The following is a 144,179-nucleotide window of genomic DNA, read 5'->3' as shown; positions in this document are numbered from 1 at the left end:
TGAATGTGTTATCAACGACCTTTCAAAAAATTTTTCCGAAACCAATGACATGGAGTGTCAATTTTTTGAAACGGCTGACGATGTGCCTGAACCAGAAGATCTCGATTCAACAAAAAACAATTTAATGATCTTTGACGATTTGCAACTCACCAAACAAAACAAGTGTGAAAAATATTACATCCGAGGAAGACACTCCAACGTCGACTGCTTTTACCTCGCTCAAAATTATTTCATGCTTCCCAGACAAACCATCCGAGAAAACACCAATTTTATTTGTCTGTTTCCTCAAGACTCGAAAAATATAGATCACATCTATCGAGACCACGTTTCGAGCGACATGAAAAAAGAAGAGTTTAAAAAGTTTTGCAGACATTGCTGGTCTGAACCTCACGGATTTGCTGTTATCGATTTGTCGTCAAAAAAATACAATGGAAAATATCGAAGCGGATTTAACGATTTTTATTTTTCAAAAGAATCCACGGATCATGAGATGATCTAAAAATCACTTGTGATTTCCATTGATCATGAGATGATCTAATAAAATTTTTTCATCTATTAAAAAATGTCAGGAATAATCATCGATGCGGATGGAACATCCAACGTTATAATAACAGAATTTTTGGATAAAATCGTTTTTGAAAAAGGAAAAAAATATGAGATGGCTTTTCTCGATCTTGAGACGTACAACAGCTTTCCAAACATCACCGAAAAAAACAATTGTTTCCGGTACAGCATGACCAACGGTACTCATTGGGAAAACGTAGCCATTCCAAAAGGAAGCTACGACATCAAAGACATTAACACTTACTTGCAAAAAATCGTCTCAAACACAATAAAAAACTATGCGTCTCAAAGCTCAAGTTACGTCACCACAAATAAAATCAGCTACTCACCAGATAACATCAAAATTGGATCCAATTTAAACACTTTAAAATCAACCATCACACTCGGATTGAATTATTTAATGGATTTGAACGTGGAAAACAGCATAGCCTCACTTTTAGGATTCACAAAAAGACAATTAGACTCCAATTCCGAATACGAGTCTGACGACATTGTCAGAATCTCGGACGTTAACACCATCAGAATCATCAACAACGTCGTAGGATCATCATACGTCAACGGAGTACAAGTAAATTGTATTTACTCCTTTTTTCCCTCGGTCGGTCCTGGCTATAAAATCATCGAAAGAGCAGCTCATTTAATTTACCTCCCTGTCAAACTGCCAGAAATTTCTACGATGATCACACGCATCGTAGATCAAAACGGAAATCTAATCGACTTTCGCGGAGAGGACATCACGATCCGTTATCACATTCGAGAAGTGAAATAAATATTTTTTCCAGCATTTAAAAAATGAGCAATTACATTCGTGTCAAATTAAATGTCTCTCAGGGGCAAATCGATAAAATAAAAAAATCAATCATGGAAGGAAAACCCGTCAGCATCCGGATTTCAAAAGATAATCTGCACGGAAACGACGTTTTGCTTTTAACAGAAAGCCAACACCGAAAATTTGTGGACGCTCTCCATCGAGGAGTTGGATTCACCATAAAAATGAGCAAAACTCAATTGGAACACAACGCAAAAGTTGAAGGAGGATTTCTTGGTGCTCTTTTACCTTTATTGGGAAGGGTTGCAGCCAAAGTCGTTCCAGCTTTTGGTAAGGCCGCTTTGGGAGGTGTTGCCGCTTCTCTTGGTTCCAATATGGTTGACAAAATTTTAGGAAATGGAATAAAATCAGAAGGAGGGTTTCTTCCTTTTCTTTTACCTTTATTGGGAGCTCTTGCACCCACTTTGATTGAAAAAATTGTTGGAAATGGTATTGCTTACCTCAAAAGCAATGGAAAAGGAATGAAAATTGCAACATACAAAGGAGATGGACTATTTTTAACACCTTGGGTCACTGGAAGCTCACTCAAAGATGGATTATACTTCAAAAGAGACAGAAAATATGTACCCATCTTATCTTAATTTTTTTCTCGTACAAGCCTATTATTATACAAAGAAAAAAAACTTTTTTAAAATGATATAAATAAATTTTTTCTTGTTATATAAAAATGATATACTCCTTTAAAATTCTTAATAAAGAAACAAACAAGTACCGTACATACAGATTTAGAGATTACGATGAATATATCAGTAACCGTATTCTCCTTGATAAAGATTTCAAAGAAGAAGATCAACAATGTGAAAAATTGTTGATAGAAATAGAAAAATTAAATGTACTAAAAAATGGAAAGATAAATTCATGGAAATACGATCAAATGCGTCTATTAAGAATTAAAGAAAAAGAACAAGAAATAAATTATCTAAAACAAAGACTAATAAGATATTATAAATATATATTTAAAAAACCTATTCCATCTGAAATTCAGAGAATTTTCACGGATCTAAAGGATCTTTAAAAAATTCTCTGAATTTCCATTGATCATTCCATGATCTAAAATTTTCACTTGTGAAATTCCAAGGCTTGTAGCTATTTATGCTGGCATGAAACATCTTTTCTTTTTCATTACGATTTATCACGTCATGAAAAAATCGTTTTGTCCCAGAAATTATCAAAAATTTATATGACGATCACGGAAAAAATCGTTTTGTCCCAGAACCCAAAAAAAATTTAGGATTTTATACGGAAAAAATCGTTTTGTCCCAGAACCCGTGTTTTCTAGTAGTTATAGTCTCTAAAAATTTTTTTTGAATTACAAAATATACTAATAGCAATATGCAGAACAAGAAAATGTTGATTGTATTTTTTTGGTATGACAGATTTTAAAACCAATGGGCCAGTGTACAATAAAAATGACCTAACCTCAGTTGCTTTCCAACGATCTTAATCAGCTAATGTACGTGGTTGTTGTGCAAAATCGGATTGTAAATTTCCACTGAGCTTTATTAATTTGCAGTTAATTGTTTGAATTTGCACACTTGACAACCGACAAATACGTGGATCATGATTCAGAAATGTCAACAATCTTTTTACGGCGCCATGAAATACGAAGTGAAATAGAATCCAAGAAGAATTGATAAATTGATGTTATTATGGGAATTAATGGAGAGCGACCAGTTTGATGAGCACCTGCATATGCAATTCAGTTAAAATCTGTTGTTGTTCGAAGATCTCTTAAACTTGTACAATTAAAAACAACTCTATGTTGAACATATGTGCCAACAATCTTACACCGTTGACAAGAATTGTAACCCGTGTGGTTTACGATACACTTCAGGAATGAACGAGCAGGTGCATCACACACAAAATTCTTCAAAAAAAGAAAAAAAAGGTTTTCATATATAATAACTGTTCCAGCTAAATTTTGAAATTCAGCAATGAATTCACTTAGAAATTCATGCACACTATCTGTTTTACTCTTACCAGAAAAAAAAGAAATTATAAAAACGTCAAGACAACCAAAATATCCCAATATGACCAAAACTGAATTCCAATGGATTTGAAGAGTGGTAAACCATCCACATTTATGTGTAAATCGATGCTATCGTTATTATTAAAATACTCTGGATTTTCTAGCATGCACTTTTCAATAGCCACTGGTATACCAAAATGTATAAAGGTTTCTCCACATTTTTCTATTTCATGGGTTGCTCTAGGAGTTTTTAGCAAAGATCTTGAATCTTTGGGCAATGATGGATGCCCATTCTTTCTTAATATTTTTAGCAAACCATTTACAAATACACATGAGCAGTTATTTCCACTGATGAGTTGACGTAATTCTATTTGAAAAGCATGTGTATCTGGAATGTCGCCATCAGAGGTATCTGATGAAGACAACACAGCTTCGTCATATCCAAAGTCATTGCTATCATCAAAGACAAACTGTTCAATACTTACACTGCTTTGGCATAGATCATTTTTTGCAGAGGAATGATTTGCCTCAAACTCAACATTTTCAGCAGAATGAAATGCCTCAATTTCAAAATTGTCACTCCCAATATCGTGACGTTTTTTTCTGTTACGATATTTTCTCATATAAGTTATCAAGTAAAGTGTAATGGAGTCTTTCCGCCTCGGCATAATTATTTTTCTAAATATTATATATTTTGGAAAAAGTGAGTTATATTATTATCGCACATGGGTCTTAGCAATAGAAAACCTTTTTTAACTGATGTTAAATTTTTTTTATTAAACATTTTCAAATCAATATAATAATAGCAATACTTTTAGTTTATAATAATAGCAATAGTTTTAGTTTATAAATGTCAATATTAAAAATTGTAGTGATTAAAACCTTTATATGTATATATCCAGCCAACACAGATAGCTGGGTCCCATATGGGGTATTGATGGGCCGATACATGGGAGCCATGTAGAATAACTATGTGGGGTCCATGTTAAATTGGCCGCGGGCTTCAACTGGGTCCCTTGTGGGCTAACCATGGTTCGGCGAAAATAAAAATATCCAAAATCAAAGAAATTTTCTAAATTGAAAACGGAATTAGCACAAGAAATTTTTTTTAAGAGCTTTTTTATTGTAATGTAAAGATTGCTCATCTTTGCTTCACTTCAGAGTTGAGCATTCTGCCTTCAAAATTAGAATTTCTTTCTGTACTCATGTAAAAGTATGAACACCATTTGTTAAAGACAATTAACCAGAGGTTTTACAAAATATGAAAACCAGTCAGTTTAAGAGGAGCAAAAAATTGGTACTAATACTAACATTTAAAAAATACAAAATTATTTTCTTAGCTGCCACGGCTGCTATTTAAAATGGCCCCCATCTAAGTACATCAACTCAGAAATTGAAAGTATTAAAGATTTGGATATTTAGCACATTGTTAACAACATATTCATTTACCAGTTAAACAAAGGGTCTTGACAAATTCTGAGAAATTAACTTATTGTGAAATATAAAAAATAGCAGCTAAAAAATTCCTTTTTTTTAATCCAGGCATAAATCAAAAAATCTGTACAATTTTAAAAGAATTTTAGTTTTTATTGTATTATTTTAACAAATATTTTGGTGAAGAGTTGATGCAAATTAGACTTTGGGCTGTTGAGATAAGATGGTAGTGTTTAAAAACTGCCATTTTAAGAACAATGCACTTAAATGTTACTTTTATAATTTTACAAAAGTATTTCCAATCAAAATTCCAATTTTATAAACTTTTACTTGTATGAATATGAACCAGAATCGCAAAATTTCCCTTCTTATCTATTGTCAGCATGTTCTTATTATTTATTGTGTGCATCCACAAATTACTTTTCGGTTATTTTGAAATGATCTTTTATGTAGATATTCTGCAATTTTAAATTATTTTTGCTCATGTTTGAAAGATCTTAACAAGCATATATAGGAACCAAATTCATCTTCTTTTCCAACTTGATAGAAGTTTTTTAAGTTTGATGTTTACTGGAACTGAATCAAAGAAATTTAGTTTTTAAGGTTCTTCTAAAAAGGAACCTTAAAAGCAGAATTTGGTTGGTTTTAATTTAGCTAAGTTAATCATAAATATAGATATTAGTATAAGCCTGCGCCTATCTTAGCATTTAGCAAAAAAAAAAAATTTATATTTAATTATCATAATCTTCAGCTGTTTGTAAAAAAAGGTTGCAAAAGAAAAAAAAATTCGTTAAAACTAGATGATACTTAAAGTTTCCACTTATTCTCATAAATTTCAAAAAGCTTTTGAAATCATATAAGGTTCCGTAAAATTAACACTTTATGCTGTTTAATGTTATTGCAGCAGAACATCCAGCTGCAAATATTCAGCTCAGAATGTTAAAAAATGTCTGATAATGTTCGGTGTTCATTCAGTTTATTATTTGAATTTCATTCCATGTAGATATTTTTATAGCACACTATCGAGTGGCATCTTTTATAGTCTTTTCTCAACCTTGTCAAAATGGAGAAAGTATCCAATGACTTAATGATAAGATGACAATTTTGATCTACAAATTTCCTGTTCCAAAAAATTGAGCTGATAAAGCTTTTAGCGTGAGTCTTTTATACACTGCGACCATTTTCTATAGGCGCATGTCGATTATGCCTTAAAAACGTACTTAACTTTATTTTTATAGTGTATTTCCATAAATTATAAATAAAGTCAAAAAATAATAAAAATTATCCAAAAATAATATCAAATTTGAAAGGAGGTCAATCATAAATGAATTAAATTCAAAAGATAGCTGGCTATTTTCTATAGACGCAGTTCACATTTTTTAACAAAACAATCTAAAAAAAAGTTTTTATCACATTTTTAGTACTCGATTGGACCTCCTTTGCGCTCAATTACTTGATAAATTTGTTTTGGCATACTTTCCACCATGTTTTCCAGCACTTTTGGCTTCATATCCTCCCAGCATTCTGATACCGCTACTTTTAGCTCTGCAACAGAGTTATATTGCTTCTGGTCAGCATAGATACCTCTTACAATGATTCCCCAGATGTTTTCAACAGGATTCAAATTTGGACTGCGAGCAGGCCACCACATTTGCTCAATTTTTTTAGATTCAAATCAAGCTTTAGTCTCGTTACTAGTGTGAATGCTGGTGTTGTCTTGTTGAAAAACAAACTTTTTGCGTCGACATTTGTTTTTAAATGGAATAAAAAAAAACTTTAGCACATCAATGTACTCAGAACTTTTCATTTTGCAAGATGTAAATGCTAAATTTAACTTTCCTGTTGCACAAAACCCAAGCTAAACCATCAAAGATCCACCACCGAAAAATGTATTTGGGTTCTCTCCTTAAATCACGCCAGTAGCTACTAAAACCATCAGGCCGTCAAGATTAAACTTTTTCTCGTCCAAAAAAATCACCTGGTATTGAAAACAAAAATATTCAGCTATTAAGATATCTTACGTATTCATGAGAATTTAATCTAAAATTTCTTACTTGTTCCCAATCGCGTGCCATGTTTTCGCGGGCGAATTTCATCCGTTTCTGTTTGTGAACGGGCTTCATATTTGGTGCTTTATTCATTTTTGATCTTACAATGTTTGGGCTGTCTTTAAGAACTTTCCTAACCGTCTTCTTGCAAACATTTAAACCCAAATCTGACTTAATTGTTTTTAAACTTCCTGATGAATTTGATGGGGGTCGAACAATTCTGCGTTTTTCGCGGCCTCAAACCTTATATTTCTTTGGCTTCCTCTTGATTGTTGAATAATCTATTGCATTTTTCAAGAAATTACGGATAACATGATCTGATCTCTTTAATCTTCTAGCAGTTTCTCGATTTGGAATTTTTTCTCGATGATAAGCCAATATTTGACCTTTTTCAACATTTGTAAGGACCTTTCCTTTCGGCATTTGGTTAAGTTCAACTTAATTTCGACTCACAAAATAAAAAATACTACAGTATATAAGAAATTTGCGATAAAATTCGTAAAAACTTTAGTGCGTCTATAGAAAATTGCCACATGAATATCAAAAATTTAATTATTTTAATACAATCAAGACAATAAATAATCAGATGCAAAATGGATCATTGTTTTCTTACATATACTTATTCAAAAGTACCGTTGGAACAATTTTATTACCACTGAAACAATGTAAATTCGCTAAATTCTACATGCGTTGATAGAAAATGGTCGAAGTGTATTAGTTATCAAGTATTCTATTCCGTGCAAAAGAGAAGAAAAAATCTACAACAAAAATATTAAGGTACTGTGTAGTATACCCATAACAATTGCCACGAGAATATTACCCATAACATTTTTCTAAATCATTGAACTGGAGGTCCACCTGTGAATATTATCCATTTTGCATGAAATTTTTTATTGAACTATTTTTTCATGAACTTAACAACGTTATAATTAAACTTCATTTTAAAAAGTACTCAACTGTAAGTAAGATTTTCTTGTCGGTGATTTTCTGAAGAAGAAAAGTTCAAAATGTTTTCATTAGAAACTATTTTATATATTTTTATGTTTTTTTTTTTATAAAGAAAAAAAATGTATAAGTTAGTGTCTATCTGGGCATTTAGCAAAAAAAATATATATATTTAATTATCTTAACCTTAAGTTGTATGTAAAAAAGAGTTTTAAAAAATAAAGTTCATTAAAACTAGACGATACTTAAGGTTACCCCTTAATCTCTTAAATTTCAAAAAGCTTTTGCTAATCATACGATAGAAAAAAATGTAAAGTTCCGTAAAATTAACACTTTATGCTGTTTAATGTTATTGCAGCAGAACATCCAGCTGCAAATATTCAGCTCAGAAGGTTAAAAAATGTCTGATAATGTTAGGTGTTCATTCAGTTTATTATTTGAATTTCATTCCATGTAGATATTTTTATAGCACATAGTCAAGTGGTATCTTTTATAGTCTTTTCTTAACCTTGTCAAAATTGAGAAATTATTCAATGACCTGACGGTAAGAAGTCAAATTTGATCTACAAATTTCATTTTCTTAAAAATCGAGCAGATAATATTTTTAGCATGAGTTTAATATATTTGTTACTAGGTATTCTATTCTGTGCAAAATGGAAGAAAAAATCCACTACAAAAATACAAAAATACTGAGTAGAAAATTCATAACATTTTTATACATTTAAAATTTTCTTAACATACCCATGAGATTTTTTGTTGAACTGTTTAAATCATGAACTTCACACATTATAATTAAAATTCATTTTAAAGAGACACTCAAATGCAAGTAAGATTTTTTTTGTCGGTGATTTTCTGAAAAAGGAAAGTTCAAAATGTTTTCATCAGAAACTATTTTATATATATTTTTTTTAAGAAGCGAAAAAACACTGTGTATATATAATTAGCATACTTTAAAACAGATTTAATGTTATCCTATTTATTATGTTGAATACAATAGATACTCAGCTAACACAAGACGTTCAAGCACGTTCGACGAACGTTAGAAATGATCGGGCACGTTTAAAGAAAGTTCCGTAAAAGTTCTGGATGCATATTCACTAAACTTTTTTTAGCGTAAGTTATTAGCGCAAGCTTGGCAAAAGTTCAAAACTATAAAAGTCGTATTCACCAAACTTGCGCAGTTGCGTTTCAAATATACTTTCGTAAGTTTTTGCGTAAGTTCAGCCCTAAACTATCGGTATTCACCAAACTGAAATTGACTCACAAAACTTTTTAGAAACTTGCTCTGCTCAATATACTCGGGTGATTTAAGGCATGTCTCGCTTTTATGAGTGTTCTGTTGCACCACTAAACATTTCTTTTGAGCATAACTTTTTTTGGCTAACAATTCACTAAAATGAACGTTACCAGGCAAAAGCTGTTTAAAAGATTTTCTCCTTTTTCAGAAAAGACAAAATCCGTCATAACCCATAACGTCGTAAAAAATTAAAAAATTGATTTTTTACGACGTTATGGGTTATGACAGATTTTATCATTTCTGAATAAGGAGAATATCTTTAAAAATAAATAAAATGATCTCTATGCACATCTTTTCCAGTAATGTTCAGTCTAGTGCACTTCGATAATTGTTATCATCCACTTGTACAATTAATGATTTGTGGTACGATTAGAAAATCCGACATTTTTACAACCTTCCGGCATCGCTCCTAACACGACTAAAAGAAGCAATAATCGTTAACGGCACTTTGAGCAATATAGTCGATAAGAGTAATTCAGATTTTTTTTGTCGGGTGAAGCCATGTGATCAAATTTACATTTATTTGACATGAAATTTTAGAATTTTAAATATTTTGCAGCTGTTTCAAGCAAAACAAAAGTCATTTTCTAGTTTAAAAGTTTTATATGAAAATATGTTAAACCCGTTGACTTGTTGCTTTGTTTATCTTTTGGTTTTGGTTTTTACTTGAAAATGAATTTAATGTTTCACATAATCTTTTCTAATTTTTATGATTCATTTTCTGTTGGAAGTACATACACACATACATACATACATACATACATACATACATACATACATACATACATACATACATACATACATACATACATACATACATACATACATACATACATACATACATACATACATACATACATACATACATACATACATACATACATACATACATACATACATACATACATACATACATACATACATACATACATACATACATACATACATACATACATACATACATACATACATACATACATACATACATACATACATGCATCCATACATAAATACATATATACATTCATGCATTCATGCATGCATCCATATATAAATACATTCATGCATTCATGCATACATCTAAGTTGCTAATTTTTTAATTACTACTGCAAGTTTTGTGAAATTTCCATTATTCAGCAAATGTAATAATGATAAAAAACAAGACAAGTTTTGAAAGTACAAGGAAAAGTTGCAAAATCCTAATGCTTTTTTAACAATTATTTGTCTTTAGTCAACCTTAAAGTTTTAATTGTTGGTGGGTCTAAATAAAACCTATATAAATATAAGAGAGAAATTTTATAAATTTCTTCTTTGAATTCCATAATTTTTTTTTTTTTTCATTTCATGATAACTACATTATAATGTGTATAAAATACAAGGTGCTAGATTAATATTGACAATTTTTTAATCCTTGTTTCTCATAGGAGAATGAAAAATAAATATCAAGCACTCTTCAAAATGCATTATATGGGAATGAGATCATAGTGTTAAGCAGATTGTTTCATCGCAAAGGTAAGAAATGATAATATTAAATACTAATTAATCTTTTTTTACCAATAACTGTTCACTTTAAATAATTGTGTTAATTCTCACAATAGAGTTTTGCTAAATTTCATTCTTTCATCCAGCTTCTCCATTGTTAATTTTTAGAAAATACTTTGGAAAACATTTGGAAGTTGACAAAGGCTGATATATACAAGGTTATGTAAAGCACATAGTGGATCAGACTGATGGCAGGGACAGTAAACCTAATTTTAATGCAATTTAAAAGACAATCTTTAACTGTATTTTGTTTTAGAAAGAAAATATTTTACTACCTTATGTTTATCTATAAGTTTTTATTTCCTAAGCTCAAGTAAGTTAATATCTCCTGATTTGTTAGAGTCAAATGTTAAGATGTAGCCTGTGCTTGGGGTAATGCAAAATGAAAAAATAAAATTATCAGGAAAAATATACACCAGTGTCGACCTTTAGCCATTTTGTATTAGAGGCGAGTGACATATACCCCTTAAAAAGTCAAAAGGGTATTTTATTACGTTTTTCCTACTTCTAAAAAAAAAAGTGTACTAAGACGAATAGGTTTGGAACATTTAAATTCGAACCTAAGAGCATAGCTAAACTCTATAAGTGTTTTTGTACGAAAGCTAAATTTTTAGAAAGCTTAAAAGAAATCCATCATTCAAAAAAAGTATGAAGACTTTTAGTTCCAGTTTCTTCACATTCGTATCGAAGAAAGATCTAGTAAATTGTCCAATTTTTTCCTTAAGAAAAATTTGGTTGAACCAATAAAGGCATTTCTGAGCAGTATTCTCAAAAAGGATGTAATATTTTGGAATCTCAAGTTCAATAAGAACTTACACTTTAAATAGGTAAATATAATCATTTATATTTAATAAAAATAAAATACTATTTATTGTTAAATATGAATGTATGGATTTAATAGATGTATATTTTTATTTATTATCGGCTGTTTCTATAAAAACAGTGTCGGCCTTTGATAACGGTATACTTCACGTCTTAAGGTGAGTTTCCACTCATCCGTTTTTGATTCGGGAAAGGGAAAAGGATGGGAAAATTAATCACTTAAGCATGCGCGGTGATTAATTTTCAAAATTAAATTACACACTGCGTACGCTCACGTGATTAATTTTCCCTACCTTTTCCCTTTCCTGAAGCAAAAACGGATGAGTGGAAACTCACCTTAACTCTTAATGCGATCAATCCCGCGAGGTGAAAACCCGTCACACGCGTTTAAACAAAAATAACACAAAAAAAAACGAAATTTTCTCAGACTGGCCTTAAATCACCCGAGTTCGCCTTTACTTTGGCGTAACTTTAAAATCATTAAATAATGAGAATGGCATCACATTATTATGATGCATATGTAGTTCTATTGTCAGGTTGATATATTATTAGAGATCTTAACATATATAAATTGTATATTTTACAATAAGAGTTAACAATAAACAAAGATTTCAATAAAAAATAACTGCATCATACTGATATAACATCTTATTAGAATGTCTTATTATTATATATATTAAGCTTGATATATCTTATATGTAATGATGTAGCATCTTATATTACATGATAAATTGTCATATTAATAATATCACATAATTTAACATCTTAATAATGTAACATTACATAAATATGTATATGTATACATACAATACAAGGCCGGATTAAGGGTCTTGGGGGCCGGGAGCCGAAAAATATTTGGGGCCCCATTCCTAAAAAAGTGTTTTTAAAAATGAATGCAAAAAACATAAGATTACTTTTTTATTTAAATAGAAACTTTTCTTGCTTTCACATTTGCGAAATTAATTACAACATCTTGAAAATTTACATTTTTTAACAGTGTTCTTTCAATTGTCATTAAACAAAGAGCATTTAAACGATCATTTAGCAATGAGGAACGGAGATCATTCTTGACTATTGCCATTTTTGAAAATGCTCTCTCTGCACTACATTTAGTGCAGAGAGAGCATTTTCAAAAACGGTCATGATCTGAAAACTAGTTAGAAAACCAAACTTTCTCTCTGCAGACTCGTAAGCAAAAAGCCTTTCTTTTAAGCACATTTTCAACTGGTCTATGATTGGGAAAAAATACTTGATTTTAAATTTTTCATTGCCACTAAGAACCGCATCCTTCTTGCTATTTTCACCAAACCCTAGTTTTGCAAGGAATGGATCAAATTTTGCTAAGAACTCCAAGGCCCCGAGAAAAGTTCCATTACTGAAGTCACCTATTTCTTCTGAATCACCTCTAAGAGCTAGACCTCGACTGCACAAAAACTTCAATCATTAAACAACTCTTCTCAGAACTTTCCTCCAGTAACGCTTTTCATCCTCCAACTGCTGTTTTAAACGAATATCAATTTTTCCTTTCAATGTAACTTTTCCAAAATAGCACTGGAGTGCATCAGAATGCTGCTTGCTTTGTTCGTGTCTATGTATAGAACGCAATCCATGCGCCCAGTCGCTGAATCCAGATCTGAAATTGTCGTCTGAATCTTGAAAAAGCAAGCAGAAGAAACAAAATATTTTTTCTGTGGATGGTGAACAAATAAGCCAGTCTCTCTTTCGAACTTCACCATTTTTCAACTTAAAAGAAAAATAGATAAGAGAGCAGCACCTTATTTTGGTGTTTGTTACTTTTTTAGATTTTTCAAAACTTTTGTCTTCAACATTTTGATCAGGAATTTCTTTTATAGAAATCCAGTAGCGCTGTGCTTCTTTCAAATCCGTCCACAATGCTGGGTCAGATTGACATATTAACAAACTGGACTAAAACAAAAAACAACGGTGCAGCTTAAGTTAATGATTAAAGATAATAATACGTTTAATAATATTACTCATAACAAAAATAATAACAACAATAATAATAACAACAATAACAAAAGAAATAATAATAATGGTAATAACAATGATAACAATAAATTTGATTATTTATTCCTTCCTCTGAATTCCAAGGTATTATCAAGTTATTCTTACATTGCCATATGACACATTTTCTTGCTGCGCTGTTGAATTGGATAACACCAATACATTGTTCATTGAAGAACTATCTGTTACGTTCTGCAATTGTGAACTTTCTGCAGTTGGGTTTGATTCAGTTGACAAACATTGATTTTCCTCTAATGCTTTATCAAGAGATCGGAAAAAATTAGTCAATCTTGGGATTTTTATAAATGTTGTCTGTCACATTTTTTTTTTTCAGTTTGCGTTTTAAATTTCCACTTAGATAATTTCTATAAATTTTTGTCCAATTATTTCAAAAATAATTGTAATCTTAATTTATAATTCTTTAGTGGTAAAAAAAAAGAAGTAAAAAACTAATATTTCAAAAAATATATAAAATATTTAATACATATTTACCAATAAATATAAAAAAATTAAAAAAAAAACAACTATTAATTTAAGTGATATTATTTGTCAATAAGTGAAAAATGTCAATCCGCATTTCTTGATAAATAATTAAACAGTTTAGCATTTAACTTGTATCCGTTTATTTCACTTTTTCAAGTAAGTAAAAAAAGATAAAAGTTGTTCAAACTTTTTTCCAATACAGTTCCAACGTGTTCAAGTTCGAACTTTTTTTAAAAGTTTAGAATTTTTATTTTTAATTACATGAGAAATTAATGGAATTAATTTGATTAGAAATTATCAAAATTAATTTCCTTAGAAATTAATAAAATTAATTTAGAATGTTAAGTCATATATAATAAAAACAATAATATAAACGTTAAAAATTGGGGCCCCACTGATACCCTAGCTTTTGGGGGCCGGGCGCCTAGGCGCCCAGGAACCCGGGTTAATCCAGCATTGCATATATATTTATATATATATATATGTATATATATATATATATATATATATATATATATATATATATATATATATATATAATTGTATAACATCTTTATAATATGTTATATTCTGTGGGGATTTGTTTTATACAAGTCCCTGTACAGAATTATAACTGTAACAGCCCTGTACAACAATATAACATCTTATAAAGATATAATACTTTTATCATTAAATATATGTACTTCACAATGTTTTTTAAAAAGGTATATGTCTTATTAAGTATTATGATCATAGTTTATATTGTTGTTTTAACAGCTTTATAAAAATTTAGTCAAAACTGATATTCCAAATTATCTAGCTGCTATATCAACTGGGAGTTTTCAAGCAGTAATTGGTAAGAATTATTAAATGCCAAAATTATCAAATGCCAAAAAGATGAACCAGAATTATCAAATGCCAAAAAGATGAGCTATAATCTTTTGATTCTTTATTGTCAAATAAATATTGTTATTTGCTAGATATTCCAGTGTTTTTATTGAGCCTGGAATATCTAGCAAACCTAGAGGTAGCAAAAATTCCCAGGTAAAACTTGAAAAACTTTTTATAAAATGTGTTTTTTCCATTTTCGTACCATTATTTATGTTTTTTTAAAGAGTGGCTTGTCAATACAGATAATAATGAATTTTTAAGATATAACTGTTGTTGTATAACTTTTAGATAGTTAGTATAAATAACGTTTTAATGCATATAAATAAAATCTTTGCGATAACGTGGAAAGATTGAGAAGTTCAGGGAGTTTCAAAAGTTAAACTCGGGGGAAAACATTCTTTACTCAGGGAAAACTTAGGGAAAAAGTTTTAAAATCGGAGTGGCAAACCAGTTTTTAGACTAATTATGTTAGCTTACTTAAAAATAATTTTATTCCTTTTTCAGTTTACTAATTGTTTCTTTATATGTAAATATGATGCTTCATTATTGTATAGCAAAAATCAAACAAACCCAAATTTTTTTAACTAAGCATAATAGATTATGTCAAAAGATTTATTTTTATACTGCACTCTTCTACTGTTCCTAAATTGTGATTTTATATTTTTGCAGACTTTTGGCAAGGTGATTGTATATTTCAAATTATTTGTAGTTTAACCTTGTCAAAGTTCACTTTCCTCTCAGATAACTAACTTGCTTTGTTTAATTAAAACATAATAGTCAATATGCATGTTTCGTTCACATGTTGTTTCATGTAATTTTAGGTGACACCTCTCATGTAAGCCAGTCAAGCTGCAGTTGCATACTTCGTCAATTTTGCAAATATTTTATTCAGCACTATCATCACCTCATCAGATGGTATGATCGTCCAGAGGAGATGACTGAAACAAATAGAAAGTACTTTCAATCATTTGAAGTTAAAGGTCTTCTTGAAGTAATAGATGGTACGATGATACAAATCAAAGGAGTTATTATGGCTGATAAGTCAGCATACATTTGCAGGTAAACTCTAGATTTTAATACATGATCATTTTGATTACATTGCTTTAGGTCTTTATTCAAAAAGTTTAAAGCGTACACTGCTTAGCCTATTTACACAAGCAAAGTTAATATGAGAAACTTAAAAAAGCTTTTGTTTCACAGATTTATTCTGTCTATGTATGTTTGCATATAATGCATACGAGGTTCAAAAAAAAATGTTTCTGTTCTGTTATTCTTTATAAAAAAAAATTATTTCTTTTTTTTTAAAGTGTTCATGCTTTTTTATGCTGTATTTTACTTCACATTATTAGGTTATTGTTAAGCGCTTCATGTTGTTAATAATATGTAAAAAAATATTTAATTTATGAGGAGACAATACTTCAATTTCACAAGTGCGACATGTTTATTACTAAACTCAAATTTTTTTAAATATTTTAAATAGCACATTATAGTTCTTTCAACTTTGAAAACATGAAGTTTTTTAACGTAAGTGACACATTGGACAAGCCATTGGACATCTCAAAAACCTTAGGAGATGTTTGGACAAAAGTGGTGGAACACTTCAGTACATCCCAACAACTTGCTGCAAAACAATTTTTAGTTGCAATTTACTGGAAAACCTTTGCACTTCCTTCGGATTCCAGAAACTCCAGATGACATTAACTTTGAGGCCAATGGCGAAAATGATTTGCATGGTGTTCAACCTGAATTAACTCAAACCAACCAAATTTGACTTGATATTTTAAGAAGAACAAAAATCAAAAACAATATTTGCAAATTGAAGGCGATGATATATTATTAAAATGTTGCATGGGTGCCTGCAGGACATTTTGTTTTAGATATGACACTTTTAAGCATATAAGCTTAAGTATGTTCATGTTTATGTCAAATGAGATTGATTTGCAAATGTAAAGTAATGATTGGAGTCTGAGAACAAGAATACACCCACAAGTTTGCCCCACTACACCAACTGTCAGGGTAATGAGTTAATAAAATAGGATTAACATCAAGAATTACAATTTCATTTTTTAGTAAACGCCATTTAAACCTATTCTTTTAAAATAAAATGTTCAACTGAATAAATTTACATACATATATATATATATATATATATATATATATATATATATATATATATATATATATATATATATATTAGGGTGGCTCTTATTTTTAAACTTTCAAATTGTTTAGCTCCCAACCCCATTTCTTGTTCCAATCATGAAAATAATGATCTATAAAAAATTTTAGCGTAATCAGACAACTGTAATTCAATCCTCATGGTCCATGAAGTTTCGAAGTTTTTGCCCTGAGAGTCATTTTTGAGGTGAAAAGTTTAAAAACTGTTTCCAAAACTGTTTGTGCGTTTTACGCGTTTTCTTCTACAATTTAAGAGTTGTAAAGTTTACAACAAAGGAAAGTGCAATACTGGTGATTCAATAAGTTTCCTTTTTTTTTGCAAAAAGCACGAATTCCTACTAAAAGAACTGACCACTGTGTTGAGAAGTTAATGAAACTGTATAATGAATGGAAAGGCTTAGAAAAGAATTTGACTAGTGGTGCAGGCAAAGACAAAGAAAAAAAAGATATCTTTGTAGACAATATGGATGATCTGTTTGACATAGCTCATTCAGAAGCTTTGGAACAGATGAAAAATGGATAAGAATTTAGAGGATAAGAATTTCTTAATCCTTCAGCGCCAAAAAGGACGACCAGGGTCTATACTTGGTGTGGATCAAAAACTAAAACAAAAGAAAGAAATGGCACTGAAGCGCACTGAATAGAAACTGCCAGGAGAAAAAGGACTTACGAAGAAATGTAACAACATTTTGGTATTCATGAGCTTTCTACATCAAAAACTGATTATTCAGCATCAAGCAGTGAAGACATTGATAGTGGTGACAACAGTGAAATTTCACCTGCCATCGTTCAGCAAATATCAACAGCAGGAGCAGCAGCAAAAGTTCCAAAAACAGGAGGCACATTGCCATTTTTCACTACCCGTCTCGCAGAAGTTTTTGATAGGTGCAAAATTACTGACAGAATTGGGGTTTACATATTAATTGCTGCCGCAGAAGCTTTCGGATGTGATACTGAAAACCTGGTGAAAAATCGCACTTATTTTTAACGCCTTAGAAAAAAATTTAGAGAAGCAAGACACTCAGAAATTTAGCAAAACTTTAACCTAAATGATTGCCAATATTTAGTGCTACACTGGGATGGAAAGCTGCTCCCAGCACTTACTGGTGTTGAAAAGGTAGATAGAATGGCAATAATAGAGACTTTTCAAGGCAAGGAGCAATTGTTGGGAGTCCCTGAAATCCAAACATCTTCAGGTGAAGAGCAAGCTATGGCTGCTTATCAAGCAGTGAAGAAGTGGGGTTTAACCGACAAAATTCAAGCAACTTGCTGTGATACGACAGCAAGCAATACAGGTCGAGTAAACGGTGCCTGTACAAACCTAGAAAAATTGTTCAATCTTGACCTTTTGTACCTCCCTTGCCGTCACCACATTTTTGAGTTAGTTTTGAGGAGCTGTTTTGAGTCACTGATGGGTGCAACTTCTTCTCCGGACATGGCGCTTTTCAAAAGATTTAGAGAAGCCTGGACGAAACTCGACAAAAACGTTTACATAACTGGTAGTAATGAAGTGCCTGATGATGTCCGCTCTACCATTCTTGGATTTGTTGAACACTACCTTTCTACACAAAAACAGCAGAGAGATGATTACCGAGAGTTGTTTTAGTTAACAATGATCTTCCTTGCTGGCATTCCGAAGAACGGAATATCGTTTCGTATACCAGGAGCTGTAAGTCATGCTAGATGGATGGCAAAGGCAATTTATGCATTCAAGATATACCTGTTTCAAAATCAATTTCAGTTATCACATATGGAGAAGAACTTTTTAAGAAGAATATGTATGTTCCTTGCTCGAGTGTACGTTCAAGCCTGGTTTCTATCATCAGAAGCAATTACAGCACCATATCATGATTTCCTATTTATGTGCCAACTGAATAATTATCAAGACATAGATCAACAAGTTAGTAAGGCTGCTGCAAAGAAATTTTCCAACCACCTCTGGTACTTAGTTCCCGAAACTGTTGCTCTCGCCTTATTTGATGACAATGTTCCACCAGCAGTTAAGGCAAATATGGCTCAAGTTTTGCTCGACAAAGATGAAGAAGCGGAAGAAGAAAAAAATCAAGTCAAGAGATAAATTCTTCCCGAAAAAGACTTTTCTTCGTTTCCAAACATCAAGTTTACTCCAGGTACAAAACATCAAGTTAACTCCAGGTACAAAAACATTTTTCAACAGATTTTCTCTTAGCACCGATTTTCTGAACAAAGACCCTTCAGTATGGAAGGATGATCCTGGTTACAAAAGTGGAATTGAAAAACTTAAGAAAATAGTGGTTGTGAATGATGTTGTGGAAAGAGGAGTCAAACTCATTCAGGATTATAATAATATTCTCACCAAAGACGAAACTGAGAAACAATTTGTTTTACAGATCGCTGCCGGAGACCGTAAAAAGTACCCAACTGCTACTAAATCCTGTCTTATGAAACGGTAATGTTCAAAGTTCATTGGTTCACAATATATTTTGATTCTATGGATGTTATTGTTGTACATGAAAATGCTTTTGCCTTATAGCTTTTTGGTGTAGTAAATAAGAACATGGTCGATATAGACAAGAGTATGTCGCTTTTGAACGGAATTAATCTTTATGCATATTATGTTCCAACTTAAAGGCGTTTGAGGGTCGCCTTGCAGTTGTCCGATTGAGCTGAAATTTTGCACAGTTCCTTATTTGGTTGATTGGAACAGGATCAAGGGTTGGAAGGTGCAACATTTTCACTTTCGAAAATTTCAATACAGCTAAGGGCCACCCTAATATGTATATATATATATATATATATATATATATATATATATATATATATATATATATATATATATATATATATATTATGATTAGTAAAAGACTTCTTCACTCGAGAGTGCTCAATAGCCTGCTGGCAAGAGCAATTACATAGAAGATACAGCGAAGGATGACAACTTTGTTGGTACTTAAAGTTTCATACCGGCGTGCCGGCAATCATCAGCCAAAATACATAATGAAAAAAACGTTACAAAAAGAGAACATTAAAGAAAAACGAAAAAACCGTTAAAAATGTCGTTAAAAAAGAATTGTTCTTATTAATGGCTTCAAATTAGTCTTTACTGTCAAATGACGCAAGCATGTATTTATTCATATGCCTACACTTACTTACCAGCTCTTGTTTTTTATTTAATAAATTTGCGCCTCTATAGATGGCAATTTCAGTTTTTTCATTTAAACATAGAGCGCATCTTCTTGTGCTTGGTTGATAAGGTTGGCATTTCCTGATTATACTCCATTTAATAAAAGGTCTTCCGTTTTTTTCTTTTATGCGCCACACTTCCTTGGATAGTTCGGTGTCGTTTTTGTATTTTATAGTATTGAACGACTTAATGTGGTTTGCATAACGTAATTTAAAAGGTGGTTCACTTATGCCGATATATATTTTATCTAAATAGTTCGGAAGGTCTGAAGAAATAACAACTTTGTAAAGTATGCTTTCTGTTAGGCAAAGTTGATTTAGGGGACAATTCAACCATCATTATTCAACTAAATCAACTTAGCCTAACAGAAAGCATACTTTACAAAGTTGTTATTTCTTCAGACCTTCCGAACTATTTAGATAAAATATATATCGGCATAAGTGAACCACCTTTTAAATTACGTTATGCAAACCACATTAAGTCGTTCAATACTATAAAATACAAAAACGACACCGAACTATCCAAGGAAGTGTGGCGCATAAAAGAAAAAAACGGAAGACCTTTTATTAAATGGAGTATAATCAGGAAATGCCAACCTTATCAACCAAGCACAAGAAGATGCGCTCTATGTTTAAATGAAAAAACTGAAATTGCCATCTATAGAGGCGCAAATTTATTAAATAAAAAACAAGAGCTGGTAAGTAAGTGTAGGCATATGAATAAATACATGCTTGCGTCATTTGACAGTAAAGACTAATTTGAAGCCATTAATAAGAACAATTCTTTTTTAACGACATTTTTAACGGTTTTTTCGTTTTTCTTTAATGTTCTCTTTTTGTAACGTTTTTTTCATTATGTATTTTGGCTGATGATTGCCGGCACGCCGGTATGAAACTTTAAGTACCAACAAAGTTGTCATCCTTCGCTGTATCTTCTATATATATATATATATTATATATATATATATATATATATATATATATATATATATATATATATATATATATATATATATATATATACAGGTTTTCACAAAAGTTTAAACGATTGCAGAATTTATATCAAGTATGTTTGGTTATTGTTTAATAAAAAAAAACTGTAAAATGATATCGAGTTAATTTTTTTTATTTATTAAAGAAAAAGTAATTAGCTTTAAAATGAATATGAATATATTATAAAAATTTTAACATTTGGTTAGAAAAAAACAATTACAAAAAATCATATAGGATATATAAGAAGCACAAAAGTTTAAACGAATTGAAACATTCGAACAAAAAATGAAAAAAATAAAGCAAAATTAAAATTTAAAGTGTCCTCCTTTGTTTTTATAGCAAAGATAAACTCGTTTATGCATTGATTCAACTAATTTCATGCACATCACACGAGGTACCTTCAGCCAGTATTCATTCAAAAGTTGTTTTAAATGCTGAGTTGATTGAACTTCATGGTATGCCTGTTGGTTGTCGATCCAAGACCAAATATTTTCAATTGGGTTGGGATCTGGGTATCTAGGGCACCAGGGCATCATATTGAACTTTTTTTTCAAAAAATATTCTTTGGTTGAGTGAGCTGTGTGAGCTGAAGCCCCGTCTTGTTGAAAGATGAATTGCTTGCTTCTGCCATACAAGTGTCTGATTAATAGAACTAAACACGTTTCCAATGTGTTCTTGTAGGTGTATTGATTAATTTGATCTTCGTGCAGCTTACAGAAGCCTATAACTTTGTGAGAAAAACATCTCCAGATGCCAACCGAACCTCCACCGCCTTGTCGACGATGTTGCAAAAACCTGTCTGAATATTTCTCAATTGCAAATCTTTTGACATAGATTCTTCCCTTGCGGTTTACGACTTGAAAATTAGCTTCATCACTCCAAATAGCTTTTGCCCACTGTTCTACAGACCAGTCCAGCCTTTCTTTGGACCACACTCGTTGTTAACGTTTATCCGTGATTGAAAGAATAGGTTTTCTAGCAGCTGTTTACGTTCCAATTTACGCACCTTTGTCCAACAACGTTCGTCTCACGAGCTCTCTGCTAACTTTTGGATTATTTTTTGACTCATTGAAGATTTGTGCTAGCTTTTTGTAGCTGAGTCTGGGGTTTTCTCTGCTCATTCTGAATATACCATTTTTGTCACGGTTGCTGAGTTTGGATGGTCTCCCAGTACGCGGCATGTCGGAGACGTCCTTGGTAAGTTCCCAGGTTTTGATAGTTTTTCTAACGCAATATTCAGAAATGTTAAGTATTTTGCCTATTTGAACGTTTGTGTGATTTTTTGTCCGCGCCATACCAATAACTTGCCATTTGATGTCATTAGAAACTGATTTTCGACCCATTTGCACGCAATTGAAATTAATTTGAAATTCACAATATTTTAACTTGATTTTTAATGAATTAAAAGCTGCCGGATGATGTTGTGATGAGTTTTTTGATTGAAAAACTACTCAATTATTTGCTAATTAATTGATAAATTCGCTGCGAAAAAAAATTTCGCACCGGATTTATCAATTAATTAGCAAATAATTGATCCTAAATAAAATCGTTTAAACTTTTGTGAAACCTCTTAATTTGTATTACCTACCTTTTAATGAAATTTCTGAATAGTCAAAACCTACTTTTTTTTTTTTTTTAAACAAATAACCTATATACCAAATTGGAAAAAAAATAATTTCGATATCTATTTCCGTTAGATTTTTAATCAAGAAAAACCGAAGATTAGATCTTAAAATTCCGTAATCGTTTAAACTTTCGTGAATAGCTGTATATATATATATATATATATATATATATATATATATATATATATATATATATATATATATATATATATATATATATATATATATATATATATATATATAAATATATATATATATATACATATATATACACTGGCGAGCAAAAAAAAGTGAACAGCGACTGCTTACGCATAAAATGAAAGAGCTCGATTAAATGAAGTGATGAAAAATGGTGGTGGCCACACAAAATATTAATTTTTTTTTTCAAAATGAGTCGTATATATGTGTATATATATGTATTTAATATAAGCGATATGTTATATTTTATGTATTATATTTTTAATTGATTAATAATACATAATTTACTGAAAAATTGTACTGTTCACTTTTTTTTGCTCGCCAGTGTATATATATATATATATATATATATATATAAATATATATATATATATATATATATATATATATATATATATATATATATATATATATATATATATATATATATATATATATATATATACACACACACACACACACACACGTTAGGTCAACGCCCGCTGTTCGTTATTGAACGTTTGATATGCACGTTTAAGAGCTGTCAAAATAGGGTTTGCGGTGAACGTCAAAACAACATTCGCTGCCTGTTAATTGAACGTTTGCATCGAACGTTCAAAAACTGTTAATCGAAGTTCACAAAAGTTGGTTCACGTAACGTTGCAGCGAACATAAAACGAACCTAAACGGACGTTATAACAACGTTTTTTGAACGTTAATTGTTAGCTGGGTATATTTTTAGTCTGTAAGGAAAGTTACAATAAATTTAAACAAAAAAATTATATTTAATAGTTTTAAAAATGGTTCACATATCTTTTAAAGATTTTACGGACCAAATTCTGTGTTAGAAAGTACGAAAGAATATTTAGCAGTATTTTATCTTGATTGTTTAATGAATGATCATAAAATCACTTGATGATTTATCTCACTTACACAAACTGTATGTTACTATTTTACATAAATATACTCATATTATTAGTAAAATATAGGTTACATACACTAATACTGTGTGATAAACAATACAATAAAAATGCAAGTTTAAGTGACGTCATAACATAGCTCGTTGTCCCGTATGGAAGTCAAAACATTTTTTACATTTAAAATGAAAACTACAGTGTGTAAGCTTATTAACTATTTCTATAAACGATGAAAAGTCTTTATAGTTAAGATTAGGCTGTGACAATTCCCGTTCTCCGGGAAACGAAAGCGGGAATTTCCGGGAACGGGATTCATTTCCCGGACTTGGAAAAAAACGGGAACGGGAATTCCCGTTCCCGTATTTTAAAAAGCGGGAACGGGAAAATCCCGTTCCTGTTCCCGTTTTTCACCTGGAACGTCTAATATTTCCTGTATTATTTTTCCTGGTTTTTTTTCGTGCTTTTTCTTTTGCTGCTTTTTTTTTTTCTTTTTTTTTTTCTTTTTTTTTCCTGGTTATATAATTTGTTTTTTTTTGTGGTTTATATTGGTTTAGGTGTTTGTTTTTTTTTGGATTCTTTTTTATTTTTTTTTTTTATTTTTTAAATTTATTAACTTAACAACATAGAAGATTTTTACAACATAGAAGACACACAAGGGAGCTTTAATAAAAGCTATGTACCTAAAAAAAAAAAAAGGAAAAAAGGTTAATTCTAACTAATAACTTATATTCAAAGGAAAATAAGGTAATTAACAAGAAAGATACCAAAGATATGAAGAAAGTTAGTAAAGAAAAGACGCAAGTTAGCAAAGAAAAGAAGAAATTAGTAAAGAAAAGACGAAAGTTAGTAAAGAAAAGAAGAAGTTAGTAAAGAAAAGAAGAAATTAGTAAAGAAAAGAAGAAATTAGTAAAGAAAAGAAGAAAGTTAGTAAAGAAAAGACGAAAGTTAGTAAAGAAAAGAAGAAAGTTAGTAAAGAAACGAAGAAAGTTAGTAAAGAAATGAAGAAATTAATAAAGAAAAGAAGAAAGTTAGTAAAGAAAAGACGAAAGTTAGTAAAGAAAATAAGAAAGTTAGTAAGGAAAAGAAGAAAGTTAGCAAAGAAAAGAAGAAAGTTAGTAAAGAAAAGAAGAAATTAGTAAAGAAACGAAGAAAGTTAGTAAAGAAACGAAGAAAGTTAGTAAAGAAAAGAAGAAAGTTAGTAAAGAAAAGAAGAAAGTTAGTAAGGAAAAGAAGAAAGTTAGCAAAGAAAAGAAGAAAGTTAGTAAAGAAAAGAAGAAATTAGTAAAGAAACGAAGAAATTAGTAAAGAAAAGAAGAAAGTTAGTAAAGAAACGAAGAAAGTTAGTAAAGAAACGAAGAAAGTTAGTAAAGAAAAGAAGAAAGTTAGTAAAGAAAAGAAGAAAGTTAGTAAGGAAAAGAAGAAAGTTAGTAAAGAAAAGAAGAAAGTTAGTAAAGAAAAGAAGAAATTAGTAAAGAAACGAAGAAATTAGTAAAGAAAAGAAGAAAGTTAGTAAAGAAAAGACGAAAGTTAGTAAAGAAAATAAGAAAGTTAGTAAGGAAAAGAAGAAAGTTAGCAAAGAAAAGAAGAAAGTTAGTAAAGAAAAGAAGAAATTAGTAAAGAAAAGAAGAAATTAGTAAAGAAACGAAGAAATTAGTAAAGAAAAGAAGAAAGTTAGTAAAGAAACGAAGAAAGTTAGTAAAGAAACGAAGAAAGTTAGTAAAGAAAAGAAGAAAGTTAGTAAAGAAAAGAAGAAAGTTAGTAAGGAAAAGAAGAAAGTTAGCAAAGAAACGAAGACAGTAAACTACTTAAAAAAATTATAATTAGGTCTTAAACCTAATTATAATTTTAAATTATTATAATATTTATATATATTTACCTTATAGTTATAGTAGTTTGTTCCTAGTATTAGTACCAAATTTATAACATAAATCTTAAAATCTTAAAATAAACGGGAATATATGCGCGCAAATCATAAAATAGCGGGAATCCCGTAAAAAAGCGGGAAACTTGGTAAAATGCGGGAAACTTGTAAAAATACGGCTTTTCCCGTATTTCTTATATTATATTATAATATATAAATATATATATTATAATATATAAATATATAAATATATATATATAATATATAAATATATATATTATATATATATAATATATATATATAACATATCATAATATATAAATATATATATATCATATATTATAATATATTAATTACGGGAAAACCCCGTAACATCGAATGACGTACGGGAACAGGAACGGGAATTTCCTGTTCCCGTATTTTATTTATTACGGGAACAGGATCCCGTTCCCGTATTTTAAATACCAAAAGCAGGAACAGGATCCCGCTCCCGTAGTTCCCGTAAATACGGGAACTTGGCGCACTCTAGTTAAGATTATCTAAAACTTTCAAACCGTCATTTGCATTAGATGTGTAGTGAGCTTTCTCGCTTTGTAGGATTCATGCTGCAAGTTTGTGTTTGGAAATGAACCTTGACTAAAAGATTTGCAACCTTCTTCTGAAACTATAAATTGAGAAAAATTTAGCTATCACAGGTTCTTCTGTAACAGGTTTTACCTGTTTTTTCAAAATCTTTGAGTCTCAAAAATAATCCTAGAGCTTATCATAATCAGTGCGAGAACAATCTTAAAATTCCTCAAGTATGAGTTATAAAGTTGTCGTGAACTTACTAAAACCATTAAGCCAAGGCGCGAGAATCCGCTTAGATTATTATGCTAGTATTTCAAGACTCTAACGCTTTCTGTTGCTCTTATGTCTCAACAAAATTTCTGTTTGAAAGCAAACGTTAAAATATATAAAGGAGGATTCATCAAAACCCAAAAAAAAAAACTCATTTCTAATTAAAAGTCTGTAATTTTAAGCTTAACAAAATAGTCCTTTGAAATGTTTAAATTAAAAATTCTTTTTTTGGAAATTAATTGTTTTTTCAAAATTTAGGAAACCATTATTGCTGTTTAATCAATATCAGCCAAGTTGAATTTGTTTTGAGAAAGAATTCATAAATTTGTAATATATTTTTATCTGTATTAATAATAGCAAATATAATTAGATATACAGTTTCCTTTTAATTTAGTCTGGTTTCGTATCAGATGAATTTTCTCCATTACAACAATGAACCACAAACTAACTTCAAATTTTATCTAATAAGCTTAGAGGTTTACTGTTTCTAAATCTTCTAATTAACTGGATTGTGCTAAATAGGATTTCTGAAGCATGCAAGGCTCGAATGAAAATAAATATAAAACGAACACAGATACAGAGCGTAGACAGAGCGACTTGTATTAACTGAAAAAACTATTAATCAAAACGTTTAATTTACAGAGCTTCATAAAAATGTAAGCAATCTTAAACACTTTATAACAAGACAAGTAATAATAAGCGCTTCACAACAAGGCAAGTAATGTTAAACACTTTATGAACTAACTTTTTCTTAAGAACACCTGTTAAATTCAGATCACACAAAAAAAAGAAAAACCTTTTCTTATATAATAATGGTCAACAAATTAAATTAAAAATAGCCAAACAGTTAAACAGAATAAAGTTTAATTAACTGCATGGAAGATTGCAAGAGTGATATATTTGCAATTTCGGCTCTAATATTTTATTTCAAAGTTGCTGGTTTTTTTATCTATACTTAAGCAGCAGATTGCCCCACAGATTGCGAATTAAATGCCAATTAAAATCAACGTATTTCGAGATAATATCAGGAAATAATGTAACTATTCATATATTGTTTCACAAGAGGTATGGGCCGTAGGATCATCCTATTGAAGCCATTGTTCTACAGTCCCAATTGATTTCTTTCGTGTACCAAAAGTTGTTCACATACTTGACTGTAACGAGCGCCGTTGACTAAAATTGGGTTACCTCTGTCATATCCAAAAAAGATAAGGTCCAACAATGAATAGGGATCATATTCTGTACCATGAAGTGACCTTACGTAGATGGAAGGGCCTTAATTTAGATTCAATTTTTGTTAAAAGCTGTTGTTCCATATAGCTTAAAATGATTTAGTCTGGCAAAATCTGGATTCTCATTACGCAGAGATATGCATTTCTAAAGTTTTTGACGGTCATTTAACATCTTATCTTAAATTAGATAAATCTTATATGGAAATAAATCTAGGTCTAACTGCTAGATTTGGTCCGGTGATAATCTTAAAAGCCTAAGCTGTTACATTCTTCTAACTATTAATGTTTCTAGATCTTCTTACACACTTTAGGCTAACGCTCATTATACTCTAATGATCGCCATGTCCATAGTAGTTCTGTTTGTAAGTTATCAAACGTTCCCCTTGTTTCTTCGAACCAAGTTACCAGTTACCGAATTGTTGGTTGTAAAAAAATTTTTCGTCCTGGAAATCATTGTCGAAGTTCTCCAACTCTTGCAATAATTAAATTATTGTTTCGTGCATTCATCAAGATTATTGCAGCAAGTTGTGGTGAAATGTAACTATCCGTTTCAAAAACTTTAAAGTTATTCTTTAAGTATCTGAAAATAATGTGCAGAAAAAAAGACTATTTGTAGAACTCTACAATATTTATAAAAAACAACGCGTTTTATTTTAACCACGCCTCTATTTCAATATCATTTAAATCATTAACGGCAATTTTTTTAGCCACAAATTTATTTAAAAAAAAAAACATTTTTTGCAAAAAGTATTTAGAAGGAATTCCTTTTGTCTCGTTCGATGAAAACACCGATTTTCCATTCCTTGTCTTTTTTAAAATAAGAGTAAAAATTTTTGTTAAAAAAAGATCATCAATACTGTTACAAAAATTAAATTCGAAAGAATAAATCACCTGTCTCACGAGAATAATATTTTTAGCTTTCTTAATTTTAAGTATCAAGTATTTTCATGATCTAACAGATTTATCGTTGATCTACTGACCAACAATAATCTGTTTGAAAAAATATTTTCGAAGTTGATAATACTTTTTTAAAGGCGTTTTAAAAAAGAAAACAAACTTCATTTTCCAAGTTAACAAAACTGGCTTGTAATGTGTCTAATCTTGGTTTGACCATACTAGCCACTTTTATTAACTTGGAAAAAAAAAAATTTTACTTTAACGTCTTTGAATATGATGGTTTTCAATATATGCCTTCGACAAATAACATCTGTAAAGTTGAATTACAAGAAAGTACATTATTCAAGCAGTTTAGCATAGTCTGATTACTTAACATTACGGAGTGAGCTTCTTTTAAAAAAATGGAACTAATAACTAATACCTTTTTTGCGACAATTCGAAAAAGTTTATTAGTATTACGTTTTACATTACAAAAGATGTCTGGAAAATATATTAACAAGTTCGTTTCGTTGGTCCTATTTCCATCTGGAGAAAAAATACAGATGTTAATAAATAAAATCAGTAAGACCCTAGATAATTCATCTGCAGTTTCCTAGACTGTTAAATTGCTCTGAGATTTGAAATAAATTTTTAAAAACTGTTTAGTGTTGAAGTTGATAAGTTATCTTTTGTTAATGGCGTGCATTGAGGTTTTTATTTTATCAATTACACTTTCATCGTTCTGTATAATTTAAACTCTATTCAATAAATATTACAAAAAAAAAAAACAAAAAAAAAACATGGTAATATGATCATTAAAGAATACACAAAACTTATTTAAGTTTAACTACTGCAAAATGTCAAAAATCTAATTAGAAAAACCTTTTGAATAATTTTAATGCTGAATCGAAATTGAGCTCTATTAAAACCGCCATCATTTGATGGACGTTTATTACAGATAATCATCATTTGATAAAATCGTCTTTCAATACAATTGTAGTTAATGAAAATGGTTTCAATAAAAAACTATTGTTTGTTATAAAACTTTTGGAAGAGAAAACACCATTTTTCAAATCCATATTGTTTTGACAAAAAATAACAAAATTCTTAACCTCCATAGCAAATAATCCCCATTCTCGCCATCGGAATTTTAATAGTTGTTTTATAAACCAGTTTGTTTCTTCTTTCTCAATCACTTGTTCGGTGCCGGTCTTCAAGAGAGAAGCAAAAAAAGTTCTTAAAAAAGGTATCACTTTTTGAAAGTTTTTCAATTAAATAAACGAGGTTAGATTCTAAGCAGAACCAAATCCAAAAGTAAAACCAGTTTTGGATCCGATCTTGCTCTTCGGTCTCTTCTTCAGGTACTTTTATGTTTGTTAAATATCATATGTAATTTTGTGGTGCATTGTTTTCCGATCTCTTTCGTACAATTCCTAACCTAAACCTTATTAAACTTCTTTTAGCCCCTATAAATAAATTTTAAGATTCAAAACTCAAATTGTTCGCTGAGGAAATTGAGACACGCGATAGGGGAAACTTAAACGTTTGCCCCTCTGTGAAGAGTGAGCTTAACATTAGCAAACGCTGATGCAACTTCATGTTTTTAAAGTTTGAATGATGGTTATCTTCCTAATAAAGATATATCGCAAAGCTTTGATTTTACTTTAGTGGTAAGCAGAACTTCTTTAAAGTTTGAAATTTCTTAAACAAAATATATTAATACTACTATACAAGTTTTGAAGAAAAATAAATAACTGACTCTCTCTGAACTTTTTAACATAGCCAATATAATGCATTTGGTTGGATTGTTATTAGTTTCTTTATTTCCTTTTTCGAAAGGTAAGCTTTTATAATTCGATTATAGCATAAAATCTGTTTGTGATATTTTTAAATCTGACGATATATTTAAAGCTGGTTGAAGGCTGCTGCTCCAGCTGCAAACTATTTTTTTGAAATTTTTAAAGTTAAAAAGCTTTTGCCTATTTTTTATAAAGTTTCATGTTAAATTTCTCGAACTTGATCCTGATATGTCTGAGAAGAACTTCCATTAACTTTCACTAAAAGTATTTCAATTTGGAAATGCTATAAAAAAAGATGTGGTTTACAAAAATAAAAATTTTCTTTTCAACATACGTTGGTTTTTGAGCTTTAACGCTAAAATTAGCGATTTTAAAACTGTTGCGCATTCTTTTCAAAATTGGCTATTAACGGTTCTCTGCCGATCAATTATAAACACACATTGTACGAAAAGGCTATTACCCCAACTTGATGTTCCGGAGAAACCCTTCTGAGGGAATGATATATACATACCCCTGATATCGAAATGCAAAAACTGAAATAAAACTATTTTGTTTTAGAAAAAATATCAGTTTTAAAATTCTCATTTTATTAAACGTAATCTGAACTTTTAGAGCCACACTAATTCAAACCTTTCCAAGAATATAAATGAGCTCTAAAATTCAGTAATTGTTTGGGCATAGTTCTCATCAAGAGATGTTCCAAAACAGAAATTAACAACTTTTCCGAATTTTCTTTGTGTGTCAATGATGCCAAAAATTCGGAAAGCATAGTTCTGTTCAGTAAGCACATCAACGTTTTTCAGTAGTTTGTGGCAGTCATTTCCTGCAAAATGACCTTCAGGAAAAGACTGAATTTTGATGTGAAGTGCAGTAGGCTATTTTTCTGCCTTTAACCACCTGTCTTTATATGTAGAGAAGGATCATCACACCCAGAAGAAGATAAAGTTCCATGGATGGAAACAAGTCAAGCACAAGTTGACTATATATGACATTGAGAAAAGGGGCTCATGGACAACACTTCTGAAATCTTTTACTTTTTTCAAGTCTATTCCAGCAGCTTTGAAGGCTTCAAAGCAATTTCGAAGTGATCCTAGTGTACAAAGATTCCCACAATTTTCCAAGTTTCGCGAGTCAGTGTAATACCATGTGCATGTGTGAATACTTGCAAGTGTCTGCTCACCACAGAGAAAGTTTGCCAGTTTCAAGACATATGATACAACTAATGGAACATTTTCAGGAAAGACCAAGGTCAAAAGTTTCTTAACATTATCATAATTTTCTGGTTCATCTTCAGCAACTGCTGCAAGAAGTTGTTGTTTCACACTGCTGTCTGCAGCAGATTTGCAAGTCAAGGTCTTTTTTCTGGGTGAAAGTGGAATGGGACTATTTGTATTGAGCTCTTGAATGCCAAGAGTGATTTTGAAAAAGCCACCACCACCATCCAACCTCAGCTTGACAAAATGTTCTGAGTATACTTGTCTCTGTGTCAAAATCGCATTTTGAATCACTTTAAGATTCTTGCAGTGTTCAACAATTTGTTGCTTTGTTTTTATTTGATCCAGGGAAATATCAATTGCACTCTGAGAAAAATAATTGGTAAGCTGACTTTCAAGTTGCATAAACTTTGCACTATAATTTAGTTTTTACCTAGGACGGTGTCTTAAAGTACATCAATGGTCATAATCATTTTGATTTTGCTTTATTTAAATATTTTTTGAAATAAATAAAGCAAAAAGACATCAATTATCAGTGTTATTTCCGTTTAGTCACATTTTTTTAAATTGGATGGTTTTTGCATGAGATGGTTAGGATTGAGGTTGGAACTCAAATGTGGTTGAATTGTACAAAATATGTTTTCTAAGTGTTGAAATTATCATTTTAGATTTAAAAGCAAAAATATAATTCTTTAAATTAGCATACTTAATGGTGGCCAAGGTACAATCAGAAATGAACTAATTGAACCTATCGCCACTGATTTTAAAATCCTAATATTTGACGGAATTTTATATTTTAAGTTATTATATCGATATCAATAGGAACTTATTGGTATGATGCAATCATACCAAAAATCTGGCAGACGATTAAATATACGAAATTAAATGAATATAGTACATTGAAAAATATTAATGTACAGAAAAAGATGTCAAATCAAAAACAAACATAAAATAGTGACGTCTAGATGATCCGTGACCAACAAATGGTGGTCAACCTTTACTTTAATATCTTCTATTCTAAATAAGAAATACTTTTCATCACGAGTAAATTTATTGTCTCCTGACATTTTAAGATATTTAATTTTTTTAAATAAACCAACAATTTCAATAACTTCTGCTACATAATGTCCAAAGTGTTTCTTTTCACTTTCAATTTTCGTGAAACTATTTCACTTTTCTTGTTTGCTTTTTCTAAAAAATATCTAAAATATATTTACTCCAAAATTGATTTCATCATAACTTTCACCATTTAAACTTATGTAAAACTGTAGCGTAAAAATGATTTTGTATTGGTTTTATTAGTCTTGAAGAGGATTTTTTGACATTTTCATTGTTAGATTTTATATATAAAACAACATTTATATAAGGTGCATCAGTTAAAGTACGTGATTTTCCCTCACACCTTTTTGTAATAGTTATATAGTTATCTTTCTTAATTTTGGCTTTTGGGTAGGTCGTATTATTTTTGGTGAAACAATTGATATTGATGGTAAATTGCCAGGAGTGGTTTTAACTTTGATAATATCATTAAAAGCGTAAGCTTCAATATCCATTATTGTTTAATCAGAAACATTTGCAGCTAAAAAATAAATTTCAGTAAAGATATTTTCAATAAAGGAAAAATACCCAGCACAATTAAAACTGTTAATCATATAATTTGTTGCAAAAGCATGAGAATAAGCTTGACCAACAAAGTAAAGTATATCATTAATTGTAACTGGTTTGACAACGTTTCGTGGAGTTATCATCCAAATATTCATGGCATTGCTATAAAAAAAATTTAAATAGGGCTGCATTTTGTGGGCTGCGTGAGGATGAAATATCATTAAAATCATGCCTGAACTTTTTAGCTAACTCAAGAATTGAAATGTTCACATGAGTTTCATGATTATCCATTATCAAAAAAACTGGTTTTTCAGCCAAAAGTCGTTCATGTTCACCAGTTAGAATGAATCACCAGTTAGAATGTATTCCTTAAATAAAGCACATGGAAAGAGAAAAAATGTTGGGATGCTATTTCCAGTAAAACTAAAGGCTGTAATCATCGTTGTATTATTGCCACATTTTGCACTTGTCATACTTCCAAATTGTTTTTTGCCTTTTGAAACTATGATTTTTAGTGGTATGTGAATTGTCGAAAATCCTGTTGCATCATAGTTACAATTATTTGATGGTTCAAAATGATAACATATTAAAATATTTTTGTAACTTTCATATAATTCTTATGGTTTCTTTATTGAGGGCAGAAAATCTACCGAGACACGATGGGTGGTGTTTACGTAGAGATAACTGTTATTATAATTTCTTGAGAAAAAACCAACCTTGCTCTTTCACATTTTAAACAAAATATACTTACAAAAATGATTATATATTTCTCTGCTATTACTTCCTTATGGCTGTATAGAAGTTATGTAAAGTTATATAATCAACCTGATTATTATATTGCAACAGCAGCCAACTAACTTAATCATCAAAACTTATCATCAGGCCATTATATATAAGTGCATGAAGTTTAAAAGTTTCATAAAACTGGCCTCTTCAAATCTGCAAAATATCAAAGCGCAATATGGACCAGTCAATGGCCTTACGCCGCACAGTGGAGTATTTGTATGACAAAACCGCTCAAAAGTCAAAAAATCAAGTTCGTATAAGAGTCTTATTAACTTTATTATTTTCAAGCTAGATAATTGCTTCATTAGATTATGTAACAGAAAATTCTTCTCGATTTTTCCTTTTTTCGTATTTTTGTTCAGAACGTGGCGTTGTTATTTGAAATTTCGTGGGAAAAAAAAATTCAAAAATTTGTGACATTTGCTATTGCAGATATTATTATAATATTGTTCAGTTTAAAAAAATAAACGGCTAATTATGGCAGAGGAAGGTATGACCTATATTTTAAAATAAAATTACATTAAATTTCTGTAGTTATTGTGCACAATATAAAGCGTTTTTATGATTGTTTTTATGATGGACTTGTAAAATTATAATGTAATAATATTTTTGTTAACAAGTATGGTCTTGTCGAGTTATAATTTTTTTACGAGCAATAACTATAGGCTGTAAACAATCAGATACTTTTGTAAAATTATCCCCCAACGTCCACCACTTTTTATATTAACGCTTCAAAAATAGTGTGTAGACCATTTCCTAATATACACAATCTCGTAAAACGTCTTGAAATAGCTATAAAATAAATTCTTGTTGTCTTATTTTTAAATATTTTTTTACAAACTTAACCAAACTACGTAAATCTTAAATTGTATCTAATATATTAAACTATCAAACTATAAAATCTCAAAAAATATATATATATTTTATTTGTCTTTCATTAAGGTCACACCACTATGTATTTACTGATTTTATTATTTATCATTTAGATTCGACAGAAGTCAAAAAGTTTTTCACTAGAAGAGAGTTATATGAAATAATGAAAGATTGTAAAGGTAAAAAATTCGATAAAAAGTTTTCGTTGTTAGAAGAACACCTTATAATAGTCATGAAATATCCAATAGATCAAAAAGTACCATAACAAGAATTTTAAAATTCTTTAAGAGTGATTTCAAGAAAAGATGGATAGCTGCAAGTTATAAACAAGAAAGTTTTATAAAAAACATTAAACAATGGCTCAATTCAAACATCGAGCTACCTTATTGGTCAATAAACATTCGACAGAAACCTGGACGACCATCAAAATCATTTATAGAACTAAGTGATTGCAGCAAGCGTCGAAAAACTATGGATTTGCGCAAACAGGTCTCTGTTGATGAGTTGACCTATGCAGCCAGAATGAGCCAGCACACTTCAGGAAATACTGATTTTTCAAAATTTATTAATGAAATTACTGCCACGCCTACCAGAGCAAAGAAATACCGAAAAGCATTTAACTCTGCTTTTAAAAAAGTAACTGTCAATAAGGTAACACCTCAAGAGGCACTGGCACTGTTTGTAGAAGGCGATTTTACCAGAAAACAGTGGGAACTTATTCAAAGTAGAAACAAAAGTGTCTACCCCTGCTACTCAATAATACAACAAGCCAAAAAAGAATGTTACCCTAATAAGGAATCGATACAAGTAACCGAAACAACAGCTGAAATTGAACTACAAGCATTACTTGACCACACTACATTACGCTTATTTAAATATGTCTCAGAGGTTGTAGAAAAGTGTTCAATTGAAGAAAAGAAAAATATGGTTTTAATATCAAAATGGAGCTGTGATGGATCGCAACAAGCAAAATTTAAACAAAAATTTCAAAACAACACCGACAGTGATGCAAATATTTTTCAAAGTTCTTTAGTACCTCTGAGAATGATTGTTAAAATTGATGGCCAACAGGAAAAAATTATATGGCAAAACCCAGTCACCTCATCTCCAAGGTTCTGCAGGCCCATTCGAATACGTTTCATTAGTGAATCTAAAGACATAACAATGGACGAGATAGAGCACGTAAAAAACCAAATGAGGAATCTCAGGGAAACAAGGTTGCCCAATGAAATTGGAAAAATAAAGCATACCTTGCTTTTTACAATGGTAGATGGTAAAGTGTGCAACGCTGCAGCTGATACTACATCAACTATGAGGTGCTACATTTGGGGACAAACATCGAAAGATTTTAATAAATTGATTAAAAAAGAGCCAATCAATACGGAAACCATCTCATTTGGACTCTCGATTCTTCATGCAAGGATCCGCTTTTTTGAATCGCTTCTTCATTTAGCTTATAAAATACCTTTAAAAAAGTGGCAAGCTCGATCAGACGAGGAAAAAAAAATTGTCAAAGAAGCAAAGAAGAAAATACAAACATCCTTCAAAGAAGAATTAGGGCTTCAAGTAGATATACCTATAGCAGGGTTCGGAAATACGAATGACGGCAATACGTCAAGAAGATTTTTTTCAAACCCGGAATTATCTTCACAAATAACTGGTGTTAACTTGGATTTGATAAAAGGTTTACACGTTATTCTTGAAGTCATTTCAAGTGGATATAAAATTGATGCTGTTAAATTCGACGCATTTGCTCATGAAACTGCTAAACTGTATATCAATCTGTATGGTTGGTATCCCATGTCTCCAACCATGCATAAAGTTTTGATGCATGGTGCCGAAGTAATAAATCATGCAATCCTCCTTATCGGCCAGTTATCCGAGGAGGCAGCTAAAGCCCGAAACAAACACTTTCGGCAGTACAGACAAAATTTTAGTCGAAAGTTTTTTCGTATCGACTGCAATACAGACGTATTAAATAGGCTGCTATTGAGTTCAGACCCATACATAAGTAGTTCTAGATCAAAACGGTATAAAAAAACGTTGCCTTTTTCTAAAGAAGCAGTCAATATGATGATCTCAGCATGAAGCTTTGATAAGCGAATATGTCTTTTTATTAATAATAAATAACTCTTTAAAAAATTTTATTTTTTTAATTAAACATTTAATTTTAATAAAACTCTTTGTTTTAAACTAATAAAGCGAAAAAAAATTCATAAAATATTTTTGAGCAGTTTTGTCATACAAATACTCCACTGTGCGCCGGTCAAAGGTAGATGAGATGGGTTCTTTAACAATTATCATCTCAATCCCCATTTAGGGTAACAAGTCATCTAAAGATTTCCAAAAAAAAAGGATTTCGTCACGTGTTTATGTCACACATCAACCAAACAACTTTTTATGAAAGATTTATTATTTAAGTCAGATATACACAAATATTTACTTTTTAAAAATCAAAAGTTATAATTTCTCGTGGATATACAAAATCTATCCCGAGCAAGATCTTTTACGTTCAGAAGAGTTGTCATAGACTAATTTTTCAAATGGCAATGCGTGTTTTTTCAAAATGATAATAGTATGCCAACAGCACGAAATGACTAAAGGTACAACGTTGTCAAAGGTTTCCCCATTTCAATAAATTTCAAAAAAAACCACTTTGTAATTGAGTAGCTAAACCAACATTTGAAAAAATTGTTAAAGGAAAATTTACTATTAAAGTATCTCTAAACCTTTATACCTAAAGCAACCTTGCTATCTCTGTATGAACTTTAAATTTTTAAAATGTCAAAATGTCAAATGATCTTTAATGGTTGATTTCAAACCTTTCTGCTAGTTAATCTAGGGTGAGCTAAATTATCTACATTATTTAGGTAGAGTTTTTGATAACATAAATACACTCAGTGATGAAGAGAAAACATGCAACTCCATATTTAAACTCATAGTAACTCCTTAAAACAAATAGAAGCTGAATCAACAACGGCATTTGCTAATTAGTTGGTGAATATGATGAATGGGCTTTTGAAGACAGATTTCAATTCAGAAAAACCAAAAATTAACATATTGTATAACTGCTATATAAGCTGTTAATAAGGCTGTATAGCAGTTTACAACCTGAAAACTCTAACACAACTTTAACATTAGCCTAAAACTTAAACTTAACACAACTGAAACATTAAACTAAAAAACAGAAAGAACATCCTTTGAGGTTTTTTCTATAATTTTTGCAAACTTAAAATATATAATAATTTATTAGGTAAATCTAGTTTGATAAAGGGTGAATAATTAGGAGGCAATATAACATGACAATATAGTAAATGAGAAAAAGCGAAACTTAAAGAAATTGAACTTTATTGCTGCTTTTGGGCAAATCATTACACTAATTTTATATTATATGTTTTCATTAGAAGTTATATTAACATATAATTTCTAATGAAAACATATAATATAAAAATATATATGTATAATATAAAAATATATATACTATAATATAAAAACATATAATTTCTAATGCAATATTAACATATTTATAAAAGATCTTAACAAAAAGCATTTCTTGATTTGTTACTACCAAAATCAAAAAAATTGCAGTGTATTATACTGATTCAAGGCTGCATTAAAAAAGAATCCTTTAAGCAATGCCAAAATGTTAAGTTTTCAATATTGCTACTGTAAACACTAGCATGAGAATTATTACCATTCCCTCCACATAAGATATTATATAGAAATGCATTTTTGTAAAATTTTCATATTTAGCTCAAATAATTAGCCAGTGGACTCCGTTTAGCGACTGCGCAGCATCATGTAACTTTAATAATCCTGTGTGCACACGCACACGAACATGCACACCAGCTAATTTATGTCAGGGTGTATTATTACTTGACACTACTCCATGCAATACAGAGTTTGCTTGTCCAGGTATATTTTTTTAAATTGAAATAACAACATTTTAAAAGTAAAACTAGAAATATTCTGAATATTTTTTAAAATTATGTAACAAACTTAACAAAACTTCTAAACTAGCAAATGATTATGTATGTATATCCTCTTTCGTTTATGTAAATTACATAGATTATCGACTTGGTGACTGGGGTACTTGGAGTGCTTGCTCTGCATCATGCAGAACAACACAATCAAATCCAGTACGTATACGAGTTCGTGATAACTGTTTGAGTAATTCTTCCTCTTTGTATCAATGCACTGCTGATTTTATGGTTAGTTATGAGCCTTGCAACACTGCTGCTTGCTCAACTGGTAATATTATTTGTTAGTTAAACAGGTATATATGTCTAATATATGTGTTAGTATATATGTGTTTACATGCATATGTAAATGAATGTAATTAGATATTTATTATAAATGGATTACTTTGAGTCAGACTTGAGTGACGATATTAGGTGTTCATTTAAATTGTTTTTTTTCCTTCAAAGTGTTACTCCTTTAAAATGTCTTGTATTAAAGTGTCCTTTTAATGTTTTCAGCTATTCTTCAAAAGTTTTCTGTTTTTAAAATCATGCATTATTACTCACATTTTTTGGTAAAATTTGATTTTTCATTTATAATTCTTTTCCAACATTATCTTATAGTAATGGTTTTATTTAGTAAGATCTTGCTCCAGTTTGAACATCACTTTTGTTATTGTTTTGGATTCTTCATCAAGTGTTGATGATTTATCTTGGTCTCAAGAAAGAGGGTCTGCCACCAGTATTATTGCAAACTCAGATTTTGGTGCAAATTCAAATGTCCAAGTTGCTGTGGTAAACTTTGCATCCTATGCTGTTGTGTCTTCTCCTTGTGGTGCTCTAACTAATAAAATCGATTTTATAAATTTTATGACAGCTTTACCTAGAATAAATGGTGGAACAGCTATAAATGATGGTCTATTAAAAGCAAGAGATGCATACAAGGGTTGTCAGCGATTAAATGTGCAACCAGTAATTCTGTTTCTCACTGATGGTTATGAGAACATTGAACCTAGTTATGCATATAGAGTTCAAACTGAGAATCTAGTCAAAAGTGAAGCTCTATTGTTTGTAGGTGCAATAGGACCTGATGTTAATCCTACTGACATAAACAGAATGTCACATTATGTTGTTAATGGAATAGACGTGTATTATAATAGTTTTGCCAGTAACTTTTCTGAACTTGCATCTTTTAAAGCTGAGGATTTTTACTCTTTAGTACTTGGAAAACTAGAATGCGAAAGTAAGCAGCTTTAGCAGAAATACATTTTTAAAAATAATATTTGTAAATTTTGAAGTTTCAATATTATTTTTTAAATTGTTTTAAAAAAACAAATATAAATTTTTTATGATAACGCATTTCACTTATGATTAAAGTATAATAGATTTTTTTAAATACAAAAAAGGATGTCCAATAATGTTTCATAGTTTTTATGCAAAATAGGAACTATATTGTTATTTAAGCCCAAGGACAATGGACAAGTTGGAGTACATGGGGATCTTGCTCTGTAGTTTGTGGGGCAGTTGGTTATCGTAGGCGAGAGCGCTTTTGCATAAATCCTAATACACTTAAAGTTCAAGAAGATTGTGAAGTAATTGGAAACATAGCTAAATACGATTACATAATCTGCGCAGCCATATGTCGTAAGCTTTTTTTATAAAAAAAAAAATAATACTTAATAGTTTAGAAATTGTATGCAAAACTTTTATTTAGTTAAAATAAAAAAAAGATTTATCTGAGAATGTTTTGAAAAAAACTGTTAGATTTCTATTACATAAACTTAAAAATGACTTTTTTTGGTTAGCATTGACAGAAGGACAGAAAGTTGAACAGAAGGAAAGAAAGTTGAAACTTTTAATTCATTTTAAAAAATCAATTACTTAAAGATTAAGTAAATTGAAGCTGCAAAAAATTACAATCTCCATTAACTAAAAAAAACAGAGAAATAAAAATATGAAAGTAAAATTGGTGAATAGTGTTTTGAATTTACTTCACATAAATAAATCATATCATTACTGTAATGTTACTTCATGCAATAATAAATAAAAGTTACTAAACTTTATTAAAAAAAAGTTTAAAAGTTCAGTCTAATCAACTTTTTTTTATTTTGATAGGAGTGTTCAGTGAATGGAGTAGTTGGGGCCAGTGCTCTGCAAGTTGTCGACTATCAACTGGTCCTCCTACTGCTACTCGTACTAGAACATGTGGATTAGGACTTGGTAGCTGTGTTGGTCTTTATTCAGAAACTGTAGAGTGCAATTCTAATGTTCCTTGCCCAGGTAAAGGTTCATACTAAGCAAAAACATACCCTCTGCCTAAAAACAAAAAAAACTCTTGTTTATCTGCAGATAAATTAGTTGTTTTTTTTTAATAACATGAAAATAAGTAGCGGTGAATTTCCATTGTCAAAAAACTATTTTTTATAAATTGTAAAATGTTGCACAATTTCTAAGGAACTCTGTCATTATGGAGTGTTTGGGGTGTATGCTCTGCTTCCTGTCAATTAACAACAACAGTTCCTACTCAGTCAAGAAATCGTTTTTGTGTGGGAGCATCACTTGGAGGCAATTGTGACAATGCAGCGCTTTTAGACATTCAAAATTGCAATGTGTATGTTTACTGTTCTGGTATGTCGTTTTTGTTTGCTATTTTTCATTTATTCTCTTTAGTTTTAGTTTATAGTTATTAATTTTAGTTACATGAAAGTTATCTTCATCTTGAAGATTCACATTTCATGAACTTATGCTAAATTTGATGAGAATTTTTGGCGCTTGTCTCGTTTCGCACCCTCCTTTTTTTTTCTTTTCGTCCTAATTACGAAAACACACAAATGCAGATTTTCTAACAAGCATTCGAATTAGCACTCAGGAGTTAGGTTTCTGACTTTTACATTTATAATATAATATAATATAAAATTTGCTGTACAAACTATTTAAGTTTGGTTAGTCAAAACTACGCAGGGTTTTGACTGTAACAGCCGTTAAGTGTAAAATTTCGTAATTAAAATAAAAGTTCGTAAATACAGTTTGGTATCAAATGTTCAAAATTTTGTCTATTTTATTTTTGAACGTGTTTTTGTTTGCAGAATCGATTGCATCCTGTGACAGTAAATTCCAATCGTCGACCACTCTGTTTGTTAGATAATAATACCTGCATAATTTCTTAGTATATTTTCAATGAACTCTTTTATTATAAGGATATCTGGACATGCTGTTATAAAAACTCAAAGACTCTTCAAATCAGCTGAATTTAATATCTTAAACATCTCTATTAAGTCGCCTCTTCTTCTCCTTTCTTGTAAGGTTGGTAGACCCAATATTTTTCTCCTTTCTTCATAACAAATACCATTCAGTGATTTAATCCTTGTCGATCTACACTGTACATTTTCGAGTCTCTTAATATCTTTAGTACAATATGGGCTCCATACAGATGCTGCATATTCAAGCTGCGGCCTAATAGTTGACTTGTATAACAATTTTAATATGGAAACATCAACCCAGCTAACAATTAACGTTCAAGAAACGTTGTCCGAACGTTCGTTTAGGTTCGTTTAATGTTCGCTGCAAACGTTACGTGAACCAACTTTTGTGAACTCCGATTTACTGTTCTTGAACGTTCGCATCGAACGTTCAATTAACAGATAGCAAATGTTGTATTGACGTTCACTTCAAACGTTATTTTGACAGCTCTTGAACGTTCATATATATATATATATATATATATATATATATATATATATATATATATATATATATATATATATATATATATATATATATATATATATATATATATATATATATATATATATATATATATATATATATATTACATTATCATTACATAGTTAATCATTTACACAAAGAATGACATAATGTCATTCGTGATGTTAATGCTATTTTATTAACTCATTGCCCTAATATTTGGTGTAGTTGGGCAAACCTTTTTGGTACATTCTTGTTCTCAGACTCCAATCACTTTTTTATATTTGCAAATCAATCTCATTTGACATAAACATGAACATACTTAAGCTTATATGCCTAAAAGTGTCATAACTAAAACAAAATATCCTGCAGGCACCCATGCAACATTTTAACAATATATCATCGCCTTCGATTTACAAACTTATAGTTTTTGATTTGTGTTCTTCTTAAAATACCAAGTCGAATTTGGTTGGTTTGAGTTAATTCAGGTTGAACACCATGTACATCATCTTAGCTATTGTCCTCAAAGTTAATGTCGAAAATATTTTGCAGCAAAATGTAGGGGTGTTCTGAAGTGTTCCACCACTTTTGTGCAAACACCTCTAACGGTTTTTGAGACATCCAATGGCTTGCTCCACATCACTACATACCTGATGGTGAACTTTATTAAAATATATTTCCTCTGGTGTAGCTGGCTGATTAAACCGTGTAATCATGACTGGTGACAACCCATATCCTGAGTCTGCAAAAAGGAAACCTGCATTTGGATCATATTCTATTGACTGTTTTAATGCAGAATTAGAAAAGATAAAGCCTCATGGCACGATCCAGGATACTTTGCAACATCTCTAAACTTTCCATCAGTATCAATGACAACATGACAGTTCAAAGCATGATACCCTTTTCTAAAAAAAAGAAGTTTTAAATCTTTAAAATGTTAAAATATTTAAATATCCTAAGAGCAGCTAAAACCTTTTTGGGAAACATTGACATCATGTTAGAATAACTGTTCACCTTGGCCGAAACAAAAGATTGTTTTTTTACATGATCTTTTATCATAAACTATATGACCTTATATTATAATATTGTTTTAAGCTTAGCACTAATGTTAAATAACTAGATGTTTTCAAATTTTAAAGAACAACGATGTGCTATTTAAAATATTCAAAAAAACTTTGATTTTTGAAATAAACATGTTGCACTTTGTGAAATTGAAGTATTGTCCCTTCATAAACTAAAAATTTTTTTTACATGTTATTAACAACATGAAGCGCTCTACAATAACTTAATAATGTGAAGTGAACTACAACATAAAAAACTATTAGCACCTAAAAAATGGAAATAGTAAATAATTTTTTTTTTAATAAAGAATAATAGAACAGAAATATTTTTTTTAACCATGTATGCATTATATGCAAACATACGTAGACAGAATAAATCTATGAAACAAAAGCTTTTTTAAGTTTCTCATGTTAACTATGCCTGTGTTAGTATGCCAAGCAGTGTATACTTTAAACTTTTTGACTAATGACTTAAAGCAATATATTCAAAGTGATCAGGTATCAAATCAAAATGATCAGGTATCAAATTAAATAAATTTATAATATTTATATCTTTAAATATAAATATTATAAATTTATTATATCTTTAAAGATGTTATATTGTTGTACAGGGACTGTGGCGCTACTGCATTTTCGCACCCCCCCCCCTTTTTTTTTATAATTGATTATGATAGAGAATTTCATGCTGATTCAGAAAAATATAAAAACATAGACTTGAAAATCAACGGAAAGTGCTCTAATTTGAAGTCAAAGTTTTAAAAAATCCGACTAAAAACACTAATATTCGCCATTTTTTTTTAATAAAAAGATTTTTAAGAGTGAAGCAATACTCCACGCAAAATTGACATGGTTTACACACATAAAAAAAAAAAAAAAGAAAAACCGCAACTAACTTTCAAAACGTGTGGAAAATCTTTTTAAAAAAGCCCATTTATCCCAATAAATATTTTAAGTAAATTTAGCAAATAAAAAACCTTGGAGCCAATAAATATATATATTTTAAAATACATTTTATCAATCAATTAATTTGATTGAGTTTAATCAGTTTAAATTATTGATTCGTACAAATAACAGACAAAATTTGAAGAGCACAATGGAAAAAACAGCAGAGTCACATTTTTCACAATTTTAGAAAACCTAAATTAAAGGTTTGAAACCTTTTTATTACAAATTATGTGAGAAACTGTAAATTCTTTTAATTTTTAAGGGAAGGTCATCCATTTAAGCATCAAATTTTAACAAATAAATATTCTGAAAATCATGTTAGCTCATGGAAAATTTTGTTTTTTCAAAATGTGTTCAGATTGGACTCTGCTGTTTTTTCCGTTGATTAGGACTTTGCCTGTTTTTCTATTGTAACACATAAGAAATAACTATATAAAACCATTAAATTTTAAAATTTTTTTATTTTAAACAAATAAAAAAATAAAAAATGCATGAACGTTCACTGGTCTTGACCCTCATCTTCAACTTTATTGTCATACGGCAGAGCATCATAGAATGCCTCATTGGTGGTAAATTTTTTGAGGACTTGGAGGTCTTTGTACTTTGCAGCTGATATAGCCAGTCTGTCTTCATACAAAGCTACTGGCACTGCTGTGCATACTGAAAAATTGTTTTTTCTCGTTGGAACAATGATGTTTGTTTTCAAGAAAATACCGTTCAATGAGTCTCTGTGACAAACGGTCCCTGGACCTTCATCCTTGTTAAAAACCATTTCCCGAATGGGGCGCGTGGGGAACGGGCAGCCTTTCTTATACAATGGCCTTAGAAAGCCGGAGAAGTTTTTGACCAGATCCTGTTTAACATCAGTCACGTTAAATGGTGTAGGATGTTTTCGTGCTTCACTAATTATTTTTATCCAGTCTTCTGGAACACTAGCACTAGACTTTGTATTTACTGGACCCATGTCCCTGTCACACTCCATATAAGAATGTCCGCGCTCAGGGAATGTCACTGTCACTGACGTAAACCTTTTTCTATGGTGCACCATATAATCTAAAAACCGAATCAGGGTAAAGTTCTTATTCTGTCCTGAGCAGGAATCGCAGAATAGTTTAAGGTGAGTAACCTCTTCGCTGACCTTGGTTGTGATGTGGTCATACAGGAAAGAAGCCACCTCATCTGAACCTTTCCTAGCGACAGTCTCATCATAGCAGTAAAGAAAAACATCATCAGTTGATAGTTGGTGAATGTTAAATGATTGGTATGTGAGCTTTCTGTTGTAGTAAAAGTCATTGGTGGACTTGTTGGGTAGGTTGACATTTTTTTGGTAGTCAAACGTAAAGGCCTCAAGATGAGGTGTAATCTTGGCCCTTCGCTTAGCGTCTTTTTCTCCGGTAGAATGTGTCAGCCTTTCGCTGGTGGAGATCTTTTTGAAATTTTAACTGCTTCAGGTCCCTTATGAGGACTTCATTTGTTGGGTCTAATTCAAGAGTCTTTGTAGCAATTTCTATTTTTGCCAAGAACTGGTCGCAGGCTGAGCAAGTGTCGGTTCTTGGGTACCCAAAGCCTATGTTAAAATCGTTGTTGAATATAAGCCTGTGTGACTCATACACTAAACTGTCTCCTGACCACTTCTCTTGATATAAATCAAACATCTTGGAGATGCTGAGTTCTTCTGGCAGGTACAGCCGTCTCGTCTTCTCTTGTGAGTAATGAGACTGCCGACCCCTAAACGAAGAGATGTGGTCTCTTAATCTCTGCCGCAGTTCATCAGATATTTTGTGATGACTGCCATGCTTTCCTCGTCCATCAACAGGAGGCAGGCCTGGGGTGAGTAAAAAAAATTAAAAGAAAAATTTTAAAAAAGTTATAAAAATACATGTTCAGAGAATAACAGCACTCTTTATGAATTTCAACATTTCTTTTTAAATATTGAAAAATATTAATATATAGACAAGAAAGGATTATAGAAAAATGTGCATTTTTTTTACATTAACTATAATAAGAAAAAATAGCTTTTTTACTCCACAAACTGAAACAAAAAACTATTGCTAGTAGTATAAATTACCTGTAGTAGAAAGACTTCTCTTGATAGTCTCAAGTCTCCCTTTCTTAATTCCAAAGATGGAGATGAAGGCTTGAAAGCAAACATAGGCAAATGAATCTGGGTCAACATCATCTGTACTCTTCAGGAATACTTTATAGTGATAGCTGTGACTGTTTGCACTTTTAGGCTCTTCCTTTCGAGGTCTTTTTCGGCTAATCTCCGCGACTGTGATCAGTGAAGCAAGATAGGAATCCTGTAAAAAGAAGCAATATAAGATTATTAACGCAACCGGTCACACATCTTTGGAAACACAAGCATTTTTATAAAATTTAAAAATATATAAGCCTACCTACTTTGTTAGAATTAATAAATTTCACTGCTTTGTGCTAGGACCTACTCAGAAAGTTGAACATAATAGAATGATCGAATTTATCAAGAATTGTCTATAGATAGTTGAACATAATGGAATTATCGATTTTATAAAGTTTTTTTTTATTAGATAGACGTCTAGGCTTGTTGGTATGCTGCGTTCAAATAGAACAATGAACTGTGATATTGGGTCCACCCCACTAAAAAACTAACTTAAAAATGCCTATTAAACATACAATACCAGCCTTGGGTATCATAACACAGTAATACAACCAGATGTCTACCATGGTTATGATTCAGATGTACAGGTCTAGCTATTCTAGACCTAACTAAATTTGAATGAAAATGAGAATGAGAAACTCTTTGTCTTATTTAATCAACATGTTCATGGTGGAATAACAGGTGCATTAAAATTATGAATCTAGGTCTAGACCTAAATCTAGAGCTAGTATTATAAATAAAAAAATAGTCTAGAACTATATTTAAAGAGTTTAATTTAAAACTTAAAAGAAGAACTCACCTGAGCATCCTTTGTTGGTAATGCATTGAATGACTCGAGGAGCAAGGCTCTATTCTCTTCTTTGACTGTTTGAAAGCATTTAAGTCTTATACATTTACAGTCAGGGCCAGTTACATGAGATGACAACCTCTGTTTCTTTGCTATGTCTTTCTTACTGCCATTTTTCTTTCTCTTTTTTGGCTTGTCTGTAACAATAGGTGTAGCATTGTAGTCAGCCATTTTGTTTTAGTATAGATTCTTTGTGTACTGGTTACTCAAATGAGCTTGTGTACTGGAACTCAAATGAGCTTAATAAAAACACCCTATTTTGATCCTTATGAATTTAAAATCAAAAAAGATATAAATTTACTTTCTATATTACACTTAAACATAAGAAGCATGCGGCAAAATTTTGAAAAGTTTAAAGAATTTCTATCTATTATAAATTACACGTTCGACGTCATATCTCTGTCAGAGACTTGGCATGATTCAGAATGTCCTCTAGAGTTGAATTCTAATTATAGTTTGGCAAATTACAAACTAATTAGCCAACCACGAGGAAGCAATAAAAAAGGCGGAGGCATAGGTGTTTACGTGCTCAAAAAGTATTAATTTAAAATAAAAAAGCCATTAAGTGTAGCAAATAATAATTATGAAATAGTTAAATATATGAAGATCACAATGGAAATCAAAACGGCAGAGTCACATATAACGTTATTATATGGACCCTGCCTTTTCTTTCCTTGTCACTGGTGGACACTGCTGTTTTTTCCATTGTATACCATATTTTCTTATTCCATTTTACCATAGACTGTCGGTTTTTTCATTTGAAACTTGGCTTAAAAGAAGTATTTTTCAATGCTTTATTACCCAAGGGCCATAACTGAAAAATTATAAAAATGTGACTCTGCCGTTTTTTCCATTGTGATCTTCATTTGTGTTCCAAATAATTTAGGAGTAAATCCGTAATAAAAGCATGCAGCAATGCAGCAATGCAGCATGTTCTTTTTGTTTTTGTTCTTTCTTTATAATTTCTCTCGCCGAAAGAAAGTTTGCCGACATTTCATACTATTTTTTCCTTTACAATATGGCTCTTCGAAAACCAACTATGGATGAATTCGACTCTATTTCTCTTACACAGATTGGAGCACGATTTATGAACAACTTGGACTCCACAATACTTTGGTGCAGAGAGTATGGTTTACTGGCAGTCTCTATGAATTGTAACTTATGTGGCGTACCTTGCACACAGCAAAATTATATGCGAGCAGTGGATAAAGTGGTTTGGAGATGCCCCATTAAACGTTGCCGCAGAACTTTAAGTATCAGAAAAGGGAGTTTTTTTGAAAACTCACACTTGGAATTGTGGCAGGTTATATCAATAACTTTTATATGGTGTAGAAGCGCTGTCTCAAGCCGAGGCATGTCTTTAGAAGATGTCAAACACGAACTGAGTATAGGCAGCGGTCATTCGGTTGTTGACTGGAATCAGTTTTGTCGAGACATTTGTGTTTCATATTTTATAAATAATCCAGAAAAAATTGGTGGACCAGGTTGTGTTGTGGAAATAGATGAATCTTTATTTTCTAGGAGGAAATACGAAGTTGGTCGATTAGTTCCACAACAATGGATATTTGGAGGCTATGAGCCAGAAACAAAGAAAGGTTTCTTAGTTCCTGTTGCGAATCGAGACGCCGCTACATTGCTTCCTATAATACAACAATGGATTCGTCCTGGTTCAATTGTGTGGAGTGACATGTGGGATGCTTACAATAACTTACCAGCCTTAGGATATCAACATGACACCGTCAACCATAGACTTCATTTTGTTGATCCTCACACAGGAGTTACTACGAACCATGTGGAAGCAATGTGGTGTCGAGCCAAATCAAAATTAAAAGCTATGATGGGGCCTACTAATCGTGAAATGATTCCGGATTACTTATCAGAGTTTATGTGGGTACAACGATTTAATGAACATCGCTTCTTTCACTTTTGGACCCAAATTGTAGCAAGTTATCCTATGTGAACTCAAATGCAAAAATGCAAAATGAATTTATTCTAAAAATGTTTAATTTATATACATGTAAATGTAAATAAATAAAAAAAAAGTCTATTTTGTTGTGTTCTTGTAGCATACGTTTTATTGATCATTAGCTACGCCTGAGCAAGCTCTAGAGAAATTAGAGAAAATTACGCAATATTTAAAATAAGTACTTATACGATGAAAATCATCCATTCACTTTTGCTACCGTGATATGGTTTTTAAAATGGCAAATATTAGTGTTTTTAGTGGGATTTTTTAAAACTTTGACTTCAAATTAGAGCACTTTCCATTGATTTTCAAGTCTATGTTTTTATATTTTTCTGAATCAGCATGAAATTCTCTATCATAATCAATTATAAAAAAAGGGGGGTGCGAAAGTGCAGTAGCGCCGGGACTGTTGCAATTAAAATACAAATCCCCACATAATATAACATCTTATAAAGATGTTATACTGATATATAAATATAAATATATAAATATATAAATATATAAATATATAAATATATAAATATATAAATATATAAATATATAAATATATAAATATATAAATATATAAGTATATAAATATATAAATATATAAATATATAAATATATAAATATATAAATATATAAATATATAAGTATATAAATATATAAATATATAAATATATAAATATATAAATATATAAATATATAAATATATAAATATATAAATATATAAATATATAAATATATAAATGTATAAATATATAAATATATAAATATATAAATATATAAATATATAAATGTATAAATATATAAATATGTAAATATATAAATATATAAATATATAAATATATAAGTATATATATACATATATATATATATATATATATATATATATATATATATATATATATATATATATATATATATATATATATATATATATATAATAGTATAACAACTTTATAAGATGTTATATGTTACATTATAAAGATGTTAAATTATGTGATATTAATAACATGACAATATATCATCTAATATAAGATGCTATATCATTATGTATAAGATACATCAAGCTTAATAAGATGTTATATCATTATGATGATTATATATAAGATATATCAAGCATCTAAAAAAGATGATATATCATTATGATGTAGTTATTTTTTATTAATATCTAAGGTTTTTGTTAACCCTTATCGTAATATATATAATTTATATATGTTAAGATCACTGATCTCTATAATAACTGGATAGTGCATTTCTAATATCAAAATTGACGCCAAAATCGCCATATTGGAAAGCCCCAGAACAATGAAATCTGATATGTGCGATAAAGCGAAAAAGCGGTAAGCCGAAAAACAGAACTTAAAGCTTACTGGATTAAAATTTTGGGGGCTTTCCAATATGGCGATTTTGGCGTCAAAATATAAGAAGTTTTGCTCGGAGTTGCGCTATCCAGTTATTATAGAGATCAGTGGCAAGTTTCTAAAAAGTTTTGTGAACCCGTTTCATTTTGAGAATTCCGATAGTTTAGAACTGAAGTTACGCAAAAACTTACAAAAGTTTTTTTGAAACGCAGCACAGTGAAGCGAAATGGTCAAAAGCGGCCAAAACTCAAAATTTTGTAAAGTAATAAACGTTTTTATTAAATTATTGTTCTAATTCTCTGACTTGGATAGTAGACATGAGAGAACTAAAATATATATTTTTCTTATCATTTTATATTTTTTCTAATAAGTTGTAAAAAAAAACAAATGAAAATGGTGTATTAAAAAAATTCCACTTATGGCCACTTTTTTAGCTTTTGCTTCATAGTGGCGCAGCTGCGCATGTTTTGGTGAATACGACTTTTACAGTTTTAAACTTATGCCAAACTTGCGCTAATAAATTACGCTAAAAAAAGGTTTAGTGAACATGCATCCAGAACTTTTACGGAACGTTCTTAGAACGTGCCCGAACGTTTCTAACGTTCTTCGAAAGTGCTCGAACGTTTTGTGTTAGCTGGGTATTTGAATCCGTGTTTTAAAAAACCCAGTGTTCGATTTGCCTTATTTGCTACACTGATAACATGATTTTCCCATTTCAGGTCATTTGATATTATCACACCTAAATCTCTTTTAACATCGGTTTTTTGCAAAATGTGATCTCCTAATTTGTAACTAAATCGAGGATTCAAATTGCCAATGTGCATTGTTTTACACTTTTCTCTGTTGAATTTAATAGACCACTTATTTGACCAATCTAATAACTTATTTAAGTCTTCTTGAAGAGCGTTGGAGTTACTATCATTATCGAGTACTGACATTATTTTTGTATCATCGGCAAATAATTCTAATTTATTTAGTATATTTATTTTTAAGTCATTTATGAATATGATAAACAGAAGTGGACCGAGGACAGAACCTTGGGGAACTCCACTTGTGACTTCCTGCCAATCTGAAACAAACTCACCCATAACTACTCGTTGTTTTCTATTACTAAGAAATGATTTACACCATTGTAGGATATAGGATTGAAAACCATAACCATATAGCTTGCAGCATAATTTCTATAAAGAAACTGAATCAAAGGCTTTTGCAAAGTCCAAAAATATTATATCAATATTGTTACCAGTTTCAAATTTGCTTGTTATAAAATCAAAAGTCTCTAATATATTGGAGCAACAATTTTTACCATTAACAAATCCATGCTGTTCACTTGCTATTAACTTATTTAAAGTTAAATGGTTCATCATAGCATTGTGAATAATTTTCTCCATAACCTTGCATACTATTGATGTTATTGATATTGGTCAATAATTTGAAGGATCTAACTTATCTCTTTTCTTGAATAGTGGATTATGTTTGCATTTAACCATTCGTTTGGTATAACACCACTATGAAATGACATTTTAAAAATCAGTGATAAAGGATGTGATAGTGATTTTGAACATTCTTTGAGAACACGAGGATGAAATTTGTCAACACCGATTGTTTTATTAACATTAAGGTTTATTAACTGATATTTAACATCAGTGTCATTAAAACTTGGATCGCTACAATAAAAATTACATTTTGAAGGAAAAGTTACATGGTCTAACACCTCATCTTTTAAAAATACTCAAACAAAATACTCATTTAAACAATTTGCAATATCTACTTCATTTGTTATAATTGAATATCAAAACTTTTTAAATTTTTCAAATATCTACTTCATTTGTTATAATTGAACCATCAAAAGTTTTGAGTGCTTTAATTGATTCTTTTATAACTATCTTACTATTTAAACATGCTTAAACACTTTTAGGGTTGTTCTTTGAGTTTTTAGGCAGATTTAATTCAAAAGCTCTTACATCTTTATTGACTCTTTTTTTTACATTTCTGTTTAATGTTTTATAGATATTTACCATGTCAGTTTGTTTAAATATTGAATGCCTGCATTTGTACCATAACCTTTTCTTTAACTTAATCATTTTTCGAAGTTCTTTAGTCATCCATGGAGCATGCTTTTTATTTGTATCATAACTAATAATTGGAATAAATTTACCACATCCAGTATGATATATATTTAGCCATTTTTTATAAGCTTGACTAGCATTTAAATCTTTAAACTCTTTCTCCCAATCAAAACTTGTGAAATATTTTGAAAGTTCTTCATAATTTCCTTTAATATATAATAATTTTGTTTTGATTTTTGGTTTTTGATCAATATTGTTATTTTTATAAAAATATTTGAAGTTTAATATATGGTGTCCATGTTCAATTCCACCTAGGGGAGGTAAATGATTCAAAGAAAAAACCCAATTTCTATTTTCTGTGAGGACCAAGTCTAATAAATTTGTGTCAAACCCAAAGTTAATTTGAAATGTTGACAACGAGACATTTTGATGTATGAAGCAATCACTTAAAAATTCTATAAATTCTTAGGCAATCAAATCTGAATCATTTTCGAGTTTACATGAACCATCATTGAACCATTTTATATTTGAAAAATTGAAATCTCCACAGATTAGAATTCCCGTGTATGTACCATTTTTCCAAGCTTTATAAGCATGTCGAATGGATTTAGTTATTTTCTGGCAACTTGATATATCACCAACACCTGTTCTATATATACATCCACATAAGATAATTTCCAGACCAATCTCAACTGAACACCATACTTGTTTAATGGCATTATTAACTAAACAGTTTTCAGTCACAGGATAAGACTTTATTGTATTTTTTATGTTTATACAAACTCCTCCACCTCTGATATGTCCACGATCTTTTCTATACAAGTTAAAACCTTTAATGTTTATTGCTGATTTATCAGTCCACCAGGTTTCACAAAGCATAATAATTTGCATCTGATTACAAGCTATTTCGTAAATTAACTCCTCAAATTTGTTATTCAGTGATGTAGCGTTTGTATAAAAACAGTTTAGAAAATTACTGCTCAGATGCAGTTCTTTACTATTAATACTTGAATCAACAAGCATTGTTTTACTGTTCAGTGAATCATATGATTTGTAAACAGAAACATTGTCATTGGAATTCATACATTGATATATGTTTTTCTTATTCTTTTGATTTATTTTTTGACTAATTTGATCTGATCTTTTTAACTTCATTATTTCTGATTCCAAACCGAAAGGGATTGTTTAACTGACCTTTTGAATTTAGCTCTTCATTTAGTTTACTTCTTTTTATAATCAAGCTATTTGTAAGTTTTCTTTTTAATTCATTTTGATCTGGATAAATAGATACTTTTTTGAAACATTCAGAAATGCTTGGCAGCTTTTAATATTGCGAATTTATTTGAACTATCAGGTAATTTGACCAACAAAGGTGTGCTTGTTTCAATTTTTAAGTTACTTTCATTTTTACTTTTGAAGCGATGGATTCTTTTTATTTTTTCAGGAATAATTTTTACTTCAGAAAAGAGATTTTTAAGAATATTTTCATCAAATCTTTTTCTATTTCCAGCATCCAAATCAGTTGAATTTTGTATACCAAAAAAAATAATATTTTTATCTCTTTTACTTACATCTTTACTTAAATCAATAATAACCTGATCCACCTTTAATTCCTCTGTAGAATTATCGTACTTCTTCGTATTAGGTAATTTACTCCAATCTAAATTGCTGTCTGCATTTTTTCCTTCTAATACTTTAACTCGTTCTGTTAATAAATTATTTTTACTCACTAGTTTATCAATTTTCGACAAGTTTTCAATTTCTTTACGTTCCAATTCTGACACTCTTGTAATTTACTCTTCAAGCTGTTTTTTAAAAACATAATCAACTTTTGTGCCATATCAATATATTAGGATTATAAAGTTATGACAATTGAACTTTTTAAATTTTTGTAATAAAAATTTTTAAAATAAAATACGACCGCAATATTTAAAAACCAAAATAAAAAAAAAAAAAAAAAAAAAAAAAATTATTATCAATAAAAACATATTTTTGTATATATACAAAATTTTAAAATAGGATCATTGACAGCATGGAGTCCTAGGGGTGCATGTTCGGATGTTTGTAACACAGCTGGTGATGGACCATATCAGAGCAGAGAGCGATCTTGTGTTGGATATTCTACATGGAACCCTAACTATTTAGGATGTGTTGGTTCTAGTAGGACTGATCAACAGCTATGCAATCAAAATGTTGGTTGTCTAGGCACGAGCTGATATGTTAAAATTGTACCCTTTTTAGTATATGTTAGTTAAGTAGGAAACAATGTTAACTAGTTGCTTTCAGCAGCTTCTCACTCTTAGAAGTCTTGTTCTCAACAGGTACCTATTCTGCATGGAGTGTATGGAGTGCATGCTCAGAGAATTGTCAGTCTAATCCCAGTGCATCACCATTTCAAAGTCATACAAGGACTTGTCAAGGAGATACATTAAATGGTGGATGTGTTGGAGTAAGTGTTGAAACTCAAGGCTGCAATATGGGAGTGTCATGTCCAGGTACTTTATATTGTCATTTGAGCCAGGGTTTTTAAATAAGTCGGTAATCATTTACTGGGCGTAGTTTGAATGCTTACCTTTTTTGCATGAATGGAACTATCAAAAAGGATAACAAACTCCATAACTTTCCTTTGTTATTTGATGTTCTTTAGTTAGACAGAGTAACAACAAAAAAATGTTGTGGTATGTTTTTAAACAAATGTGGCAGAATATTATTCAATTATTGGTGTTTTTTGTTCCTACTTTGCTTTCCTGATTTGTCTGACCACCATATTTAAGGTATTCTCAGTGATTGGAGCTCATGGGGAGCGTGTTCAGCATCTTGTCAACTCGATGCTTATTTACCTAGGCTTACCAGAACTCGTACTTGTACAGGCTCTACTTTTGGTGGCAATTGCAATGGTGCGATCTTAATAAGCACAGTAAGCTGCAATGTAGAAGTTCTTTGTCCAGGTTTGCTCTATTAAAATACTTTCCAATTTTAGTTTTTGAGTATTACTTTTTCAAGTTTTTTCTTTTTTTCATTTTATGTAATCAAATAAAAATATGGTTTCTCATAGGAACATTGACAGCTTGGAGTCCTTGGGGTGCATGTTCGGATGTTTGTAACACAGCTGGTGATGGACCATATCAGAGCAGAGAGCGATCTTGTGTTGGATATTCTACGTGGAACCCTAACTATTTAGGATGTGTTGGTTCTAGTAGGACTGATCAACAGCTATGCAATCAAAATGTTGGTTGTCTAGGCACGAGCTGATATGTTAAAATTGTACCCTTTTTTGTATATGTTAGTTAAGTAGGAAACAATGTTAACTAGTTGCTTTCAGCAGCTTCTCACTCTTAGAAGTCTTGTTCTCAACAGGTACCTATTCTGCATGGAGTGCATGGAGTGCATGCTCAGAGAATTGTCAGTCTAATCCCAGTGCATCACCATTTCAAAGTCATACAAGGACTTGTCAAGGAGATACATTAAATGGTGGATGTGTTGGAGTAAGTGTTGAAACTCAAGGCTGCAATATGGGAGTTTCATGTCTTTGTGAGTTGTATTCTATATGTTCTTTTAATTCTTTCTTGTGTTCAGAGTTTTATATCCTTTTATTAAAAACTTTTTTAATATTTATTTAATTTTTTATTGCATATCTAACCACTTATCTGTCCTCTCTGTATGCAGTCAATCGTTTCATAAAGGAGATAATGCTTCTACCATGCGTAGAACTCGGTCATGTTCAGGTTTTCGTTAGGTGGAGATTGTGACGTAGTTATTTTTATGGGTATTAAAAGTTTTAATGTGGGCGTAGGATGTCCAAGTATATCATCGAGAACACTTATGGAAAATACTTAACAACTATTCATCGTTTCAAACCTTCGTTTGTTATATTTTCTCAATTTTTTTACTTTCTCAGTCGGGTTTTGTAATCTTTTTAATGCTTTTCTGTATGCAGTCAGCCGTGTCAGAAAGGAGATACTACTCCTACCATGAATAGAACTTGGTGGAGTTTGTAACGGAGCTGTTCTTGTGGATATTCAAAGTTGTAATGTGGGCGTAGCTTGTCCAGGTATACCATCGAGTACACTTAAGGAAAATACTTTACAATTATGCGACGCTTTTAATATAAACCTTTGCTTGTATTACTTTCTCAATTTTTGACTCAATCAGGTTTTACAATCACAATCTGATGCGTTACAGTCATAACATAGAGATATTGAGTTATTTATTTGAGTTATCAAGTCATGTTTTGCACATTATTTTACATCAATTAACTGAATTTACTGCATTGTCTGGAGTTACTTGTTATGTTAATTAGGTCATTGTTTTTTTTAAGTTTGTATATGTAAAGTGAACATATTTCTTATGCTTGTTTTTTCATGTTGATTAAATTATTGCAAACAAATGGATATATATGGAATGCTTTCATCAATTGCTGTGGACTAAATGTCTTCATTATTTGCTGTTTTTTAATTGCTTTTAAATAGTTTTAAATCTCAGCTGATTGATATTTTTTTTGCTACTCTTTTTTGTTTTTCATTCCCGCATATTTATATTCCGAATAATTAATAGTGCAAGACAGCCAAATCAGAAATTAAACATGCACTTTGTTGATTGGATGCAAAATTTTACAATCACAAAGTTAACTTTTATATTGCTTTTAAAGTAATGGCTTAATGTTCCATTCATTTTTTTGGGATGAATCAATGTTCATTTTGTATCGTATGCTACAATTCCTTAACTTTTTCCGATTTTTACAGATCAAGGCTATAGAATAATCTCAATATATGAATAATTGCTAATTCTTGTTCAGAGTACATTTAATCGGTGGTCGTAATAAAAACAATAAATCTTCTTGTAGACATAAAATAAAAGTCTTTGTTAGATAACGACCTGATTTAAGATGCATTCTCAGACATATTGATAGAGAAAGGTTTAGAAAGACTTTAGGAAAAGAAAAGGAAGAGAAGTTAAGGAAAGAACATTTTCGTAGTAATAGAAAGGTTAAAGAATAAATATACTTTGCAGATGAATATTTTCGATATGAATAATAGATTTTTAAGATTTATTTCAAAAAAGGCAATTTTGAAATGGAATTTAATGATAATAAGCCGAACATTTTTTGATAGAGATTTGATTGTATGTTACTATTAGTTTTTCCAAAGCAATCAAAGTATATATTTGAGTGAAGCATTTGTTAATGGTTTTAAAATAATATTGAAGACAATATAGACCAATGATACTTCTTATTAAAATAATATAAATTTTAAACCAGGAGTTTGGTAATATCTATTACTTACGTTGAGGTGTTATTGTTAAGCTTCAAGTTAATCAAATGTTTGAAAAGTCAACATGTTTACGATAAGACTAGCCATACAAGCACTTAACATATGCAATGTTTGTTTATCAAGGCAAAAAACAATAGAGATAGAGGGCGAGTCAAAACAAAAAAACACTTACTCCTAACTTTTTCTTCTTTTCTAAATTTGAAATGATTGAAAAAACCATTGAATATTATTTCTTTTATTAAGAATAAGTTTGGGTAAATTTTTTACTTGTTTTGATGGTTCTGAATTTACTGTGTTTGGTGTGTTTTTGTGTGCAGCTATTGTGTGAGGCTGGAGATAATGGTACGAAAGATATTTTGTGAATGGTGAGTAATATTTATCTCAAAGATATCATTTATTATTTGGGTAATGTGTTTGCTTTGTTTAGTTATGTAAGGGATTTTGTGCATTGTTTTGCCCTCAGTCTTGTAATTATATTTGTGGTTTGTGAGTCGCTCTTCTGTGAGTCAGGTATGGTTGTGTATGGTTTTTAAGTTATTTTCAATAAGTTTAAGACTTTAGACCTACGCAAAGCTAAAAAACAAAATCTTTGTACTAATATTGAGTATGTAACAATTCTACAATCAAAATACAAATTAAATTATGCTGATTCTTTCTAATGGTCCTACTCGATTCACTTCATACCCTGAATTATTTAACTCATGTATACATTCTTTTGATACTTACAAGTGTAGATAATAATATGCAAAAATGAGTCACTTAAAGTATTTCTCTGACTACCTTTTGGCACATGACCAAATTATCTTTTTTAATGAGAAGTACCCTCATTTTAATGTTTTCTCTTTCTATTTTCAAAATTTTGCTCTACTTCTTTATCTCTTCTCTCAAAAACTCTTTTCTATTTTTCCCAAAAGTCTCTTAAAAAATCTCCCAAAAATTCTCCCATAAATGTTATGCAAATAAATTCTTATGTTGATTTTTTAATAAAAAACATTTCTTCAAAAAACTATGAGATTTTCTCTTGAAAAAATCTAGCTATACAAATTCTTTCAAGAAGTCTCCTAGATTTTCTCAATCTTTCTGTATGTCTGCAAATGTTTCTTACATTAGCTGTTGTTCTAGAATAGACAATAGATTTTATCTTCAAGTTCGTTTAGTGTTTTTCTTTCAACTTCTTGGTTCTTTAAAACAAGTTTTACCTGATATCTTTTGATTTTTCTGTGGTCTTGATTTATTTGTAAAAATGTTAAAATAGTCACAGAATTTTTATAAACCTTAATAATTGAACAAGTCAAATTGCCAGTGTAGTTACAATTCAATTTTTGGTCATTATTACAAAAGCAGTTTTAAACTTGATTGGTATAGCTAACTTATTTTCATGTACGCATGTCCACCTGGTGTTTCGGTTGTTTAGCTCATTTCTTTGATTGGAGATGTTAGGTTTTTAGTCTATCTTTCTCCAATATTCATCAAGAGAGCAGGTTGTCACCTTGTAAAAAAAGATCAATCTTATGCATTGATTAAAAAAAAAACATTGAATTTTTTTCTTATAACTTATTCAAAGTGCCATAAAATAAAAAGGCAATAAATACTTACTTTATCTTTTTATATATTTGAGAGGAGCAAAGCTTAATATTTATGTATATAATTTATTTTGGTTTTCTTTGCTCATAGTACCCTAAGGAATTTTTCCTCAAGAAATGTATTTAAGACCGATATTTCTCTAAAAGTAATTTCGCCTTAATTATGTTTATTTTACTGAAGATTTACTTTTAAAATCTGCTTTCATTCTTCCAAAACCAATGTGCTATATGATGTTGTGTATCATTTTAAAAAATGTAAAACTTACTCCCAACTTTGTGAATTTTGAAGATTGTTGCAAATGCATGCAAAAACATTTACCAAATTAAGTCATGAGTCATTGAAACTTTTAGAGTAAAATGTGAATTTTTTTTTACTGTTTACACTGCCTCTCAAATTGGTTTGTCCACCTTTTAATTTTTCTTTTTGCATACTGGAAAACGAATGACTTAAATAATTATATTCTACACTATTGCAAATCAAATGTAGTTGTTAATAGGTTCGTTAATGTTCTTGATAAAAAGAATTTTTGATAATTTTTTAACTGGAATCAAAAAATTTGCTGTACCTTACACTGTTTGCAGACTGTAATCAAAATGAATCCTTTTGCCTGAGAATAATAAATATTGAGAGAGCAGTAATGACTATGAGTTAAGTTTTTTTAAATACCAATACTCTATGCTTTTTTCAATATTGCCACTGTAATGATTAGCGTAAGAATTATTAGCCTTCCCTCTACATAAAATCAAATTATATGCGTATATATTTTTGTAAACTTTTCATATTTAGTACAAGCAATTAGCCAGTGGACTACTTTTAGCGATTGTACTGCAACATGCAACTCTAATAATCCTCTGCGCAAACGCACACGAACTTGCACACCTGAAGGTTTATGCCAGAATGTACTGTTAGTTGACTTTACCCCATGTAACGCAGAAGTTGCTTGTCCAGGTATAATTTCTAATAAACTATCAACTAGTTAAAGCTAAATGTAAAAGTATTCTAAATACGTTTTAAAATTTCAGAGCAAGCTCAATGACATGTCTAAACCTTTTCATTTATGAAAATTAAGTATATTATCGACTCGGTGACTGAGGAACATGGAGTGCTTGCTCTTCGTCATGCAGATCAACACAATCAAATCCAGTACGTGTACGAGCTCGTGATTACTGTTTGAGTAATTCTTCCTCTTTGTATCAATGTAATGCTGATTTCATGGTTATTTATGAGCCTTGTAACACTACTGCTTGCCCAACTGGTAATGCTAGTAATTAGTTAACTAGTTCACAGCAAAACATTGTATCTATATTTGTATTCATGTGTATTTGTATGATGCATGTTTTGCATTTACATCATGAGTGTATTGCATTGAGTAGGTTTTTAGTGTTTATTTTAGGTGCTCTTTTAAAGTATTTATGTTCTTTAAAAATATTGGAGTTCTTTTAAAATCCCTGGTATTAAAGAATTCTCTAAATGTTTTCAGTAGTACTTCAAAAGAGCTCTAAATTTTTCAAATTAAGTATTAATAATCACAATTTTTGTGAGGTTTTTTACAATTGCAATCCTTTTGCAGCATTACATAATAGTCACTGTTCCTAATTATTGGAGTTGAATTAATCTGACTAACACGAGAAAACCCTTTTGTGGGGTGATAAACCCCCCTGACTTCGAAAATGTAACTCAGCCATTGGAAGAAGCCAGAGAAAATTTAATTCAAAGTTTGGTAAAATTCTTGCAATTTTTTATTATAGATAACAGCCATTTTTAGCATTTTTACAGGATGAATTTTTCTAATAATAAGTGAGGAGGTATAAAAATTAAGATAGCTATGTACCTTTGGAAAATTTTTTAACTCTTCAACCATTATTCTGAAATATTTAATAATAAATTTAACGTTTGATCATTATTACTTTTTATATTCACTACACTTATGTCAGCTACAAACATGAACTAATATTTTATAAACCAGATAAGTAATGAGGCACAATAATTCTAGATTTTATAAATCAAACTAAACATAATATTTTTATTACAATAACTACTTTGAATTAAATTCAGCAATTCATAGGTTGTAATCTTTGCTCATTTTGTTTCCGAAGCATGCCTCTACCACATTGTTGAGCTTTCTCATTAGCTCAATGAGTGGAATAGCTTCAAAAGCATTTTTCTTACCATAAAGTTGAAGGTGATCAACAGTCTTTGGAATTTTTCTGCAATAAGTACCTGCAAGCTGACCTTCATGAAAAGATTGAGGTGAAATATGAATAGAAGTCAACCATTCAATAATTTCAGGGCATTTTTCTTTCAAGGCGCTGAGGGCACGGTTAGCTACACCCATTGTAAGGTGGAGCTCAATTGGGAGTTACAGCATCAATGATTGGGAAACTGTCAAAACTTTTGAACAAAATTGGAGCTTGCACAGCATTAGAAAAATCTCTGGCTCTTTTACTCCACCAAATTTCAAAAAGACTTCATTGGCCTTTGTTAGAGTGCCTATTGTCCGAGGAGATCCTGATTTTTCAATTTCATTGGCACTGACATCACACCAGCAGCATGGATACATACAAGAATGAGACTGAAGGCTTAAAAGAATATTGGCCATTTTCGTGTCATAAGAAACAACAAACTGATTTACCAGAGCTTGAATAAGATTAAAAATGGTTTTGACATTACCATAGGTTTCTGGCACATCTTCTCTTGTAGCATATGGAACTTCTCACCAGATTCTTTGGAAGATTTTTGATGCAACTTGATGCCTTATGAATCAGGTTGATTATTTTCAGGTTTCTTTTCCATGACTCCCAAACTGACTTTTAAAAACCCACCCCCATCATATATTACAATCTTTGTGATGAGGTCCACAGAACAACTTGATCTTTTTTCCAAAAGAAGCTCATGCATGTTTTAATTTTTTACAATGAACGATTGTACGAAAAGATCTTTGTTCTTAATTGAAGTCGCACATCACAGTTGTTCCAACAAATTCTTCTGAGAGTTTTTTTCCGAGATTTTGAAACTTAGTAGGAAAGTTAGCTTCAACAAGTTTTTTACTTGCAACAGAATTCAGAGTGGATGCCAGCTTTATCATTTTGCTGTTTGACAACCCAGTGTTGAGCAAAACTTGTGCAAAGTCATGTGCTGTTAGGCAAGTTGATGTTGTTGGTATTTGCTAATCTTAGATTGATCCTGTGAATGATTAAATAAAAACTACAAAATTGCATTGTAGCCAGTTACGAAATAAATTAGTTAACATATACCATTTTGTATACATTACTTAATAAAACTGGAGAAGGACCTCCTTCTTGTGGTTGTTTCAGTCAAATGGTGCCCTGGGGAATTGACTTTGATGAAAAAAGAGCATTTTTTCAATCGTGTTTGTTGCAAGCTGATCCTTTGAAATAATTTCAATAAGATTTTTACGAAAAGTAGTTGTTGTGTAGTTGTGAGGATTTCCTCTGCTAATTACTAAAAAACATGAAGAGCATCATGGCTTCAGATGATGGTTTTGGGGTTTCAAATGATGACTTAGCTAATGGATGTTTGGATTTTCCATTAACCTGTGCTGCTTCACATATCACACATTCACAATGAACGAAAGTTTTTATGATAATTCATCAGGATTAACTTGATTTTGACCAGTGTTATACAATAGCTAGAGCGATTTTTCTATAATCCTTATTTTTGTTAAAATGTGTACAATTTTTTCTGTAAAATGGCTCTTTTATGTATAACTAAGTCAATTCATTTTGATTTAGTTGTTTGTTGTAAAATTTTAATGAAAGTTATAAAAGCTTCTACGGAAAATATTGTAAAAAGGTGGAAAAATTGAAGAAATTTACAATTTTCATTCAAAAAATTTAAACTCGATTTCTCTGGCATTTAACTTCTGACTTCAAAAATGTAACCCCAAATCTGATTTTTGGGGTTACATTTTTGAAGTCCGGAGTTATACCCTATCACACCACAAAAGGGTCTGCTAGATTAGGTCTCGGGACTTAACTCCAATAATTAGGAATAGTGTAAGGATGGTTTTTTTTAGCAAGAACTTGCTCCAATTTGAATATCACTTTTGTCATTGTTTTGGATTCTTCATCAAGCGTTAATGATTTATATTGGTCTCAAGAGAAAGGGTTTGCCACCAGTTTTATTGCTAACTCAGAGCTCGGCCTGAATGCAAACGTCGAAGTTGCTGTGGTAAACTTTGCAAAATATGCTGTTGTGTCTTCTTCTTGCGGTGCTCTAATTAATAAAAATGATTTCGTAAATTTTATGGCAGCTTTGCCTAGAATAAATGGTGGAACAGCTATAAATGACGCTCTTTTAAAAGCAAGGGATGCATATATGGGCTGCCAACGGTTAAATGTAGCACCAGTTGTTCTGTTTCTCACTGATGGTTATGAGAACATAGAACCTAATTATGCATTTAGAGTGCAAATTGAAAATGCTGTCAAAACTGAAGCACTGTTGTTTGTAGGTGCAATAGGTCCTGATGTTAATTTAACTGACATAAACAGAATGTCACATTACCTTGTTAATGGCTCAGATATGTATTTCAACAGGTTTATCAATAACTTTTCTGAACTTTTGTTTATAAAAGCTGAGGACATTTACCCTGCAGTTCTTGGAAAACTAGAATGTGATAGTAAGCTGTTTTGAGACAAATATCTTTTCTAAAGTAATTCTTTTAATTTTTGAAATTTCATTAGTTTTTTTTTACTTTCTTTTAAAAAACATAAGTTTTCTGATTATCATGTAGAAAAATATATATCCTACTAAGTATTATTATATATTTATTACCACGCATTTCACTTATGATTAAAGTATAATAGATTTTTTTAATACGAAAGATGATGAGCGATAAAGCTTTGGAGTTTTAATTCTAAATAGAAAAGTTGCTTCTTATTTAAGTCCAAGGACAATGGACAATTTGGAGTGCATGGGGATCTTGCTCAGTCGTTTGTGGGGCAGTTGGTTATCAAAGGCGAGAGCGTTTTTGCATAAATGCGTATACACAAAAAGTCCAAGAAGATTGTAAAGTTAATAGTAACATAGCTAAATATGAGTATGCAATATGTTCAGCACAATGTGGTAAGTTATTTTAAAAAATGTTTTCAAAGAAGTTCTGCTCAATAGGTTAGATTGTTTACAAGCTGTATATGAAGTTAAGCTAGGGGGAATATTTCTTCATAAGTATTTTCATGAGAGCTCTTGATAACTAATTACATTAAATATACTCCAACATTTTGGGAAATTTTAAGCGTAAGAAAGAAAATAAATTGCAGGGTTATAACATCATCAAAAAAGAAATATAATAATAAATACAAAGAAACAAAATTTTTTGTTTTTTTAAAAATGTTTAATGATCCTTAAGGAAATTTGTCATCATGGAGCAATTGGGGCGTATGCTCTGCTTCTTGTCAACTAACATTATCAGTTCCTATTCAGACAAGATCTCGTACTTGCTTTGGAGCAACACTCGGAAACAATTGTGACAATGCGGCGCTTTCAGAATTTCAAAGATGCAATCCATATGTTTACTGTACTGGTATGTTCTTTTTATGTCATATTAATTTGTTTCTTTTCTTTAGCTTTTAGATTATTGTTCACAATTTTAGTTTAACGAAAAAGTTTCCGCTCTTAAAAACTCAATTTTAACAAAACTGTTGTGAAATTTTTACAGATTTATTAGAATAAGTAGGAAAGGAAAGCTTTATAAATATTTTTATAACTTTGGTTTGTTGTTTGATTGTCCTCAACTTGATTATGAAAACATCTAAACACATGGCCTTGGTAATGAAGTCATAGTTGTATATTTACGAAGAAACTTAAGAAATAGCAGAAAAAGGTTTCTATATTTTACATGTGATGAATAAAAAAACAATTTTTGTTTTTATCTGCAAACTTTTAAATTAGGATCATTGACATCATGGAGTGATTGGACTGCCTGTTCAGAGAGTTGTAAAACAGCTGGGGTAGGACCTTTCCAGACAAGAGAGCGCTCTTGTACTGGATATTCCACATGGAATGCGACTTATTTTGGGTGTGAAAACTTCGTAAGGATTGATCAAGTGCTTTGTAATCAATATGTTCCATGTCTAGGCAAGAGATTATTAGTAGTTTTTTTTAGAGAAAATAATTTAATCTATATTTAGCTTAGGGTTTAGACAACTTATCACTCTAAATGAGTGCATTACTACTTTCAACCGGTACTTACATACTTTAAACAGTGTTTACTAGTTCCTTTTAACAGCTTCTCACTCTTAGATATCTTTTTCTCAACAGGCAACTATACTTCATGGGGTGCGTGGAGTTCATGCTCAGAAAGTTGTCAGTCTAATCCCAGTGTACAACCATTTCAAAGTCATTCAAGAAATTGTCAAGGAGATACATTAAATGGCGGTTGCCTTGGATCAAGCTTTGAAAGTCAAGCCTGCAATGAGGGAGTGCCATGTCCAGGTACTTTTTCTTTCCAGGTAAAGTAAAATATTTGAGTGAAACATTTGAAAAAGTAAATAAGCTTCTTTAAATGACGAGAAAAGTGAGAATAATAGTTTTTAAAAGATTGCAAAATATTGCAAATTAGGAGAAAGTTATGTTTATCACTTGAATTGAGGCTTTATTGTTAAAGGTGAAAGTTTATCAAATGTTTTGGAAGTCAACAAGTCTACCAAAAAACGAACCATTTAGAACCATGATCTAACGACAAACAAATTTTATTTTACAAGACAAACATTGACACACATCAAAGTTAAAATAATACTCTTTTGTACTTCTTTTATCAACACTCGATCAAAATCCGCCGTTCCCTTCCTTTTCCTTCTTTTTTAATAAAAGCTTGTGCAAGTCATGAGTCATGAGTCGTTGAAACATTTGCACAAAAAATGTGATTTTTTTTCTAATTTTTCTATATCTTTTGAGTTTATGATATGCTTTGCCGCTCAAATTGTTTAGGCCATCATCATTTTTTTTTTTTTAATTACATATAAATGAATTCCAACAGCTTTTTCTCACATACTAATGCTAAACTTAAGTAGATTTTTATATTTGCTCCCTTATTTACTCACCAGGCTACAAAGCCGTTGCTTTTTACCTTTATGGGTTTCTTTAACACTCTGTGGTTTGCTCAATACTATGTACAACTGCTAGCAAGATGAAATAATTATTCTACCTACTCCAACGCTCAATTATGGGAAGCAGTTTAGATGCTACTTTCAGAGCTAAATATCAAGAAAAAGATCTTTTGCACAAACGCAATATTTTGAATTGTGCTCAAGCTCTTTGTGAGAATTAGAAGAGCAAGTTGGACAAATTTATTTGTAATGAAAAGGTTTTACTTTCAGTGTGTAGTGCCAACATTAAGATAATAAAAAAAGACAAAAAGAAGACTCAAATGGCGAAAGCTGAGGGTAAGGAATATTAAAGAAATGCACGGAAGGTAAAATAGTGAAAATGGGTCAATGAGCTGAAGATTTAATCTCAGAGCTGGTGCACTCTTATTCTCACAATTGATGTAGACTCTGGAATTCTGCAGAAATTTGACCACAAGTGTTAACCTGCGTTAACTAACTTGGGAAGTGTGTTGACAGCTTTAAATTTAGACAATCAGCAACTCATAACGAAATTAGGTATATGGCAGTCTTTCTATACCTACACCTATGCAGCTACCTACACAGCTAACATCTAAGTGTACAAGTTTTCCAGCTTGAATGTTTAACCTGATTAAGTTTCAATGTGAGTACATAACCTAGTTTCATTTCCAACACTACGTCCTGGCCTTTTTTGCAACAAAAGCCTTTGTAAGCAATCTTGATGGAATTTAGATATTCCGAAACTTCATCATATCAGATAACAGTTGCTCATCATTACTTGGTCGTTATAAGAAAGCTGTGCATGCCAGTTTCCTTTGTCAAAACTGGTATTTGAAGTAAATTTAGTGAAATTGTGACTGGCTAACAAGGATCTTGAAGTAGCGAAAAGAAAGGTTCTGACCGAAACTTTAATCTTTTACTCGTCACAAGAACTAGAAGAGAACATAAAAAGTGATCGAGAGATGGAGGATTGATTGCGCCGGAAGAAAGTTTTTAGAATACAAAAGGTATGTAAAAAAATCATAAACTGATTTCACCAAAATGTTTAAATAGATAGCAGAAAGGAAGTCAGACTCGTCTAAGATTTTATTCAATGAGAAAATGTTGCACAATGAACTTATGCTGTAAAGTAGAACAGATCCGATTTCAAAGATGATTTTAAGAAATTTTGTGCAAAGTTATGAACTATTGACATTTTTTCATGATAAAATTAAACTTGTTAAATCAAATGACTTCTTTTAAAAAAAGCATTTGCTTGGAGAAATTAATTCTGGCTTAAATAGTTTCTTTTTTCTTTCCCAAAAAAGCAAGTAATTTCTCTTTTTGCAAAAGTATACGGGAGCTTTTTAACAAAATACCGACGAAAACTTAACTTTTTTGGGTTGAAAGAAGTCGAAACAGACATAGGGTGTAAAGTATCATTTTCTAATTACTATTTTTTCATCGAATTTTATAAATTGGAGTTGGTTGCTGTGACTAATAACCGAAAAAACCAAAACAAAATTGTGAAAAAACGTTTTTAATTGAATAAAGTAAAGTTTTGGTGATCCTTTTCTTTATAATGCGAAAGAAAACTAAATTTTCTTAAGTTTAAGTACATAGCTTTCTTAAAAAGATTTTTTACTAAATTCTATATTAAATAAGTCTCTTTTTATTTTTAGATAACATAAAAAAAATTTTATGTATGAGGTCATCTAGTCTTGTACCAAAGACAGTTTTTTGTACCTAGGACCATAACCTGAAAAATAAAATTTTATAACATGTTTTATTATTGAATTCTGTTTGGGGCACAGCGCTTTTTCTTGGTCGTTTTATTTTAGAATACCACTTTACTCTCGGAAAGTATCCTTAAATTAAATTATTGCTAAAGAACCGTTTTACTTAAATTGACATGCATTTGAAAAACTTCAAACTATTGTAACAAATTAGATTAAACATTCTGAGATCAAACTAATATATTACAAGCTGTTTTTTTTGGATCTAAAGTAATGTCTGTATATTATTTGCCAAATAATTTTGCTGTGAGATCAAGTTTTCAGGAAGCAGCCCTAAGTTTATGAGCTTGTCACCTTATATAAAATGACTTTAGATTTAATTGCACCCAGGACCATTGAAAATATATTTATTCTATTTCACAAGATTTTTTTTAAAAGTAATTATACTAATATCAATAAGAAGGAGGTAGTATAATGGTCGTATCAGTTTTAACAATTTAAAGAAGCCTTCGGCTTTTTTTTCGGGCGTAACATGTTAATAACACGATTAAAACAATTATAAAGCATTTTTATACCGTTGCTATGATAAACTGCCAAAAAACAACATTTCAAAATAATTAAAAAGGAATTGTTTTTGCAATGCTTAGAAATTCTCTCTCACTCTCCCTATATATCTGTCTTTCTCTCTATCTATTTATCTTTCTATCTATCTATCTATCTATCTATAAATCAATATATATATGTATATATATATATATATATATATATATATATATATATATATATATATATATATATATTCAATTCAGATGTAAAATCATCCATTATTATTGGAACGGTAGTGGGAGTTTGCATTGTAATTTTGCCGATAATTGGAGTTGCTAGCTACAAACTTTATCGTTATTTTAAGTAAGAATTTATATATTAATTGTATTTATATATTTTTATATATATCTATATATTTTTATATATTAACTATTTTAATGTATTTATTGCTTAAAAAAAGCCTGATGTAAAAGAACTTTTAATGTGCAGTTGAATTAAAGTCAGTATTTTATTACAATAAATCGCATGATTACTAGTATATAAACATAAAGACACTTCCATTCTTACACCTATAAATCTTCATGTATAAATTATATCCTAGTATTGTGTCATGATAAACGAATGTTTTAAATGCTATTAATTTACTGTTTTTTTTTTAAACTCTAGCTAACTTATCAAAAAGATAACGCGTTTAGAAAAATTTACAGGCTTCTGCAGCAGCTTTTTGAAGAATAAAAGTTAGCACCAACATACTGGATAATTTACGTTAGAAAATAAGAAAAAAATAAAAAGTAAAAATTGTAAAAATGCATTCCTTATGAAAATATAATACCTCTCATCAGTTATAAAAACTCAAGATTTTTTGTTGCATATTTTGCTAAAAGATCTTTTTTTACAATAACAATTGGACTAGCGGTAGGCCTGAGCCCGATTGTAGTACGGGTATTATCCTGTAGATTTGGCGAAACTGATAATTAGAGGTTTCTGCCCGAAATAGATATCTGTAAATCCGTAGACAGTTTTTTAAAACAAAAGTTTATTAACAATTGAAAGTTAATAACTAAAGAGATGTTCTCTTGTGGTATTGATATTTAACATATTGTTTACAAGGTCAAATCTTTCATACAAATATTGAAAAGTGTTTACATTTTTAAGTTTAAATGATGTAGCTAGGGGATTGACTATGACCACTAAACTCATTTGTCCTTTCCACACTCTAACTTTGTTGTAAATCCTCATTCCTCTTTTGATAATTACCCAGTACCGTCCTCTTTCTCTGCTGTCGCACCCATCCCCGTAAAGCAGAAAGTATTGAGGTAAAATATTTTCTGGTTTTTAAAAATAAATTAAATCAAATAATTCACTTCTTAAACAGATTTTTTGCGGTTTAGTAAAAACCAAAATTGCTGCTCCCATTTCATGGAAAATTCAACTCATTAAATCCTTGTAATATTATTGAGCGCTATTCCAAAACTACGGAAACAAAAATTGTCATATTTTTTTATTGTTTAAACTTTAAAATGTCATCAAAGTTGGGTGAAGTAGGGAATGGGCTCATTGAAAATTGGGAATATCAACGAAAGAAAAAATTGAAAAGAAAAATATGGATCAGAAACGCGTCATTTTGTAACAAGTAAAAATATAAAATAATATGTAAAGTACTTACCAAACGTAAACTAATCTCTATTGATCGATATGGATTATCATTATCAAACACTAAATTAATAATTATTTCTGCGTTTGATGAGTAGCAATATAAAAAATTTGTTAAATTGAGAGATTAAATTTAATGGTTGTTTAAATCAATAAACTTAAGATAATCAATTGTAAAATTAAGAATCAAATTTAAATTCTTGCAAATCATCTTGAATTTTAGTTAAGATTTGCATAATTAAAGATAATCAAAACTATTTTGTAAAATTATTACGGTTATTTAAGTTTTTACAACGAAAATTTCTTCACCATTATTTCTTCATCAGTCACAATAGATACCTTTATAAAGGCGTCAGACGTGTCTGTCGATTAAATTACTGTAAGTAATGAAGTAGATTTTTTCTTTTCCTTTTTTTTCACCAGTTCTTAACAGAAACATATTCTGAGTTAAAGAACTAGAATATTGGAGAATTTATAATTCCATTGGTTTACCCCAGTTCTGTTCTAACTGGAAATTCAATTTTCTTTTTTGGTGGTATTTAATTATTTCATTAGGACCTCTGCTAAATCTTCACAAATTTCTCTGGTATCAATAGAGGACTCGTTGATATCTTATGCTAAGTTTTTTATCTAATTTAACATATCGCAAACATGTGAAAGAGTTGAAGTTGTTATAAGGATTTTTTCCATCGAGTCATTAGCAAGTTCCTGGGACAAATACACTTCGTATAACATTGATTCATCACCAACTTTACACGGACTTGGTCAGTTGGAATGTATTGACTTGGTTGGCTGGAATGTATTCTGCATTCCCATCATCATTACTAAAGTTAGGAAAGGAGAACTTCTATACAAGATGACAAACAGTTCCATGACCATATTTTCAGAAAATCTTTTGATTATCAGGAAAAACTGGTTACATAAGAACGCAGATTCATGCCAGTTTTTGTGAGAGCATTTTGGCATCATTTTGTCCCTCCAAAATCTACAATAAAACTTTTACAACTTCTTAGGAAACTGCTTAACATAATTAGTCCGTGACTTTGACGCCAAACTCCAGACACCTCATAATCATTAACAAATCCAATCTTCTCTTAACAGTATTTGATATAATCATTGGTCTGTGGAGTAGATATTAAAGGAGAGTATTGTTATAGAGCTTATAACTGGAGTGCATTTAAGGTTTGCATCGTTATAGCTAAATAAATTTATTAAAGAGCCTAATTTTATAAAACTACAGCATTTAATTTAGCGATTCATTTGCTATTCTTTACATGAGCACTATTTTTATATTGATCATGTGCTATTATATATACACGCATTGCTATTGCAAATTAGTATGCGTGTATATATAATGGTCAGTGGCGGACTGAGAAATCTGGGGCCCCTAGGCTAATGGTATATTATGGGCCCCTTGTGCAAAAGTTACCAATCTGACAGAAAAAATAGTAATATGTTGATGAGGCTTCACGCAGACAGGAGTCAGGGAGATCAACTAAATTGTGTAGGAAGGAGAACTTATCTCGTACACCTGAACATGCAATAAGACGCTTCTGCATAGCAGCCAAGATGCTGTCTATGATTTCTAGGAAAACGCTTATTCTAAAATCTTCCCTTGGTAACAAGCTAACTTCCTCTTTGTTGCCTTCATGAAAAGTGGTTTGAGTATGCATTTTTGCCAGTAAGCTCCTGACCTTTACGTGCAAACAACTCAAACTCTTTCCTTAAACTGCTCATGTAGTCAGTTAGCGATTGCATCAAACTGACAGCTGTGTTAAGGTCCAAATCTATGGCTTGTAGACGTATCCTTGAAGAAATCCATAATGGTCGACCAGAGTTCAGCCAAATTTTTAAAATCAAGCTGATTCAGCTTCTTAACTAAACCGTCTGCTTCGCGTCTTGTGTCTGCTCTTTCACAGACGTCATCTCTAATATTCTCCAAAGCATTTTTTATTTCATGGTAAACCAACTACAAAGCCTTTGCTGCCTCTCCTCTAGCTGACCATCTGGTTTCACTAAGACTCTTCAAAACGGGTGTTGAGTCCAGGTTATTCTTAAGCACAGACCAGCGATGCGTTGAAGCACTCATAAACAAGTAAAGTTTCTCAATAATGTCAAAGAACGATGATGCTTGTGATTTGCAGTTTGCTGCTTCATTTCCTGCTAAGTTCAATGAGTGTGCAAAGCACGGGATGTAATCAGCATATGAATTCCGTGCCTTTATTATTGCTTGAACACCATGGTGAGTTCCAGACATGTTACCAGCACTATCATATGATTGACCGCAACAGTTTGTAATGTCGATACCCACTTTTTATAAAAATGCCAAAAGGTTTGTTGAGATCTTACTCGCAGTATCTCCACTCATGTCAAGAAATTTGAGGAAATGCTCAACGAGTACGCAACTGTCTTCAAGAAGATTACTAACTATGCAAGTTAATCGATCAACCTTGCATGCATCTGGTGTGCTATCATAGATACTGAATACTACTTAGCACGCTTAATTCGGTGAACATAAGTGTCCATTAGTTGCTGGCCCAAATACTTGATTACTTCAACGACACGTTCGAGCACCAATCTGAAGTATTGGTGCTCGAACGTGTCGTTGAAGCATTGAACTGTTTTACAATGTTTTCATCGTGTCGTTGAAGCATTGAATTGTTTTACAATGTTTTCATCGATACGAACTGCAGCCACTATGTGAGCTAAAGACTTTTCATGCGCACAGATAACAGCTAAGCCATTTTTCCAGTCACTGAACTCATCACCACAAAAAGCATTTTTCTGCGTTGAAAGTAACTGCGTTGAAAGTAACAAACTTTGGCCCATTATCGTCATTGCACAGTGGGCCAGAATTCACTTTTACTGGACAAAATTCATAACTAATTTAATATTAGGGCTATATTGACTAAAATTAGGATGAGTAATAATATGATGTCTGCGCTTCTTATGAAGGTGTCATTTTTTTAATTCGTTGCTATGGATACCTAATTTTGGGTAGCAAAAACATAGTTTTTTTTAAAGATATTTTTACAAGTGCTATGTTCACCAAATTTTACATAAGTACCAATATGAGGTCACGCTTTTTAAAAAAGTAAATATATTTTTTATTTAGTTGCTATGGATACCTAATTTTGCTTAGCAACAGCTAAATTTTATTAGTTGTATATGTTTTATTTGTGCTAAGTACACTATTTAGCTCGTGTTTTATTATGAAATCCTCCCTTTGATCCTCGCTCGCAGAAAGCAAATCTTTTTTCAGTTTAATATGTGTTATTACACGTGTCATATTAACTAGTGTTATTACACGTGCTATTAAACGTTGCTAGATAAACTTGGTTTCCTGTAAAATAATTATATTCTAGCTTAGTTAATTAGTTTTTCTAATTAGCAGATTTTACAAGCGTCTACAGAACTTTTCAAATTTGTATGGGTATTATTGTACCCATGCATTCACAATCACCGAAAATCTTTGACAATGTATGCTACAAGTAGTACAAGCTTAGTAAGTGGTAGGTCTACATATTTAAAAATTCAAAACAATTATGTACAACATAATTCAGGCGAAATTACAAAATAAAAGAATGGCTTTCTTTTAAGAGTTGCACAACACCATCTGGAAAATTTTCTTTATTAGGGTGCTTAGGTGATCGTAAAGCACTGATTACTGGATCGGATGAGCACATAAAACGCCGTAAAAGGTCTTCGTTTGTCTTTAAACGCGAACACTTCCTTGAAAAAAATTCACGGAATTTTTTAAAGTCTTTATTTCGTGCTTCTAAGGCCTCTTCACTCATCATCCCAATTGGCAACACCATCTCATCAACAACCTGCCACCCATGTATCAATATTTTGTGCAAGATCTGTGGCATGTAGTACCAGGGATACAGTTTTATAAAAAGCTGTGCTGTTTCTAAGCAATAGTCTTTTAATTTATCGGCATCAATCATAAAACCAGATGACAAAGTACAAAGCACAACATATATCCTTTTAATTAAATGCACATCAACATTAATAATTGCTGCTGTTTGTTCAGCATTTCTGAAGAAACGTCGGACAGTATTGCCATTATTTGATGATCCAGAACCACCAGACCTGGGGATATCAATCACCAGCCCAACTTCATTTCTGAACCGAGATTGAATTAAATTCTTTTTAGCTTTAACTTTTTCTTTGTCTGCATCTGACCTTGATGCCCATTTCTTCACTTCAGCTTTGTAGCCGACTTTTAACAAACACTCCATGCTACGAATCCATGCACGAAGTGTTGACAAACCATACTTCAATCCGGTTGGAGTTAATGGCAAATTGCAAACAATATTAAGTTGGTTCATTTGAGTTGGTATTGAACCACAAACTGAGCAGCACTGACTTGAATTAGTAACTGTAGATAATGCAGTGGCTACTTTTCCATCTATCATAGTAACATCAACCTTGTGAAGAACAGCTAAGTTTTCATACTTAGGCACAGCAGTTGTAGTTAAGTTTCCAATAGCATTTTCAAGAAATTGATGCTCTGCATTCATTACATCAGTTGTCTCCTTTACAAACCTAAACCGCACAATTCGGCAGTACAATGTTGATGACGGATGTGGATTTCTCCAAACAATCTTCTCCACTTCACCAGAGAATCCTGTCAATTCAAGTGGTACAAAGCAGGTAAGAAACAAACTTGCTTCTTGGACAAAGCTTCTGTTTTCTAGCTCATCAGTAACTTGTGTATAAATGTTTTGCCCAGTTGACCCATCAAAACCTACCTTTGAGCGCAGAATTAGCCTATCAAAAACAAACGAACTGATAACATCATGTTGTACTTCCAACAGCCGCAGAACAGTATGATCTACCAATGCTTGGAAATTGATGCCTGCAGAGTAATTTGTTGCTGTCCATGATTCACGACTAGGCAAACACCTCTCTTTTGCCTCACGTACATCATTGTATGGTGGATGTAAATTACTTTTTTTGCTTTTCGCATTGTTTCTTAAGCGCTGATACTGAGATTTGCTCATCTCATTATCTAACAAAAGAGCCAACGCTTCTTCAGATGTATTATCAGAATGATCTAGTTCAGCATCTTTGTTATTAGCCTACTTTATTGCTATCTGAGTATCTTTTCTTCTACCTTCTTTCCACAGGTGTGTGCCACTAGCAAACAACAGCTCACAAGAATTTGAAGCTGACAAAGTTGCAACATTTCTTTTCTTTGTTTTTGAAGACGAATCTTCAAATGGTAATGTAGGTCTGCCGAGTTGTTTATTTTTACTCTCCTTCATTAATGTGGTATTAAAATCATTTTCAAGCCAAGCTGAAATCTTCCTAATAAACTTTGCATCGGTTCGTTTACTTCGAGTCCATCTTTTACCATATTCAGAAATAAATAAATGAAATTGACTCTCAAACTTTTTGCCTTGAAACTTCAAATCATGTTCTTTAATAAAGTTGTATACAAGTATACTGTCTTCTTTTTTATGTATTGACAAACTGTTGAGTCTGATAAACTGGTGAATTTCGTTTCTTGTGACACTCATTAAACCTAAATAAAAGCAGTAGTTCAACATCTAAAATGAATAACCCCAACCAAACCAATTAAAATAGATTATTAAATCCATTTGGTTTGACAAGCGCTAAATTAACAAGAACTAAATTTGAATTACGATATATATATATATATATATATATATATATATATATATATATATATATATATATATATATATATATATATATATATATATATATATATATATATATATATATATATATATATATATATATATTATTGTTCAGTATTACGCTTAGTATGAGTAAGATTGTATTATATGTTTTCCGCGTTTTTTAAAATTTTGTGCAAATAAAAATTTTTGAGCGCAATTACAGATTTTTTGTTAGGTAAGAGATGTTCAAATGTGAAAGAAAACCAAGGTGGCGCCTAGTGGCAGCCATATTTATGAAATTATTAAAAGAAACATATAGAAGCTTCAAAATATCTAAGTATAAAAGCAAGATGTAACAATAAAAAAAAATACTTTGTCAAATAAAAACAAAAGTCACACAATAAAATATAAAATAATAAGCTTGTTTAAAGTTGCTGCAAATTTGTTAATTACATACCAATTTGAGCCAAACAACTTTTAAAATCCAGATAATGTATAGAGTTATAATATAATATTTTAAAAAGCGCAATATTTTAAGTAAATGTTATTTATTTCCATCGATTTTTTAAACAACATTTTTCTCTTTATAATTTTTTTTTTCTAATTTACATTTGCGTTTACTTCAACCACATCATTTGTATATCCATTAAAATTTTAAGTGTATATAAACAGTTTTAAACTGTTTTATCATATCTATATAATTGTTTAAAACCATCATGACATTAAAATTCTGACTTTGGTTTTTATACTTTTGTCCAGTCACTGGCCCACTGTGCATTGCCAAACTTACTTCCTGTTTCTATGTCATCATCATTTTCTACATTTCGAACATCTTGAGAATGAGATGTTGCCTCGGGCACAGCACTTTGAGCAGAAGGATCATCAAGAGGCATTTGTTCTGTAACTATTACTGAACGTTGCTTGCCAAACATCTCCGTGAGCTTAACAGTTTTTGACATTACTTCTGTGTGTGCTTTATATTGCACGTTTTCTTTCACGACGTCTTAGAGCTATTGACTTATGATGATATGACATTTAGCGACTTCACAAAAGATCAGTATAATACTGTATATCAAACTTTATTTACTTAGGAACAAGATAATGTTTCCATGATTATCGTATATGATCAAAGCCTGAATTTTACTGACAGATTATAGATGATAGACGCACGAATTTGTCATGAGGCCAAGGAGCCCGTGCACGAGCCCCCTAAAATCACGGGCCCTTAGGATGCAGCCTAGTTAGCCTAACGGACAGTCCGCAACTGATAATGGTATAAAAGTATGTACATATATGTTAGGGCAGTCCTTAATGTACAGCGAATTTTTTTTTCTTCTAGAGTTGAGCATTAGTACCCCATCATTTTATGCTTTTTGATGAAAAATTATATCAAACAAAAAAAAATGTATTTTAAAAATACATTATGACTGTTGTGGTGTAAAATGCATATATATTGCGATATATCTTTCTTAATTGGCAACCAAAAATGGGGCAAATCTAAAAACAGCAACCTACATTAATGTTTTCCCCTGACAAGAACCCAGTTTTTAAGTGCTTCTGGGTATTGTGTCCTAAAATAAGGAATATTGACTGATTACTAGGATATTATCACCAATCAGCACATTGGTGATGATACCCTAATAATAATTTCATACACACGCGTACATACACATATATTCACATACTTGGGTTAAAGTATGTCCTAACAGCCTTATGACATCAATCAAAACTTTAAACACAATTTTTTCTTTATTTCCGCTGAGAATAACAGATACAAGTTACTGAATATTAACTCCAACAGTTGTTTAGAGTCAACATATTTTAAGTTATTTGACATTATTATTTAATGTTTTTTTTTGTTAGCATTACTTTATTACTATCAATAGCGCAATAAAAGAAGAAAAAATTTAATAACCTTAGAATTCATGCTCGCTAGTACAATCATCACCTTTGCATTCATTTTCAATGATACCATTTTCTGATTCGATCATTTTTCTTTTTTAAATTGGCAATTTTGTGTGTAATTGCTAAAAAATTTTTAGAAACATTTACGGACCTTGCGCAGTACCCTCCTTTTGAAGAGTCTTATCGTCTCTCAACCGTCTTAACACACACTGATGGCGTTCTCATTTTTCCATTTATTCTACCTAATATTATGACAAAAGGCGAGTTTTGTAATATTTTATATAATAAAGATACATGACCAAAAAGATGGACTCAATCTTTAAAATGCGATTTAACATGAGCTCACGACACATGTTTTCCTAAAAAGCATGCCGTTTTATTTTGCAAATCATGTGCTTTGTCACATCTAACATATTTTAATAGACTTTTTGACCTCTGTAAAGCAATTAAAGTTGTACCTTATATCAGTTTTTACAATATAAAAAATATTTTTAAAGCCATGGAAGCAATTTTTTAGTCTGCTTTCTATTTTTTTATGTTAATTATTGCAGTATGTCAAGAAGACATTTTATGTTTACTATTTTTATAAGTTAATAAAAATTTATTTAAGTTATTTCATAACTTTTAATAAATAATTTGTTGCGGGTTATGTGGATCGGCATTCCACATATTCTGCATATGCCCGCGAAGTTTTGTTACGTTGCCATTTGAAGTTCTTTAAATATTTTGCATATGAAATTCTTCTTCATAAACATATACAGTTCTTCTTATAAATAGAAACAACATTTTTTTATTTCTACTCATTTTATGGCGACTACATAAAAAAAAAAAAAATAGTTCTCCACATAACCCGAAGTTATTCTATTATTGATGCTTCCGGATCTTCTTGTGCACTTTCGGATATACGCTCAATATCTTCTTATGAACTCTGCGCCCTCGGTATTTTTGTTTGTAAGTTATCGAGGTTGGCCCCTGCTTATTTAATCAAGCCACTTATTTCCCAATTGTTTCTGGTAAAAGAAACTATTGGCGAGGAAATCGTTGTCGAAGTCTTCCTTCAATTGAAATAATCAAATTAATTTTTTGAGTATACATCAACATTTCGAGTGTACATCAACATTTCGAGTGTACATCAACATTTCGAGTGTACATCAACATTTCGAGTGTACATCAACTTTTCGAATATACATCAAAATTGCAGCACGTTGTTGTGGAGTTCAATAATCAATCTTTAAGTTTTTTCAGTTATTCTTCAATTATTTGAAAATAACATGGAGAAAAAGTTATTTGTTGTAGAAAGTTACAATGTGCGCAAATAATATTGTGTTTCATTACAATCACGCCTCTGTTTCATTACAATCACGCCTCTGTTTTAGGATCGTGTTATCAAAAAACAGCTATTTCAAAGCCACACAAATTTATTTTTAAAAAAAACATTTTTTTGAAGGGAATTCAATTTTTATCAAGAAAAATTATTAAACAACAATACTTTTCTCTTAGATAAAATTGCGCTTGCTATATAATCAATTTCTTTTATGTAAAAGTCTGATGAATTTGGATCTAAAATGAAAACTCATAATTCATTTGGTTCTATAATAGATTTTCCTTAACCATGAGCGAGACTTGGTTTTTTCAAACCGAGACGAGACCGAGACGAGAAGTTAGTACTTCTCGTGAGACCGAGAACGAGACGAGACGAGTAATTTAACAATTTTTGAAAACAAATTTATTAAAATCAAAGTAAAAAAAAAAATGTAAACATGGGTTTTGACAAATAGACACAAATGACATTTGTCAAATGTAAACAACTTTTTCAAATGTTAATTCAGAATTTTTTTGCCAAACTTTTCCAACAAGACAATGTTTTCTCTGATTAAGATGATTTGTTCTACTTTTTCTGGGTGTAAGTTGTGTCTGGATGATCGGATGACATTTCCACCTGAGCTAAAAACTCTCTCTGATTTAGTTGAACTTGCTGGAATAGCTAAAATTTGTCTAGCTAATGAAGAGAGTTCTGGCAATGTATTTGAATGCAATTTCCCCCAATCAAGAATCGGAAAGTCTTTTTTGGCATCAGAGAGATATTCATACTGGCACATTTCGCTCAAAATAGGATTCAGTTCAAATGTTGGCTCTTGTGCTTCAAGTCTGACGTTTTTCTTGCGCTTCAGTTTTGAATTAGGGGACAAATCTGCTGAAAGGACTCAGTAAGTCAACGTAATCTTGGCTGTGTTTTTTTTCGAGGTGACGATGAAGTCCGCTTGTGTTTCCATCTTTTGTTTTCAAAGACTTTTTGCACGCCTTGCATTCAGCACCGTCACTTGTTTTTTAAAAATATCTCCAGATTTTGTTTTTTCTTGGTGACATTTTGATCGTTGAAATGAGGCAAGAATATTTCTTTTCAATATGAACAATGTGTCAAGTTCAATTCCACTGGTAAACTAATAAAATTAAGTCCAAATAAACTCCAAATAAACAAAGAAATTCCAAAATTCCAAAAAAACTCCAAATAAACAAAGAAATTCCAAAATTCCAAAAAAACTCCAAATAAACAAAGAAATTATAATTGAAAGAGCGCACAGAACAGGGTCAATTAAGTCAGGAAAAGAGCGATCAATTGTTTTAAAACTTTTAAATTTCAACGATAAAAAGTTAATTCTGCAAAACTCAAAAAAACTACGCGGAACAGGTGTGTTTGTTAACGAAGATTTTGCAAAGGAAACAATAGAAAAGCGTAAAAAACTCTGGGATGAAGTGATTAAATTGAGAAAAGAAGGTAAATACGCAATTCTCAAGTTTGATTCTATTTTTTGTAGAGATCATAAAAAGTAATTTACTTTTTTTTTAACATACAGTGTTAAGAAAGTTCTTCTTATTTATAACACAATCAAAATGTCTGAAACAAATGATTTTAAATCGTTTAGTTGTAACTTTTCAGAAATGAGACACTTCGCATCTGATGAAAATATTATCCAGATATTAATTATTTCAATGACATTATTACGGATTGTTGTTATTACTATCCTCAAAAACAAATTAAATTTTTAATTAGATTTATTAAAATCACGGAGTCAAAATATTAATTAATTAAAAAAACAAATTATTAAGCATTTTGTAAATTATAATAATTTTTAATTTGGAAAATAATATAATATTTAAGTCTCGTTCTACTTCTCGCGAGAGTTTTCTATTTCTCGTTTCTCACGAGAAGTCCCATTTCTCACGAGAAACGAGAATGAGACGAGATCTCGCTCATGGTTAATTTTCCTGATTCATCATTATGCAAAAGGTAATCATGAAGGAAAAAAAATCCTCTTTCCAATGAAATTAAGAAATATCGCAAACACCGCACTATATATCGATGATAATCACTGTTTTGCTATATGACATTAAGCAAATTTATTACGTTGAATAAAAGCAAAAAATCTCAATTTTAAGATATAAAGTTTCGATGACTAATTTCGAATATTTATCTGTAAGTAGTGATATTTAAGAAAACTCTAACATTTACAAGAAATTACATCATTTCAAGTAGTTTTTGCATGCTTTAATTACCTAATATTACAGAGAGAGGTTCATTTAAAAAATAAAGCTAATCACAAATACCCTTTATCCGACTTTAGTCGGAAAAGGGTATTAGTAATTAGTTTTATTTTTTCACAAGAAACTGTATTTGCAGTAGTTTTTGGTTTTGAAACTGTATTTGCAGTAGTTTTTAGTAATACTTACAGTTCTCTTACACCATGTTTTCTATTGTAATTGTAAATTCAGCAGCATATCATATAAAAGTCATCTCATTATGTCCTTTTATTTATATTTACTTTTAAGAGAGTGTATAAAACTGCCACCTCTAGTCTCATGTGAAAAGAGTATATTTTTAACAGTCCGTTCGCATATTTTGGCCAAACGAATAAATTTAAGAATATATTGAATTATTTTTCGGATTATTGGCGTAGTGGATCACTTTGCGGAAACCTCCCCAAAAATATAATTATTCTCAAATGACTCCGATTTACAATGTAATCATTGATTGTATACAGAACTCAGTTTATGATTGTTTCTTTTGTTATATTTATGTAACTTTTATAACCTTTATATAACTATAATAACTTAGTAGACTGTAATCTGTCAAACTGCAGAATGGGAAAACAGAACTAAAGAATGCAGAATGAAATAAAAAGTAACCTTGCAGTGCAAATAAAAAGTAACCTTGCAGTGCAAATAAAAAGTAACCTTGCTGTGCAAATAGGAGCTCATTATTTTAGAAGTTTTATGAACCTATTGGTTCCTCACTCGAATCAAAGTCCCTGTTTGCCAAATAGCGAAGATTCGATAAACTTTCCCAAAATAAGGAATGAAATTTTTTGTCAGGAAGAAATATTAGAAACATTGCAATTCGAAAAAATTTCCATTCAAAGACTTTTTTTTTGAAATTGTAAGTAATGCAAAACTACACGGAAGCTAAATACCAAAAAGGTTTATATACTAGCAACATCTAATCACCAATTACCAGTCATTAGATTAGACTACATGATAATTTAACACTAAACTTATTGAGCGACCAGTTTTATCAGAAAACAATTGAATTAAACTTTTTCTAATTTTTCATATAGTTTCTTTCCTAAAAATCCGAAAAATGTATTTCACCTGATTTTAAATTGACTTTTCTGCAAAAAGTGTTAAAACTTTTCATGCTTACCTGTTTCAAATATATATTTTTTAAGGTTAAGCAATATTTTTCCCTCGCTGCTCTGTTCCACTTACTCTCGCTGTTCCACTTACTTAACTATAATTTCATTATGAAATACACGCACTTGTCGTTTGGAAAATATGTCCAAAGACATCCCACTAAATGTTCAAAATGTAAGATTTTGTGTTATAATTAGTTTCAGCACAAAAACTAATTTCAGAACAAGCAACACTAACAAAGTATGTTTTAATTATTTCAAACTCAGTTTGAGCAATTGGATGTTCAACATGTTTAGGTTACTCAAGCCATAAAGACAACAAAACTAAAAATAAGCAAAATAAATGACGCTTTTTTAGATTTCATACATCTCAAGAGTTTGTTGTCGAAGAGCAGTTCAAATACAGTAACAGGTGTTGGATACTTAGTTCATGAATGGTACCATAAAGAACGAAGACTTCTTAAACAATTTTGACAACAGCTTTATGAGTTAACTTAGTTATGGCATAAAAAAATACATTCGCATGCTTTTCGTCGTTTTAAATTGCCTTTTCTCGCTAGATAGAATGGATTCGCCACTCCATAAAATGAAATATTGTCGCTATTTTTCCTTTGATCGTCATTTTATTTTTGTCCGTAACATTCAAAAAAATAAAGTATAGTTTTGCTTTTTACTTAAAATTTTGCTAAAATGTTGTGGATGAGAATATAGTAACGAATGTAAAAACCTCGATTTCATTTGAACATTGAAGCTTAAATGTGTTAATTCACATTAAACGCTATGTTTCGTTTTTTCCTTAATATTCTAAAACTGTTCTAATTTTTTCGAATAATTTTTTCATCGGATCACTTTTAAATTCCTTACTATCTCTTTTTTTCATTTTTCCCATTTTAAAGTTCTACCTTTAATTTAACGATATAGCTAATATTTAGATAAAATAAATCGTGCATATATATATATATATATTGAGCCTTTGGTGACATTTTAAAGTGATTTAACGTAAGACATTTTCTGCAGTTTTGAAGTGTTAAATTACACATTAGTTTATTACGGCAAAAATTAAAATATTGTTGCATAGAGATTTCCAGATTTATCGAAATTCCTAAAAAAATTTTAATTTTGTAGAAAGCTAATTTTTACCTATGGTAATTCTATGCTTATGTATACAGAAAACTAACTTTCATTTACAGGATGATATTTGTTTATACTTAGGTCTTTTTACTCAGTTAAGATCAAAAAACAACATTCAAATTCAGTCTTGCACTGAAAATTAAGCATCAGAATCAAAGTCAAAAGTTGCTAATATTGATGCTTTTTTGAAAAAAGAACAAAAGTCAACAAGTCAGCACTTGTTGCTAGTGATAGCCTATTTTTAAACCAGATCTCAAAAAAGTTCGTTTATTAGAAAAGCATTAAAACTGATGGGAATGATATCTCAGAACGCATGGAATATGCCAAATTGCCGTTCATGAGGTTGTATGAAGAGGTTCACATTAAGAAACGTGAGAAAATTTCTTTGAAGAAGAAACCTTATGAGCATTTTTTTAATCAACTTTGATGAGTCTAAATCTGCAAGAAACAAGTGATACATGAATCTTAACTTGAAAATTTAAAATAGGATTTCAGTCTTTTGGGATGATAAGTATTAAAGAAAGTACGGCCACAGAGAAAGCAATTGATCTTAAATGAACTAAACTTGGTGAGTATGACATTTCACTGGGTGAGCACATACTTGAAAATATAACCGATGGTGAAAGTATTATGATGAAGTTTGGTCAGAGACAGATCCCTTACATATTCCATGCCTTTACACATGTTACTCACCAATGTGTCTGCGACATGCTGTATGAGTTCAACCATCAAAAGTAAGTTGATGAAGAAGATTCAGATTCAGAGGAAGATCAAGTTGATATTGAATCGATTCCTGAGTTCAAAGATATCATTTCTAAATTCAGAATCTCATGTAAAAAATGATGATTTCTACAACCCAAAATAGTGAACTCATTTGGAAAGGAAATGGCTTTCATTCTTGACACACAAACAAGGTAGAACAGCTTACTTACCATGTTGCAACACTTTTATGATATGAGGAAATAGGTGAAGTTGGCAATCATTAAGCTTGATCAGGATTTTGAACTCAATAACGAAGACTTAAATAAGGTCAAAAAACTCTGTGCGTTCATAACTCCCATTGAAATGCCAGTAAGGTACCTCTGCCAAGAAAATACACCTCTTATTTTTGCTGAAAATATTGTGATGTTTACGCTTCGAAAGTTGAGGGGCTTAAAGACGTCCAATCGGCAATGTCTTGGCTGACAGATTTTAAAAAGGATTCGCGAGAGACGTAATGAAAGTCTGATTTAGCTCTTTGCGTATCTGAATTCTCCAGATTTCCTTGACCAATCTCATAATCAATTCGGAAAAAAAATTAAACAAGACTTCTATTGCATCACATCAAATACAGGTTTGATCCAAAGGCTGTTTAGTCCTAAGCAATCTCTAGAAACAGACAAACGGGAACTGAAGGCCACAACTAATAATGCTTGAAAAAGAAAATAAATGAAACACTGACCTTATTAGTTAAACTCTAAAAGTTCCAAAAGGAACGTGAGAAAATAGATTACGGAAAAATTGGCATTGATCACTTTGGAGCTAAATAGTTAAAAAAGAAATGCAATTGTTTTAGGCAATTAAAGTGAGACCTCGCAACCTTCAAAAGCTTTATAATGCTATTCTAACAATTAGGCCCACCTCACTTGATTCTGAAAGAGCTTTTTCAGCAATAGGCCTCTTTTATGACAACATTAAGAACCAGATTAAATGATGACATGTTAAATGCAATGATCACTTTATGCCAACATTTCAGATCTAAAATACGAACTGGCTTGAAAACACCGAGTGAAATTTCGCATTCTTTATTTTCATGTTGTAAAAAAACTTTTTCGCAATAAAAGAAAATAATAATTTCACTTATGTGGGAAACCTTTGCAACACCAATAAACCCAAGAAAACTTAGTCAACTTTGTAAAACTTGGCCATAAATTGTCAACTGACAGGTGCCTCAACATTAAACTTGAATTTATGGATATCCAGAAAAATGAAAATTACTTTTAAATTAATACTTTTAAAAAGACCTATAGAACAGGAGATGTTGGAAAAAGCAGTACCCCATGGTACTCTAATTTAGAGAAACAGTTTTAGTAATAAAAAATTTAACTGATTTTTTTTTGCAGATTTTCAAAATGAGGCGCTGTTTTTGCGAATATCTTCTGTTCTAAAGGACTCTTTCAAAGATAACCTGCCAAGTAAACGGTTAAAATGTAATGTGAAGTGTTCTAGAACCTCAGGTATTTCTTCAGTTTGCTGTGCTAACCAAAGGCTAGCACAGTAATATTTTCAGACAAGTTTCTGTTTCCAAAAGTTTACAAAATTCTTCAGAAAGTTTATATGCAGAAGTAGAAATAGTATGTAGTATGAAATCTTGTTACTTAGTAACAGACTAAAAATAATTATGAAAAGATATGAGTGCTGAATATCAAACTTATTGATTTCATGCTAAATTGAGTTGGTTATTTAAAGGAAAAGCATTCCTAAGAGTGTACTTAAACATAAGTGCACAATACGCGTGTGCTTAAAGACACGTGTAAAATACACGTGCATTTTATTTTACTTAAACTTAAAAGTATAATAAAGTAACAGATGAGGAAATTAAAAAAATCGTTAATCAATCAAAAAGCTCGTTATTCACAAAACACTTAGTGACGCTAAGTGCTTTGTAAATAAAAAGTTAATATAACCTAGCGATTAAGAGCTTGATATTTAGATGATACGACAAACCATAATTTGTTATTGGTTTCCACAGCATCTAAATATCTTGACTCCAACTTTCAACAAAAACACTCTCGTTTGTTTCACACCAACTTGAACATTCTAGTCAATTAAATTGTCTTTTGTGGTGTGATGCGTCATAATAATCTTTTGCGATTTATATACATAGATGAAATTCATGACGTAGTAATAGGTTATTGATTATTATAATGTTAAACTTAGTTTTTGCGCAATAGTGAAAATTAAAAGAAAAATAATTGTTGCAACGTAATCTGCTGCGGGGCAGGCTGCTATATTTAACGGGGCAAGTTGCAACACAATAATTTAAAAATCTAAGCCTTGCAGAGTCCTCAGAAATACGAACTTGTTAGCAATTTATATCTTTTCACGTTTCAATTTAATAGGGAAGGATGGGTAGGAATGAGCCACTTCTTTTTTAAACGGTTATACCAATGATTCAAAAAGTAAAATACTATAGGATAAAGAGCCTGAGGCAGCTTGGAGTATTGGGTTTGTAACAGTAATAAATGAAAAATCAAAATAACTCCAGATTTTTATAGACATAAACAATAAAACACGTATACCAACTGACTCACTCCTACCCTTATGGTATAAGTTGGAGTTAACTATGCAAGTGGTAGCTGTTTTTACCAGAAAATTAAAATCAATTATTTTCTCAACAAACTTAATGAAAATTTGGTAAGTAACAAACACTTTATCATTAAGCATCACATTAAGTTATAATCTAACATAATTAAGTACAATAAGTTTTAACACCATTTAATATCATCTTTGTACCACTTCTGTGAAATATTAGTTTTACTAATCGTCATACCAAAAGCTGTCCTCCGACATTGTTTTATTGGAAGGCTATAGAGCATTACTGAACAAGTCAAAATAAATTCCTGTTGTTCCAACTCTTGCTCATCTGAGAATATTCATTAAATATAAATGTCAGTCTTACATTTTCATCTACTAACATTTTTTTCCGATAACGACGAAGCGTTGCATATGCAATGTTGGAAGTCTTTCCTGTTTCTCTAATACTTTCTCCGTTTCTGATTAAAGTTAAAGCGTCTATTATATCTTTACTGGAAGTTTTTGCTTTTAAAGTAGTTCTTTTTTTACGCTCGAGGCATTATAACACTTAGCAAAATTAAACTTTACTTTAAAGATGCACATGAGTTTCCTATTGACAAACTTAAAGTGAAACTTGGTAATGTTTTTACGCTGAAGACAAAACTACTTTATAGATTTTTCACAATATACGATTGAGCCGCAGTTCAGCCCTATCCGAGAAGAAATGGCTCATATCTCCCCAAGCGTCGCAACTGGATTAAAATATACAATTCAAAATAAGTACGTGGTTTATGCATTAAAAACACTTTTTCCTAGTTAATATATTGTTCGTTAGTTACTTTTCAACTACTGTCTGATGTCTCGAAATAGCCTGCATGTTCTTAACGAACTTTCAAAAAGAACGGAAATTTTAGTTTAACCCAAAAAAGTGCAATGCACCGTTAACGCAGACACCCGTACCAACATTCTGTAACAAATTGGATATTTTTAACAACAGTTTGTCTATAAATACTTAGTGAAAATTTAGGGTCTTTTTCTAGACCCATTTTAGCTATGGAATCAATGATTAACTTCTACCCGTGACTCACTCCTACCAATCTTTGGCTACTTACGAAAAAACTTCTAGAGATGTTTGCTAGAACTTTCTGTATATAAAAATATCTCTAATATTCTGAGAAACTACTTTAAAATTAGTTTTAACATTTTTGTAAACATTTTTTTTATGAACAAATTTGTCCATTATTATGATATGATTTTCATCATGAATCTGTGCTTGATTTGGCATTGTGTTAATTCACTAAATCTAACTTTACTAAATCAAACTCTTCCTTTTACAAAATTTAACCTAAACTTATATTGGCTGACAATCCACTTAACATGCTTACTATTGTTAATATACTTATAATTATTTAAATTAGTGATACTTGTTAACAATTAATAACGATACTTGTCACACTTAATGACAATTTAGAAGAGATCTTAATTGATGAGACAGTCCTCCAAACGATTTTTACTGCTCTTCAAATGACTATTCTGCTCTTCATAACATTACTCTCTTCAAAAATTATTACACTTTTAAAAAACTTTTATTAGAGATTTTCTCTTTTTGTGTCTCTGTAATTATTTTTATAAAATTTTTACAAACTTTGTTTCAAAGAACCTCTAATCTGTAAAGGCTGATTTTCCTCAGACTGGCACTCCTAACTTTTAAGTAGTCAGTTATCTAAGTTTTCTAAATTTTTTAAGTCAATTATCTTAGTCAATATAACAATTATTTGGTTTTCTCACAGTTTTTCTATTTTAAAAGAAATATTTTTTATTTCTATGTAGGCATTTTCTATGTAGAAAAGCTTTTCGTTGATTTTTTTAGCATTTTTATGCATTCTGGCAGAAGTTTATACCTTAGGAAATGCTGAGACTTTCACGCTATGCATAAACCAAGTCAAACCACGTTTTAAATAGCAAATCAATACTTTGGTCTATAAAATGAAAACGGTACATGTAGCTATTAATTAAAAGTAATTAATAGCAACATGTGTTTTTGTTGGCGCACTATGAAGTCAAAAATTGACTCAATTTGAGCATTCAAATAAAATTTTTTTCCGTGGACAAAATAAAAAGATTTCAAAATTTGCATCACATAGTACCTTGATGTGTACGCTATAACCCCTTATTAGTGGCGTTTTTGCGACAGCTAGGTTGGCATTATCATTACCCATTATAACCGTGTGTATAAACATAGCTAATTGAACAAAAAGTCATATAAAACTAAAGGAGCAGTAGAAATACTTCTTGCTCCATATTCTGATTTTGAGATCTAAGGATCAGATAAAGTTGACAATGAAGTAACATTCCTATAAATTATAGGCCACGCTAACTCAGATACTGAAAGTATACAACATTTGAATATTTAGCATATGATTAACAACATATTGATTTACTAGTTAAACGAAGGGTCTTGACAAATTCTCAGAAATTAACTTATTGTGAAATATACAAAATAGCGGCTAAAAAATTCCTTTTTTTTTTAATCAAGGCATAAATCAAAAAATCTGTACAATTTTAAAAGAACTTTAGTTTCAATTGCAATTCTTTCATAAATATTTTGGTGAAGAGTTGATGGAAACAAGACATGCGGTTTATGAGATAAGATGGTAGAGTTTAAAAACTGATATTTTTAGAACAATCCATTTAACTGTTACTTTTAAAATTTTAAAAAAGTAATTCCAGTCAAAATTCCAACTTTATAAACTTTTACTTGAATGAATATGAACCAGAATCAAAAGATTCCCCTTCTTATCTATTGTCAGCATCTTTGTATTATTTATTGTATGCATCCACGAATTATTTTTCGGTGATTTTTTAATGATCGTTTATGTTGATATTCTGCAAATTTTAAATGCTTTTTGCTCATGTTTGAATGATTTTAACGAGCATTCAAAATAGCAATCATATTCATCTGCTTATTTGAAAATGCAGCTATTCTTCTTCCAATATCTTAATTGAAAACACATCATAAAACCCAAGCTGTAACTGCGTAGTCAAATTTACTTTGTTTAGGTACTGTATATAAAGGTGTCAAGAGTTACAAAACAATTTTAAAACAGAATTGGAGTTCTAATAAAAAAAAATTACTGGGAATAACTCTCAAAAAATATTTTCCAACTTGATAGAAGTTTTTTATGTTTAGTGTTTACTGGAATTGAAACAATGAAATTTAGTTTTTAAGGTTCCTTCTAAAAATTTAAGCTTAAAAATTAAATTTAATTGGATTTTATTTAGTTAAGTTTAACACAAATATAGATATTCGTATAAACCAGTGTCTATATGGGCATATAGCAAAAAATATAATAATACTTAATTATCTTAACCTGACGTTGTATGTAAAAAAGGGTTATAAAAAATAAAATTCATTAAAACTAAACGATACTTAAGGTTACCCCTTAATCTCTTAAATTTCAAAAAGCTTTTGAAATCATGTAAGGTTCCGTAAAATTAACACTTTATGCTGTTTAATGTTATTGCAGCAGAACATCCAGCTGCAAATATTCAGCTCAGAAGGTTAATGTTTTCTGATAATGTTCGGTGTTCATTCAGTCTATTCTCTGTATTTCATTCCATGTTGATATTTTTATAGCACACTACCGAGGGGCATTTTTTATAGTCTTTTCTCAACCTTGTCAAAATGGAGAAAGTATCCAATGACCTGATGATAAGACGACAAATTTGATCTACAAATTTCATGTTCTTAAAAATCGAGCAGATAAAGCTTTTAGAATGAGTCGATTATACAAGTATATACTTGTTACAAGGTATACTTTTCTGTGCAATAAAGAAGAAAAAGTCCATTACAAAAATACTAAAAAACTGTGTAATAATAGTTCAAATGCTGTTGAGATAGAGCGCCAGGCAATGTCTATGACAGCCAACACAGTAGTTGGAATAGAATACCCATAACAATTTTCTAAATCATTGAACTGAAGGACCACATTGGAATATAATCCATTTTGCATGAAGTTTTTTTATTGAAATTTTTTTTCATGAACCTGACAACATTATAATAAAACTTCATTTTAAAGACGCTCATGTTTAAGTAAGATTTTCTTGTCGGTGATTTTCTGAAGAAGAAAAGTTCAAAATGTTTTCATTAGAAACCATTGTACATATTTTTTTAAAACAAGAGAAAAAAAGTTGTGTATATATTTTTAGCATACTTTAAAATAAATTTAATGTCATTCTATTTATATATGTTGAATACAATAGATATATTTTTAGTTAATAAATAAAGTTATATTAAATGTAAACAAAAAAAGTGTTTTATTTTATAGTTTTTAAAATAATTCATATATCCTTTACAGATTTTACGGACCAATTTCTGTGTTATAGAGTACGAAAGAATTTTTAACGGTATTTCATCTTGATTTTATAATGAATGATCATAAAATCACTTGATGATTTATCTCACTTACACAAACTGTATATACTATTTTATATAAATATACTCATCACTCATTAGTAAAATATAGGTTACATGAACAAATACGGTGTGATAAACAATGCAATAAAAATACAAGTTTAAGTGAAGTCATAACATTGCTCGTTGTCCCGTATGCAATTCAAAACATTTATGACATTCAAAATGGAAACTACAGAGTTAAAGCTTATTAACTATTTCTTTAAACTTGGAAAAGTCTATAACTAAGGTAATTTAAAACTTTCTAACCGTCGTTTGCAATAGATGTGTAGTGAGCTTCTTAGTTATGTGGGATTCATGTGGGAAGTTTGTGGTTGGAAATGAACCTTGACTAAAAGATTTGCAACCATCTTTTGAAACTATAAATTCAAAAAAAAAATATTTAGCTGTCAAAAGATTTTTCTGTAACAGGTTTTACCTGTTTTTTCAAAAATCTCTGAGTCACAAAAATAATCTTAGAGCTTATCATAATCAGTGCGAGAACAATCTTAAAATTACTCATGTATGAGTTATAAAGTTGAGTTGTCATGAACTTACTAAAACCATCAAGTCAAGGCGCAAAAAACCGCCTAGCTTATTATGCTGATATTTCAAGACTCTAACGCTTTCTGTTGCTCTAATGTCTCAACAAGAATTTGTGTTTGAAAGCAAACGTTATAATATATGATGGCGGATTCATTATTATCCAAAAAAAAAAACTCATTTGTAACTATAAGCCTGTAAATTTAAGTTGAACAAAATGGTCCATTTAAATGTTTAAACTAAAAATACTTTTTATGGAAATAAATTGTTTTTTCAAAAGTTAAGAAACAATTATTGTTGTTTAATTAATCTCAGCCAAGTTGAAGTTATTTTGAGAAAGAATTCATAAATTCGTAATATATTTTTATGTGTATTAATAATTGCAAACATAATTAGATAAGCAGTTTCCTTTTCATTTTGTCTGGTTTCGTAACAGATGAGTTTTCTCCATTACGACAATGAACCGCAAACTAACTTCAAATTTTATCTAATAAGCTTAAAGGTTTACTGTTTCTAAATCTTCTAGCTATTGTACTAAATAGAGATTCTAGAGACTGTACTAAATAGAGGGTCTGAAGCATTGTACTAAATAGAGCGCAGACAGAGCGATTCGTATTTACTGAAAAAACTATTAATTAATAAGTTAAATTTACGGAACTTCATAACAAGATAAGGAATGTTAAACACTTTATAAAAAGACAAGCAATATTAAACGCTTCAAAACAAGGCAAGTAATGTTAAACACTTAATGAACTAACTTTTTCTTAAGATCATCCGTTAAATTCAGATCACAAAAAAAAAGAAAAACATTTTGTCTTTAAAAATAATGGTCAACAAATAAATTATTCATCTTTTAGCAAATAGCCAAACAGTTAAACAGAATCAAGTTTTATTAACCGCATGGAAGATTGCAAGAGTGATATATTTGCAATTTCGGCTTTAACGTTTTATTTCAAAGTTGCTGGTTTTTTATATACTTTCCCAGTGGGCAAAGCGACGTCGGAACAACGTCGGATCGATGTCGGAGCTGACGTCGGATCGATGTCGGATTTACGTTGGAAATGGAAAGGTTGGGCGACGTCGAAAAAAAGACATCGGGCGACGTCAGAATTCCGATGTCATTCAACATCGAGCGATGTTAAACCAACGTCGGAACGACGTCAGATTACTGACGTAAAGACGATGTCATTATGTGGTAGAGCGAAGTTAAACCAACATAATAAATACAATTAAAGAATAGCACATATTTTCTGGCGTAAAAGCATTCATTACAAAAAACAACTTTCTATTTTGCATCAGTATCTTTCTGGAGACGCCCACCATCCCCGCCAACAACTTTGCTAGGGCCTACCGCAAAACCTTTTGAACTTCCACTTTGATATCGACTACCGTAACCTCGTTTCATTTCGTCATGACGCTAGCTAAATAGAAGTTGAAAGTATAAAGGCATAAATATATAAAGACCAACTTTAATTAATTTAGAATTTCAAATCATATAAGTAAAGTTATTTCGGTTACAAAAACAAGCAACTAATGAAATTTAAAAAAAAATAATCCATTGACTACCCGACAAGAACAACTTAAATTGATTGAAAACGTTAAAAACTTTCAGAAAACTAGACCCATTTACCATCTTTATAGGTAAATAAAACAGATTTATATCAAGTCTGTTTTGTTACTTCAGGGTTTCGTCAATGTCGAAATCAGCTAAATTATTGTCAAATTTAGGATCCAATTGTTAAAGGGATATATATATATATATCCCTTTAACAATTGGATCCTCCTCTAAGAAAAAAACATATAATCAGAAAAATAAGTCACCATAAAATCAACAAAATTTCTGTCCCCTAATAATTATAGCCACTAAAACTGTGAACTCCCTAAAATTAGAAAAATGAAATCAACAATTTTCTTTTATTGACTTTTATGGAGACTAAAAAGTTGCTGAGTAAATTTAAAATATATATTTAATGTTTTGAAAATAAATTTTTTTAAATTTGCACCAGCAGATGCCTTTTTTTTTTTACAAAATTTGAAATTCTTAGTGGTTATCAAATATCTGGAGACAGGAGTGTGCTACAGACAAGTATATGACATATTTGGTAATTGATCATGTCAATGTGATGTGTAAAAAAATTTGAGTACCTATTTCTCTTGCATCGCCTTGTGCCAAATACTTTTTAAAATTAAGTCAAAAAAAACCAAGCTCAATCAATCAATCCTTAAAAAGTGCAGAGTTTGGTGCAAAGTGTTGCAACTGCCATAGAGACCTAAAAAATGTTTTGCAAGCTCCTTAAGAAAATATATTACATTTAAAATATATATATTTGAGTTCTTTATTGTGGAGGGAGCCTATTTCCCAATATGACATGTCCAGCTTGCCATCGCTGTATGGGGGATATTGCAGTCATTTTATTGGTTGTATCCATATCATCATCAAAATATATTGATAAATAAATATTCTTAATTATCAAATATGTATATGCAAACTTACATCAGTTCTCATGGTTTACCCAATATCTTCTTTAATAACAGTAATGGTCTGTCCCTAATATCTGGTTCTCAAATGAATGGTGTTTCCATTCTCTGTATCAGACTCTGAAGTTGATTCTAAAAACAAAAGATATTGTTTTTGGAATCAATATATTGATAAATAAATATTCTTAACTATCAAATATGCATGTCAGTAGCACACTCAGGTCTCCAAATATTTGATAACCAGTGAGAACTCCTGATTTTTTTAAAATGTTTCTGCTGATGCAAGGTAAAAAAATATTTTTTCAAAAATTCAAAACATACTTTGAAATAACTCATAAATAGCCATTTTTTTAGTTTGCATAAAAGAAATTGTTGAAAAAATTAACACCATGAACTACAATAGCATCGACAAATAAAATTTTATAAACTTGAAAGTTACTCTACCATTAATACGCTTTGACAAATTTTTGTGTTTGTTATTATATTGCCCATTTAATGTTTACTCAGTGCTATCATTCCCCACAAAAGCATCATAATATTACCTTTCTAACATGTTGTTAATATTTTCTTTTAATTTAATCCCACTATCTCTTAAAAGACGAGCAACCTAAAAGAAAAGTATTAAGATACTATTGATATTACGTTTTATTTTTTATCTTATTGCTTGTTTTACTGTAAATAGTATAAAAAACAGATATTTTTATTATACAATTTGTTAATAATTTTAAATTATACTAACAAGACAGAGTTTTCATTTCTATTCACCCTAATTTTTAACCCTAGTTTTTATGGTTGTTGTGATGTTGGTTTGATATGATTTGAGGGATGTATTGAATTATAATTAGGGTGAGTGACCCTAATACAATAATAATGATATTTATTAATAATAATAAATAATGATCAATTACTACTGTTTGCTGACTCAGAACGAAGAGATTCAAATTAATTTTTAACAAATTGTACATTGTCATCAGAATCATTTCGCAGAGCATCATTAATTAGATTATTGATTTCTTGATTCTGGGTTCTCCAATTATTAATGTAAGACATCTAAAGAGTAATGTTAAAAAGCTGTTGAAAAAGTTATAGATTGTGATATCAATCCATTTAAATGCATTTTTGAAAATTTATGTTTATCCCACTGTGTGCCTATCCAAAAAAATTACCATGGAAACAAGAAAGTGGGACAAGATCATATAAACAACAGAGACAAGATCCATAAAGCATGATGAAACAGTTAATACATCTAGCAAAGTGTTTATTGGCGTATCCGAAGAAGAATGGAAATAAAGATGTGCAAACCACAAACATTTATTCACAAAAAGCTCAAATAATGTATTTTTTACCTGATGATTGCATGAAACTTAAAGTAGTAAACATTATGTAGTTTCATTTCAAATTTTTCTCATAAAATAAAATATATTGTTCTGACTTTATTCATTGAGCACTCTTGTTGAATTTACATACACAAATAACCTTAAAAACAGTGCAATAATGAATTAATAAAAAAAGTCAAATAAATATTTTTACTAATTTAAATACATACATACATACATACATACATACATACATACATACATACATACATACATACATACATACATACATACATACATACATACATACATTACATACATACATGCATGCATGCATGCATGCATGCATGCATACATACATACATACATACATACATACATACATACATACATACATACATACATACATACATACATACATACATACATACATACATACATACATACATACATACATACATACATACATACATACATACATACATACATACATACATACATACATACATACATATATATGGGCAATTCCATTTTTAACTTACGTTACACGCGCAACAACTTTATCAAATATTTGCATATTTAAACTTTAAATTAAATTTTTAGCTGATTTTTATGAAAGCTGTCAGTCTAAAGAATAAAACAAGCTAAAAAGTTTTGAGTCTGGCTAAAAGAGGGCGAATTTATTACCGAAAATACCACTTAACTTACGTTACGCAGAAAACAAGGTAAAAAAAGTGTTGCAACTTTTAGGTCGAATATTTGCGAACCATTAATCCGGATCGTGTTAGAAATTTTTACAAGATGTTGAGAATTCAATACTAATTACAATGATAAAAAAAAAAATTATCAGAGGTGACCGGCAAAGAAAGATATACTTGTTTTCTTGATACTAGGTTTTTAACTTACGTTACATCACTTACGTTACCTTGCGATTATTTTCGTGGAATTTTTATATCTATTATTTCGTGATAGATTTTTTAGAGTTATGTAACAAAAGAACGGCAGTTGTATCAAAACTCATTCATTCAAAGTAATTAACAAAAGTGATTTTTAAAATTTTTTGTTTTTTTCAAACCCCTTGGGAGTTGCGATGAAAAACGTTTTTTTTGTGTTAAAAAACTTTACGAAAAAAGCGCTAAAACTGTTGTAAATAAATGTAGTTTTAACTTACGTTACACAAATTCAAAATGAAAATGTGCCTTAACTAAGCATCGTTATTCAAAAATCTTAATGTATAAATATAAGATTTAATATTCTTTCACATATAATATTACAAAATTTAAGTTTTCAAATTAAATTTTAGAAAAAACAAAACTTGATCATGTTTTTGTTAACTTACGTTACATGAAAATTGCAAAAGTTATTTTATTATTTTTTTGAAATATATTTATTTTTTAAAGAAAAAAATCTGACCAACAAGAAATTGAACATCTTAGCTCCAATATCACTTTAAAATATTTCGGAATATAAAAAAAAAATCATGGGTAAAATAACATTTTACAGTGGTACTTTTTTAACATGGATCAATGAGAAAAACCGTAACTTTCGGAACCATAAAAATGACTTAAATACATTTATTTCAGAACTAAAGTTACATTCTAAATAAACTTTCATGTGTCTACATCAATATTCATTTGTTAAAAACTGACAAAAAAGAGTTTAAAATTTGACTACTTTTTCAGTTTCCGCCGTGGAATTGCCCATATATATATATATATATATATATATATATATATATATATATATATATATATATATATATATATATATATATATATATATATATATATATATATATATATATATATATATATATATATATATATATTTTAATTAAATCAAGTAAAAAAATAAACGAACTTTCGTTGCCATAAAAAGCATGCGTTTTATGGTTTGTCAATATGCTATGGCTGTCAATAAAGACTTATGTATTAAATTTATACCTTCCCGGTAAATTTACTGTTTTCCAGCAATAATTTTTCCAGTAGAATAACTACTTTTTTCCAGTAAGATGTTTATTTTCCGGTATTCAAACTTCCAGTTAAAAAAAAAATATAATAAAATTACCGTGGTGTTTACATAAAATAAACATTTAGAGAAAAAATTTAGTTATTTTATCTAACTAGATATCTAGTTAAAATAACAAAGTTATTTTCCGCAAATGTTTCTTTTATATAAACGAAATTTGTAATTTCTTAAATTAGGACTTATTTAAAGCATAGGACTTTGTTAGGTCACACCACGGTATGTAAATTTTATTTATTTGTAAAATTGTCGATTTAAGTCGTATTTATGTCAAAAGACATCGCACGATGTCAGAACAACGTTGGTAAGACAACATCGTTTTGACGTCGTTATCGCGACGTTATAACAACGTTGTAATAAGTCGGTTGACATCGCCGATGAAAATCCAACGTAAACCCGACGTCGGTTTGACATCGCTTGCCCACTGGGTTAGGCATCAGATTGCTCCACAGATATTGTCCAGAGCTGATAAATCCAGTGACCGAACACGTTAATTAAAATCAACGTATTGGGAGAAATTATGAGGAGATAATGTAGCAATTCATCGATTGTTTCACAAGAAGTATGGGCCGTTGTATCATCCCACTGAAGCCATTATTCTACAGTCCCAATCGATTCCTTTCGTGTACCAAAAGTTGTTCAATTACTTGACTGTAACGAGCGCCGTTGACTACAACTGCATTACCTCTATCATTTTCAAAAAAAATTCGGTCCAACAATGAATTGCGATCATATTCCGTACACTACTGTGATCTTACGCAGATGGAAAGACCATAACTTAGATTTAAATTTGTAAAAGTCTACTGTTCCATTTAGCTAAAAATGATTAGTCTATCAAAATCTTGATACTATTTACGCAGAGATTGAACCACTTTGAAGTATTTCTTAAGTTTTTGATGGTTATTTAACATCTTATCTTGAATTAATTTTATCTTATATGGAAATAAATGATGATCTGACCGCTTCTTTGAATCAAGTTACCAGTTACCGAATTGTTGATAGTAAAAAAATCTCTCGTCCTGGACATCATCGTCGAAGTTCTCCTTCTCTTGCAATAGTTAAATTATTGTTTCGTGCATAAATCAAGATTATTGCATCTATTTCAAAATCGTTTAAATCAATAACGGCTATTATTTAAGCCACACAAATTTATTTTTAAAAAAAACATTTTTTGCAAGAAATATTAAGAAGAAACTTCTTGTCTCATTCGATGAAAACACCTATTTTCCATTCCTTCTCTTTTTTAAAACAATAGTAAAGATTTTTATTAAAAAATAGTCATCAATACTGTTACAAAATTCAAATTCGAAAGAATAAATCACTTGTTTCACGAGAATAATATTTTTAGCTTACTTAATAATTTTAAGTATCAGATTTATCATTGATCTATTGACCAACAATAATCTTTTTGAAAAAATTATTTTTTCAAAGTTGATAATACTTTTTCAAAGACGTTGAAGAAAAAAAAACTTTATTTTCTAAGTTAACAAAAGTGGCTTGTAATGTTTAGCATGTCACGCTTCGTTGCATCATGGTAAGACCTTACTTGCCACTTTTATTAATTAGGAAACAAAATTTTTTTCTTTAACGCCTTTGAAAAGGTTGGTTTTCAAAAATGCCTTCAACAAATAACATCTGTAAAGTTTAATTACAAAAAATTACGTCATTTCAAGCAGTTTAGCATACTTTGATTAATAGCATTACGTAGTGAGCTTCTTTTTAAAAATAAAACTAATTACTAATACCTTTTTTTCCGACAAGTCGAAAAAGGGTATCAGTAATTAGTTTTATATTCCAAATGATGTCGGGAAAATATATACCGACAAGTTGTTTTCGTTGGTTCAACTTCCATCATGAGTAAAAAAACAAAGATCTTAATAAATGATATTAATAAGACCTAAGAAAGTGTATTAATAGTTTTCTAGGCTGTTAAATTGTTCTGAGATTTGAAATAAATTTTTAAAAACTGTTTCGTGTTGAAGTTGACTAGTTATTCTTAGTTAATTCCGTGCATTGAGCTTTTTACTTTATCAATTACACTTTTATTGTTCTAAATACTTTAAATTCTATTCAAAAAATACCGCAAAAAAAAAGAAAAAAGGTAATACGAACATTAAAGAATAAACAAAACTTATTTAAGTCTAACTACTGCAAAACATTTATGCCAAAAATCTAATAAGAAAAGTCTTTTGAATTATGTTTATGGTGAATCGAAACTTGAGCTTTATCACAACCGCCAACATTTGATGGACGTTTATTACGGATTATAGTAAAATGATATAATCGTCTTTTAAAACAGCTGTAGTTTTTGAAATGTATTCAATAGAAAATGATTGTTTGTTAAAAAACTATTGGAAGAGAGATCACCTTTTTTCAAATCCATATTGTATGGACAAAAATAACAAAACTCTAAACTCCCATCGAGAATAATCCTCATTCTCGCCATTAGAATTTTAATTGGTGTTTTATAAACCAGTTTGTTTTTTCTTTTTCAATTACTTGCTCGATGCCGGCCTTGAAGAAAGAAGCAAAATCGTTTTTAAGAGGATAAAGCAAAGTTCTTCAAAAAATGAGGAATCCTAAAGTAAAAACAGTTTAGGATCCAATCTTGCTCTTCGATTTCTTCTTGAGGTACTTTAAATTTAATGTTTGTTAATACATGTGCAATTTTGTTGCGCAGTGTTTCCCAACCTCTTTCATACAATTCCTAACTCAAACTTTATTAAATTTCTTTTAGCCCCTATAATTAAATTTTAAGATTCAAAACTTGAATTGTTCGCTGAAGAAATTGAGAAACGTAATACGGGTATTTTAGACGTTTGTCCCTCTGAGTAGAGAGAGCTTCACATTGGCAAACGCTGATGCAACTTCATGTTTTCAAAGTTTGAATGATGGTAATATTCCTAAAAAAGATATATAACAAAGCTTGAATTTTACTTTAGTGGTAAGCAGAAGTTCATTAAAGTTTGAAATTTCTTAAACAAAAAATCTTAATGCAACCTACAAGTTTTGAAAAAATATAAATAATTGAATCTCTCTAAACTTTTTAACATAGCCTAGATGATGCACTTGGTTGGTTTGTTGTTAGTTTCTTTAATTCCTTTTTCGAAAGGTAAGCTTTTATAATTCTATTAACGCATAAAATCTGTTTGTTATGATTTTAAATCTGACGAAATGGTTGTAGGCTAATGCTTCAGCTGCAAACTATTGTTTTTAAATGTTTGAAGCTAAAAAATTTAACCTATTTTTCATAAAGTTTCATGTTAAATTTCTCTAAGATGATCCTGAAATGTCTGAGAAGAACTTCAATTAACTTTCATTAATAGTGTTTCAATTTGGAAATGCTATGAAAAATGATGTGGCTCACAAAAATAAAATTTTTTCATTTCAATATACGTTTGTTTTTGAGCTTTAACGCTAAAATTAGCCATTTTAAAACTGTTGCGCATTCCTATCAATATTGGCTATTAACGATTCTCTGCCGATCAATTATAAACACATATAGTCCGAAAAATCTATAATCCCAATTTGATGTTCCGGAGAAACCCTTTGGAGGAAGTGGTATATATACACCCCTGATATCAAAAATACAAAAACTGAAATAAAACTATTTTATTTAGAAAAAAATATCAGTTTTAAAATTCTCATTTTATTAAACATTATCTGTAAATGATAGGTTCTTGTATTTTGCATTTTTTACAGTATTTTGCATCATTTTTTAATTAATTGTGCAATGTGATAGAACACTGCATGAACTTTTGGAGTCACATTAATTCAATCCTTTCCAAGGCTATACATGAGCTCTAAAATTCAGTAATAGTTTGGGTATAGTTCTTATCAAGAGATGTTCCAAAACAGAAAGAAAGAACTTTTCCGAATTTTCTTTGTGTCAATGATGCTAAAAATTCGGAAAGCATAATTCTGCTCAGTAAGCACATCAACGTTTTTCAGTAGTTTGTGGCAGTCATTTCCTGCAAAATGACCTTCAGGAAAAGACTGGATTTTGATGTGAAGTGCAGTAGGCTATTCTTCTGCCTTTAACCACCTGTCTTTATATGTAGAGAAGGATCATCACACCCAGAAGAAAAAAAAGTTCCATAGATGGAAACAAGTCAAGCACAAGTTTACTATATATGACATTGAGAAAAGGGGCTCATGGACTACACTTTTGAAGTCTTTTGCTTTTTTCAAGTCTATTCTAGCAGCTTTGAAGGCTTTGAAGTGAACCTAGATTACAAAGATTCCCACAATTTTTCAAGTTTCACGAGTCAGTGTCACACTATGCGCATGGGTGAATACTTGCATGTGTCTGCAAACCACAGAGAATATTTGCCAATTTCAAGTCACATGACACAGCTAATGGAACATTTTCAGGACAGATCAAGGTCAAAAGTTTATTGACGTTAGAATAATTTTCTGGTACATCTTAAGCAACTGCAATAAGAAGTTGCCGTTTCACACTGCTGTCTGCAGCAGTTAGGCAAGTCAAGGTCTTTTTGCAGGGTGGAAGTGGAATTGGACTATTTTTATTGAGCTGTTGAGTGCAAAGACTGATTTTGAAAAAGCCACCCCTATCATCCAATCTCAGCTTGACAAGATATTCTGAGTATACTTGTCTCTGTGTCAAGATCGCATTTTGAATCACTTTAAAACTCTTGCAGTGTTCAACAATATATTGGCTTTTTTTTTTGATCCAGGGAAATATCAATTGCACTCTGAGAAAAATAATTGGTTAGCTGACATTTAAGTTGCATAAACTTTGCTTTATAATTTGGTTTTTACTTTGGACGGTGTCTCAAAGTACATCTATGGTCATAATCTTTATGATTTTGCTTTATTTAAATATCTTTTTAAATAAGTTAAAGGAAATAACTTCAATTATCAGTTTTATTTCCATTTAGTCACATTTTTTTGCATGAGATGGGTTAGAATTGACCCAGTCGGCACAACTCGGCGATATGTTACGCGTGGTTTCTGTTACGTGTTTAAAACCCGCTAAAACATAGAGAATAACACGTTTCAAGAATCGGTTTTCAATCCGAGAAATAAACTTGCTAGCCATTCCAGACGATTTTTTTATAATTCAAATAAACATATATAGTTTATATCATTGTATAGAGCTTGACTTGACTTCTAAAAATGAGGGGTCATTCGGCCTTTGAAGTTAAGCGGATCTAAAGTTATTGAATTTTTTGTAGTGCAAAAATTGATGATTTTTTGACGAAAGGTATAGGGCTTAAGTATGGAAAATTTGCAATGTTATGGCACCGAAAAAGAGAGTATTTTTGGATTATATTGACTTTTGAATAACTTTTGAACCGTTATTACATTTGACTTGATATTTTCCATATTGATTCAACAACTATAAAACAACAAAATACCAACAAAAAAAAATTTTAATTCTGTTGGGATTGCCCAGAATCGTCTATTTTACAGACTGTGGGTTTTAACTTATTTACTTAGTTTTGGTGTCATATTGACTCTTGAATAACTCTTGAACCATTATTACATTTGACTTTAAATTTTTTATAGTGATCCAACAACTATAAGCAAATAAAATACCACAATTTTTTTTTTAATCTGTACGGACTGCCCAAGTTCATCTATTTTACGCAAAACGCGAGGCAAGAATTATTTTGTTCTATTTCCCATTTTAAAAGTTGGGAGAAAATGAGTTACTAGTTTTAGTTAGTAATAATAACTTTTAAAATACGCATTATTTTATAAATTTTTTTCAAATAACTTGCTTAAACATAAATTATTTAAAGCAAAAGTTATTATTTCTTTAAAAATTAAAGCTAAAACTTTAAACAATTTTTACTTTTAGAAAAAATCAAAAACTTTCTCCCAACATTAAAACTTGGAGATAGAACAAAATAATTCTTACGTCGCGAAAATCAAAACAAAAAACGTCGTAAAATATGCGAAAGAATATAGATATATATATGCATAATTTCTATATACAAATCCTTAGAATCTATTCTTCAAGAAAACATAAATAAATACTTGTTATAAAAAGAGGAAAGACTAAACTTGCAATTTCCACCTGGACACTTTTAAAATACACTTTTTTTTAAAAAAAAAATTAACCTTGAAGTTTTGAAACGCTAAGAACTAAAAATTTATGTATAAAAGTTAAAAAGTGTCCACATTCCATTAGATTCCTTATCCCTTTTTTAATATATACGGAAAGTTTTATAAAAATTGGATGTGTTTTGGTACTAAGGAATCCTAACCTCCAAAAGCTTCGTTTTAAAAAAACGTTCCCGCTTTAAGCTTTTTTCTTAAAAGTGGTCTTAAGATATGGATAAAATTTAAATGAAGCCATATAATCCTTAGTACTTTCTATATTTGGCTGGAAAGAGGTTGAGTAACACTAATTGATTCAAAAAACCTCAAGGTGCTTGCTTAAGCATACAAAAAGTTATAAGAGAGTAAAGTTCATGAAAATTTCGTGTTTTTTGTCAAACGTCAAATGTTTTTCGTTGAGCCGTGGAGTCGCTAAACTTGCTCTATTTACCGAAACACGAATTATAATTGTGATGTATTTTATAGAATATTCTGTTTTTACGGATGGTTTCACCGTTGCAGAATCGTAGTATGATTTTGTAATAGGTTTTTGTAATGGTTGTGAAACTAGTGATAAAAACACGCGAATATTTAAAAGTTGATTTACGCGCAGAAGCAATTACGGAAAGTGGATACTGACGTAGTTTCCTTAAAATCCCATAAATATACAGTGCTTCCAGATAGTATTAGCGCACTCGTAATTTTTTTATTATGGACAACTTCAATTCAATATAAATTGTAAAGCAATTTAAATTTGGAACTAACTTTTTTTTTAAATGAAAGGTAAAAGCAATTAAATTTAATTATAATGTCAAATATTGTCAACCTGCTTGTTTTTTTTATGAGTTAATTAGAAGTTTAATGACTACTCGGAAAAATGTCTGAAATTAAGCGTGCGAATGTATTAGCGCACTCATTTAAAATGTATTAGCACACTCGTTTAATTCCTTTGAGAAAAACTTTTTTGGTTAATTTTTGTTAAAAACTCTCTGCTGATTAATATTAACCAATAAAAAACATAAGAGGAATAAATTGAAGTGGCGGAACATCATTTGAAATACAGTTAGTTAAAACTTTAAAATTGCAACAACAAAAATATGGGTTTAAGGAGCATATCAATCGAAACAAAGTGGCAAGTTGTTGGCCTGAACAAAAGTGGTCTCAGCAATCGAGAAATCGGACGTCAACCTGAAATCAGTGAATGCAGCGTTAGAACAACGCTCAAATATTATAATGAGTTTGGAACAGTCAAAGACAAAAGTCGCTCTGGTCGTCCCAAAAAAATGTCAGAATGGGGCGAAAATAAAGCAATTATGCTCGCTAGACGCAACACAAACATGAGCATAGCCGAAATCACCTCAGACCTGAATACAGCGTTGGGTGCACATCAAGTTAGCTGATCAACAATTAGCAAGCTTATGAATAAAAAATATCTTAATTCATACCTTGCAACAAAGAAGCCACTATTAAGTATCAAAGACCGTCTCAAGCGAAGAAAATGGTGCAAAGAGAGAGCTGCATGGACTGTAGAGCAATGGAGAAAAGTAATTTACTCGGACGAGTCAAATTTTGAACTTATTAATCGCAAGAAAAGGGTTGTCGTGAGGAGATGCAAAAACGAAAAATATAATCCTCGTTTTATCATGTCAAAAGTTCATGGAGGAAGAGGTTCAATTGGCATTTGGGGCTGCATTGCTGGATCTAGCAATGGACTAGCGCATCTTTACACTGATTGCCTTAATCAACATCGATATAGAGAGATATTAGAAGATTATTTAAAGCCATCAATGGACGTTTTCAAGGCTGACTCCACCTGGCAATTTCAACAAGATAACGCTCCTTGCCACACAGCACGCTCAATAAAGCAATACATGGAAGAAAACGGTTGAATCTAATGCCTTGGCCCGCTCGCTCACCTGATTTAAATCCTATTGAAAATCTTTGGAGTTGGATGGACTGCAAATTACAAAAAAGCAAGCCCACTAACTTGATGCAGCTCAAAACGCAAATCCAAGAGTTGTGGAACACCGTGCCACAAGAACTAATCAGAAAACTTATAGATTCTATGCCGCGTAGAGTCTTGGCATGCCTTAAAAACAAAGGTGGCCACATAAAATATTAAACTTTCTTAGAATCTTTGAAAAACTGTAAGTGCGCTAATACTTTTGCACGCTTAATTTCAGACATTTTTCCGAGTAGTCATTAAACTTCTAATTAACTCATAAAAAAAACAAGCAGGTTGACAATATTTGACATTATAATTAAATTTAATTGCTTTTACCTTTCATTTAAAAAAAAAGTTAGTTCAAAATTTAAATTACTTTACAATTTATATTGAATTGAAGTTGTCCATAATAAAAAAATTACGAGTGCGCTAATACTTTCTGGAAGCACTGTAGCTTTAGCGGGTTTTTTTTAATGAAATTATTTGAAGCATTTTAAAAAGTATAAATTGAAGGAGAGACTTTTGTAAAGCAGTTTTTAATGAGTAAAGAAGATTTAAAATTGAAAAGTTGTGTTCCCTGCAACAGCTGCTTCATTTTGTATTTTCTTGAAGATTCAACAGTATACTTAGAGTACATTTGGGGAAATATTTGTCAAAAATATATGTTATTAAGTATATATTTATATGTTAAGTAATTACAGTTTTTGTATCTATTAGACTTTAATGTTTCTGCTTTTCATACATTTGTTGCCTTGTGTAGAGTTAAGACCAAGCCCATGCAATATATTAGATATATCTATATTTCTGGTAAATATTTTTTGTTGTTGTTGCCATAATGTACATTAATTTGTTGGATATAAGCAAAAAAAATGTTGAATGTTATAACAATAGTTGGATGTTATTAGGGTAAAGTAGGGTAATTTCGGCATATTAAGCTATTTTGTTGTTTACAGACAATGATTGCTTTAATAACGTTAAAAAATCATGCATATTGATGTCCTGCAGATATATCTATTAAATAATAGTTCAAAAATTGTTTCAAACTTACAAAGTTTTATGTAAAATTTGTTTTACAAAATACTCAAAAATGACGAAATTAGCGACCTAGTATGGTAATTTCGGCACAATGATACGGTAAATTCGGCATACTTAAGAAAATAAAGAAGTTCGTTGAAAACGCATTAATATAATTAAAATATTATAAACAGCTATAAATCTGCATTGTATAAAGTAATTGTCTCTTAAATGGAATTTGTTACACCTAATTGGCATTTAATTAAGGGCTTTGCAATTGCAAAGATTCATATTTTTTGAACCACCTTTTTTAGTAAAGTATGAATACATCACCCAAAACAGAAACCTTATTAGAAAAATGTGCTTCCAAAGTAAAATTGTAAATAAAATGATTACTAATTTCTATGATTTCGATGATTATTTCTAAATTCTGTTTAAATAAGAACTCATGTTTAAGCTTATAAGTAGTTCATAAAATAATATTTTACATAACTTCAATAGTTAAACATAAAAAGATAAAATACAAAATTCAAAGAAAACTTTATAAAAAGAGATTTATTGAAGAAAGTTAAAAAACAGTTTATCAATGTAACTTTTTTTTAAAGAATCAGTGTTTCATACAGTCATCACAAGTAAATATTTTTTTAGCATAAACACCACATATAGCAGCACATGTTTCATGCCACCATCTATAGCATTTATGGCATTTATCCCAATTATCCTTTAAATATGGATTGACAGGATCCCCATAATTGTATTGACACATTGCACAAAGTTGTTTATTAATCATACCTTTAGCATCAAGGTTATTCAAACACGTCTTTTGATGTGTAGATATATTTTATCAAATGCACTTTTTGTGTGGCTGCCTGTTCTTATATTTCAAAGTTAAAGATTCCTCTAGCTGAGATTTACATGGTGATCCAGTAATTCTTCCAGCATGATTTACCCTCCATTTTATACCTGTTCGTTTTGTATTTTTAATGTCAAGTCCAGCTAGTGGACTTGACATTAAAACTACAAAACTAACACCATGAGGTTGTGAGGTTTCATCAGAGGTGGCTAGTTCTAATGACTTCTGAAGTGTAAATGATTTATTTGGTGAAGCAGATTCTAAATATAAATATTTAATCAAAAAAGGTGAATAAAATTAGGCAACATGTAAATTATAAAAAATTTGAACTATTTTTTTAAGAAACTTTTTTTTAGGTTAATAAGACAACAGATAAGTTATTATTTTGCTTGATTTAAAAAAATTAATTTGTATTTTAAATAAATGGTGGAAGATGGTAAAAATAATACATCTTTTAAAATAATTTACCTTTCTGAGAAGCAATTACACATTCTGTAACAAAATCAATATGATCTAAATCTTTAACAGAGTCTAAAGCATTGTCGAGAGTAGGGTGCATTTCAGAGGTAATATTTGATTTTGAAATTTTTGATACAACATACAAGTGATTAGTAGCCTTAGCTGCAGCAAAGTCTTCTTCAGTAAACACATTTCTATCAAATGGATATATTCCACATTTTTCAATATTTTACATGTTTTGAACCCATTATATGATGCTAACACACACACACACACACACACACACACACACACACACACACACACACACACACACACACACACACACACACACACATATTATTGTATATAATAAATTATTAATTTATTATATACATACTATTATATATGACATAAATTTAATTTATATTGTGGGGAACTATTATTTTACTAAGTTTCACAGAGTCACTAACGAACTCGTTATTATCTTATTGCTATCTGAATTTCTGAATTACTAAAATCAGCTTCTTCTATAAATAATATTTCAGACGCTTATTTCCCATTTTGGTTTCAGAGAAAACACAGGTCGGCAAATTCGGCACTGCCGAAATTAAAAACTATTTATATGCCGAAATTATCTCCTTAGAGCAGTCCTTGGGGAAACTTTTATATCTTGTAACATACTTTGAGTTTCATCTTATTGTTGCTCACATTTTATTCAGTTTATATTTTTGAATAAAATAAATAACAACTTTTGGTAAAAATTTCCGAGAAAAAATCATTTATCCTACATTTTCAAATTGGTCAAAATGTTAAGAAAAAGCTAATAATCATAAATTAACGTACCTGTAAAAGTTTAAAGCAGTATTTTTAGGAAAATTGTTTATCATGCTACAATACCCAATTATGATTTTAACATTCCAATAAATAAATATTTTTAGGTGTCTTTTGAAGGGGTGCCGAAATTATCTCCCTGCCGAAATTACCCTACTTTACCCTATATTCTCAATAAAATGATAATGTGTATATCGGTAATATGGCAATATTATGGATATATACCTATATTTATATTTTTTCTAATAATTAGGTTTGTTTCCTATATTTTAACATTTTACAAGTTTTAGTAGTTAATGCTGTAAAATTAGCAGTTTAACAAAAATGAAGACAGCAAATTCAGCATCATATATAAAAAAATATATGAAGAAATGTCAAGCAGCTTTAACTGGAAATATATCTTTGGCTTGTGCTTTCAATTTATCTTCATCAAGCTCTCATTCTCAAACTGGTTTCTTAGAAGAAATATTAGAAGATAGTGAGAGTAATATTTCAAAGTGTTCTCACAATGATTCCCTAACGATAGCTTTAAGTTCAAGTAGTCATTCTCATTTTGATTCCTCAGAAGAAATTGATCCTTTTGAAAGTTCAAGCTCAGAAAATGAAGATACATGTTTAATTAAGCAAACTGTGCATGAACTTTTATCAGTTCTTACCAAATGGGTAGTAAAATACAAACTCCAAAGAGAGAATTTTGTAAGTTGTTAAACTTGAAACAAATTAGTGGTTGTTTTCATCAAGAAGGCATTCCAAAAGATTCCCATTGGTAACCATGTGCCAAACAAGCAATATACTGACCATTTGTCTTCAACACATGACTTACCTTTGATTTTGTCGACAGTTTTATTGTCATTAGTGACATGGAAGATTCCTAAAAAACAGTTAAAGACTTATTTGAGTGAAAGGTTAAAGCAAGGAATGAAAAGAGCGCTTTCTGCCAAGAGACTGATCAATTTATGCATTTTCTTTTATTTGCCGTTTTTTAAATTTAGATATATGCATATATCTTTATATATATATATATATATATATATATATATATATATATATATATATATATATATATATATATATATATGTATATATATATATATATATATATATATATATTTTTTTTTTTTTTTTGAAGTAAATTTTTTGAAGAAATATAGCTACGTTAATTTTTTGACTTGGAAAAAATAAAGAAAAGTATAATTATGTTATAAATATAATGTAGTAAATAATGAAAGGAACATTAATGTTCCTTTATTATGATAATTTATTTTCTTTACTATAATATAAGTTGTACGTTGAAAATGATTATCTTAAACGAACAAGTTATTCTAATAAATTAAAATGATTTTAAAAGTTTCCTTGATTGAAACTTTAGTATAAACACGTGGCAGAATTAGTAAAACTCACGTAAAATCTACGTATTTTTGGTTACGCTTAACCCGTCTTGTACACGTGTTTGATCAAGATTTAAGTTCCAAACTGAAACTTCATTTAATACGTGCTTAAAACCTTATAAGACACGTATTTAAAACCTCAGTAAACACGTGTTTGAAACTTCATAAAAGACGTGTCAAACACCAGTAAAATTTCCTTGAAACCTACGTGTTCTTGGTTTACATCTGGATTGTGACGAATACGTGTTTATAAGGGTTTTAATTCCGAAATTGAAACTAGATGTGCCGACTGGGATTTTAAATAAAATATACTTTCAAAAATGATTATATATTTTTCTGCTATTACTTCCTTATGGCTGTATAGAAATTATGTAAAGTTATATAATCAACCTGATTATTATTTTGCAACAGCAGCCAACTAACTTAATCATCAAAACTTATCATCAGGCCAATTATACATAAGCTTATTTTAAACTTGATACACGTATAAGTGCATCAAGTTTAAAAGTTTCATAAAACTGGCCTCTTAAAGTTTGCGAAATATCAAAGCGCAGCATGGACCAGCCAATGGTTCAACGCTGGTCAAAGGTACATCAGATGGGTTCTTCAACAATTATCATCTCAATCCCCATTTAGGGTAAGAAGTTATCATCTAAAGATTTCCAAAAAAAATAGAATTTGGTAAATGCTTATAAGTCACACATCAACCAAACAACTTTTTATGAAAGGTTCATAATTAAAATAAGATAAACACAATTATTTACTTTTTAAGAGTCAATTATTGTTTTTTCATAATAATAATTGTAGGTCAACAGGACGAAGTGACTAAAGGGTACAACGTGGTCAAAGGTACAACAGGTTTCCTTATTCAATAAATTAAAAAAACCACTTTGTAGTTGAGTAGCTAAACCACCATTTGAAAAAATTGTTAAAGGAAAATTTTGCCATTAAAATTTCTCTGAACTTTAGTACATAAAGCAACCTTGCCATTTCTGCATGAATTTAAATTTTTTTTATGTCAAATAATCTATCATGGTTTCAAACCTTATTTCAAACCTTACTGCTAGTTAATCTAGAGTGAGCTAAATTATCTGGATTATTTACGTAGAGTTTTTAGTAAGATAAATACACTCAGTTATGAAGAGAAAACTTGCAACTCCATATTTTAACTCATCGAGTAAAAATGTTATAGTAATTTTTTAACTCCTTAAAACATATAAAAGTTGAATCAACAACGGCGTTTGCTAATTAGTTGGTGAATATGATAATTGGGCTTTGGAAGACAGACTTCTATTGAGACAAACCAATAATTCACATTGTGTATAACTACCATGTAAGCTGTTAATTTGGCTCTATAGCAGTTTACAACCTGAAAACTCTAACATAACTTTAACATTAACCTAAATTGTAAACTTAACACAACTTAAACATTAAACTAAAAAAAAGAAAGAATATCCTTTGAGGTTTTTTTCTATAATTTTTGCAAAATCAAACAATATTAATTTATTAATTTGTTAAGTTACTCTAGTTTGATAAGCAACGTAACATGACAATACAGTAAATGAGAAAGAGCTAAACTTTATGAAATTGATCATTATTACTGTTTTTAGGCTAAATCATTAAATTTAATCTAATGAACTTGTTAACATATTTATAAAAGGTCTTAACAAAAATCATTTCTTGCTTGTTATTACAAAAATCAAGAAAATTGCAATGTATTTTACTGATTGAAGACTACAATAAAAATGAATCTTTTAAGTAATGCCAGTATGTTATATATTCAATATTGCTACTGTAAAGACTAGCATGAGAATTATTACCATTCCTTCCACATAAGATGATATTATATGGATATGCATTTTTGTAAAATTTTCATATTTAGCTCAAATTATTAGCCAGTGGACTCCGTTTAGCGACTGTTCTGCAACATGTAACTTAAACAATCCTGTGCGCACACGCACACGAACTTGCACACCTGAAGGTGTATGCCAGAATGTACCGTTAGTTGAAAACGCCCCATGTAACACAGAGTTTGCTTGTCCAGGTATAATTTCTACTGAACTAACATCTAGTTAAAACTAAATGTAAAGGTATTATAAATGTGTTTTAAAGTTGCAGAGCAAGCTCAATAATACGCCTAATCTAACAAGTGAGTATGCATGTAAATATTTTTGCATTTGCACAAATTCATTAGATTATCGACTTGGTAACTGGGGTACATGGAGTGCTTGCTCTTCATCATGTAGATCATCACAATCAAATCCATTACGTGTACGAGTTCGTGATTACTGTTTGAACAATTCTTCCTCTTTGTATCAATGTACTGCTGATTTCATGTTTTGTTATGAGCCTTGCAACACTGCTGCTTGCCCAACTGGTAATATTAGTTATTAGTTAACTTATACACAACAAACCATAGTATCTACATTTGTAAACAGGTATATGTCTAATAAATGTGTTTGTATGTATGTGTTTACATGCATATGTAAATAAATGTAATTGGATATTTATAAGAAATAGATTACTTTAAGTCAGACTTGAGTGTTGATATTTGGTGTTCATTTAAATTGTTTTTGTTCCTTCAAAGTGTTGCTCCTTTAAAATGTCTTGTATTAAAGTGTTCTTTTAATGTTTTCTGTTGTACTTCAAAAGTTTTCTGTTTTTAAAATCATGAATTAATACTCTCATTTTTGGTGAGATTTGATTCTTCATTTATAATTCTCTTATAAGATTATCTCATAGTAATGGTTTTATTTAGTAAAATCTTGCTCCAATTTGAATATTACTTTTGTCCTTGTTTTGGATTCTTCATCAAGTGTTGATGATTTATCTTGGTCTCAAGAAAAAGGGTTTGCCACCAGTTTTATTGCTAACTCAGATTTTGGTGCAAATCCAAATGTCCAAGTTGCTGTTGTAAACTTTGCGCCTTATGCTGTTGTGTCTTCTCCTTGTGGGGCTTTAACTAATAAAAATGATTTTATAAACTTTATGGCATCTTTAAGTAGAATAAATGGTGGAACAGCTATAAATGATGGTCTTTTAAAAGCAAGGAGTGCATACAAGGGCTGCCAACGATTAAATGTATTACCAGTTATTCTGTTTCTCACTGATGGTTATGAGAACTTGGAACCTAGTTATGCTTACAGAGTTCAAACTGAGGATCTTGTCAAAAGTGAAGCTCTGCTGTTTGTAGGTGCAATAGGACCTGATGTTAATCCTACTGATATAAACAGAATGTCGCATTATGTTGTTAATGGATCAGATGTATATTACAATAGGTTTGCCAGTAACTTTTCTGAACTTGCATCTACTAAAGCTGAGGATTTTTACCCTTTAGTACTTGGAAAACTAGAATGCGAATGTAAGCAGCTTTAATGCAAATACATATTTTAAAAACAGTATTCTTAAATTTTGAAATTTCAACAGTATTTTTCACATTGTTTTAAAAAAGCAAATGTAAGTTCTTTATGATTACACATTTCACTTATAAAAGTATAATAGATTTTTTAAATACTGAAGATGACGTCTTATAATGTTTTATAATTTAATTGCTAGATAGGAACTTTGATTGTTATTTAAGCCCAAGGACAATGGACAAGTTGGAGTACATGGGGATTTTGCTCTGTAGTTTGTGGGGCAGTTGGTTATCAAAAGCGAGAGCGTTCTTGCATAAATCCCAATACACTTAAAATTCAAGAAGATTGTGAAGTTATTGGAAACCTTGCTAAGTCTGATTATGCAATCTGTTTAGCCTCATGTCGTAAGTTTTTTTATAAAAAAAATAATACTCAATAATTTAGATATTGTATGCAAAATTTTTATATAGTAATGTTAAAAAGAAGATTTATCTCTGAATCTTTTAATAGGAACCTTTACTTTTTAATTACATTAAGTTAAAATTGACTTTTTTTGGTAAGATTTGACAACAGGAAAAAAAGTTTGAAATTTTTAATTCATTTTAAAAAATCATCTACTTTCAGATTGAGTTATTTGTTGCTGCAAAAAATTTTCAATCTCTATTGACTAAATAAACAGAAAAATTGAAATATAAAAGTAAAATTGGTGAAACATTTTTTGAATTTATTAAAATTAAATAGTTCATACCATTACTTCAATGTTACTTCATACAATAATAAATATAAATTACTAAAATTTATTTAAAAATGAGGATTAAAGCTTAGTCCAATCAATTTTTCTTTCTTTTTTTTGAAAGGTGTGTTTAGTGAATGGAGTAGTTGGGGCCCATGCTCTGCAAGTTGTCGACTAGAAACTGGTCCTCCTACTACTACTCGTACTAGAACATGTGGATTAGGACTTGGTAGCTGTGTTGGTTTATATTCAGAAACTGTAGAGTGTAATACTAATGTTCCTTGCCAAGGTGAAAATTTATACTAATTAAAAGATTTGCCTTTGACTCAAAACAAGAGAAATGTGTTTCTTTGCAAATAAAATGTGTTTAGTTTTTTTTAATTAGAATGAAAATTAATAACAGTAAATTACCTTAGTCAAAAAAAAAAGTCTTATTTATGAATTGTAAAAAGTTGAATATTTCCTTGAGGAACTTTGTCATCATGGAGTTTTTGGAGCGTATGCTCTGCTTCCTGCCAACTAACAACATCAATTCCTCTTCAGTCAAGAGCTCGTATTTGCATTGGAGCAACACTTGGAGGCAATTGTGACAATGCGGTGCTTATAGATCTTCAAAATTGCAACGCAAATGTTTACTGTACAGGCATGTCCTTTCTCCTTCATATTTTATATTTTCCTTCACTTTTAGTTTCTCATTCATTATTTTAGCAAAATGAAAATGTTTCCTCCCTTGAAATATCATATTTAAAAAAATGTAAAAAGGAAATGTAAGATTTATATAAAATTTCATAACCTTAGTTGTTTGTATGATTGTCCTCATATTGGTTAACTAATAAACTTTCAAAACAGCACTCAATATTCAGGTATCCTCCGTTTACATCTTTAATGAATAAAAAAACTGAAAGTGTTTATCTACCAAGTTTTAAATTAGGATCATTGACATCGTGGAGCAGTTGGGGTGCATGCTCTGATGTCTGCAACACAGATGGAGATGGACCTTACCAGTTAAGAGAGCGTTCTTGTGTTGGGTATTCTACATGGAGTGCAATTTACTTTGGATGTGATAACTCTATTAGAATTGATCGGCAGCTGTGTAATCAAAATATTCCATGTCTAGGCAAGAGCTTTTTCTCATAGTGAATTTTTTTGTTCTTTTAAACATAATTTCAAAGGTATTTGGGTTTATGTTTAGAGAAGTTATCACTTTAAATGCCTTTCTACTTTCAACAGGTACTTACAGTGCATGGGGTGCTTGGAGTATTTGCTCAGCAATCTGTCAATTTAGTCCAACTGAATACCCATATCAAGTTCGCACAAGGACTTGCCAAGGAGATACATTAGGTGGTGGTTGCATAGGAGCCAGCTTTGAAACTCAAGTCTGTAATGCTGGACTATCTTGTCAAGGTAAACCTTTTTTTTTCATTTAATTTTCATTATTTTAATTTTGTACTTCCTGTTTAACAAGTTGGCTGTATCTACAATATATGGAAAGGTGAAATATACTGCAAGCTAACCGAAGTTTTTTAAAATAATATTCAACAATGTCATTTTGATAAAAACACAAGTTAATTTTATGTTTTCAAATTTTGCTCTTTGCAATTTATTACATTCATTTCCTCTTGCTGTTTAAGTTATCCTTAGTGATTGGGGATCATGGGAAGCATGTTCAGCATCATGCCAGCTAGATTTTAATTCACCTACTCGTACCAGAAGTCGCACTTGTGATGGGGCATCTTTTGGTGGCAATTGCAATGGTCAGATCCTATCAAGCGTTGAAAACTGCAATGTGGAAGTTCTTTGCCCAGGTTTGCTATGTCAAATAAATATCTGTAATACGTTTTTGTTTAATGTTATTTCACGATGCAATTTTCTCCATATCTAAAGAAATGAAAGCATGATTTCTCATAGGAACATTAACAGCATGGAGTGCGTGGAGTGCATGTTCGGATGTTTGTAACACAATTGGTGATGGACCATATCAGAGCAGAGAGCGGTCTTGTGTTGGATATTCTACATGGAACCCTAACTATATAGGATGTGTTGGTTCTAGTAGGATTGAACAACAGCTATGCAATCAATATGTTGGTTGTCTAGGTATGAGCTTATATATTTAAACTTTGTTCTTTTCTGTACTTATTGTGTGTGTAATAAGTAATGTTAACCAGCAGCTTTTACCAGCTTCTCACCAAATAGAATCTTGTGATCAATAGGTACCTACACATTGTGGAGTGCGTGGAGTGCATGTTCTGAAAGTTGTCAATCGAATCCCAATGTTTCCCCGTTTCAAACTCACACAAGGACATGTCAATTTGATTCATTAGGTGCCGGTTGTGTTGGAACAAGTTTCGAAAGTCAAGTCTGCAATGTGGTAGTGTTGTGTCCAGGTACTTATTATGAACCTTTGAACGTGGTCATTCCATAAACTTACAACATATTACTGGACGTAGTAAGTTTGAATGCTTGCTTCTTAGTAGAAAGTAAAGAATTAAAAGTGACAGGAAATGCTATTAAGAGGAATGGCTTTACTGCTTTGAGCTTATTTGTTACACAAGCCAACCAAAAAAAAATAGTTTTGATAAGCTTTTAAACAAATGCAGCTGCATCTTCCTTAAGCTTTGGTCTTACAGTTATTGCTCTGTTTTTCTGACTCATCTGACCATCATGTTTTAGGTACTCTCAGTGATTGGAGCTCATGGGGAGCATGTTCAGCGTCTTGTCAACTCGATTTGGCTCCACCAATACGGACCAGAACTCGCACTTGTACAGTAGGTACTTTTGGTGGCAATTGCAATGGTCAGATCTTATCAAGCATTGAAAACTGCAATTTGGAAGTTCTTTGCCCAGGTTTGCTATGTCAAATAAATATCCATAATACGTTTTTGTTTAATGTTATTTCACGATGCATTTTTCTCCATATCTAAAGAAATGAAAGCATGATTTCTCATAGGAACATTAACAGCATGGAGTACGTGGAGTGCATGTTCGGATGTTTGTAACACAGCTGGTGATGGACCATATCAGAGCAGATTGCGATCTTGTGTTGGATATTCTACATGGAACCCTAACTATATAGGATGTGTTGGTTCTAGTAGGACTGATCAACAGCTATGCAATCAATATGTTGGTTGTCCAGGCATGGGATTTTATACTTTAGCTTCATTCTTTTTTATACACATTGTTTAAATAAAACACAAAGTTTACAAGTTCCTTTTATCAGCTTCTCACCAAAAGGAATCTTTTATTGAACAGGTATTTACTCTTCATGGAGTGCATGGAGTGCATGCTCTGAAAGTTGTCAGTCTAATCCCAACGTTTTACCATTTCAAGCTCATTCAAGGATTTGTCAGGGAGACACATTAAATGCCGGTTGTAATGGAATAAGTTTGGGAACTAAAGCCTGCAATGTGGGATTGTTATGTCAAGGTGCTTTTTGTATTTAATAGAGCCATGAATTTGTAATAAGTTTAAATTATTTAATTGGACTTAGTTTAATTGCTTGTTTCTTTGCATGTGTGAAACTATTGGTAGTGAAATCAAATGTCATAAATTTTAATGCTTTTATTGTTTCATGTTTTATTGTTAAATAGTGCAACAAAGAAAAATGTTCAGAATTGTTTTTAAGCAATTCTGGCTGATTTTATCTCTTATATTATGTTCTCTTTTGTAATTGTAAAGTCGGTAGTAGACAAATTATAAAAAATTCATCTCATTCTGTCTTTTTGTTTATCTCAACTCAAATAATATAATAATAAAGTAATGCAATAAATTTTTCAAGGAGAATCTTTTTCCTATAACTTTTACCAATCATGAGTTTATAAATTTTATTTTTTTTTTATAACATTTGATATTGCAATTGTTTGAGTTTTCTTCTTGAATATATTTTATTTTCAGAAGACAGATATGTTACTTTGAAGAGAGTGTATAAAATTGCCACTAGGCTGAGAAGAAAAGGATGCTATTTTCTTCATAAGAAGTGTTCGTCCTGAAAAGTTGTAAAATTAAAATCTCTGATGATAAATCTGGCGTTCAATGTCCTTTTTCATGTAGCTGATAGTACGATCAAGTGGAATGTTGCGAAAATGAATGTAAATTTTATGTGGAGCAATTACCAATTCAGTTTTTTAATAAATGTCAATATTGTTTACATGTTAGAGTTTCATGTAAAAAGATTATATTTTTAGCAATCCGTTGGCATATTTTATTGAAACAAATAAATTAAAAGATAAAGTAAATTTTTTTTGGAACATTGACGCAGTGGATCACTTCGCAGAAACTTCTCCCCAAATATAATTATTTTCAAATGACTCCGATTTATTATAATATGGAACATGTTTATTAACTGAAACATTTGTGTCGATATAGTATAAAAAGAAATATAATCATTGATTGTAAACGTAAATTCAATTTATGATTGTTTCTTTTGCACTATTTATGTAACTCTTATACCCTTTATAAAACTATAATAACTTAGTAAACTGAAATCTATCAAACTTCAGAACGGGAAAACTGATCTAAAGAATGCAGAATAAAACAAAGAGTAACCTTGCAGTGCCAATAGGAGCTCATTATTTTAGATGTTTTAAGAACCTATTAGTTTCTCACTCAAACTAAAATCCCTTTTCGGTAAATACTGTCTTTAATAGACTTAAAAAGATAAAGTAAACTTTCCAAAAATGAGGATTTTAATTTTTTGCATAGATGAAATATAAGTAATATAGCGATTAGAAAAATCGCCATTAAAGACTTTTTTAAATTGTTAATAATACTACACTGAAACTCATATCCCAAAAAGGTCTATTTATTAGCAACATCTTGTCACCTATGAATCGTAAACCAACATAATAATTAAAATCATAGACAAAATGTTCAACAGCGGCCTCGCTGCATCACCATATCTATCAATACCAGGATTACTATCAAAAAATTAGATGAAAATAAAGAGAGACCTAAAGAACATAGGGCTGCTCAAGTCGCACTCCCCTCAAAAAAACCTGCATAACAATGAGTATTTAGCAAATATGTAAAAATTATATTTGTTGTTCAATTCAAGTGTAAATACTATATTAATTTATGAAAATAACTCTAAAAAATCTCTGTGTTGTTATATAAATTAATCTAAATAAAAAAAAGTTTCGAGAGTGCGACTTACGACACCAGTGTCCTAAGTGGTACCAACTATGCCTTAAGAGGCACTATCTATGGCTTAAGTCGTACCTACTTAAAAGTACAATTATTAGATATTTATTTAGAACAAATTCAGTACAAATGGTCATTTTACTAAGATTCAATGACAAATTAAAAAAAAAAAAAAAGGAATTCAATTATGAGTTAGTTGTCATTAAACACAGTCATCACACACATACTTCTTTTTTTTTAACTCCTGCGCATAAGTCGTTAAATATTTTACATTTTAAGCACTAAATCTTATTTTCCGTTCGATCTTCTGCACAAAGCCATTAAAACATTTTACCTACTTCTATAGTTATATTACCTTTCTTCTTTTTAATCTTTAATGTTGATTAGTGTAGTAGATGTATAATGGTAGTTTTAACTCACCCTCAGAGTCTTGGGGTAAGACTCTAAGGTAGCCCTAGCTCAGAATAGAGCCCTCGGCCAGGCTTTTTAGACCATCTGAGGTTCAACCCATTGAGCTAGCCCGCTGAGGTAGGTTCAACCCTCTGAGTTAATCTGATCTTAAAACACCCCGCTGAGATAAGGCTAGCCATTGCTCAGCATGGATCCCTCGGTCAGTCTTTTAGGCTATCAGAGGGAGGCCAAATGGCTTGGCAAACTTTCCTCTCTATCCTTAGGTCAACGCTCTGGGTTGTTTTTTCATTTATAGAAAATATTTGAATATTTATGTCAACGGCACGACTATACGACATGGAGCAACCACAAATCTTTAAGAAATTATTTCAAGATAAGCTGATAACTTCTAAGAAGTTGAGGGAGGGTCTCGAGTATCGGCAGCCTCAGCGGCCGCAGCAACAATACAGGCAAAAAAAACCCCTGCGCCTTAATTTACTCCACCATCCCGACCACCAGCACCCCAACCACCAAAACCCCGACCAACCCGTACACCCAAATCAACCAACCACCCGCACCAAGATCCACACCTGAGACAATCCCTGATCAGAGATTTGATTGTAGAGGCTAACAAGCTGCTGGACAATATTTCAGATTGTCTGGGGATGAACCTTTGGGAGTGGCACCTGAAGATCCACAAGCCTTTGCCATCTACAAGGATAAGGATTTCTTCAAGGACTGTAAAGCCATCATCTCACCAGGGTATGAGCTAAAGTCTGATGCGTCAGCGTTTTTAATTGACATGGCTCCACACATCCATGAAGTATTGGAAAAGAAGATAGAGAGGGAGGGCAGAAAGTCTCGCTGATCCTTAGGGCTAAACTTGAAAAAGGCAGATTTACTGTCGGCAGTGTCTATGGTGATCATGGTGTAGAAACTGTTAGGACAACTGTTCAACTGAGGAGTGACACAACACCAACCCTAAATAAAAATGATATCGGAAATATGCTCGTGAGATCGAGGGAAAAGATCATAGAGTGACTGGAAGCGTACTTAAACGAAAGATCTGGCTGGAGACTCGTTTGTTGTGAATCGCTGGATATTAGCACTACCTAGTATTGCTTGTTCCGCGGTTTTAGCTATATCAAGATACCATGATACATCCGCAGACACTCCTTCATCAACAGGAAGAATAGGGATAGCAGATGCTTTGAGTGAGCCATTTTATCTGTGAAATATTCAAGCAGAGTGAGTATCTAGGTGAGCTCAACTTCACAGGGATTGATTTCCCGGTAAGGGTAGCAGATATAGAAAAATTTGAGCGTCTGAACCCCGGGCTCTCGGTGAACATCTTCGCACGGGAAAAAGAGTTGTACCCAATTCATAGCAACGAGCAGGAAGGCACGGCCATCGACCTCTTACTAATAGTAAATAAGACTAATCCAAAAGGAACACACTATCTCTGGATTAAGAGTCTGGCAGCGATGTGCTATCGTACGAGTAAATGTACGGCATCGAAGTACCCTTGCCGACGATGCCTACATGTGTTCTCGAGAGCTCACCTTCTGGAGGCTCACCGCAAGGATTGCTTAGAAATCGGTAGAAAACCTCAAATGACCGTGATGTCAGAGTTTGGCAAAAATACTCTAAAATTTAAAAATAACTATAGGCAGATACGCGCGCCCATTGTGATATATACTGACTTTGAGTGTCTAAACATACCCTTATGAATGGCCTCGACTAACCCAAAAAAAGTTCAATCCATCTCTTATTGAAGCAGGTCCCTTGTAGCTATAGCTATATGGGGGTTGCCAGCGATGGGCAAACTAAGGGCCCCTTCTTGTACCATGGTGAGGGTGTGGTGGAGCATTTGCAGGATAGTCTACAAGCAGAACTGGCTGAGATTACAGAATTATAAGAAGCTGAACTAGAGTTGTTAAAGCGCAAGGGTGTCTATCCCTATGAGAGCGTCGACAGTTTGACCGGGTGACTATCACAATGTCTTCTTAAATAATGATGTATAACTGCTGGCAGATCTTCGAAAAATTCAGGAATTTATCGGAAAAGTATTATGGTGTTGACCCAGCCCAATACTTACCTTTGAAGAAATGGCGTGATATGCCATGCTGAAAAAGAGTAAGGTTGTACTTGAGCACCTCAACAACTCGATATGCATCTGTTCTTCGAGAAGGGAATCTGTGGAGGCATCTAAAAAGAAAAACCTCAAAGTTCACGACTGCATCTGCGAAATGGAAATAGACTACCAAAAATTTCTGCTCTGCAAGATCGTCATAAGCGGGTGTCTTAATGCTGTGTATCTCTACGCGATGATCCACAGAGCCGTGGCGATCCTCCCTTTTGAAAGACAGGAGCTCTTTCATCCAGATAATCGATGAGAATAATGGTGGTATAGACTCGTCTAAAGTTGATGAGATCACATTGCACCTCAATTTGAGATGATGCACCGCTACACTAATATCACCTATGGTGATAAGGATGTCGAGCTGTAATAATTTTGTAAGTCATCCCAAGGTGTTTGCTGGCAATCTGTATACCAGCTCTGACGTTACAATTTGGAGAAAGACCCTATATTGGCATATCTTAAAATGAATAATGGCGGAGATCCTAGAAGAACTGCATATGGATGACTCGGACTCATCCATCGAGGTAAGCCCAGAGACCCGCAAAGACAACTTTATTGAGCTCTATTGTTGTTGGTTGGCTGCTGCTGTGAGCAGTGGAAATAGTAAAAAACTGATCGGGAGGAAACTAGCGCATGACGATGCCAGCAAGAGAACCCAGGTGACTGCTATGTATACGGAATAAAACGCAAGGATGGGCAGAAGTAAGGGCGCCGGGCTCAATCAATCATCGCGTAGAGGTACACAGCATTAAGACACCCGCTTATGACGATCTTGGCAAAGCTTTGACGGACGCAGGAAAAGAAAAACAGCATCAGCTTCAGGAGAATTTGGGAAAACAGAAGCTGGAGATCGCCGCCACCAACCGCTGCCACAAAAAAGATGGACGAAGAGGATGAGAGACAAGAGCGATCAGAACCAAAAAGGAAACAGGATGCTGGTGGTGAGTGGGTCGAAAAAAGAGGGGTGAAGAAGCAGCACTTCACTTGTGGGTTTACCTCGAACCCCAGATATATCGCGCTCAACATAGGAGCTATAGCTCTCGTCTTCTTCATTGTACAATAGTAAAATTGACAGAAAAACAATTATAAATATAGTTGAATCTCTTTCCCCAGTAGTGATGGTAGTCCAGGCCTCTCTGCACGAGCGTGGTTGATCAATTGCCTTATGCTAGCGATTGGCGCATACAAAAAAAAGACGATGTCTTCAAGATCATAGGCTGCAATTAGGGATTCCTCATCTCGAGGTATCTATTATGTCTTCGAGAGTTTCGGGTTTTTCATCTATCTCGATACTAGATGTTTTTTGCACGTCCGTATCTTCATTGCAGTGATAGGCCCGATATTTTTCTTTAAGAGCCTTAAACTTCTCGACAGTAAATTCTCCATCATTAACGGCGGCGTTTATGCCTTCCTGGAGGGAGGCTACTGCCTCAAAGGATTGAGCATAAAGAGTGTTGTAACTCTTCGAGGAGGATTTGTACCGCTTTTAGATATAGCTGAGCAAGCTCGATGGGATGCCGCATGTGCGCCGACACATGCAATACTAGCAGCGATGACACCGGTGAAGAAACCAGTCTTATTAGAGATAACTTCCCAGACCGTTAGCCTGTTGGCAGTGTTTTTTCTCTTTTTCAATAATAATCTGTAATCTTAAGCAAACTTTTCTATTTTGTATATCCACAGGAGGACCATCTGGATTCTAAGAGAAAACCCATCCAAAGCCGGTAATGTAGTCAATTTCGACTCTGAGATCACGGATGATGCGGATGTTGCTTTGGAAGGCATGCTCATTATGTTGGGCAAAGTCGGTTAGTGCCTCTCTCCAGACATTGTGATAATCTTATATCATGGATGTTATTCTTCTTCATCTAGATCGGTGGTGTCCAAAATGATATCATTAAAGCCATGGGAAACCATCAGTTACACACTATTTATTGGTCTGGCACTGTGCTATCTAGCGCCAATTGCACGCTAGTAACGCTAATGAAGACTGCTCACCGATAAGGCACGGATATGTCAAAATTACATTTGTGCCTCCAGGGACTATGATATTTCTAGTCTCATGTAACACTGCTGAATTGAATAGTTCAACAGTTCTCCAGGCTGTCATCCTCAATAACTCAGCCCTCTTTGCGTTTTGGGATTCAAACAATAAGTTGTAGCGGGAAATGCGACCTGAAAATTGCATAGACCATATAAACTTTAAATTCTATGACGCTGATAATACTCAGGTTGCCCTCACCAAAGCTATACTCGTATTCGATACATGTAACCTTTAGCGCCACTCTCAACGATGAAGAAAAATATTTTTGCTGATTCAATGCGCAACGTACCAGACAGCTAGACCCAGCAAGGCAGCTACTGAACCGTCCATGATTAAAGGGTTGAGTTCTGCCTGGTGTTCATCTGATGACTTACCTGTGGGTAGCTCGACGCTTGGATTTTAACACCGTTATCAGTCTGTTTATCTCCTGTGTCTGTCTTAATCGGATTTTCAGAATCCTGGGCGCTGGCTGAAAACCCAAACATACTTCCGCGAGCTGCCAGCTGAGCTGACAGAACTGACACGATGTAACCCCTTATACTTTCTAAGATCTTAAACCTGCTTTAGTTAGCCCTTCTGTGATTTCAGGAATTTGACCAGCAGCCATGTTTATGGCGAAATACTCACCAGTTCTTCCGTCCTGCACAAGTGACCCGTAGATTCTTTCGAGACTGTTCGAGATTCAATCAGCGCTCTCTGGGTTAGGATTGATGATTTCACGCATCTTTTCTTCCAGAAAGTTTAAGATATTTATCTAGACCTTATTCTTCATATCTCAGCATAGTATTTCCCAATCATAGAACTTAAATTTCCCAACTGTGTTCCTATTTTTATTCGCGACAGCTATAAAAACTCCCACTCAAAATATATTTGTAATTGAGTTCAAATATATTTCAACCCTTTTTTTTACCATCCTTTATTACAATTTCTTCTTTCACATCGCCAGGATCGATAGTGACTGATGGGTATCCCTCATAAATCTTTTTCACAACCTAATAGAATGTGCCTTTAAGATTCATGGCTTCCAAGATCCTCGTGATTCTCATTACACTGTCTTCTCCGGCTCGGGTTATAGGAGGAAGTTCTGATGGAAGAGAGGGTATTTTAACAACAACTTTATCAATGTTCTTTTCACGAACTTATCCATTTAGCTCCTCTTCCGCCCAATCAGTTTCTTCAGATATGAGTGGGCATTCCGCTTTTTAAATTAGCACAACCTTAAATGAAATACAGCTAGTTCTATTAGAGAATCGGTTTGTTCTCCAAATATTGTGTCCCCATTAACCACGATGGCTTCTCCATCCCGCATGTATGACACGCACCTCAATCCCACCAGGGAGGTGTTGACGCGGCACGCCATCTGTGGTGAAAGGTTGATAACTATAAAGGTTGCAACCCTCTCGACTTTGAATTGGTTATAGGGAGAGGTCCTTTCCAACCCTCAAGCTTTGGGAATCAACTCCAATATGAGATTGTATTCAGCGATCGATCACAAGTCACCATTTCCACTGACACAGAAGCATCTGTAAACTACTCTCTCAATAAGGTAGCGCTTGAGTTTGAGACTCTCTCTTCTGCCTTACTTGCGGCTAATATTGCTCTGAGTTCTCAAGGACGTTTTGCTCTGGCTTTCAAAAAAATCATACGCCATAGGAGAATCCAGAAAATAGGTACACTAATCAGCTGGTTGTTTGATCTCAAAATCTCATTTGCACAATGTAAATATTTCTCCTTACCTGCACTCAACCCTATAAGGGTGGATATTGCAATAGAGAGTAGAAACAACCTCTTATACTCGAATGACTCATTAAATCACAGAAATTTTGAAGAAACTTGTAGCTGCCTCGCCGGCACTAATCGCCTCACTTTTCCCGTGACAAATATGTTCTCTAGCGAGTTATTCGCTCAATGGGCGGGGTTTGATAATTGATATGCACGTACACACGAGTTCCTCGCTATAGACTTCGATAGCACTAGCTGGGAAAAGCAGGTACTAACATAATTATAAATATAACTCGAACCTCGTTTTGAGCTGCATCTATCGATGTGAACGTGTTCATTGTGATCGACGCTATAGCAAAAATTGAAGAGGGTCTCTTCATAGGATCATCTTCTAAAGAGACATCATTCAGAGGCTACTGCACATCTAGCCTCATCTCTCGCTACATCCCTACCACCGTTAACACTTTCCGCAAGGCGCTGTAGGACCAAATGCATTGGACATACTTCAGATGGTTAAAAAAGCCTGGCCGAGGGCTCTATTATGAGCTAGGGCTACTTTAGAGTCTAACCCCAAAACTCTGAGGGTGAGTTAAAACTACCATTATACATCTACTAGTGTGATTGGATCATTTTTTTTCTTCATTGGATATTTTACATTGTTTTTATTCGCACTTGACGTTACTTCGACTTCTAGAGTTACGCTTGTAGGCTTCCCTTTACTATATTTGGAATCAAGTATAATATATTTAACTGATGTTTTATTTGGTTTGATGTTGAAGGACTTTTGATAAGATCCCCAGTTCCGTATTATTCTTGGGTTACTTGTGTTGTTTCGAGTGCTGGAGGAGTTTCATTACAGCTTGATTTGCATTTGTGCGCAAAGACTCTTCAGTGATTGAATTTTCCATTGGAGCACAAAAGTCTTCATCCTGAAATTCAAGACTGTTGCATGGCTAAACACCGTTAGATTTATAGCCATTCAAAGCAATATTCATACGAACAGGTTTTAAATATGCAATCCCTAATAGTTCTTACACAGTACTTTGTTTAACTATGTTGCTGAGATTTGTTCTCAACCGAGTAGATGACGCTTCGTTACAATTGGTTTTGAGAGATTTGAAAAAAGATTTGTCCATAGGTTGGAGACGATGAGTTTTGTGTGCAGGAAAGGATAATAATTCTGTACTTACACGCATTTCGATGGTTTGGATATTTTTTGTATACGTGCAGTGCCCATCCAAAAGAAGAATTCTTTTCGTTACTTTTTTCCAACTTGATATAGTTGATGAAATAATTTAATCACTCAACAGAAAGATGCTATCCATCCGTTTTTAGAACATCTGAATAGCGTTCCCGTTGGTACACATTTTTTAGGCAATCGTTTATCCGTGCACGTTTAAATATTACCATAGGTTGCATGAATTCGCTTGATGCATTCATAAAACATATGCATGTAGTGATCAAACCCCTTTTACCATTATAAATGCCCCAACTTGATGCTTGCCTTTTTGAGCAATTATTTTAGATTGGGTTGTGTACAGTGAATAATCCTGTTTCATTAACGTTATAAATCTGGTTTGCAGAGAAACTACATTCGTCTAATATAAATTCACATTTATCAAAGAATTCATAAACTAATTTTTTTATTGAAAGTTTTAGCCCTGGCCATTGATGTTACCTATGGAATACGTAAGGATTTCCAAGGAGTACCTTTCATAAATTTATAGTACCATTTCTTCCCTGCAATATCTTTTTCTCTGTTAAAACGGTGTGTAAATTATATTTTTCAGTGAGTTGGCAGACAAGTTTTCTTAGATCAGTTGCAGTAAGTCCAAAAAGCTTGCTTCTAACTTTAGTTCGTGTTCAACCATCTCCTTTTCCAGAGCATTGCTCAAATCCTTGGGCCTTCCGAACTTAACGTTCCTGTTTAATCCTTTAAAATGACGTCGTAGCGTTGGTTTTCGGGTTCCCATATTTATTATGAGCTTTATTAAATTCAATAACATCTAGTGATAATTTGGTTAACGCTTCTTCCATGTTTTCGTTTTTCCAACGATATAAAGTTGTTTTGACTATCAAAGAAAGAAATTCTAAAGCCTAAATCGGGTAAAGTTACAGTTCAGCGGCCTAAAACAAACTTTTTAGCTTTTAAAAATGCGGTGGAGTGCATAGAATTCAATTAAATAGAATAAAAATGTTTCAAAAAAGAAACTTTAGAAGTTGATGGTGGAATAAAAATAGTACAGCGCGTATGATTTTAAATTATTATATCATATAATTATATATAACATACAATATTACATATCAATCTTACGTGTCCCGTCAGTATCCTTTGTAATTGATAAACTAAAAGGCTATTTTCATAACCACATATCTATTAAAAACACGTTAGCATGAACAATTATTATATCAACCTATATTCTATTACCATAATAAATAACTATTTACTAATTACTAATTAAAAATAAATTCACACGTTACATATAAAGTTTCAAAATAATGACAAAATCATAAAAAGAGCATAATGACAATAGAAAAAGTTTTATAAAAAGTACACAGTTTCGAAAAAAAAAAAAAAGTTCTATACCAGAGGGAATTCTTGTCAATTTGCAGCATTAACTGTACAATCTCCTCAAAGAAAAAAGTTTCACACAGACAGTAACGATCCTTATGAAACTACCTGACGCAATGTTAATAATGTTTGGACTACCAAACCATCTGATCTTTGGATACTTACCTGCTTACAAATAAACAAAGTGAGCGACATTGAATAAAACATTCACAATCAATCAAAACCTATATTATACGCAAAGTGCTTGCTAGATATATCAAAACTTTTCAGAAACTAATCCAAATAAATTTGTAAGGAATCGCTGATCCTATCTGTGTGAGCAAAAAGTAAGTATTTAAGGATAAAATTCAAAATTGTTCAAGAGAATTTTCATTAAGGTTTTGAACATTAAAGCCTAATCCTTGGTAGTTAAACTACAACACACGTGACATAATAAAAATTTGTCTAAATGACAAAACATTGCTCGTTGACCAGCTTTCTAAGAGAAAACATTAGAAGTGCTGCAAAATGAGCCATATGCTCTACCTCGAGAGATATCAATCAAAACCTTTCACTAATTTTCTTGGGTCAAGAAATATTGCGCTCCTGGAGCCTATTGCAAAAAAATTAATTATTTTTAAACCGGTTTATACTTTAAAAGGCAAATATATGTGTGTATTATATATATATATATATATATATATATATATATATATATATATATATATATATATATATATATATACAGTAGCGTCCAAAAGTAATAGGACAAACACCATTTTGGTTATATTTTTTCATCGAGTTAACATTTTTAAATGAAATTTTGCATAGGCATGTCAAATTATACTACAATTATGAAAAAGAAAACAAAAACCCTAATTTGGGAGTAATTACTCAAAATTTTAATAAAAGAATGGAAAGGATTGGCTCAAAAGTAATTGGACAAACTAAATACGTCGTTTAAAAAAAAAAACTTTCTCAACAAAGGTTAAATTTTTAGCATTTTTTATGAAGATTTCTGTTAAATAATATATATAATGTTACATAGTGTTATATTCTGTTAGATAATGTGTTGCTTTACTTATTAATGCAACAAACTATTTGTGACGGCTTTTTGTTTTTGAAGAATGCGTTTCTTGCAACAGCTTCTTGTATTATAGAGAAGCGAAAGCATGCGATCTTTGTAATTTATTTTGTTATATATTATATTTACTTCTTGATTAAGAGCTGTCATTTTTACTCGTACTTAACTGCTTATTGTAAAAGGTAGTTAAACATGGAGCCCACGGAGTTTTCTTTGTGATTTAAGCTTGTTACAGTAGTGATTATCCTGAAATTTTATTCGGTTGGATGCTAAAGATATTTCCAGATACTTGCAGCTAAGTTGTTATTATTTTTCTTCTGTAATATTTTAATGTTAAATACGTTGTCTCTATTTGGAGTAATTATATTTCGAAAGACAAGTACTGTAACTATTCGAAGTGCATTTTAAATTGGTCTGAATTTAAAAATAATTTAAAATTTTCTGCTATTTTGGACTTGCTTTCATTAAAAACATTTAAGTTAATTTTGTTGCTGGTAGGCAGTCCTAATGTGCTTTACATTGACTAAAAGGAAATTTCATTATACGTGCAGGTTTTAATTGTTATCATTGTTCTTTAGTACAATCATTTGAGATTCATTTTTATCTTAACTATTTCTCTAACATATTTCATCTTAACTACTATCAACACTTGCATTCATCTTAAAGAGTTGTGTATAAACTCATTTAATATCATTATTCCCTTATTTTTTTAAATATTACTCTGTGAGATTCTAGATTTGCACCATGTCCAATCTTTTCACTAAACGTAGAGTTCGTACAATGAACATAAATTCAGTTATGAAAATATTTAATCAAACTAATGAACTTATAATCACACAGCAGTTTCAAATGAACTTATAACCTTACGAGAGACTGCTGCAGATAAGTTTGAAAAAATCAAAATGTTAGATGAAGAGATTTCTGTTTTAATTGAAGATGTTGATGAGTTACAACTTGATGATAACAATGCTACTCAATTTACACTTAACTATAAACGTGAGATTTTGAAAATTAATACTTTCTTAAAACAATTTGATTCAAAAAGTAATGAATCCAGTTCCATTGCTACATTTAAAACTAACAAAGTGGTTAAACTTCCTGCATTAAACCCTGAACCATTTGATGGCAAAGCAGAAAATTGGCATTCATTTTTTGAAAACTTTAACTGTGCTATTAACCAAAATGAAGAGTTGTCTAATATTCAAAAAATGACATATTTACGAAACTTAGTCCGAGGCCAAGCATTATCTGCAATCACAGGGTTATCACTTTCCAATGGTAATTATGTAATTGCATTAGATATTTTGAAAGATCGTTTTTCAAATAAACAAACTTTGATATCTTCTCACATGAAAAAGCTTTTATCTCTAGAGCGTGTAATCAACATAAAAAATGTCAATTCTTTAAGAAGAATTTTAGATATGATTGAAATCCAGGTTCGTAGTTTAGAAAACCTTGGAATTAATTCCTCAATGTATGGTCCTTTGTTGATCCCAGTAATACTCGAGAAATTACCTGATGAACTTAACCTAATTATCAGTCGTAAATTAAATGATAATGAAACTTGGGAAATAAGAAATGTGCTTGATGTACTAAAATCTGAGTTAAGAGCACGTGAACAGAGTAGCAATTCTTCAGAACCTTCTAGTTTACCATTCACAGCCAGTACTTTTTACTCTACTGGAGCATCAAATAAAAGACGATCAACCTATTTTGAAAGAAATAATTATCATGCTAATAATATACCGTAAACTGGGGTGAATAGAAACAGTGGGGTGAATAGAAACAAAACTTCATTTTTATATATATAGTAATTTATTTCCTACATAACTATGGTCAAATAGTGACAACTATTTTTTTTTTTTTAAGTTGGTACACTTTAGGCTAAAAGGGAAATAATTGTTTGTTTGGGTGGCAGCACTGGTTCCTATTTGTTTGCCTTCTTGAATGTTGCACGTGATTCATGCTGTTTTTTCATCTACTTTGAACTTTCCAGGTAAGTCAGAATGTGTACTGTTCATAGAAGTAAATAGTTGTTCAAAACATAGATTAACCATCCATATAAAAGATTAAGGCTTACTTTAGGCTTTAACTTTAACAAAATTATTTCAGAAATTATTCATATTGATTACGTTAGATTTTTAGATTTCGTGGGGTGAATAGAAACACATATTTTTTAGTGTTTCTATTCACCCCACAAAAAAATTTAATACTAAATCACACTTATACAATATAAAATACATATTATGTGTTATATACTTATATACTTAACTGACACAGCTGTTTTATTTCAGAACCCTGTAAAATGCCAAGGAAGTACAAACACGTGGTTGGAGGTGGCTACAAAAAGCATGATCCAAAAACAATCGAAAAAGCAATTTCTGACATACAGAATGGATTAAGCCTTCGAAAGTCTGCTGAAAAACATGGTTTGCATTATAGTGTTCTTTATCGACACTTGAAAAGAGGTCCAAATTTGAAGAAACATGGTGGTCAGACAGCATTATCTCTTGAAGAAGAACAGCTGTTTGTTGATAGGCTTATGATATGTGGCGAATGGGGTTATCCCATTGACACTACAACTCTACGACTCCTTGTAAAAGACTTTTTAGACCGGAGAGGGAAAGAAGTTAAGAGGTTTAAAGATAACCTCCCCGGCCGTGACTTTGAGGAATCATTTATAAAACGTCATAAGGAACAACTGGCCGTGAGAATGTGTCAGAATATTAAACGCTCGAGGGCTGGTGTAACACCAGAAACAATTAACAACTATTTTGATGAACTGACAAATGAATTAAAGGATGTGCCTTTATCTAATATCGTAAACTACGATGAGAGGAATCTAAGTGATGACCCTTGTAAGCGAAAGGTCATTATATGTAGAGGGACAAAATATCCAGAAAGAGTCATAAACTCATCAAAGTCATCTACGTCTATGATGTTTGCAGCCTCTGCTGATAGCACTATTTTACCACCTTACGTTGTGTATAAGGCTATGCACTTGTACCAAAGCTGGACAGAAGGTGGGCCAAAAAACGCCAGGTACAATCGAACAAAGTCTGGCTGGTTCGATTCCTTTTGCTTTGAAGATTGGGTACTGTCAGTTGCTCTTCCGTACATGAAAAACAAAACGGGTCGAAAAATTCTGATTGGGGACAATTTGTCTTCCCACTTATCAATGGAATCTGTGAAGTTGTGTAAAGACAATGATATCAGTTTTTTTTTTCTCCCAGCTAACTTCACCCATCTCACACAACCTCTAGACGTAGCCTTTTTTCGCCCATTGAAATCAACATGGCGGCAGATTCTCGAACAGTGGAAAAAGGGCCCAGGAAGAGCAGAAGCAACTGTTCCTAAGGACAAATTTCCCGCGTTATTGGAAAAGTTGTGTGATTCATTGAAGGAAGAAAATGTGATCAGCGGTTTTAAGAAGTGCGGTATAACGCCTCTAAACAGGAACAAAGTGCTGTCTATGCTTCCAAAAATCATTGATGATGAAGAAAATCAGAATCCAGAAAACATTCAAAAGAACACTGAAGCTGTTGACAGGAGTTTCCAAGAGCTCCTTCAGAGTCTGCGTCATGATCAGACTCCTAAGATGGACCAAAGTAAATGTGAAACCTGGCAAAAGTATCGGTGTTGAGGACTTCGTCGTGGACGATGAGATTCCCCAAACTTCACGTTCTACTGGCCAAAACCCAGGTACCTCAGGTACTAAACAGGTTCAGCCAAAGAAAAGCCGAAAGCGTGTGGAGATATCATCAGAAGATGAAGAGGAATTTTCAGTGCAGGATAGTGAATCTTCAGATTTCTCTGATCTAGATGAAAGTAACGGGGCCTCAGGCGAAAACCTCGTCATCAATGAAGATGACTACATGTTGGTCAAAGTTTATGGTAAAACAAAAACATCTGTTAGATATTATATATGTAAGGTTGCTGGCCTTGAAAACGAAGGTTTCGTTGGAAAAGTTTTGAAAAGAGTTCCACAAACTAACAAGTTTACCATAACTGAAGAAGAATCTCTTGTCTTTAGAAACAACGTCATCCTGAAACTATCTTCTCCAGTATCTTGCTCAAGTGCTCGATTCAAAGATATGATATTTTTCAAAGATGACCTGTCTGACTTCACAATTTATTAATCATCATTTAATCTTGTTAAATGAGGTGGTTGTCTTCCTATTCCAATTTGTTTTCTTACCGTAGGGCACAGTTTATGTAACTTCTTTTGTTTATTTACTCAAATAAATCATTATGTTGAGAAATAAATTTATTTGTATTCATTTATTGACCAAAAATCCATATTTGTCTGTTTCAATTCACCCTCAATTTGTTTCAATAGAAAAACACATGAAATTGAAGTACTGTTTCTATTCACCCCCATCTGCGGGGTGAATAGAAACACCATGTTTTTATTTGTTTTCATTAAAATGAAATAAGATAAAAAAATGGAAATACCATAAAAAAATAGGTCTAACAGAGACCTGTATTTGGGGAAAAAATGGTGTACCTAAAACAACTACAAATATGCAAAATTTTAAACCAAAGTTGAAAATTGTTTCTATTCACCCCGTTTTACGGTACCCTTTACTAAAAGTAATTCTACTGTTACTCAACTTTCATGTATCTTCTGTAATAATAACCACAAGCCACATCAATGTCAAGTTATTACAAATGTTACAGTGCGAAAGAAGATTTTGAGCGAGAAAAGGCGATGCTTTCGTTGCCTTTGTGATGGACATTTTAGTCATCAATGCCCTTCTTCCTTTAAATGTTTTAAATGTGGTGGTTTACATCATATTTCAATTTGTGATCATGAAAATCGAAATGATCATGCAAAATATAACAATAAAAAACAAAATGCAAATTTAACCTCGGTTGCCAGCGCTTCTTTACTTCAGACTGAAGCTGTTTTGCTGCAAACTGCATTAGTATTGGTTGAAAATGAAGACCATTCCCAATCTGCAACCTGTCGACTCCTGTTTGATAATTGTTCGCAGTTTAGCTATATTTCTACATCAGCATGTGCCCAACTTAAATTAAAACCATTGTGCAAAAAAGAAATCCATATCAAGACTTTTGGACATGGTAGCATTTCAGAGGTCTTAGACAGAGTTAGGTTGTGTGTCAAAATTATTTATGGTTATTACATTGTCATAGAATGCTTTGTTAAAGACATTTGCTCTCCTTTAAATGGACAGCACATTGGTATTGCTTCTAGTAACTATAGCCATTTGAGAGGTCTAAGGTTAGCTGATGATAATAAATTAGATGATACTTTATCTGTTGATATATTGGTTGGAGCTAATTTTTATTGGAAATTTATAGAAAATCAGGTCATTAGAGGAGTTAGTGGTCCAGTAGCTATTAAATCAAAAGTGGGGTACATTGTTAGTGGACCTATGATTGTTGAAAGGGATAGGGTAGATAATTCAACTGTTTTATCAACACATGTTTTAAAAATAGACTCTGAATTTGTCAATAGCCAATTAGCAATTAAAAAGGAGTTAAAATCATTATGGGACGATACAAAGTTTAATGTAATTGATGAGGTCATATGTGATCAGTTTAAAAATAATATAAAGTTTGATGGCCAAATGTACGAAGTTGAGCTACCATTTAAAGCAGATCATCCTGTGTTAAATGATAATTATAGTTTAAGCAAGAGTAGGTTTTTGGCGTTGGAGAAAAAGTTTATAAAAGATTCAAATTTATTTGCATCTTACAATGATATTATTAAAGATCAATTGTCAAAGGGTATTAATGAACGAGTGTCCACATTTGAAAGCATCATTGGCAATGTTCATTATTTACCCCATCGTCCAGTTATTCGTAATGATAAGCAAACTTCAAGAATTCGAATTGTCTTCGATGCAAGTTCTTCTATATCTGGTCCCTCATTGAATGAGTGTTTGTTTTCTGGACCATCTCTTACAACTTCTTTGTTTGGAGTGTTATTACGTTTTCGTTCAAAGCGAATTGCCTTCATTGCAGATATTGAAAAGGCATTTTTAAACATATCATTGGCTAAAAAACACCGTGACTTTGTACGTTTTATATGGTATGATGACTTGTTTGATTTAAATAACACTAAATTGAATTCAGCTGCATTAAGTACATATCGTTTATGCAGAGCTTTGTTCGGTGTAACTTCTTCTCCCTTTTTATTGTCTGCAACACTTCTAACTCATGCAGAACGTTATCTAAATAGCAATCCTGAGTTTGTTAAAAAATTTATTCAATCACTTCATGTAGATGATTTAAATACAAGTACTGGTTCTGTTGCTGAAGGACTTAGATTTTATAAAAAATCGAAATCATGTTTAAAAGAAGGTGGATTTAATCTGAGAAAGTTTGAGTCAAACTCAAAAGAGTTATGCGATTTGATTCAAGAGGATGACTTTATTTCGCGCAATATATCAAAAGTTTTAGGCTTAAAATGGAATAAATCAGAAGATTGCTTTATTTTTTCGCTTCAAGAACTTCTTACCACTGTTAACTCTAACCCAACAAAAAGAGACATTCTTAAATTTATAGCTAGCTTCTACGACCCTTTGGGACTTCTAAATCCTGTCATTGTAAGATGTAAAATATTGTTTCAGTCTATTTGTAGACTGAAACTCAGTTGGAATGTTGAATTAGATGGTGATATTTTGAATGAATGGAATCAAATTGTTCATGATTTAATTTCTGTACCATTTGTTTGTGTGCCAAGGTGGCATATAAAATTGGCTGACAAACCAGATAATTTTAAATATGAGTTGTATGGTTTTAGTGATGCAAGTCTAAAAGCATATGGGTGTTGTGTTTATTTGAGATGTTGTACAAACAACAATTACAATACTTGTTTAGTCACTTCTAAATCTAGAGTTTCTCCTTTAAGTAAAAGTACAATTCCAAGGCTGGAATTAAGAGCCATGTTATTATTAGCTAACTTAATGTCAGTTGTTTCCAAAGAATTATCTAATGTTTACAATATTTCTCAAATAAAATTATTTTCTGATTCTATTATCTGTCTAAACTGTTAATAGTGAAAATAAAATCTATGAATTGTTTATTCAAAAGCGTTTAGAAAAAATTCGGTTGTTACATGATGTTAAATTTTGGGATTATATTGAGAGTGAAAGAAACCCAGCAGATATTATATCACGTGGGAGTAAATTTAGTGATTTTCAAAATAATGAACTTTGGTTCGAAGGTGCCAAATTTTTGTATAATGATTCTGTTTCCTGGCCATGCTTTGATTTCAAAAAGCAGGGATTATCATTCCATTCTGATGTTGCAACATTGATGACATCTGTCGATTCACCTTTAAATTTAGAATTTATGCATATTGAGAGATTTAAAAATTATGACCATCTTCTGAGAGTCACTTCATTTGTTTTGCGTTTTGTCCGTATAGTTAAAAAGGAAATATGTATGGGAGGGTTTTCTTCTACTCCTAATGCCATAGAGTTAAACCAAGCTGAAACTCTTTGGATTAGATATATTAAAAAAAACATAAGTTTATTAAAATCGTATAGTCAGTTGAAGAAAGATTTAGGTTTTTTCATTGAAAGTGGTGTTGTTCGTTGTTTAGGTCGTCTTGGTAATGCCCCAATTCCATACAATTCAAAACATCCAATATTTTTACCTAAAAAAAGTTTGTTTAGTGAACTATTAATATTACATTGCCACTCAATAGTGAAACATAATGGAGTAAAGGAAACATTAACTCAATTGCGTTCCAAATTTTGGATTCCAAAAGCTCGAAATACTATTAGGAAGCTTATCAAAAAATGCTATGTGTGTAGACGATATGATAGCAGGCCTTATAAATATCCTATTTCACCTCCCTTACCTTTGTCAAGGCTAAATGATGAATATGCTTTTAAATATACCGGAGTAGATTATTGTGGTCCTATTTTTGTTAAAAATATTTATTTTGGAGATGAAATGTTTAAAGCTTGGATATTTATTGCAACTTGTTCTAGTACACGTTTTCTTCATTTAGATCTTGTACCTGATTGTTCTGCACTGTTATGTGTTCGTTGTCTACGTCGTTTTATTGGGCATTATGGTTCACCCTATGAGATTGTCAGTGATAATGGCACATATTTCTCAGCAGATGAAACCCAAGCTTTTGTTTCTTCTAAGCGTATCCGTTGGCATTTTAATGTGGCTGCAGCGCCGTGGTGGGGTGGGTTCTTTGAGAGAATGGTTAGGACAACAAAAAGAACTCTTAAAAAGATATTAACAACATCAAGATTAAACTATGAAGAAATGCTTACAATTCTTTCTGAAATCGTAATCATAACAAACAACAGGCCTATTACCTTTATTTATGAAACACCTGGTAATGAATCTTTAACACCTAATCATCTGATGTTTGGGCGTAAGCTTAATTTAGAATCGTCACATTCAAATATCCCTTCTGATGAGGAACATAATTTAAGTAAACAGTATTATCATAGTAAGACCATTCTGGAGCACTTTTGGCAGAGATGGAAAAATGAATATTTAATCGAACTAAGAGAATTTCATAAATATCGCAAATCTCAAAGCTCTGGTCACATCATTAAAATTGGTGATGTCGTTATAATAGATGATCCGAAAACGTCACGTTGCGAATGGAAGTTAGGTATCGTACAGGAATTAATACCATCAAATGATAATCTGATTCGTGCAGCATCAGTTAGATGTATTTCTACTAATAAACCTCAAGTTATAAAAAGGCCAATAAATAAATTATATCTATTAGAGGAACATAAACCTATTCAAGCTCCAGATATTAATAACAATGTAAATATAACCTTTATCGATGAAAAGAATATACCCTTAGTGAATAAAGACACTTAAGTGGGGGCCAGTGTTGCATTACTTATTAATGCAACAAACTATTTGTGACGGCTTTTTGTTTTTGAAGAATGCGTTTCTTGCAACAGCTTCTTGTATTATAGAGAAGCGAAAGCATGCGATCTTTGTAATTGATTTTGTTATATATTATATTTACTTCTTGATTAAGAGCTGTCATTTTTACTCGTACTTAACTGCTTATTGTAAAAGGTAGTTAAACATAATGTATATAATCTGTGCACAATCCTAGTACTTCGTTGGAAAACCATTTGCCACAACGATAGCATTACATCTACGAGGCATTGAACCAACCAAATTAATTAAAACATCAATTGGTATTTCCTCCCAAGTACGCTTATTCAACTCAAACAAATCATGCTGATTAGATGGTTTCCGAACACTATTTTTTTCTCAATATGTTCCCGTAGATGTTCAATTGGGTTGAGGTCCGAAATTGTGACGGTCATTCCAAGATACGAACTTTCTTTTGAAAAATTCCCTGACTAGCTTGGAGGTGTGTTTTGGATCGTTGTCGTGTTGGAAAGTCCAATCACGCAACATTTTGCCTTTTGCATATGACAGCATTATATCTTTGTTTATTCCTTTATACATGTTTTGGTCCATAATGCCTTAAACTCGATAGATTGGACCTACTCCATCACGGCTGAAACATGACCAAACCATTACTGAACCACAACCATGCTTTACTGTAGGAACTTGGTACTTAAAATCATTTCGAAGACCTAGAAGACGTCGAACATATTTAATACCATCAGAACCAAACATATTAAACTTTGACTCATCACTCCATAGTATTTTCGACCATTGGTTTGCTGTTCAATTTAGATGTTCTTTAGAGAATTTTAACCGTGCTCTACACTTTTTTTCAGAAACAAAAGGTTTTTTAACAGGACGACGGCCATAATGGTTGTTTTGTCTTAAGCGACGCTTTACTGTTGCATAAGAGCAAGAAATTTGATGTGACTGAATAAATTCTCAATGAATTTCTTTAGCACTCTAGCGCTGATCTGCCTTTGACGATCTTACTACAACATCTTGGCGAAAAGTTGTTGATTTCGGGCGTCCTGACTTTGTTGAAACCTGGAAGTAAATCCGTTGTTGAAAAACTTTTAATGTATAACAATAGATATGTTCATATCTATTGAAATTTGTCGCACAGTCTTACCATTATTAGATGCAATCAGTCCTACCATTATACAAGCAATTGCAACTTAACTTTTTTGTTATAAAATCTATATATTATTACATACAAAGCATATTAAGAAACTTAATGCTTGGTGGTGAGTCCTTTTGACTCTATAAGAGCTTTGACACGCCTGGGCATACTGTTTATGCACTTTGAGGTCAGTGCCTTAACTTCAGGATCTCGAACCCATACATCAATCAGTTGTTCTGTAAGCTTCTGTTTACTCGTTATTATTTCCGCACTGATTTTGCGTTTTACTAGCTCCCACAGATTTTCAAAAGGATTCATATCTGGAGAATTGCCAGGCCAATCAAGAAGCTCGATACTCTCATTAGCAAGAAATGTCTTTATGGATTTTGCAGTATGGCATGGAGCACCATCTTGCATAAAAACTATTTTTTCACCATTAGGAAACTACTCTCGTATCTGTGGAATCAGGGTGGTCTGTAGGACAGTCTTGTACTGATCTTGCTTCATTGTCCCTTGTACAATGCAAAGTTGACCGGTACCCCTGCTTGATATGCATGACCAAACCATTATGGATGCTGGGTGCTTTACCGTGTTTACGATACATTCTGGCTTGTGTTGTTCTCGTGGTCTGCGGCAGACAAATGTGGCTTTGCCTTCTAAAGTTTGAAAGGCAGATTCATCGCTGAATACAACCTGAATATAGCAATAATTATTGATGTTTAATAATATTTAAAGTATTACTAAAATCAATCATATTAATGCAAAAGCGTCTTTTGAAAACTTGTAATAATAAAATATTATTTGTTTAAGTTTCAGGAGAGAATAAATGGAAAATCTACCTTTTTCCAGTAATCCTGAGAAAAAGAAGAGCGTTTTTTAGCCCAAGCAAGACGTTTTTTAATCATCGCAGTGGTAAGTTTTGGTTTCTTCAGTGGCTTTCTGCACTTGAAACGACCGTTGACCTTGCTCTTGTTCTTACATTTCCTCCATTATTTTGATTGCGTGCTCTGCGCTTTGATTACTTCTGGGGATCTGTAGTATGGATGGCTCTCGCTTCCAGTAATTTTTCAAAGAGCTTAAAGCCTTTTTGTATGGAGCCAGTACTTCAGCCAAGTTATTAAAGTTGTTTTCGTTGTAGAGTTAGTCTGTAAACCAATGGTCTGCCTAGCCATACGATATAAATTAACATACTCTCTGCAGAACTGTCCTTGTTGAAGGAATTAAAATGAAGGTCAAGATTGCTAGCATAGGTCTGAAATTCCACCTCGCATTGCTGACGCTGGGTAATTTTTGAAACCTGATGAATGGAAAATGTCCCTTTTCCTCAAAAAATTGCAACACTCGAGTGAGATGAAATAAAAATTTCATATCATCTCTCCAGCCTGATGTTTCGAGAATTACTTTCTTCCGTTATCAAACTGTGTTTTTAGTTGTTTGTACTCCTTTAACAGTTGAGATCCAAATGGATATTCGATGATTAGCAATTGTGATTTACTTGCAAGTTCTTCATCCATCACTAAACGGAGGACTCTATCTAATACAAGGTGTTGACAACTGATAAACTGAGGTTTGTTGATGCGTTTCTCTGTGAACATTCGTTTCAATATTACAACAACACTATTCTTTTTTCCAGTGTTGAGGCTGGTGATATCAGTAACAACCATCTCTATTAAATTCCATAGGTGCAATTCATTGAGGACTTTAGAAATTCCTTGAGCAATAGTTTTTCCCCTGCCATCTACCAAGCCTAGGACATCCAATTTGATTTTACTTCTTTCATTTTTAAGGACGACCACTTTAATATCGATTCCATTGATGTGCTTGCCATCAAAGTGTTAGGACCAACTTTCCATATGCAACTTTTCAATTATTTCTTTTTTCAGCTTGGTTGCCTCAATGATTGTTGACTTGTAAATAGCTGATTGACCTAGAGTTAGGATGTCAATGCCTTCACAAGCCAATTGCTTCCATATCTTTGCAGCTTTGTTTGTTGATACTCTTGTGTAGGTCACCAAGTTGACTGCAATTATGCTTTTATGAAGTTTTCTGCTTGGTGTAGGAGTAGTCTCTTCTTCTTCTTCATCGTTTTTATATTCACTGTCGTCAGCCTTAGAGTCAGAATCACTAAAACCAGGATAGTAAGATGAAGAGTTGGATGACCCATTAGAAAGTTTTTGTCTTTTAGAGGGATGAATTGTTTCTTTACTGGCCGCTTGGTCTGCGGAGTATTCCACTGTTCCTTTGCTTTCCACTTGAAGATGGTACAATCGCTTGTCCTCGGAAGATAACCATGTTCCATCCACTTTATTAATATCAAAAATTTCATTAAGGGATTCGTAGCTTCCCCGCTTGACACATTCATCATAACATTTCAATATTTTGTCAAGCTTTGTTCGTATAACTTGATCAGATACATGAGGAAAATTCAGTCTATTCTTTCATAATTTGGTGACTTCTTTAGAAATTTCCGCTATTCGCTCCTTTCTTCCTTTGATTTTTGGTCTAAGGAAATGGTAGCGTCCGATAATTTTCTTTTGGAGAGGCATTCTGCACTTTTCTTCCAGTGAATATTCTTCCAAAGGGACTACTCTTCTTCTTTTACGAGAATCTTCAAATTTTACCAGATTGTTGGTCCAGACATCCTTATTCTTCTGAATGCTACTATCGCTAGGCTATTACGTTGCCATGTGTTGCTTCTGTGATAACTATAACATTAGATAAGCAGCTATATATACAGTCTAAATTGTTCTAGAATATTCTATATTGTTCTAGAATATTCTTAATTATTCCAGAATGTTCTAAATTGTTCCAGAATGTTCTAAAGTCGTCTAAAATATTCTTGAATTTTTCGAAATTCACCAGAAAAAAAGACATTCTCCGATTGCTCCGATGACCAACAATTAAGTTTTTTGCACCACTCTAGACGCTTTGCAATGTTTGTCTTTAAAAGCAAAGGTTTTCATAATGCAGCTCTTCCATGAAACAGGTTTTATCTATCTCCAGCCACTTTCTAGATGGTCATTGAGTTCGACTGAAATTTTAGGAGCTGTATTTTGATAATTTTGTTTTACAATAAGGGTCAGTGTCCAACGGTCCCTTTCAAGAAATATTGCCTTTCTTCCGAAGCTTTCCTTTGAATAAGTAAAACTTATACTCTTCCATTTAAATCCAGAAATTACTCTAGAGACATTGCATTTCAAAACTGCCAAAAATTTGAAACTTGCTCCACTTTGTCAAAAACGTTGTAGAAAATATTTTAATTAAATGATACAAATGTCATTTAATTTTATTTTTTTCTGCAGTTTTGACGATTTATTTATAATTTTTATTCTGTTTTCTCAATTGAACCTTTTACTTTTTTAATGCCGTGTTAATTGACTGATGATCAATTTAAAAATTTGAGAGGAAATACCGAGCATACACAAAAGTTTAAAGTGAATTTGGAATATCGTGCCTAACTGCTGATTTTATTTCAGCAATCATATTTTCTTCATATTTTGTTCATTAGGAATATCTTTTGAAACTCGATATGAATTAACTAATTTCATTTTTTTTTTTGAAATCAATTAATTTACACGCTACATATATATATATATATATATATATATATATATATATATATATATATATATATATATATATATATATATATATATATATATATATATATATATATATATATATATATATATATATACATAAATTGCAATCCTGTTATTTATGTGCTTTTTTTCAATTTTACCACGTTTTAAACTGCGTTTCTTGCAAACGGTATACAACGGTGTAACCAGACTTATACTCCCATGGCCGTCAATCTCTACATAAACTTTTAGGTAACTACGTCATATTTAAGTCATATTTTACACAATTGTGGGTTGTCTCCTAAATAAATCGGTATAACTTTACCTCAGCTTTTTTTTATCCTTGCAGTTAAAGTAAAAAGTTAAATTAATATTCAAAGTAATAAAAAGTGCGCTCTTTTTTTGCTTTAAAAATTTTAACGGTTGGTCTACCCTATCTCTTTTTGATAATAATCTCGAACTTCCTTCACATCTTTAATTTTTTTCCTTCTTCCTTCATCTCGTTAACTTTTTACAAATCGTCAAACTGTGGAAATTTACATGAAATTGAGATTTTAATTTGCTGA

At 31.2% G+C, this 144,179-nt stretch overlaps 5 protein-coding genes, 1 long non-coding RNA gene and 1 pseudogene across 8 annotated transcripts; 4 read left to right on the top strand and 3 right to left on the bottom strand.

Moving 5' to 3' along the window:
• The first annotated feature begins 29,875 nt into the window (after window positions 1-29,875).
• Window positions 29,876-119,180, top strand: LOC145194394 (SCO-spondin-like). The gene is made up of 36 exons (XM_090084290.1): window positions 29,876-30,050; window positions 30,153-30,359; window positions 30,472-30,528; window positions 38,720-38,881; window positions 39,035-39,217; window positions 39,566-40,168; window positions 40,390-40,569; window positions 41,041-41,205; window positions 41,380-41,553; window positions 55,021-55,206; window positions 55,323-55,496; window positions 55,776-55,949; window positions 56,057-56,242; window positions 56,359-56,532; window positions 60,642-60,803; window positions 60,949-61,119; window positions 63,892-64,494; window positions 64,761-64,940; window positions 65,224-65,397; window positions 65,766-65,824; window positions 101,384-101,435; window positions 112,747-112,908; window positions 113,059-113,241; window positions 113,623-114,225; window positions 114,445-114,624; window positions 115,078-115,242; window positions 115,423-115,596; window positions 115,885-116,070; window positions 116,184-116,357; window positions 116,585-116,758; window positions 116,862-117,047; window positions 117,164-117,337; window positions 117,624-117,797; window positions 117,901-118,086; window positions 118,203-118,376; window positions 118,845-119,180. Exons 3-36 carry the CDS (start codon window positions 30,480-30,482, stop codon window positions 118,937-118,939), a joined length of 6,801 nt encoding a protein of 2,266 aa, XP_089940416.1. The 5' UTR covers window positions 29,876-30,050; window positions 30,153-30,359; window positions 30,472-30,479; the 3' UTR covers window positions 118,940-119,180.
• LOC149892935 (uncharacterized) lies at window positions 45,184-46,374 on the bottom strand (annotated as a pseudogene).
• LOC149892934 (uncharacterized) lies at window positions 48,639-49,580 on the top strand. The gene has a single exon (XM_090098723.1). It carries the CDS (start codon window positions 48,639-48,641, stop codon window positions 49,578-49,580), a length of 942 nt encoding a protein of 313 aa, XP_089954849.1.
• Window positions 93,734-98,032, bottom strand: LOC149892933 (uncharacterized). Of its 3 annotated transcripts, none has more exons than XR_016451162.1 (5): window positions 95,891-98,032; window positions 95,525-95,589; window positions 94,999-95,114; window positions 94,650-94,774; window positions 93,734-93,925 (listed from the first exon to the last, which is right to left on the bottom strand). It is a non-coding gene; the product is annotated as an uncharacterized LOC149892933 (long non-coding RNA). The 3 variants fall into 3 exon arrangements; XR_016451160.1 differs by having other exon boundaries at window positions 95,946-98,032; XR_016451161.1 differs by lacking the exons at window positions 94,650-94,774; window positions 94,999-95,114 and having other exon boundaries at window positions 95,525-98,032.
• Window positions 108,196-108,962, bottom strand: LOC149892932 (uncharacterized). Its single transcript, XM_090098668.1, has 2 exons — window positions 108,673-108,962; window positions 108,196-108,464 (listed from the first exon to the last, which is right to left on the bottom strand). Exons 1-2 carry the CDS (start codon window positions 108,761-108,763, stop codon window positions 108,196-108,198), a joined length of 360 nt encoding a protein of 119 aa, XP_089954794.1. The 5' UTR covers window positions 108,764-108,962.
• A 12,727-nt stretch (window positions 119,181-131,907) lies between the features above and the next one.
• On the top strand, window positions 131,908-133,666 carry LOC145183307 (uncharacterized). Its single transcript, XM_090084171.1, has 2 exons — window positions 131,908-132,019; window positions 132,318-133,666. The coding sequence occupies exons 1-2, from the start codon at window positions 131,971-131,973 to the stop codon at window positions 133,664-133,666; spliced, it is 1,398 nt and encodes a 465-aa protein (XP_089940297.1). The 5' UTR covers window positions 131,908-131,970.
• Window positions 133,667-133,845: 179 nt separating this feature from the next.
• On the top strand, window positions 133,846-139,023 carry LOC149892931 (uncharacterized). Its single transcript, XM_090084066.1, has 2 exons — window positions 133,846-133,900; window positions 134,569-139,023. Exons 1-2 carry the CDS (start codon window positions 133,846-133,848, stop codon window positions 137,046-137,048), a joined length of 2,535 nt encoding a protein of 844 aa, XP_089940192.1. The 3' UTR covers window positions 137,049-139,023.
• Window positions 139,024-144,179: the final 5,156 nt, after the last annotated feature.

This window comes from Hydra viridissima, unplaced genomic scaffold (genome assembly GCF_058129835.1).
Source record: "Hydra viridissima isolate aposymbiotic clone 2 unplaced genomic scaffold, HvirCarnegie_v1 scaffold_1, whole genome shotgun sequence".
NCBI classification, from domain to species: domain Eukaryota; kingdom Metazoa; phylum Cnidaria; class Hydrozoa; order Anthoathecata; family Hydridae; genus Hydra; species Hydra viridissima.
This window is presented reverse-complemented; position numbering and strand designations above follow the sequence as displayed.

Coding starts and splice junctions, on each gene's coding strand:
- LOC145194394 (XM_090084290.1), top strand. CDS start 30,480: ATGCATTTGGTTGGATTGTTATTAGTTTCTTTATTTCCTTTTTCGAAA. Junction 116,358..116,584: donor TGCTGGACTATCTTGTCAAG/GTAAACCTTTTT, acceptor TTGCTGTTTAAG/TTATCCTTAGTGATTGGGGA. Junction 118,377..118,844: donor TGTGGGATTGTTATGTCAAG/GTGCTTTTTGTA, acceptor TTTTATTTTCAG/AAGACAGATATGTTACTTTG.
- LOC149892934 (XM_090098723.1), top strand. CDS start 48,639: ATGGCTCTTCGAAAACCAACTATGGATGAATTCGACTCTATTTCTCTT.
- LOC149892932 (XM_090098668.1), bottom strand. CDS start 108,763: ATGCACCCTACTCTCGACAATGCTTTAGACTCTGTTAAAGATTTAGAT. Junction 108,465..108,672: donor TGTAATTGCTTCTCAGAAAG/GTAAATTATTTT, acceptor ATTTATATTTAG/AATCTGCTTCACCAAATAAA.
- LOC145183307 (XM_090084171.1), top strand. CDS start 131,971: ATGTTGCACGTGATTCATGCTGTTTTTTCATCTACTTTGAACTTTCCA. Junction 132,020..132,317: donor ATCTACTTTGAACTTTCCAG/GTAAGTCAGAAT, acceptor GTTTTATTTCAG/AACCCTGTAAAATGCCAAGG.
- LOC149892931 (XM_090084066.1), top strand. CDS start 133,846: ATGAAAGTAACGGGGCCTCAGGCGAAAACCTCGTCATCAATGAAGATG. Junction 133,901..134,568: donor ATCAATGAAGATGACTACAT/GTTGGTCAAAGT, acceptor TTTAAACCAAAG/TTGAAAATTGTTTCTATTCA.